Consider the following 144179-nt stretch of genomic DNA (forward strand, 5'->3'; position numbering starts at 1 on the left):
TTGCACCATTGCAAATATGTAAAGGAACCAGAGATCAGAGGAAAGATCTCACTTGTCCTGTCCAGTTACATCCTGATGTCAAAATGGTCCTGTCCTACTGGTGGAAAAAAAGTATAATAATAAAATAAATAATTGGCAATTCCCCATCATTTCATGTAACTACAGAATCTGTAATATGCAATGAACTATCCCACCTAGCCTTGGTTCTGCTACTGCTTGGTCACAACTAGCAGAAGTAACAGTCAGATACATTGGTTGAAATATGAGGACCTGAGTAGTGGCTAATTTTTTTGGCTCCCCCTCCCCCTGCCCCCCTCAAATGTTTCCAGAAACTCAGATTCTGTGCAAGCTTCAAGTTGATTATAAATTAACTAGCAGCCTTGTACCTGATAGTGTCCAGAAATTCTGTACTGTCTGGAAAGGTGCATAGGTTGAAACTTTCTCCTTGATCTCAGAAATTGTCCCAAGACCATTCACAGGAGCAATCAAAAAAAGAACCAACTGGTCTAACACCGAAACACAGGTGCAACTTGAAAGGCAATGTCCAGAAACCATCCACGGTCAAGAAACAGTAAGTGCAGTGTTTGTCAGAGGTAAAGGCATAATCCCTATTGACAGAACCCTTTGAAAGGCTGTTGGCATCAAGTCCAGTTCTCCATAAATCCCCACAGACAACATGAATGAAGGCCATGGAGCACCAGTGTTTGGGAACTGTTGCATGTGACAATGTCCACAGATGTGCTGTAGAGGGAAGTGAGGGGTGGATGGGGCTCATCAACCTGGGTAGGTAGTCCATCTAGAAGAAGGAAAACTCTGATCCTAAAGCTCTGCTCCCTTGGGAGAAGATAAGGCTAAGGAGTAAACCCTACACAAATCTGGACTGGAGTCCTTAAGATTGTCAGATGATGTCTTGTACACCTCCTTCCAGCAACATCTGCAGCTGCTCTGCTTTCTTTTGGACTACATCAGTGAGGCCAAGAGAGGTGCCTTATCCTCTGGGCAGCCCAGGACCTCCATACACACTGCTGAGGATTGCGCCCCAGAGGTGTCACTTTTGTTGCTGCTAATGCAATGGTTTGACTTCACCCCTGTAGGTGCACTCCATTGTCTCGCAAGATGGATGGATGCATGCAGTAAGGGGTGGGAAATAAACAACTGTGATCCCTGCTGTGTCATGGGCATGTTGGCACACTCCATTGCTGCTTTTCCAAAACATCTTATGCTTTCCCTTTTGCATTGGTAGCCTAGATATTTTTCTACTGCTCTTATCATGATGCTAAGGTTTCCATTAGTCATATCTAAAACAGCAAAAATGTGATCAAAGGTCCACACAGCTTCTACAGAAGAGACACAGATATGGCATAATTTCATCCATTTTAATCCATCATGGATGCTCTATTACGTGCATGAAACATACTCTAACTGCTGTGTGTGATGGATATATATATAAAGCCTAGGAGGGTCCAGATTAACAATGAAATTGGGTAGCAATAAGACAGGCAGGTTGGAACAGTGTTCCGGAACAAGCATTTCATCAAACGACACCAGTGAGCTTACAATCCCAGTAAAAGAGGCTGATGACCATCATCACTATATTGCAGACACTGGTCTCCACCCCATGTAGTTATGCCAGCTGATAATTGTCTCCCAACATCAGTTTACTCTTGGTTAAGGGCCTCAGGAAACCATAGAAAGACTGGACCCCCATGCCAAGTGCCAATAAAGACAGTGGGATTTGAGTGAGGCCATAAACTGATCCTGGGTGAGGGAACTATCTGATAGGACAAATTTTTCACAGTAAACATGCCATGTGAAAAGTAATGATTTTGCCCCAGAAAACACATTATTGGCTTCTCTATGGGAATGCTCCAACCTGTTCTAAGGAAGGTACTTTGGAATATATTCAGAATGTGCTGGTGATTCCAGTTAGGGGTGGACGTGGGTGCTATTGACAGATCCTAACCCTAACCCCAAACCACCAGTATAGGCTTGCTTTGTAATAATAAGCATATTAACTGGGGTGAGTTTCCTCAAGCAATCAGGCTTCAAAATTAGAATGTCCTGGTACTTTCACATATATACTTTCCCACAGATGAAACTGCTTCCAAGTTTTCAGGCCTCATCCCTGGCCTCAAAGACAGAAAACCTAGATGAAACAGCTGCCTCAGAATACCAGTAATTGTCAGCTTTTGGCCAGCTTAAAGCCATTTCCGAGCTTGGGAGGAGATGGGGTTGCGGGCTACCCCCTCCCACACACGTGGGGGCTGGCCTTTTGCCCCCGCGAGATCCAGGGAATCCCCGGGTGTGCCTGCGACCCTGCCCGCCAATCGGCGGGCTGGGGAGGCGTGGCCTAGCCTACTTAAGGCCAGGCACGCCCGGGGACCGCCCTCTTTCCCCTTGCCAGCTGAGCGGTTTTCCCATCCCACCCACCCTTAGGCTTAGCTAGCTATGACCTTGCTATGGACTCCGGTTGGTCGCTGCAAGGGGCCTGGTAGGAATTTTTCCAATTTGGCACACTGTCAGCCTTTTGGTTTTTTCGCCTACCTCATAGCAATCGTCACAACTTCCGCGGTATTGGCGGTTAGGCATTGGCAGGGATTTATTGTTAGGCAAATGAATGGGGGGGAAGGAAGCGCCATCACCTTCCCCCAAGGAAAGGGTAGTCTGGTAGAGGACTCCGGGGGGCGTTGCCTTGTCCAAAACCTAGGGAGGTAAGGGCCTCCGGCACGCCCCCGAGCGGTGACACCCGTGGGATCCTAGTTGGCATACTTCAACAGGACTCCCACGGCTTGTGGACAACCCTTCCCGGTCTCCATGCCGGATAGTCGATAGGAGCCAATGCCTAAGGCCAATACCTTTCAATTCTGTAATCAATAAAGTTGTGGCCTTTTTATGCCCATTAACCTTAAATAACTTGTCCAGTGTCTTCATTTCACATGGGGGAGGGGTCTTGCCACGCAAGTGGGCGAAAAATTTTCTTGACACTCTGTACATGTTCGCTGCAGCTCACAGATGCCAGCAGCCAAAGAACATTAATTTTGGTGGCTCCTTGAGTTCTGAAACGAGATGAAATATGGAACAGCACAACCCACCCTTAACCTAAGCCAAAGTTCAACGCATTTTCATTAACTTCTGAAAAGCCTCCAAACTGGGTCTTCCGGTCGGTGCCAGCGCTTAATGGCGGTCCTAGCTCCGAGCTCCGGAGAAGGACTGCTTCGCAAGTTCGGGTCTTACCCGCTACGGCAAGCGGGGGACCCCTAAAATCCCAGGCGCTGAAGCCTGAGAACAAGGAGACTCGGTGGGCACCTTTGCGCCCCCCGGTACCGTGAAAGAGCCTTTTTAAAGGCTACGGATCGACATCGGGAGTGAGCGCGGTGCTGAGAGTCGCTACCCAGCCTGCGAAGTGAAGCCGCGTCGCCATAAGCGGAGAGCGCCGATTCCTTCCTGAAAAGAAAATCTGGACTGAATCCCCGTGAGTAAGAGCTGAAATATAATCGGGACCTTTAAAATTTTAAAAATTGGGCTAAAAACGGGGGAGATCTAAACAAAGGAAGTCTGCCTCCCCCCGACTGCATGAAAGTGAAAGCAACGGAGCTCTAAACCTGCATCCGTTTAAACCTGCTCTTTGATCAGCTTAACCGGACATTCAGACCCTTTGATCTCCCCTCTAGCTAGCAGGGCAGAGGGGAGGTGAATTTGAGCAATAACTGCAAGATTTGTTGGAAGTAAAAAACCTCTGCTGTCTCACTTATTTGAAAGCATGAAACGGTCTGCCTTCTTAGTACACTGAACTGACTTTTCCCTGTGAAGTGATACTTTGATACAAAGTTTCCACAGTGCCTGGCTACTGTACAATACAACAAGAAGTAGCATAAATAGGGCAACTGTGGCAATTTGAAGTAACAAGCTTTTAGACTTCTGACTGTGTTAATCTCCCTTTTATATTTTGGACATTTGGGACAGTCTCCTTTGTCTCTATACCTGGAATCTTTGCTCTATGGCCATTTTGATTTGCTCCCTCTAGAGGACAAAGTGAAGTCCGGCACGGCCTAAGACAGTGGAATTTTCCAAGGGAGAATAAATCCCGTGGGAACTGACCTTGACATGAGTGGCGCACAAGAAGAGATAGTCACAAGGGCCAAGACCAAGCAACAACAACAACAACAGCTGCAACAGTCACAGGTAAAGAAAAGAGGCTCAATCTCAGGCGCAACAGTTGGATCAACAGGAATAACAGCATCAACAGGACAAGACAAAGGAGCAGCCGTCTCTATGGAAGCTGTGACAGATGCCTTGCTCAAGATAAACCAAACTCTGGAGTCTCTGACAAAACAGACTTCAGAGAATACACTAAAATTAACAGAAATTTCAGCAAGACTAAACCAGAATACAGAATCTATAAATAAATTGGTGGAGGAAAACGCCACTACGCGCCAAATTGCGGAAGACGCCAAAGCTACTGCGGGAGAGACACAGGAGAAATTAGAGCCGATCGCCAAGAAGGTCTATGAGCATGATGCAACTTTGGCCTTGTGGGAGTTACAGAGGAAAGAGAGAAATTTAAAAATAAGACTGATCCCGGAGAATGAAGGAGACAACCTTGTGGAATACTTGACACGGGAGTTTGTGGATTGTTGGGAACTCCAGGAAGACGAATTCAAAATTACGACTGCCTTTAGATTGGGTAAGAAGCAAAACAGAAAGACTCCGAGAGACTGCTTGATTACACTTAGATCCAAGGAGGAAAGAGACAAAATATTGGGACTACACTTTGAAAAGGCCTTGCAGATTGGAAACTCAGCTGCACAGATCTTTAAAGACATCCCAAAATATTTTCTGGACTTAAGAAACTACTACAAGGACTTAGCCCTTTTATTAAAGAAAAACGCTATCCGTTTCAGGTGGGAATTCCCACAAGGGCTGTCATTTGACTATAAGGGAAACAAGGTGAAAATAAAGACAATTCAAGATAAAGACAAATTTTTGGCAAGACACCAGGAGGACTTACAGAAGGGGACTGTTGACGTACTTGCAGAACAGAGGAGAGCATTGGATATCCTGAATCTCCCGTTTGGACAAAAACCACTACCATCAGAAGAAGAGCAACAACTTGGAGCTGTTGGAGGAGCCTTAGAAAAATAACAAGATGGCTCTGCAATTCCTCAGTTGGAATTGTAATGGGCTCAATGGGCCTTTGAAGAGAAGACAAGTATTTCATATATTGAATAGAGAACAATTGGACTTGATATGCTTACAAGAAACTCACATAACCAGAGCCCACAGGAGATTACTTTCAAATAAAAGGCTAGGACAAGAATTTATTTCATCAGACAAAGTTAAGAAGAGAGGAGTTGTAATATATGTGAAGGAGAAATGGGCTCCAAAAATGATATTCAAAGATGAACAAGGGAGATATTTGGCTGTGGAGATACAAGTACAAGGAGAAAAATTCCTAGTTGTTGGAATTTATGCACCAAATGAAGGCAAATCCGACTTCTTTAAGAGACTTCATGAAACTCTGATGGACTATCTGGACTACAATATGATAATTATGGGAGACATGAATGGCGTGGTCTCCACTAATATGGACAAGGCACAAAGACTTACAGTCACCAAAGAAGGGAGACTCCCTAAGACTTTTTTCGAAATGACTGAAAATATGGACTTGATAGATATTTGGAGAACAAGGAACCCTCTGGAGAGAGAGGGAACCTTTTTCTCCCAAGCAATGATGACCTGGACCAGAATCGATCAAATCTGGGTTACTAGTGGAATGGCTCCGAAGATCAAGAAAGTGGAAATCTGCCCAAAAACTTGCTCCGACCATAACGCCGTGAAGATGGAGATGAAACTCACAATAACTGGTCAATTTAGATGGAGAATGAATGACACCCTCTTTCGAGATAAGGAGATTCTCACGAAGGCCCAAAAGACCCTAAAAGACTATTTTGAAATAAATTTGAGGACCGACGTGGAGAAAAGAGTGATCTGGGACGCAAGTAAAGCGGTGATGAGAGGATTTTTGATTCAACAAAACTCAATAAAGAGGAAAAAGCAAAATGAGAAAAAAGAGAAGATTCTGGAAATGATAAAGGAAGGAGAGAGGAAATTAAGAACAAAACCAAAGTCTCAGGACATTTTAAGAGAGATCAAATTATACCAAACACAATATATGGAATTGATGAACCAAGAGATTGAATGGAAGATAAGGCAAATGAAGCAAAAGACTTTTGAATCAGCAAATAAATGTGGCAAACTTTTGGCATGGCAATTGAAGAAAAGGCAGAAACTAAATACAGTTACAAGCCTGGAGGTGGATGGAAAGAACATATCCAAACCCAATGAAATTAGAAATTGCTTTTTAAGCTATTTTAAAAAACTCTACACCCAAGGCCCGCAAAATGAAGAAGATATAGACAAATTCCTCGGAAAATATGGACTACAAAACATCTCTCATCAAAGTAAGATGGACTTGAACCAGAGAATCTCAGAACAAGAGATAGAGGCTGCCATTCAGAATATGCAACTGGGCAAATCTCCAGGACCAGATGGACTGACTTCCAGATACTACAAATCGCTGAAGGAATGGTTGACTCAACCACTAAGAGAAGTTTGCAACGAGATCCTTGAGGGAAAAAAGGCACCTGAATCGTGGAAAGAGGCATATATTTCACTCATACCAAAGTCAGAGACTGAAAAGACCCAACTTAAGAACTACCGCCCAATATCCCTGCTTAATGTGGATTACAAAATTTTTGCAGACATTTTGGCAAAAAGATTTAAAAGAGTTTTGATGGAGAAGATTCATAAAGACCAAGCAGGCTTTCTCCCTAAAAGACATCTAGCAGACAATGTAAGGAATGTAATAGATATTTTGGAGAAGTTAGAGGTGAATATAAACACCAAGGCAGTATTGATCTTTGTGGATGCGGAGAAGGCCTTTGATAATATCTCTTGGAGTTTTATGAGGAAGAATCTTCATGGGATGGGGGTAGGTCAGGGCTTTGAGAATGGTATGGCTGCAATATACTCTGAACAAAAAGCTAAACTGATTGTAAACAATGTTGTGACTGAGGAGCTTAAGATAGAAAAAGGAACACGACAGGGGTGCCCGATTTCCCCATTACTTTTTATTTCAGTTCTGGAGGTGTTGCTGAATATGATAAGAAATGACCAGCAGGTCAAAGGTGTGCAGGTCGGAGCTAAACATTATAAGTTAAGAGCGTTCGCAGATGACCTAGTATTGACTTTGCAAGAGCCAAACACTAGTACGAAAAGGGTTTTAGAAATAATACAACAGTTTGGCCAGGTAGCTGGATTTAAGTTGAACAAGCAAAAAACCAAAGTTTTAGGGAAAAACCTAACAGATATGGAAAAGGAGAAATTTCAAGAGGAAACAGGTTTGACTGTGGTCAAGAAGGTTAAATACCTAGGGGTTTATTTAACATCTAAGAATCAGAATTTGTATAAGGACAACTATGAAAAATGCTGGTCAGAAATTAAAAAAGATTTAGAAATATGGTCAAATTTGAAACTGTCAATGTTAGGCCGAATTGCAGTAATTAAAATGAATGTATTGCCTAGAATGTTATTTTTGTTTCAGACCTTGCAGATTATTGATAAGATGGAATGTTTTAAGAGGTGGCACAAAGATATCTCGAAATTTGTCTGGCAGGGCAAAAAGCCCCGAATTAAATTTAAAATATTGACAGATGTTAAGGAAAGAGGGGGTTTTGCCCTGCCGGACCTAAAATTGTACTATGAGGCAGCAGCTTTTTGCTGGCTCAAAGAATGGATGCTCCTCGAGAACACGGACATCTTGGATCTGGAAGGTTTCAATAACGCTTTTGGTTGGCATGCATATCTTTGGTATGGTAAAGTTAACAGTGCCTTTAAAAATCACATTGTCAGAAAAGCATTGTTTAATGTTTGGATAAGATATAAAGATCTACTAGAAAACAAAACCCCTAGATGGGTGTCGCCAGTGGAGGCTAAAGCAGTGAAGAAACTCAATATGGAGGTCGGATGGCCGAAGTATTGGGAAATCTTAGAACAGGATGGAGATAAGTTCAAACTACAAAGTCAGGAGAAATTGAAGCATAAAGTAGAAAATTGGTTCCAATACCGCCAAATAATGGAATTTTTTAAACAGGACAGGAAAGTCGGTTTCCAGGTGGAAAAATCAAAATTAGAAACTGAACTGTTAGAACCCAATACTAAGAATTTATCTAGAATGTACAACTTGTTGTTGAAATGGAATACACAGGATGAAACAGTTAAATCGGCAATGATTAAGTGGGCTCAGGATGTTGGACATAATATTATGTCAGCTGACTGGGATTGGTTATGGAACACCGGTATAAAATTTACGGCATGTAATGCCTTAAAGGAAAACATTATGAAAATGGTATACAGGTGGTACATGACCCCAGTCAAGTTGGCAAAAATCTATCATTTGCCTGATAACAAATGTTGGAAGTGTAAAGAGACTGAAGGTACCTTTTATCACCTTTGGTGGACATGCCCGAAGATTAAGGCCTTCTGGGAGATGATCTATAATGAAATGAAAAAGGTACTTAAATGTACCTTCCCTAAAAAACCAGAGGCCTTTCTCTTGGGCATTGTCGGCCAATTGGTGACAAAGAAAGATAGAGCTTTTTTCATGTATGCCACAACAGCAGCAAGAATACTCATCGCAAAGTATTGGAAGACACAAGATTTACCCACTTTGGAAGAATGGCAGATGAAAGTGATGGACTATATGACACTGGCCGAGATGACAGGCAGAATCCGTGACCAACGAAAAGAGACGGTGGAAGAAGAATGGAGAAAATTTAAAAGTTATCTTAAGGACTACTATAAACTTAATGAATGCTAAAATGCCGTGGTTACCAGAAACAAAGGGGTACAGGGATATAAGGTTAGATTATAAAAGAGGACTAAGAGGATAGAGATTGGAAAGTAACAATTGGGAGTTGCTAGTTGAACTACGGACATTGGGATGCAGAGAGGGGGGGTATGGGGAAGTCCAAGAAAAGAGGTTTATGAAAATATGTTTGAAACTATACGTGTATGTTTGTCATTTTTAATGTTTGTTTGTTTTTCTTAAAAATGTTGTAAAACCAATAAAAATTTTATAAAAAAAAAAAAAAAAAAATGAAAAGCCTCCAAACTGGGATTTCACAGAGATGTAAAAAAGCTATAAGGCCATCTCATGGCTCAAATATCTATGCTCGAGAATTTGTAAAGGAAGCCTTGTGTACATGAAATACATGAAAACTTTCTCCATCACTCAGCTGGGACAGGACGCTCTGTGGGGCCTCTGAGGAGTCTGTCTGCCTCCTCCCACTCAGCTGCCCTACAGCTGAGGGGGAGGCGGTAGATGGACTGTTTGGGGCAGCACGGAGTCTGCGGGTGCCCAAGCCACCATGTCTCTCCCAGGAGAGACGCATGGCTTGAGTGCACTGCAGGCCCCGCGGTGAGTGTCACACAGCATTTTGTGACCCCCCTCAGTGGTGACACCTGGGGCGGCCCGCCTGTACCACGCACCCCTTCCTCCGCCCCTGCCATCACTGAGATAGAGGAAGGATGCATAGAGTAAATGCCAAGGATGATTTGGCAGAAGCACCTAAAAGTACAGGGATGGTGGCATTAAGCTAGACTGGCCGCTACTTTCACCTCAGCTTTTCCCAGCAATTTCCAGCAAAACAAAATAAAAAATCCTGAAGAGTGGGCCAAGAGATAACAAAGCTTTTGCCACTTTGAGGGGCCCTGGGAGGGAAGGGTAAGCTTAGAGAGAAGAGAAACATAGTTGTTATTAACAAACGGAGAGAAAAAGGGAGGAAATGCAGTTTAAGCCAAAGGAGAGAAAGCAATTTATTCACCTTGCTCCCTATCAGCACCATTCACAGTGTATTAATGGTTATGCAGATTTTGGCCTGCATTAAAACCAAAGTCTGAAGTAGTAGGGAAACACCCCAACCTTTTTTAAACACACACACACACACACACACACACACACACACACACACACACACCCCAAACACAGAGATAGATACAGACTAAAAAAAACACTATGATCTTCCATGTGGGACTCCTGTAGTGAGCACTGTGTGGGATGGTTTTTTCAATATTCTTCAAAATTTGCTCCTGCTTGGGGCACAAAATTAGAGTGGCCACAACAATTCCTATTTGCAGAGTTCTGGTCTATGTTGAAAAGACTGGTAGTCCAACATCCATGGCAAAGCTCTTATTGCTTAAGAATGGAGAATATTTTTTAAATAAATGAATTCTGGAATACTAAATAATTGACCATCCAAAGTAGCTTGGCTGAAAGGGTAAAGTCCAAGAGATACCAAACTGCCTGGATGAGAAGCTTGTGTGATGTACAAATTGACCCCATACCTTCCAACATTTTGGGAGGGCAATTCGGGGCCCACAACCACCACATCCCGTTCTTTGCTCGTGCCCCTTCTCCCAGTGCTCCCCCCTAAAAATGTTTAGGGGTATTCTCATTTCCTACTCATATTGAAATACTGCTCCTCAATGTGGCACAACAGGTTTAGGAGTATGTATGCCCCTGTGTCCCCCCAGAAAAAAGCACTGCACCTACCTTTGAGCACTCTTCCTCCTTCTCAGGAGTGTGGGGAGATGTGGTGGAGTCTGGTGTAGCATGCAGCGGAGGCCAGCACAGCCTTCCAGCACGCTGCACCAAACCACCCTCTTTTCTGGAGGCAGCAGATTCCAGGCTGGACTTCCGGTAGGCCACATCAAACTGCCCACTTCTCTGGAGATGTGAGCGGCCTGGTGCAGCCCACCAGAAGGCCTGCCAGCCTACACTGCACCTCCTGATGCAGAGCAGACTGTTTCCTGTTGCAGCGCAGCTATCTTCACCTCCTCCTCTGGTGTTGGAGATGAACCGCCACAAAAGGAGGTCAAGGTAAGTTTTCCTTCCATTTTTTAGTCTTGTTTGTGGACTCACACCACAGCGGAACCCTAAAACACCTGGCGCAACCAGTGCGAGGGATCAAAATTGGGGCATTCGGGATTGGGAACAGGAGCCGGGGTAGCTTCTGCCAATCCGTGAAGTCCCAAATAAATCAGGATACTTGAGGGGTCTCTGACCCCTGTGAATATGTTTGTGAAAATGCTTTCCCATATCCACTGTGAAGAACACTGGGGATAACGTGGATTCTCATATGACAAAATTTCATGGTGTTCCTGGAAAAGATTGCATGCAATTTCAAAATTGCTTTGTGTTCCAAGATCACATCAGAGGCTCTCTGGGAAAACATGCTGCCTCCATTTGTGCCAGTTTCCACGTCTCATTAAACCAGTCATTCGCAAGTGCTGCTTGAGGCTCCCATCCCTGACTATAAATTCCTCTGTAAGCTCATAGCTGTATCCATTGCCTTTGTGGGACCAGGTCTTCTTGAAGTCCTTCTCAGCTCTTGATTATCCCAACACCATGAGAATTCTTCTGTGCACAGGCCTCCTCTTGAGCTTGTTTTCAGTAGGTGAGTAGAAACTAGAGATTCTGTGCTCCATTAACTTCCTCTAGAATAGGGAGGGGGTCAGTAGAGCTAGAGAAAGGAGGTCAAGAACATCATGTGCTCCTGGATGGGGTATTGAATAGATGGATATTGGGATGAAGAGCAGGAGAATCTGGGAATCTTGGTACGATGAGAAAGTGGAGAAAGTCCCCTAACACTATCATAGTTATCTCTACACCAAAGGAGTGCAATCTAGGAATGTTGATGCCAAGCAGGCTCCCCCTGCTGCAAAGATCTCCTTCCTGTCAAGGAAAAGTCCCGAAATGGAGTGTTTTGATGTCATGGGGGGTTGAACTGCCCCAGCCTCCATTGGACCCTGTTCTTGGCTGCTGTGGCCCCCTACCTCCACCTGCTGCACTTGCCAGCATGCTATGCTAGGGCTTGGATTGCTCCATTAGGGAGCAAATTGGGCATGCAGGCAAGGGGGTGGGGTGGGGGGAATAAAACTTCTTATCACATATTATTTTGCTTTTAATGAGCTATTGTTCCAGAACTGCAGTGGCATGTTAAGAGTAGAGATCTAAGCAAACAGCAGCTAGCTTAATTCCAGCTGTGTCATTATCTGCCAAGCCAGGGAAAATGGCGGAGGAGTATTCTTATACAAACTTGTTGAAGGAAATCCTGGCTCAGATTCAAGCCTTGAAGTCGATTCAGCAAGATGTGGCAGAACTTTAAAAAATACTTTCAACAGATGAAAGAGGAAACGTCTCATTATGAAGATTGCTTGACTGTCCACAAAACACTTATGCAAGGGAGTCATAATATTTTGAGTAAACAAATTACTTATTTAGAGTCACAACTGCAGGGAATCTTGGGGAGTTTGTACGGATATTTTTTTTTTTAAAAAAAACTGTGGAATGGTCTCCCTTTGGAAGTTATGGACTCTCCTTCTTGGAGGATTTTAAGCAGAGGCTGGATGGCCATCCATCATGGATGCTTTGGTTGAGATTCCTGCATCAAAGGGGGTTGGAGGAGATGTCCTGTGGGGTCCCTTCCAAGTTTAAAATCCTATGATATTATGTGTGGTCTTTCTCTATGCAATTAAAAGAGAACTTTGGAAAGAACTTAGAAAGTTATATATTAAGGGTTTATTTTGCTGTCTATTTTGTGATTTTAAGTTGCTACTGGGGTTCTCCCTTGGCATCCAAGAATTGTCTTTTTATACCTTTTTCCCTTGAGTCACCAAAATGGAGATGCCTTGTGGCATATGATCATGACACTGAGCTTTTGTGATCTTCCTTTCTCTCTGTAGGGGCATCACTACAATGTATGACATGTCTATATCTGTACAACAACAAGTGTCTCATGCGACAGGCACGTAAATGTTCAGAGGAAACTTGCCGTGAAGTTGCTCTACAAAGCTATATATGTGAGTAAGGTTTCTTTCCCCCCGCACCCATGTACAAAGAACCCTTCTCAACGGAGGCCTTCCACACACTCAGAAATTACCATGCTCTCTGCGATCAAAGAATTACAGTAAAATCCATACACATGTGACTCAGCCCAAAAGTCTTCTGTAAAATATACAGAAGAGTCTGCCTGCGTTCAACATCTTCTCCTCACAGAAGGAATTATGTGGACTACAACTTTATTAATGGGGATGAAGAATTCTCCAGAAAGATTTATGAGTTCTATGATGATATTACAAGGGGAACAACTGACATATTTAGTGATTCATCTCTTAACCAGGACTTTCCCCCTCCAAATGTTCTGTCTTCAGTGAAAAAGCTAAAAGATTGATTTAGGTTTTTTAACACTTCAAGGCTGAGTATGTGGGAGTCCATTTTTCAGGAGCCTCCTAAATATGATACAGTCAGATATTGTAAACCAGCAATTCTATATCTGATTTTCTTCGATGTTCTGCTGAAATTGAGAATGCTGAGGTCAGCTGTTGGGATCAGGCACGATCCCTGGCATGAACCAGGCCTAGAAAAGATTCTAGTGTATAGTCTTTCTGGCCCCCATCATCTTCCTGCATGGGATGTTGTAGGAATCCACTGACAATGGACAATCAATCAAATGTCCTTCCATCCACCCACTCAATCAAAACATGGCACAGATTCTATAATGAACTACTTTTTAAACATGTACCCATGATACATTAATAGGTACATACTTTTTAAATGTATATAATTTCCTACTCATTGATGTATAGAGGCGCTCTTTGCTTTTCTTCTTTCTGAATTGTTGTTTCTGACCAAATTCATGCTATATGCACTAAAATTCAAATCCTAACTATGTGAACTCAGAAGCAAATCCCAATGAATTCAGTGAGCCTTACTCTCAGATGTGTGGGGGTTCAGATTTCAGCCTTAAATAGCTTCCTGCTGTAAAATTTAAAAGCCTAGGGGACACATAAATCATTATTGTTCTTTTCAGATGGAAAAAAGATATCTCTTTGGTTACTTCTGAATTTTATCCATGCTCCTCAGTCGTAGCCTCTTTGTCCAATTTGGGAGAGCCACCAGGGTATGACTGCCCATCACCCCAATCTCCATTTTAAAAGTGACATTACATTTAAAATGATTTTCCTTGCTCCCCCTAGGTCCTGCTATCATTTTTACAATGTTAAAATTCACTTATCTGAATGTAATACATTTTGCCCAAACCTTGCTATATTCTCTGCAGATTTATATATTCGAACAGCCAAAGTTTGCCCCCTTCCTTCCTTCCTTCCTTCCTTCCTTCCTTCCTTCCTTCCTTATGCTTTGCAGGTTGGCAGCAGCTATTTTTGGACAGAAGTCATGCAGGGAGGGAGGGAGATCAAACATATCAGAGAGCAGGAGAGATCGGCCAATTCAGGGAGCAGGAGAGATCAGAGAAATCAGTTTCTCCTCTGTTTCCCTTTTGCTGGTTGGCTGCAGCCATTTCAGGAATAAATAACTGAAAAGGGGTTGGGGAGATCAGAGAAACCCTGGATTAAAAATGTTCCCATAGGAATTAATGGAAATAATGAACTCATAAAGCCAATGCTTGACTAAGGAATGACCAGGGAACACATTGAGGGACCTGCATGTATTGGCACAAGTCAGCTAACTTTCATCTTGCCCATCTTTCCCCCACCATCTTCTTACCTCTCCAGATTCTGGGAGACTGGGGGGAAGGGGAGCTGCCTGGCGCAGGAAAGAGAGACAGCTTGGCTTCCTCGCTAGCCTGACTCATTGCTGCCTCTTGGACCCCATTCTCTTCCGCCTCTGGTTCTCGACTGCTCTCTCCCTCAGATTCTTCCTGCTCACTAAACCCTGTTATCTTTTCAGTTTCTGACACCTCCATCTCCCTCTTATCCCTCTGACCACTCATTGTAGTCCCACAACAAAGCCCCTGACTCTGAGCCTTCTTCCCTTGGGGGTTCCCCACCTGGTGCTTCCTGCCTTGCTTCTGCATCCAGTCAGCCCATGACACCACACTTATAGCACCAGTGCACAGCATCAAACTAAACACATTCCATTTTATGTATCTATTAAATCTCCCAATAAAAAAATCTGGGGCAAAAATGATTGACTTGCTATTCCTCTCTAATTCTTCTTCACAGTTTCTGAAGACATCCTCTGTGTTACTTACAGTGACTGCGCTAACACTCAGGATTGTATCCCAGGCACCTTTTCTATTTCTGGAGGAACCCCCCAATTCTTTCGGATGCAAGCTGAATGCTGCAATACTGACGAATGCAACGAAAACCCTATTCAATGTAAGGGCCCTAGTATTTTGGGCACTTTCTGTATCAACAATTCTTGCCCAGAGGCAAAATATAGAACTTCCCAAAGACAAAATGTAATATTAAGACACTTATATTCCACCAAGTGTCCATTCCTTTAAATATAGCCTTTCCATAATATATGCATAATATACTTCAGCCCTTACAGAATGTGTATGGAGCTGACTTACCTACTTGAACAAGTGTTTTGCTGTCTTATCATTCCATTGTGGACTGACTGAAAGAAGACGTTTGAAACAGAGATTTGCATCCAGTGATCTTGTCGTCGGAATCCCACTTGGGATTTCACACAGCCGAGGCTCTATCACAGTGGTTTGAGTGATTGAGAGTAAGGCTACAGCACTCACTGGAAAATGGGTTCTTTTCATCCAGTGTGTGGATTATCCTTTGTGTGTCGAGGTCCCCAAGCCACCCCAAATAAACTCACACTTCACATATCAATTTTGTTTCAGGCTTTTTGGCATGATTTTGGCCATAACTTTATTTAAATACACACATGTGAGTGGTTGCTTAGGCATTGGTTACGTCTATCTGTTCTTGCCCCAGGGACAGAACTGACTTCTGGATTCCAGCTGAAGCCAGTCAGGGAAAACAATATTGGGGAGAAATGAAGCTGGGCAACAGACCCTCACTTCTTACCCGCATGCTCCCGGGGCTTGCACGGCCCAAGCCCAATGCCAGGGACTTGGATGAAAAGGATGGCAAGCCCTTTTAACGGAATTCCCTTGCAGCACCACCATTGGAGGGGTAGGCACTTACCCCTCCACCCACCATTTTTAACCAATGCCTAACCACAAACCTTACAAGTTGTGACGATTTGCTGCGCAGTAGGCAAAAACCAAATGGCACCAGCCAATCAGCCAAATGGACAAAATTCCTACCAGGCCCCTGCCCCAACAGCAGGCAACCCCATGACAGGCATAGCAAGGTCAAAGCAAACCCCCCCCCCAATTCAGGGAGGGTGGGCGGGTGATCCGGTGCACGCAGCCCAAGAGGATGCCGAAGGCTGTGTGCCCAGTATTTAAAACCTTTGACCCCACCTCCAATTTGGCAACATCGAAGTCTCCCCAGAGACTCAAATTACCCAATCACTGCCGGTGGACATCCAAACGGGTCTGGCCAGCAACAGTGGGTGGCCTGCTGGCCCCCACCGCAACACGTGCTCTCTGTTAGAGAGAACACATTTTAGCAACAAGTATATTTCTAGAGGTTCTATTCTCTTGATTGAATGAAGGTACATTTAGCTGGAACTTTGGTTTTGAGACATCCCATATTTTACTTGAACATGATTTTGGTTTTGCAGTTCTCCCGCAAAAATGCTCACCAACTCTGGTCACTCTTCCCTTTAAAAAAACTCAACAACTCTGGGGAATCCTCCTCCCTCCAATGACAATGGGTAGATCACTGCCATTTTTTTATATATACTGGGAGTAGATCACAGTCTCTTGGGAGTTGGACGTGCCGGGTATATATTATGTAAAGGTTATATTTAAAGAAACAGACACTTGGTGGAGTACAAATGTCTTGTTTTTACATTTTGTCTTTGAGAAGTTCTATGTAATTGCATACAGAGTTATGTGAGCTGTGTTTCTTTATTTCTCTGTATTCCTTTGTGTTGTGTTTTGCTTACTTTGTTGCAGAGGCAAAATATAACTGGGTGGAATGTTTGTCTTCCTAGTGTCTCTGGAAAGCAATTGGACTCCTCTTCACGAGTCCCATAAAATCTTATGTGGGGATCTTGTGCTTTTCTATTTGGTCATCAAATTTCCCAGCTCAAAAGCAAGTAATAGTTTTTGCATGTCTGGGAAAATCAAGAGATGTGCACACATTTATCAATTTATATATGAGGGTGAGGGGAATTGACATATTTATTAGTGTGACTTTATTTATAACTGGGTGTGTTACTATTGTCACATTCCGTGAAGTTTAATGAAAGAAGCAACAACCCTTCTAAAATGTCAAAAGTAGATCCTATTTAAGATTTGACTGAATGTTGTAGCATTTTCATTTCATTGTTAGGGGCAGGGCGGCTGTTGCCCACAGCAAACCAGTATGTACACAGTAGCATCATTCCCAACAAATGATCTTGTTAATGGTGATAATCACAATGATCACTCCAAGACTGAACCTGAAACCACTATAAATGCCTATCATGGATAGTAGAAAAGTATCATCTTCAATTCAAAAGAGTAAGCCTGGATCCTAGAATCTGTGGGGAAGCCTTCTTTCATCTCATAGGCTGGTAAGGATCAATGCCAATCTGCTTTTGTCCCGGCTGGCAGAATTGTCAATCTCATTTCACACAATTCAGATCACTCTCATGCAGAAGCAGGTAGACACCAAGATCACCAAGTGGGGTAGAAGTGGGGTAGAAGTGGAAGGATCATTAGGCACGAGTGATCATGCTCTTCTGAAGTTTACTATACAGCGGAAAGGAGCAGCCAAGCATACTAGGACTCAATTTCTTGACTTTAAGAAAGCCGACTTCATAAAACTTAGGGAAGTGCTGGGTGAGATCCCATGGACAGTAATACTAAAAGGAAAGGGAGTTCATGATGACTGGGAGTTTGTTAAGAGGGAGATAGTAAAAGCACAACGTCAGGCAATACCAATGAGACGGAAAAATGGAAGGTGCCTAAAGAAGCCAGGGTGGCTATCTAAAGAACTTTTAACTGAGTTAAGATTAAAAAAGGATGTGTACAAAAAATGGAAAAGGGGGGAAACCACCGAAGAGGAATTCAAACAAATAGCCAGCACGTGTAGACACAAAGTCAGAAAAGCTAAAGCACAGAATGAACTCAGGCTTGCTAGAGAGGTTAAAAGCAACAAAAAAGGCTTTTATGGGTATGTTCGTAGCAAAAGGAAGAACAAAGAAACAGTGGGATCACTCAGAGGAGAAGATGGTGAAATGCAAACAGGGGACACAGAAAGGGCTGAACTCCTCAATGCCTTCTTTGCCTCAGTCTTCTCCGATAAAGAAAACAATGCCCGACCTGAAGAATTTGGAGCAAATGATTCAGCAAAGGAAACACAGCCCAGAATAACTAAGGAGATAGTACAAGAATACTTGGCTAGTTTAGATAATAATAATAATAATAATAATAATAATAATAATAATAATAATAATTTATTATTTGTACCCCGCCCATCTGGCTGGGTTTCCCCAGCCACTCTGGGCGGCTTCCATAGAAACAAAAAATACAGTAAAATATCACAGATTAAAAGCTTCCCTGAACAGGGCTGCCTTAAGATGTCTCCTAAATGTCAGGTAGTTAGTTATTCATCGCTTTGACATCTGATGGGAGGGCGTTCCACAGGGCGGGCGCCACTACCGAGAAGGCCCTCTGCCTGGTTCCCTGTAGCTTTGCTTCTCGCAATGAGGGAACTGCCAGAAGGCCCTCGGCGCTGGACCTCAGCGTCCGGGCAGAACGATGGGGGTGGAGACGCTCCTTCAGGTATACTGGGCCGAGGCCGTTTAGGGCTTTAAAGGTCAACACCAGCACTTTGAATTGTGCTCGGAAACGTACTGGGAGCCAATGTAGGTCTTTCAAGACCGGTGTTATGTGGTCTCGGCGGCCGCCCCCAGTCACCAGTCTAGCTACCGCATTCTGGATTAATTGTAGTTTCCGGGTCACCTTCAAAGGTAGCGCCATGTAGAGCGCATTGCAGTAGTCCAAGTGGAAGATAACTAGAGCATGCACTACTCTGGCGAGACAGTCCGCGGGCAGGTAGGGTCTCAGCCTGCGTACCAGGTGGAGTTGGTAGACAGCTGCCCTGGATGCAGAATTGACCTGCGCCTCCATGGACAGCTGTGATCCAAAATGACTCCCAGGCTGTGCACCTGGTCCTTCAGGGGCACAGTTACCCTATTCAGGACCAGGGAGTCCTCCACACCAGCCCGCCCCCTGTCCCCCAAAAATAATACTTCTGTCTTGTCAGGATTCAACTTCAATCCATTAGCCGCCATCCATCCTCCAACCGCCTCCAGGCACTCACACAGGACCTTCACCGCCTTCACTGGTTCTGATTTGAAAGAGAGGTAGAGCTGGGTATCCTCTGCATATTGATGGACACCCGGCCCAAACCCCCTGATGATCTCTCCCAGCGGCTTCATGTATTCAAGTCTCCAGGGCCAGATGAACTGCATCGAAGAGTATTAAAAGAACTGGCAGATGTGATCTCAGAACCACTGGCAGTCATCTTTGAGAATTCCTGGAGAACAGGCAAAGTCCCGGCAGACTGGAGGAGGGCAAATGTTGTCACTATTTTCAAAAAGGGGAAAAGAGAGGACCCAAATAATTACCACCCAGTCAGTCTGACATCAATACCAGGGAAGATTCTGGAGCAGATCATCAAGCAAACAGTCTGTGAGCACCTAGAAAGGAATGCTGTGATCACCAATAGTCAGCATGGATTTCTGAAAAATAAGTCATGTCCGACTAACCTGATCTCGTTTTTTGACAGAATTACAAGCCTGGTAGATGAAGGGAACGCAGTGGGTGTAGCCTACCTTGATTTCAGCAAGGCATTTGACAAGGTGCCCCATGATATTCTTGTAAAGAAGCTGGTAAAATGCGGTCTTGACTATGCTACCACTCAGTGGATTTGTAACTGGCTGACTGACCGAACCCAAAGGGTGCTCATCAATGGTTCCTCTTCATCCTGGAGAAGAGTGACTAGTGGGGTGCCACAGGGTTCTGTCTTGGGCCCGGTCTTATTCAACATCTTTATCAATGACTTGGATGATGGACTCAAGGGCATCCTGATCAAATTTGCAGATGACACCAAACTGGGAGGGGTGGCTAACACCCCAGAGGACAGGATCACACTTCAAAATGACCTTGACAGATTAGAGAACTGGGCCAAAACAAACAAGATGAATTTTAACAGGGAGAAATGTAAAGTATTGCACTTGGGCAAAAAAAAATGAGAGGCAGAAATACAAGATGGGTGACACCTGGCTTGAGAGCAGTACATGTAAAAAAGGATCTAGGAGTCTTGGTTGACCACAAACTTGACATGAGCCAACGGTGTGACGCGGCAGTTAAAAAAGCCAATGCAATTCTGGGCTGCATCAATAGGAGTATAGCATCTAGATCAAGGGAAGTAATAGTGCCACTGTATTCTGCTCTGGTCAGACCTCACCTGGCGTACTGTGTCCAGTTCTGGGCACCACAATTCAAGAAGGACACTGACAAACTGGAACGTGTCCAGAGGAGGGCAACCAAAATGGTCAAAGGCCTGGAAACGATGCCTTATGAGGAACAGCTAAGGGAGCTGGGCATGTTTAGCCTGGAGAAGAGGAGGTTAAGGGGTGATATGATAGCCATGTTCAAATATATAAAGGATGTCACATAGAGGAGGGAGAAAGGTTGTTTTCTGCTGCTCCAGAGAAGCGGACATGGAGCAATGGATCCAAACTACAAGAAAGAAGATTCCACCTAAACATTAGGAAGAACTTCCTGACAGTAAGAGCTGTTCGACAGTGGAATTTGCTGCCAAAGAGTGTGGTGGAGTCTCCTTCTTTGGAGGTCTTTAAGCTGAGGCTTGACAACCATATGTCAGGAGTGCTCTGATGGTGTTTCCTGCTTGGCAGGGGGTTGGACTCGATGGCCCTTGTGGTCTCTTCCAGCTCTATGATTCTATGATTCTATGCATGTTCTGGCAAAGACCTGCATATGTTACATACAGAAGCCATACTCATGAGCAACACTCAACAATATTTATATTAGATTTTACCAGATGGATGGCACTTTTAGAACACCTTGTCGGGGGGGGGGAGTGATAACCCTTTGTACAAACTGCAAAATAAGGGCCAGAATGGACCAGTCATGTCAGAATAAATGGAATCCATCTGCTAACCATAAATTTCATATTGCCAGTGCAACCTGAGAGTTTTGGTCCACTGCAGTGCCCATTCTGTTTTAAGAAGAATGCATATGATTGTGTGGTCATCGGCACCCATAACTGCCCTATTGGAGAGACTAAGTGCATAACATTTGCTGGTACCATGCAGCAAGGTGAGTAGAACGGCCAAACAGCAGAGGGTGGGGGGGGGTGAGAGAAAGCAGCTCTCAGCCATCAGCTACCTGACCCTTTTCTGACCAAATGTGATAAAAGCAAAGGATGGGTTGGGGACCTGTGTTTTCTTTGAGGGGATGAATTTAAAGTTTTCTTTACACTGCTTGCCCCATTCCTCAGTCAATGGCATGGTGTTGACCCACCCCCAGACAGTGCTGGGAAATCCCTGATCACATGGAAGCAAACATGTACAAAGCTGTCATTCCCATTTTGAGTTTCCACATGCCTTGGAGGGATGTTGTCTTGTGGGCTTTGGGGGAAATTAGATTGGTGGCTAAATTTGCAAATGTGGGCTTCACCCAATAGCCTTGGTCTGGTCAGAGTACAAGTAGACAGGGAAGAAAGGGAAAGCAGGGCTTGTGGAAGACATCAGAAGTGGGCTGTTATCAGGTGCCATGGTCCTGAAATTTGCCCAAGAATCCCACGCCCTGATGCCAAACCTGACTCATATTACTCTGCTTCATCTTTCATTTCAGTGTCTTTTGGGGGAGGGGATGAAAATACATCTTGTGAATTTTCAGGGAACATAACAGGGGTGGGGGTAAAAGGGTTCTGCAGGTTGCCCAAGTGTGCTGGGTCCTTAAGTCAACCCTGACTCATATTAACATTCTTCTCTTTCTAGTGGGTACAACTCTACAGTTGGCTGCTTTCAAAGGATGTGCAACATCAGATTTCTGTAATTTTATAACAACAATCCCAACAGGAGTAAAGCAAAGTCTGAATGGCTTGCTGAGGTTCAATGTCACCCAAGCGACATGTGTTGATGCCCAGCCATCATCCTATACTTCTGACCTATAGATGTGCCCTTCGTGGGACTTGGGAGGAAACTGTGCTATCAGCGGCAGGGTGTGGAAGATCTCTGGAGAAGCTGGAGGCAGGTGCAAGAGGGCAGGAAATTGAGGTTTGGGAGATGTAGTTAGAGAAAATATGGCACAGGGATTTCCATTTGAATTGTTATCTGAATAAATTGATAAAGCACACAAATTCTGTTTCTTGCATTGGGGCTTTTCAAGTGAATAATTTCTATGCAGTGATGGCACAATGAATGTTAACTTCTGAAGGCCAAGAACGAGAAGAAAACTGAAAATTGTAATCTGGGATATTAATAGTTTTCCCCTAATGGCACAGGTTTTAGTTTTGGTTTTTCTTTAGTAGGGGGAACTAGTTCCACTAGGAAAGCTGAATGAAGAGAAAAGCATTACACTTTCTGGCTTTGTTATGTGCTCAGTCTAGAAGGCTCATTTTTCCATTACACCACTATTATCTGCAAATATGTAAAGAAACTAGAGATTAGATAAAAGATCTCAGTTGTCTGTCCAGTTACATCCTGATTTAACTAGTGACTGATTTCTTTGGCTCACCCACCCCCACCATTCAAATGTTTCCAGAAGCTTTGATTCTGAGGAATATTCAATTAAAAATTCACTAGCAGCTTGTACCTGGCGGTTCTCAGGAATTCCAAGGAACCAAAAATCTGTATGGTTGGGAAAGGTCTATAGACTGAAACTTCCTCCTTGATGTCAGGAACCCTCAAGACAAATTGTCCCAAGACCATTCACAGTCTAAAGCCAAAACACAGGTGTAGCATGAAAGGCAAGGTCCAGACATAATCCAAGGTCAAAACCCAGTAAGTCCTTTGTTTGTTAGGGGTAAAGGCATAACGCAAAGTCAGATCCCTTAAGGGTGCCCTGAACCCAATCATGTTTCTGTATACTTAATGTGGGGTGCATGAGTTGTTAGGGGAGGGGTTTTACCTCTGGTGGAGGAGACGTTGTGCTCATTCTGAGGTAGTTTGTCCACCTTTGCCCCCCCCCCCCTTGCACCTGTGGCTGCTGGAAGCAAGTGACAGCATCCACACCCCAGGAAATTGCTTTGAATGGCTAGCTAAACCAGGTGAGGGATAAGCCAGCTGACCCTAAACCTCCACTGCTTTGTGGGATATCTTCAGGAGAAGAAAAGGCTTAGGAGTAAATCCTACACCAGTGGTTTTCAACTTTTTTCAGCCTACAGCACCCATGACCAACCGCATTCCTTCGGTGGGAGCCACTTACAATGGGGTTCCATTACAGGGCATTGCCCTGTTCCACTCCTGTCCCATTCCACCCCACCCCCTTTCAGTGCAGTTTTTGTTTGTTTTCCTCTAAAATGATATTTATTAAAGTTTCAAAGAGAAGATTACATAGATAAAAAGAAAAGAAAAAGAAATAGAAAAGAAAAAATACAAAATATAGGAAAAAGATAAAAAACACTTTAAAAAAAACACATCGATCTTTCCATAACTTACATTTCTTTTCCTTACTTCCCTGACTTCCTCACACCTCCCTTTTTTGTATTCCAGTTCTATTAGTTAATTCAGCAATTCCTTTCCCTCTTTGTTTTTGTCTTAATCCTTTAACTTAATATATTATAACTTTGGATTCTCATCTGTTAACAATCCATTTTTACATACACCTTTATAACATTGCTGCTAAGACCACTTAATTTCATTCTGACATCATTCTAACATTCATTAATTTTGCAGTATTTCTGTAAATAGTCTTTAAATTTCTTCCAATCTTCTTCCACCGACTCTTCTCCCTGGTCTCGGATTCTGCCAGTCATTTCTGCCAGTTCCATATAGTCCATCACCTTCACCTGCCATTCTTCCAGAGTGGATAAATCTTGTGTCTTCCAATACTTTGCAATAAGTATTCTTGCTGCTGTTGTGGCATACATAAAGAAAATTCTGTCCTTCTTTGGCACCAATTGGCCGACCATGCCCAGGAGAAAGGCCTCTGGTTTCTTCAAGAAGGTATATTTATATACCTTTTTCATTTCATTATAGATCATCTCCCAGAAAGCCTTAATCCTTGGACAAGTCCACCAAAGGTGAAAGAATGTACCTTCAGTCTCTTTACATTTCCAACATTTATTATTGGGCAAGTGATAGATTTTTGCAAGCTTGACTGGTGTCATGTACCACCTGTATATCATTTTCATAATATTCTCTCCTAAGGCATTACATGCCGTAAACTTCATACCTGTGGTCCATAACTGTTCCCAGTCAACCATCATAATGTTATGTCCAACGTCTTGTGCCCACTTAATCATAGCAGATTTCACCGTTTCATCCTGAGTATTCCATTTCAACAGCAAGTTATACATCTTTGACAAAATCGTAGTTTTGGGTTCTAACAGTTCTGTTTCTAATTTTGATTTTTCCACCTGGAAGCCTATTTTCTTGTCCAAATTGTATGCCTCCATTATCTGATAATAATGAAGCCAATCTCGCACTTTGTTTTTTAGTTTCTCAAAACTCTGCAGTTTCAATCTATCTCCCTCTTGTTCCAGAATTTCCCAATATTTCGGCCATTTGGCCTCCATATTGAGCTTTTTCTGAGCTTTCGCTTCCATCGGTGACAGCCACCTTGGGGTTTTATTTTCCAGTAGGTCTTTATATCTTATCCAGACATTAAACAATGCTTTCCTGACAATATGATTTTTAAATGCTTTATGTGCTTTGACCTTATCATACCACAAATATGCATGCCATCCAAATACATTATTAAAACCTTCTAAGTCCAAAATGTCTGTGTTTTCAAGAAGCAGCCATTCTTTCAGCCAGCAAAAAGCTGCTGATTCATAATAAAGTTTAAGGTCTGGCAGGGCAAATCCACCTCTTTCCTTTGCATCCGTTAGTATTTTAAATTTTATTCTAGGCTTCTTGCCCTGCCAGACAAATCTAGAGATATCTCTCTGCCACTGCTTGAAGCAATCCATTTTGTCCAAAATTTGCAATGTTTGAAAGAGAAATAACATTCTAGGCAATACATTCATTTTTATCGCAGCAATACAGCCTAGCAGTGAAAGCTTCAAATTTGACCAAATTTCTAAGTCTTTTTTCACTTCAGCCCAGCATTTTTCATAATTGTCTTTAAATAGATTCCCATTTTTAGCTGTCATGTTAATCCCCAGGTATTTCACTTTCTTAACCACTGTTAAACCTGTCTCATTCTGAAACCTCTCTCTCTCAATCGCAGTTAAGTTTTTCTCTAAGACCTTTGTTTTTAACTTATTCAATTTAAATCCTGCAACCTGACCAAATTCTTGAATCAGTTCCAAAACCCTTTTAGTACTAGATTCTGGCTCCTGTAATGTCAATACTAAGTCATCTGCAAATGCTCTCAATTTGTACTGTTTAGCTCCGACTTGTATACCTTTAACCAATTGGTCCCTTCTAATCATATTCAGCAGGACCTCCAGGACCGATATAAAAAGCAATGGGGAGATTGGGCAACCTTGTCGTGTCCCTTTTTCTATCTTAGATTCCTCCGTCACCATGTTATTTACAATTAATTTAGCCTTTTGTTCTGAATAAATTGCACTTATACCGTTTTCAAAGCCTTGGCCTACCCCCATCCCCTGTAGGTTCTTCTTCATGAAACTCCAAGAAATATTGTCAAAGGCTTTCTCCACGTCCACAAATATCAAAACTGCCTTGGTATTTATATTCACTTGTAATTTTTCTAAAATATTGATTATGTTTCTCACATTATCAGACAAATGTCTACCCGGGAAAAAGCCTGCTTGATCTTTATGTATCTCTTCCATTAGGACTCTTTTTAGTCTTTTAGCCAAAATGTCTGCAAAGATTTTATAATCCACATTGAGCAGTGATATGGGGCGGTAGTTCTTAAGCTGGGTCTTTTCAGTCTCTATTTTCGGTACAAGTGTAATATACGCTTCTTTCCACGACTCTGGTGCCCTTTTTCCACCCATTATTTTGTTACAGACTTCCTTTAAAGGTTGTACAAGCCATTCTTTCAAGGATCTGTAGTATCTAGAAGTCAGTCCATCCAGTCCTGGAGATCCTTTCAGTGCAGTTTTTGGTGCAGGTGTAAGTGTTAACCGCACGTGCCAATTGAACACAAGTGGTGATCCCCATGTACCTGGTGAAAACTTGTGTTGTTTTGTCAATTAGCAGTTTTAAGGCTTAAAATTTAAGCAGTAGAGCTTTGAAAAAGCTTTTTTTAAAAAATGATGAGTCATCCATTTCTTTGCAAAATATGGTATTTGTAAGCTTGGGGGGAATGGAAACAAACTTCAATAATGAAAAAATTATTAAGATACTCTGGGGGAAATTATACCAATTATACCAGAAAATAAAGACACAAACAAATGTACTTTGAAAAACTGATACAGTGGTGCCCCACAAGACGAATGCCTCGCAAGACGAAAAACTCGCTAGACGAAAGGGTTTTCCGTTTTGGAGGTGCTTCGCAAAACAAATTTCCTATGGGCTTGCTTCGCAAGACGAAAATGTCTTGCGAGTTCCTGCCGGTTTTTTTCCCTTCCCCCCTTTTTCTAAGCCGCTAAGCCGCTTATCAGCTGATCCGATAAGATGATAAGACGCTAAAAGCCGCTAATAGCGCTAATAGCGTTAATCCGCTAATCCGTCAATGGGCTTGCTTCGCAAGACGAAAAAACCGCTAGACGAAGAGAATCACAGAACGGATTCTTTTCATCTTGCGAGGCACCACTGTATACTGATATAATGCAATGGTGATATAGTTGGGGAGGGGAGACATTTCTTTCTGGCCTGAGATGACTCTGGTGAGGACCAAACTTTGTGACTTTTGGGTTGCTGCTAATATTACCCAAGTATAGGCTCTGGAGTAAATTAAATGTCTTACAGATGCCTCCATCTCAGTCTAAATATGTGGCTGTGCAATCAAATAAAAAGATCTGGTTGTCCCCTTTGGAAGAGCTGGATAAAACTGAAGTATTTCTTCTTCACCAAACCTTTATTGTTGTTGTTGTTTAGTTGTGTCCGACTCTTCGTGACCCCATGGACCAGAGCTCGCCAAGCACTCCTGTCTTCCACTGCCTCCTGCAGTTTGGTCAAAAAACTTTATTAGGCATTACAAATATAGGCCATCGAAAAACATCCATATATAAAATTATAAAATATAAAGAAATAAACAGCCATGTAAAAATATGTAATAATGAGGATTTCCACTAGAGTTTCTTCCCAGTAAATAGTGCCATTCACCACTCTTGGAGATACTATTGATAAAAACTCAGCCACCTAACTTCCTGTTTGGCTGCCATGGCGAGAGGCAACCCATTACATCAGAGCCGTTTTGTATGGAATTTTTGAGGATGAGATGGGAGTAATCATCCTCACAACCCCCCCCCCCAGCTTCATCCACAGATCGCCCAAGACCTGCTCCCAGTCAGGAAGGTATGATGGGGGAGGGGGCGCTGGGTGTAAAGCGCCGTGTGGTTTTTTGGGAACTCTCCATAGCCGTCACCACAAGCAGCAAATACCTGCTTTTTAAGATGAAGTTCAGACTTAATTAACAGGTGTGCTCTGGACTAGAGGAGATAAAGTATTCTGCCAATTGATTCAGCTACTGGGTGCCATGGATTTGACCTGGAGAACAAAAAGGATTACCATCACAATTGGACTGGTATGTCAGAATCGAAGGGGTTGTGTTAGTCTCCATAATTTCTTTTTGATATACTTTGCATTTGCTGATTTGGCAAATCTGACTGCCTGACTGCAAAGTACACAAGCAGGATTGAGAGAACACTTTGTTATCATTATGATTATGGGTTTACTATAGAACTGATTATGTGAAACTGGACAACATTTGGTAATCACCTTAAATGGAATGATAAAAAGAATTGATGACAGGATTTATGGGTTTTCACTGAAGCACCGGTTCATTATTCAGTTGGAAGGAGATAAAAAAAGAATTTTGGAAATATTTGTTGTTGTTGTTTAGTCGTTTAGTCATGTCCGACTCTTCGTGACTCCATGGACCAGAGCACATCAGGCACTTCTGTCTTCCACTGCCTCCCGCAGTTTGGTCAGACTCATGTTTGTAGCTTCGAGAACACTATCCAACCATCTCGTCCTCTGTCGTCCCCTTCTTCTTGTGCCCTCAATCTTTCCCAACATCAGGGTCTTTTCCAGGGAGTCTTCTCTTCTCATCAGGTGGCCAAAGTATTGGAGCCCCAGCTTCACGATCTGTCCTTCCAGTGACCACTCTGGGCTGATTTCCTTAAGCATGGATATATATCCGGTGCAAATGGCTGAGATCCAGATTCCTTTCAGTTCTGAGTTGTGTCACATCAAGAATTGCCTCCGAGAGAAAACAAAAGTGAATGATGAGCATAGATTGTTTGGATTATAAAAAGGGAAACAAAGGGGAAAACCAGCAAGAAATCTTTTACATAGAACTTTATAGGACTGAGCTGCTTGTTGGACGAATTCAGAGGCTGTTAAAAATAACTGAGGGATTAACTTCAGATTGTTTTACTGGAATTACCACCTAAATAAGGAATGCAGCACTATGTGAGAGCATTGCTCCTTGACCCCCAGAGCATGGGAATCCACCCAAAGACTTATAATTTGGCGTAAAATCTGGACTGTTTGATTGGATTATAATTTGGAATGGTTTTAATGTGGTTTAATTTGGATTGTTAAAATTGAAAATTTAATAAATATTATATAAACAGGTTAAAAGATAAAAACTCAGCCACCCTTGCAGTTACATCTGGGTTAATGTCAGACATATAGAATCTGATATTTTCATTGTGCCGTGATGTTAGACTACCCAAAAAGGGGGATAGCACGTTTTTGCATAGCTGGTTGTACAATGGACAGTAGAAAAGAGTACGTTCTACTGTGTCTGGAACATTCAGAAAACATCTGCAATGTCTATCATTTCTGGGGGTGTTTAAATATCTGCCCTTGACAAAAGCTGAGGGGAAAACGTTCAGTTGGGCTAACGTAAAGGTCTTGTCTTGGACTGGAATTATTAATTTTTGAAATATAAGTGACCCTGTTATCTGTTACATTTAAACCTTAAAATTTGAGGGAGCAAACTTGATGTATACAGCTGACTTGATGTTTTTTTTTTCAATGTCCCTTAATCTGATTTGAATATTACGATAAATATATTGCTCACTTGAATTATACAAGCGTTCCAAGTCAGTACAAATCAACCTGGTTTTGCTATGTACAACTTGGAGCAATCTGGATTTATAAGAGTCCTTGAGCAAGTCGGAAAGCAGACTCCAAGATGGGCAACGGATATGGCAACACAGCTATATTTTAAAGTTTTTAAAGTGCTAGCCTACACCTAGTTCTGCACACATTGTCTCACAATTGGTTGAACTAGGGAGCCCCAGGATACGTCTCAATAAACTTGAGTGTATCTTATCTAAATCACTGTTATACCCTTGTATCCATATTGGGATCCCAAGTAGCTGGGATGACACTTTAGCTTGAAAAATTTGAATAGCAGCTAGTACAAATTGGTTACGTTTCTCAAAATAAAGAGAAGCTACTGGTGAGGAGGTACACTTTGCCTGTTCTATAGCACTAGTATGGTTTGACCAACCTAAGTTGCTCTGGAATAATATTTCTGTGCATCTTTACTTGCTGGATTTCTTGTCCTCTTAAAAACTGAAGTAAAGAAATAGTGATCAAAACCACCAGGGGGCCTGGGGCAACCTCAGGGCTTCAAAACTTCCACTTAGTTAGGAATTTCACAGTGTGGGTGGGACCTTGGGGGCCAGTCATTGCCTCTCAGCCAAGCCTATCTCACAGGGTTGCTGTGCTGATAGAAAGGGGAGGTGGGAGGGGAAAGAACCACACACCCCACCTTGAGTTCTGGGTAGAAAAGATGGGATATCATTGTGATGACACACACACAATAGTCCTAAACACACAAGAAGCAACCGAGTAGGAAGTTCTTTTGCACAAGGCCCTTTCAAATCAGTGGGAAGTCAAGCAACACCACAGCTGTGCAGGGCTGAGCTGACACTCTACATGGGTAGCCCCAGCCATCCAGGTGCCACAGTCTACAGTTTGGGAACTCCTGATTCACCCAAAGCCATTGAACACCCAACTACATGGAAGCACACCAGATGAATAAAATGCACCATTTTGACATATCAAATAAACCTTCCCCTCATCTTTGTTAAGTTGCAACTTTTTTCTGAATTAAAAACAGAGGTCAGGTAGCCCAGCATCTAGTTACCTTTGTCCCAGCAATTTGCTGAAATTGGGTAAGAGTAGAGCACTTTGGGAGGTACAGTGTTTCCATCAAATTGCTTCCATTAGTTTGGAGTCTTAATAAAACAAGGTGGAAACAGTCCTCATGATGTTCTGGACACCTGGTCACAACCCTGTGTCTAGTTTTGTCAGCTGAGAAGTTTCTTCTAACATCAGCTGTTATTTAGCCATATCCCTGGGAAAGCAGAGAACGCCTGTCCTGTTTCTGATTATGCAGGAACCCACACAAAGTTCAAATAAAAAAAGAGGCGGTGATCTGTGTGAAAGACAGGTCCCGCAAACCCAAGGGCTCAGATCCTTGTGTTGCAGCTGGGTCTCACACCCCAACCCTGCCAGCTCCACCCCCCCCATTCCTTCTGTCAACTAGACTGGGACAGGAGAGTGTAAGATTTTGAAGAAGCAAGAACTGAAAACAGGGATCTCTGTTCTCTGATCCTCACAGTTGCAAACTTGCTCAATAGCATGCAAGAACTGGATTTAGTATCAAGGCAGTACCCAAATCAACACACACAAATTTGACGTGAAGTAGGTTTATTCAGAAAGAAGCAATTGCAGTCTAAAATGGGAAATAATAATAATAATAATAATAATAATAATAATAATAATAATAATAATAATTAATAATAATAATAATAATAATAATAATAATAATAATAATAATAATTTTTATTTATATCCCGCCCTCCCCAGCCGAAGCCGGGCTCAGGGTGGCTAACAACAATCAAACAATCCCACATTCTAAAAACATTTCATTACAAAAATTAATTAAAATCAAATTGATGGCAACCGTTAAGCATAATTCTGTGCAGATTACCGGAGGAGGGAGTCAGGCTGCGCCCTGACCAAAGGCCTGGTGGAACAGCTCTGTCTTGCAGGCCCTGCGGAAAGATGTCAGGTCCCGCAGGGCCCTAGTCTATTGTGACAGAGCATTCCACCAGATTGGAGCCGCAGCCGAGAAAGCCCTGGCTCTAGTTGAGGCCAGCCTAACCTCTCTGTGGCCTGGGACCTTCAGGATGTTTTGATTTGCAGACTGTAGGTTCCTCTGTGGGACATACCAGGAGAGGCGGTCCCATAGGTACGAGGGTCCTAGGCCGTATAATAGGGCTTTAAAGGTTAAAACCAGCACCTTAAACCTGATCCTGTACTCCACCGGGAGCCAGTGCAGCTGGTACAGTACTGGATGAATGTGATCTCACAGCGAAGACCCCATAAGGAGTCTCGCCACGGCATTCTGCACCCGCTGGAGTTTCTGGGTCAGTCTCAAGGGCAGCCCCACATAGAGCAAGTTACAATAATCCAGTCTGGAGGTGACCGTCGTGTGGATCACAGTGGCTAGGTCAGGGCGAGAGAGATAAGGAGCCAACTGCTTAGCTTGGCAGAGATGAAAAAATGCTGCCTTTGTTATACCTGTATTCTGCGTCTCCATAGAGAGGGAGGTATCAAATATTACACCCAAACCCTTAACGGATGGTGCTGGCACTAATTGCACTCCCACAAGAGATGGGAGTTGCCCCCTCAATCCCATATCGTCCCGTCCCAGCCAGAGCACCTCTGTCTTCAAAGGATTTAACTTCAACCGGCTCCCACGTAACCATCCAGCCACAGCTTCCAGACATCTGGTCAGTGTGTCTGGGGCCGAGTCAGGATGGCCATCCATCAACAGATAGAGTTGGGTGTCATCGGCATACTGATGGCAACCCAGCCCAAAACTCCGGACAAGCTGGGCGAGGGGGCCCATAAACCTACAATGAGAAAAACCGTTTGAAAATGTACAAACCAGAGTAAACTAACAAAACTAACTTATCCATCTGCCATGGATACTTAAGTTGAGATCCCTGCATTGCAGGCAGTTAGTCCAAAGCACTCTCTATTGAACATTGAATCTATCAGTTAAAATCCAGAGAAAGGAAGTCACAGCATCCCAGGTGCGGCAAAGTACCACAGTGACAAGGACTGACCCCAAACAATAAGTAGAGGCTTCCTTTATAGTAATAAGCACAGTAACTGGAGTGAGTCTCCTCAACTGATCACATTTCAAAATTAGAATCTTCTGGTACTTTTGCATATACACTTTCCCACAGCTGAAAGTACTTCCCAGTTTTCAGGCCTCATCCCTGGCCTTAAAGACAGAAAACCCAGATAAAACAGCTGACACAGTTCAGAAAAGGCAGCCCTGCCAAAAGTTCACAGATGCCCTCCCAGCGATGAGACTTTTTGCAAAACAGCAGAAACAGGTTTTCTTTAAAAAAAGAAAGGAAAGAAAACCCCAACCACCTTCAACAGTTAAAGGTTTATTCAGATTGTAGGATCAAGTAGGACCACCTGGTCCAGAAAAACTACAGTTAGAAATGCCAGCGGAACACATACAAACCAGACCATATTGACAAAGCTATCTTATCCATCTATCATGGCTCTTTTAGTAGAGATTCCTGAATTGTAGGCAGTTGGAGTAGATGACCCTGGGGACTCGTGTCAACTCTACAATTCTATGATATGCATAGCATAGAACATTGAATCTACCAGTTAAAATCCATAGCAAGGAAGTCGCAGCATCCCAGGTGTGGCAAAGCAGTGCAGTGAGAAAGACGGACTCCAAACTACCAGTGTAGGCTTGCTATGTAGTAATAAGCAGAGCAATTGGGGTAGGCTTCCTCAACCAATCACGTTTCAAAATTAGAATTTCTGGTACTTTTGCCTATACGCTTTCCTAGAGCTGAAAGTACTTCCCAATTTTCTGGCCTCATCCCTGGCCTTCAAGACAGAAAACCCATGCAAAACATCTGGCTCAGAATGATTGCAACACAATATCAGCTTTTAGCCAGAGGCGTAAGTGGGGTAACAATTTTCTTGACACTCTGTACATGCTCACTGCAGCATAAAGAAGCCAGTAGACAATATTTCATTTATTCTCACCTACACCAACGAATCTTTCTTCCCCTTCCTGGACTAGCTGACACAGTTGAGAAAAGGCTGTCCTGCCAAAAGTCCACCGGGGCCCTGCCAACTGTTACAACCAGCCATGAGACTTTTTGCAAAACAGCAGAAACAGGATTTTTTCTATGGAAAGAAAAGAAAACCCCAACTATTTTAAATAAGTAAAGAAAGTAAGCCAACTCCTCTCTGTCAAAAGGTTTTGTGATAGTTTGCCACAAAAAGAATCCTAAAATCCTCTCTCCACCATTCACAGTGGATTAACACCAAAGTCTGTAGGAGTGGAAGAGAATTCTCACTTTTTTTAAACAGATAGATGTGTAAACAATAAAACATGGTTATCTTCCCTGTGAGATTCTTCCAGTAAGCTCTGTGTGGAATCCCCCCCCCCCCATTCTTCAGAAATTGCTGCTGCCAGGGACACAAATTAAGAATCGCCACCACAGGCCCCATTTACATTGTTCAGTTCTCTGTTTTAAAGGTTGGCTGTTTGAAGTACATCTTAAAGAAGAAGAAGAGAATCAGATTCATACTAAACTATGATTTAAAGAATAGCAACAATGTCCTTGCCAAGCTTAAGAATGAAAAAATATTTTTTAAATAAATGAATTCTGGAAGGCTAACTAGTTGACCATCCAACATAGCTTGACTGAATGGGGAAAGTCCACTTGCTGGTCATTGACCGTATTAAAGATATTTGATTTGGGGAAAGTCCAAGAGATACCCACTTGCCTGGACAAGAAGGACCCATGATGTACACGCGGACCCTGGGAATATGATTGTGCAAACGCTTTCCCATAGCAAGTGCGAAGAACACAGACATAACTTGGATTCTCATTTGCCAAATTTCATGGTGTTTCTGAAAAAAGATTGCACTGAGTTTCAAAAGTGATTTGTGTTCCAATATCATATTGTGTGTTTTCCAGGGAAACTTCTTTTGGGCTAGTTTCTACATCTCACTAAACCAGTTGTTTAGAAGAGGTGCCTGAGGCTCCCATCCCTGACTTATTAATTCCTCTGTGTAAGCTCATAGTTGCATACGTTGCCTTTTTGGGGACCAGATCGTCTTGAAGTCCTCCTTAGCTTTTGATCATCCCAACACCATGAAGACTCTCCTGTGCATTAGCCTCCTCTTGGCCTTGTTTTCACTAGGTGAGTAGAAACCAGACATCCTGGGTTCCTTGAATTTCTTCTAGAGTACGGAATGGCCAGTGGGGCTAGAACAACGGAGGTCAATAATTTCAAGTGCTCTTAGACAGAATAATGAATATATGAATATTGTGATAAAGAGCAGGAGGATCTGAGAGCCATGACTATAATCTTGGAAGAAATCTATGAGATAAAGATTTGGAAGGTCCCAGAGATTTCTAATTTCCTTCCTTTGATTGTCCTATTTAGTGGACTGGAACTCGCTGGAATGTGCCATGGGAACTTGGTCCTTTGGAAGATTAGGAATGGGAGAGAGGATGAGTGATCCATTTAATATGTAGTAAAGAATCCTGGATTACCTAGAGAAAGCAATGTATACAAGAAGGAGAAGAGTTTGGATTTGATATCCCGCCTTTCACTCCTTTTAAGGAGTCTCAAAGCAGTTAACATTCTCCTTTCCCTTCCTCCCCCACAACAAACACTCTGTGAGGTGAGTGGGGCTGAGAGACTTCACAGAAGTGTGACTGGCCCAAGGTCACCCAGCAGCTGCATGTGGAGGAGCGGAGACACGAACCCGGTTCCCCAGATTACGAGACTACCGCTCTTAACCACTACACCACACTGGCTCTCTACACCTCACTTTCAGCTGTGAAAGTCTTCTTCCTCTAGACGAAAAGCCCCCAACTGGAGTGTTCTGACTGCAGGGAGGGGCTGAACTGCCCCAGCAACAATTGGACCCTGTTCTTGACTGCTGTGAGTCCTGCCTCCTACACTTGCTGCACTTGCCAGAATGTTCTGCTAGGGTTTAGATTGCTCCATTAAGGAGAAAATTGGGTATGCAGGCAAGGGGTTGTGGAAGCTTCCATGATTTACCATGCCATGACTTCATGCCTCTGGGATTCTTTTCCAACACAGACCTATTTCTGATCAGAGAGTCCAGCAGGAGGGTGGGGGAAAGAGCATGAATGACAGACAGAGAGCAGAAATGTCAGGAATAGGAGGAGGGTCTAGCACTCCTTTTGTGCTAGTTTTGCTGTTTAAACCACAGACCTCACACACAGCATTGGGATGTGTGAAAAGGCCTCATTACTTACTTATAAATTACTTACAAAAATAAACATTAAGAATGTGGGTAAAAACAAAGTTAAGGGGTGTGGAAAGGGTGTGAAGGCTGCAGTATGAAATGTTCTGCCCGGGAAGGAATCCCTATTGAATTCATTTGGGTGTACTTCTTTGTAGACATGTCTAGCATTGTGCTAAGAGGGATTTCAGATGGCCTCTGTATACAGTGCTAACACCAAGGAGGTGGTGGTACTCCCTCAGCTTATTTTTGGGAGGTGGAACTCCCATGACTGGGCATTTACCCTGCAGCTTTGAGGCAGAGAGGGGCAAGTGGTAGAGTCTGGCAGTGCTGGCTATACTGCTTGGGGACAGCAGCTGGGTAGGGGCCAGCCCTAGATGGCTCTGCTGGAGCGTATAGGCAATGGCCCATTCTGAGGATCCTAAAGACTGACTCCACTCCTCAATGAATGGGCCAGGGGTGGCCTTCTGGGGGATATTCCTGGCCCTCTGAATATTCTAATTTGGTTTCAAGGGGGTATGAAGAAAATTCCCTTTCTTTTTATGCAATGAAATGTGAAATTAACCATGCAGGCAGAATAATACCTACGGTATTTTTTGCTCTATAAGACTCACTTTTTTCCTCCTAGAAAGTAAGGGGAAATGTGTGTGCATCTTATGGAGTGAATTCAGGCTGCACAGCTATCATAGGAACCAGAACAGCAAGAGGGATTGCTGCTTTCACTGCACAGCGATTCCTCTTGCTGTTCTGGCTTCTGAGATTCAGAATTTTTTCCCTTGTTTTCCTCCTTCAAAAACTAGGTGCATCTTGTGGTCTGGTGCATCTTATAGAGCGAAAAATACGGTAACTTCTCAGACGAAATAAAGCCTGTCAAGAATTGGGATGACATGAACACTTGGAACTAATCTATTAAATATAATGCAAGGCTCAGGAATTTGCCATCGCCTTCCTCTTCCTCTTCAATCACAGCACCATTTAAATGCCTCTGGCCTCATATAACCAACATAAAGGTAAAGATAACCCTGCCCGTACGGGCCAGTAGTGTCCGACTCTAGGGTTGTGCGCCCATCTCTCTTAAGAGGCCAGTGGCCAGCGCTGTCCGGAGACACTTCCGGGTCACGTGGCCAGCGTGACGAAGCTGCTCTGGTGAGCCAGCACAGCACACGGAAACACCGTTTACCTTCCCGCTATAAAGTGGTACCTATTTATCTACTTGCACTTAGGGGTGCTTTCAAACTGCTAGGTGGGCAGGAGTTGGGACCGAAAGATGGGAGCTCACCCACATACTTAAGTCACCAACATACTTAAGTTTAAATGCATGAAGGGGTTAATGCCATAGAGTAAGTTCTCCTGCCAATCTTAGCTAGGTCAAAAATGAGGTTTATTTTTGCTTAAGACAGTGACACCGAGGTCTTGTTATATTCTTTCCTCTCTGTAGGGGCGCCACTACAATGTATGACCTGTCAATATGATGCCTACAATAAATGCATCTCACGAGAGCCACGGTTTTGCCCAGGCAATGCTTGTCGTGAAGTTGTTATGGAAGATGAAATATGTGAGTTAGGTTTCTTTCTTTCTTTCTTTTGAAATATAGAGTTGCCATACACCCAGTTTTCCTCAGATGTGTCTGGGATTCCAGGGGCGTAAGTAGTGTCGGGGGGTTTTTGCAATCAGAACCTGGGATTATTTTGGGGTGATTTTGTCGCGAATTCCTCGCGGTGCTTTTAGCAGAACACTCAGAGTCCCAGGTTCTTTAGTGCAGTATTGTTTAATGTGAGCTCAATATATATACAAATATTTACAGAAGCAGTTCAGACAGAGTACCTGCACCTTGAGGCAAAAGAAGACTCTACACCACTCCACACCACAGCACCACAGCAGTACCATTGTTGAACAGGCTCTACCTTTAAACCGGTGACAGCCAATCACATTACTGCTGAGTCATTCCACAGAGAGTATTGCATCAGCCTGTTGCAAACTGAAGCCTGCAGACTTACTTACACAGCATCTTGTGAATCCCAACAGATTTTTTTTTAAAAAGGGGGGGACCCTGTCATATTTCTGCATGAACCTGGGATGTTGTAGGAATCCACTGACAATGGAGAATCAATCAAATGTCCTTCCATCCACACATTCAGTCAACAAATGGCGCAGATTCTATAATGAACTTCTTTTGAAACATATACACACAATGCATTAAGAGGTAGATAAATTGTTTTTTATGTACCGGTATATCATTTTCATATTCATTTATGTATAGAGGCGCCTCTTTGCTTTTCTTCTTTCTGAAGTGTTGTTTCTGGCCAAATGGAAGCTATATGTACTAAAATTCCAATCCTGACTATATGAATTCAGCAGCAAATGCCACTGAATCAAGTGAGCCTTACTCCCAGGTATGTGGGGGTTTGGATTTCAGCCTTAAATAGCTTCCTGGTGTGAATTCCTGATGTGAGGAAATAGCTCCTCAGTGCTAACCTCTTTATCCAGTTTAGGAGAACCATCTGGATTTCACTCCCTACCTTTGACCCAGGAACAGGTATCAGATGTGCCATACGATATTCAGAAAGAACTACCAGACAGAATGCTTGTAATAGGCATGAGTTACTTGTGCGTAAGCTGGTGCCTTTCTCGGTTAGTTTGCCTTGTTAAACCTTTCTGACTGCACAGCCCCTTCTCATCGTGGCTGCCTCAATCACTGGCAGAATCCGTCAGTGGGCGTTTCTTGAACCTCTTCCAACATAAAAGTTGTTTGACACCCAGTCTCCTCCTCCTCTCACTGCGCGGGAGTCTTCTGCGCAGGGAAGGCGTGGGTAGCGGAGGACCTGGGCTCTCCTCACTGATGTCCAGTGAAGAGTCCTGGAGCCCTCTCTCCAATTCCCCCGTCTGCCCCCCTTTATCCCTGGTGTTGCGCTGATTGGCTTCCCCCTCTGCTGAGCTGTTTCTCCCCCTGCTGCTGGGTCCTTCGCCAGCATCATCTGGGAGCCTCCCCTTCGCCTCTCCCTCCGATGTCAGTTCCCTGACATCCACCTCCCCCCCAGGACCCCCTCCACCCCTGGACCAACCTGTGGAATCAACTTCGTTCCCTTCGTCAGCCGACGAGGCGGGGAACCCCCGGAAGGAACTGTCACCATCTTCTGTGGATTCGAAACCCGCTTCCCACCCGCTCTTATATCTGCCAACTGGGTGGTCCTCCCCGTTTGATTCTTCTTCTTCAGAAAAAACCTCTCCTCCCTCCTCATCGGAGTCAGAAAATCCCTCAAACCCCTCTTCATCGTCTGTGGGTCCAAATTGCTCCTCCCAGAACCTCTCAAGGGGTTTGGGTTTGTCTGGGAACCGGCGGTGGAATACCTCCACCAGATAGCTGTCATTGAAGGCTTCCGTGGGAACCCACGTGTTTTTGGACCCGGGTTCCCCCTCCCAAGCTACCAAATACTCCACCTGGCACCCTCGCCACCTTGAGTCCAGTATTTCCGTGGCCCTGTGATGGTGTTCCCTTTCTTCTACCTGCGGGTGTGTGGTGGCTTCTCCCTCTTGCCCCTGGAATCTCCGCCCCTCCCTATGCAGTGAGAGCAGGGACCTGTGGAAAACCGGGTGTATTTTCATGCTATCAGGCAACCTGAGCTTAAATGCCACGGGATTTACTTGCTGTGTTACCTCAAAAGGTCCCAGCCGTCTGGGCTGCAACTTCTTGCACCCCCCTTTGAAAGGTAGCCCTTGGGTGGACAACCACACCCGGTCCCCCACCCGTATGGTCTCCCCTTCCCTGCGGTGCTTGTCTGCCTGCCTCTTTTAAGTTTCCTTGGCCCGCTCCAAGTTCATCTTAAGTTGCTGGTGCAGGGCCTCCATTTCTTCCACAAACTGCTCTGCCACGGGTACGCTCCAGTTTTCCTCCCCACTCCCCGGGAAGGCCCTGGGATGACACCCATGGTTGGCCATGAATGGGCTCATTCCCGTGGACACGTGTTCCGTGTTATTGTACGCGAATTCAGCCAGCGCTAGTTTCTCTACCCAATCGTTCTGCCTCTCGCTGACGTAGCAGCGTAGGTATTGCTGGAGTATACTGTTCGCTCTTTCTGCTTGCCCGTTGGTCTCCGGGTGTCTCGCCGTCGAGAAACCCACTTCGACCTGCAGCAAGCTCATGAGCTTCCTCCAGAACCGGGAAGTAAATTGTTTTCCGCGGTCGGAGAGAACCCTCAAGGGGGCGCCATGCAGCCTGAAGATGTGCTCCACAAACAACCGGGCTGTTTCCTCTGCCGTTACAGCATGCGAGCAAGCTGTAAAGTGGCACATTTTTGTCAGTAGGTCGACCACTAGCATGACTGCTGTCTTTCCCCGGGACCTGGGCAAATCTGTCATGAAATCAATGGACACCACCTCCCAGGGTTTCCCCAGCGTGGGTAAGGGTTCCAGTAATTCTGCGGGGGCAGCCCTCTCCCCCTTTGCCCTTTGGCAGTGGTCGCACCCCCGTACATATTCCCGTACATCCTCCCTCACCCTGGGCCACCAAAACTGCCTGGTGACCAACATCATGGTTTTTGTGCTGTCCAAAGTGCCCCGCTGTGGGGTTGCCGTGGAGTTGTTTGAGTACTTTTCCCCTTAGGTTCTCCCCCGGTACGTACAGTGCTCCCCTATAGTACAATACCCCTTCCTTCTCCTCAAACCCTTCTTGGGTTCCTCTTCCCTCTTGGAGCTCCCGGATTTTAGTTTGTGCGAACCCGTCGTTTCTGGTCAGCCCGGCTAGTTCTCGTTTCCCCACCAAAGTTCCCCCCCACACCCATCGGTCCTCGGGGATCACGTGTTGTTTCTCCGGCAACCCCTCTCCTTCCAAGTACTCCGGTTTTTGCGAGAGAGCATCTGCTCTTACGTTTTCCTCTCCGGGCAAGTATCAGATTTCAAAGAAAAACTTGGAGAACTCCTGTGCCCATCGAATCTGTCTCTGGTTGAGTACTCATGCGGTCCTCCAGTACTCCAAGTTCTTGTGATCTGTGCAAACCTGTCATACACAGTATAGTTTTGCCCCGACTTGCTCAGTTTTCTCGAGAAAAAGGCGCACGGTTTCCATTCCTTCTCGCTCCTCCCTGGCTGCAAAAGGACCGCCCCGATGGCTCTGTCGGACGCATTGGTCTCTAGCCTCATGAGTTTCTCCAGATTTACGTGCAGGAGTTGCTTTTCCGATGCGAACGCCTTCTTCAGTTTTTCAAAGGATTGCTGGGCCTCTTTTGTCCACACAAACTTCTTTTTGCTACTGAGACAATCCATGATGGGCGCTGTCAAGTGGGCGAAGTTCTTGATGAACTTCCTGTAGAAGTTGCTGAACCCTAGGAACCTCTGCACGTCCTTCCGGGTTTTGGGAGCCTTCCACTCCAGCACTGCCTGCACCTTGCTTGGGTCCATCGCTAGGCCCTTGTCAGACAACTTGTACCCCAGAAACTCGACTTCTCTGGCGTGAAACTGACATTTTTCCAGCTTGACCCACAACTAGTGCTTCTGCAGCCGTTGTAGCACTTCCCTGACGTCTCTAACATGTTGCTGCTCATTGCCCGAATAAATTAAGACGTCGTCCAAGAAGGCTACGCAGTTCTTGTACAGCAGAGACCCCAACACGTGGTGCATGAAAGCTTGAAAACAGGTGGAGCCTGACTGTAATCCAAAAGGCATAACTAAGTACTCAAAGGCCCCTAGGGGTGTGAACATTGTGGTCTTCCATTCGTCCCCCTCCCTCATCCTGATCAAATTGTATGCGCCCCTCAGGTCCAGCTTGGTAAAAATTTTCCCTTTCCTCACTCGCGTTAAAATGTCGTCAATCCTGGGCATTGGGAAGGTCACGGGTTCCGACACCAAATTGACGGCCCTATAGTCCACAACGAGCCTGGGTTTATTAGTGTCCTTTTTGTCCACAAAGAACACCGGACTGCCCTCCACTGCTTTTGATTCTCTTATGAAGCCTCTTTTCAGGTTCTTGTCAATAAATTCCCGCAACTCCTTCATCTCCCTGTCCGACATGGCATACAGCTTACCCGCTGGCAGCTGAGCCCCTGGGAGCAAGTTGATCTGGCAGTCAAAGGGCCTGTGGGGTGGCAGTCTATCTGCCTCCTTCTCGCTGAAGACCTCCCGCAGATCTGCATACTGCGGCGGCACCTCTCCCTTCCGCTCCACAGCCATCCCAGCCACTCTGGCCACACTCATCCTTGGGGTTTCTCCTCCTAGACAGTGTTCTAGGCAGTAAGCTGACCCAAAGGTGACTGTCCTCTGATGCCACGCCACCACTGGATCATGTTGTGCCAGCCAGCTCATCTCTCACCGTAGGGGATAACCCCTCCTTGAATAACATTTGTATGGGTTCAGAGTCCAGTTGCCACCCGAGGCGGTGAACTATCATGGCAAAGCGCGACCAGTAGTCTCTAACTGACTGGTTCCCCTGTTTACAGTTCATCAGTTCCCACTTAGTCACACTTTGTTGTACATCACTGGAAAAAATTGCATCCATCGCCTGAAAGAATCTCCTCAGGTCCTGCATGGCGGCATTCCGCGTCGCCATAAGGGGCCTGATCCATTCCCTGGCTCCATCTTGCAGGTGACCCACGACATATGCCACCCTCACCCCATCGTCTGCAAAATAGTCATCCTGCAGTTTCAAGGCATACTCTATTTCTGTTCGGAACGCACTATATTCCTGCGGGTTCCCTCCAAATTTGTGCACCGGTCCCGGTACCTTCCTTGCTATGGGGGTGGGCCTGACCTGTGCATCTTGAGACCGCCTTTCATCCAGCCGCGCCGTCAGGATGGCCACATGCTGCTCCAACTCCTGGTTCCTCTCCACCAGAGTTTGCCCTCCAGCTGCTCCCTCCTGGGCGTTTGCTCCTCCGGTCTTGCTCATGATGCTACCTGCCTGCTGCTGCGCACGAGCAACTTTCAGGGACCGACGGATTGCTGTAATAGGTATGAGTTACTCGTGCGTAAGCTGGTGCCTTTCTCGGTTAGTTTGCCTTGTTAAACCTTTCTGACTGCACAGCCCCTTCTCATCGTGGCTGCCTCAGTCACTGGCAGAATCTGTCAGTGGGCGTTTCTTGAACCTCTTCCAACATAAAAGTTGTTTGACACCCAGTCTTCTCCTCCTCTCACTGCGCGGGAGTCTTCTGCACAGGGAAGGCGTGGGTAGCGGAGGACCTGGGCTCTCCTCACTGATGTCCAGTGAAGAGTCCTGGAGCCCTCTCTCCAATTCCCCCGTCTGCCCCCCTTTATCCCTGGTGTTGCGCTGATTGGCTTCCCCCTCTACTGAGCTGTTTCTCCCCCTGCTGCTGGGTCCTTCGCCAGCATCATCTGGGAGCCTCCCCTTCGCCTCTCCCTCCGATGTCAGTTCCCTGACAATGCTGAAGCAGCAAAGACATTTCACATACACTTAAAAACTGAATGCCTTTCCCAAATGTCAATACGTTTAGTTGAAATGTCACTGTGCTGGCCCCGGGGGTAAGGTACCGTGAATGTAGCAGAGTCCACACGAAGCGGGGTGAGGTCCGATGCAGAGAGACGGGCGGGGAACAGGAACGCTGGAACAGAAGGCTGAGCAGGTAACAGGAACACCGGATGGTCGGGAACAGGAGGCCGAGCAGGAAACAGGAGTACTGGATAGTCAGGAACAGGAAGCCGAGCAGGGATCAGGAGTACCGGTTAGTCAGGAACAGGAGGCCGAGCAAGGATCAGGATCACAGGAAGGTCCGAAGCCAACAACGACGTTGCTCCCGCAACCTGGGGCCGGGATGAGTGGGCTTTTATCCTCTTCTAAGGTCAGGGGCGGTCCCGACCCCCAGGAGCCCCGCCTACCTTGGCCTTAAGGCGAGCACTCCTCCTGGGGGCAACTAGTTCCCTTCGCCTCTCTGCCCTAAGCCTCTGCAGATCAGGAGAGGCCGAAGGGTTACTGGGCCCTGGAGGAGGCTCACCTGTGGCCACTGAGTCATCAGGCTCCTCTGGGGCCAGGAGGACTTCACCTGGGGCCAGCTCCTGCTGCACTGCCACAGGTGCAAGCTCTTCAGCCTTTAGGCCTTGCCCCAGTTCAGCCGGCCCTGGGGGCGGGGACTCCTGTCCAGGCTGGGATTCCTCTGTTTCATCCTCCGAATCGGAATCCCAGGCCATCACACCATCCCCCCTCCCAGGCCCCCCCTCAACCGAGGGTCCGGACCCGGCTTGCCGGGGTACGTCGCATGGAACTCTCGGAGGCAGGCAGGTGCGTGGACGTTGGCCGCTGGTTCCCAGGAACGGTCCTCCGGTCCGTACCCCTTCCAGTCAATGAGATACTGTAGCTTTCCCCTGCGGTATCGGGAGTCCAGGATGCGTTCCACCTCGTACTCAGGCTCTCCCCGAACCAACACTGGCTGCGGTTGGGGACGGTTCGGGTGGAACTCGTCGGGTGGGGCCACAGGACTCAAAAGGGACCTGTGGAAGACCGGGTGAACCTTCAGGGTTGCGGGTAACCGGAGACGGAATGCCACAGGAGAGACTTGGTCCACGATAGGGAACGGGCCGGTGAAGCGGGCGTCCAACTTCCGCGAAGGTCGAGAGGGGTGGAGATGGCGAGTAGAGAGCCAAACCAGGTCACCGACGTGAAGTTCCGGCCCCACCTGGCGGTGGCGGTCGGCCTGGGCTTTGTACGCTTCCTTGGCCTGGTGCAGTTGCTCCACCAAAAGCTGTTGCTGGGACTGGAGCTCTTGAAGCCACTCCGTCACTGCTGGGACCGCGGATGCCGGCAGCACCTCTGGAAACAGCCGTGGATGATAACCATAGCTGGCCTGGAACGGGGTCTGCTGGGTGGACGCATTCACCGCGTTGTTATAGGCGAACTCCGCCAATGCCAGGTGGTCGACCCAGTCATCCTGCTGGTAGCTGCAGTAACACCGGAGGTACTGCTCTAGCACCGCGTTCGCCCGTTCCGTCTGGCCATCGGTCTGTGGGTGGTAGGCTGACGAGAGGCAGACCTCTGTCCCAAGGGTCTGGTGTAATGTTCGCCAGAACCGGGATGTGAACTGAACGCCCCGGTCGGACACCACGCGCTCAGGTAGTCCATGCAGGCGGAAGACATGCTGAAGGTACAGCTGCGCAGTTTCCTTGGCTGTGGGTACAGATGGACAGGGAGCGCAGTGTACCATCTTGGTGAAATGGTCGGAGAAAACCAGAAGGCAGGTACAGCCACGAGACGAGGGTAATTCCACTATAAAGTCCAACGAAACCGTGTGCCAAGGGCGCGGTGGAACTGGCAATGGCTGAAGTAGGCCGGGGGGTCGCCCGGTAGGACCCTTGGCGCGACGGCAGACATCACAACCAGCAACGTAGCGAGCCACGTCAGCCTTCAGGCGGGGCCACCAAAACTCCCGACTGACCAAATGGGTGGTCCGATACCGTCCAAAGTGCCCTGCTGCTGGGGCATCATGGGCCATCCGGAGAACCTCCAGCCGTAGTGGCCCTGGCGGGACGTACAGACGACCGTGGTGCAGCAGCAGGCCCTGATGCAGGACCAGCCCCGGATATTGTGGACTGGACCCTTCAGCCAGCTCCCGGAGACGATCCTGGGCCCAAGCGTCGACCCGCTGCTGTTCCCGCACCCGAACCTGCAGTGGCTGCGCCTCCTGGGTGGCCAGGAATGCAGCCGGAGGTAGAATCGTGGTGGGTTCTGCTTGCTGTACCGTGTCTGCGTTGTCTTCAGGTTTCCGGGACAGGGCATCCGCCTTCTGGTTTTGGGAGCTAGGGATGTAGCGGATCCGGAACTGGAACCGGGAAAAGAACAACGCCCACCGGATCTGCCTTTGGTTCAGCTTGCGGGTGGTCTGGAGGTACTCCAGGTTCCGGTGGTCGGTTCTCACCTCCACCGAATGTCGTGCCCCCTCAAGATGGTGGCGCCAGACCTCGAAGGCTACCTTGATAGCCAGTAGTTCCCGCTCCCACACAGTATAGTTACGCTCCGCTGGGAGGAGCTGGCGGGAATAGAAGGCGCAGGGTAAAAGTGGCGCTTCCGGTCCGTGCTGCTGAGACAAGACGGCACCGAGAGCCGTACTGGAGGCGTCAGTCTCTACCACAAAGGGTCGAGAAGGATCCGGATGCTGCAAGATTGGCGCTCTCTGGAAACAGGCCTTCAACCCTTGAAACGCCTCCTCCGCCTCCTTGTCCCAGGAAAACGGCGTCTTGGGGCGCAGTAGTCGGGTCAACGGGGTGGTGCGGTGAGCATAGTCCGCAATGAAGGTTCGGTAATAGTTGGCGAACCCCAGGAAACGCTGTAGGTCCTTGCGGTTCCGAGGTGCCGCCCATTCTCGAACCGCTGCCACCTTCCCAGGATCCATCTGCACCCCACCTGGTGAGAGTCGGTGACCCAGGAAGTCCACTGACCGCTGATGAAACTCGCACTTGCTGAGCTTTGCATACAGACGATGCTCGCGCAAGCGCTGCAGCACGGTCCGGACATGGCCTTCGTGGCACGCCGGGTCACGGGAGTAAACCAGAATGTCATCCAAGTACACCACCACCTACTTGTCTAGCAAGTCCTGGAACACGTGGTTGATGTACCGTTGGAATACAGCAGGCGCGTTGCACAAACCGAAGGGCATAACCAGGTATTCGAACTGTCCGTACCGGGTCCCAAATGCGGTCTTCCACTCATCCCCGGCGCGGATCCGAATCAAATTGTAGGCACCCCGGAGGTCTAGCTTGGTGAACACCTGCGCCCCTTGCACCCGCTCCAGTAACTCCGAAATAAGGGGCAAAGGGTACCGGTCCGGGATGGTGATTTTGTTCAGGGCCCGGTAATCATGGCAAAGGCGGAGCTCCCCACATTTCTTTTTAACAAAGAGCACTGGCGCAGCAGTGGGCGAGGTAGAAGGCCTAATGAACCCACGCTCCAGGTTCTTGCGCAAGAAGTCCTGTAAAGCCTCGCGCTCTGGCTCGGTTAACGAGTATAAGCGACTCACCGGTAGAGGCGCTCCGGGCTGGAGGTCTATGCCACAGTCAAAGGACCGATGCGGCGGTAGCTGGTCTGCCCCCCGTTCCTCAAACACGTCGTGATAGTCCCGGTATTCAGCGGGGAGCGTTGCAGCAACCTCCTCAGTGGGCGCAGCTGCTAGCATCTCAGTCTCAGCCGGAGAACTGGGGTCTGGGAAGTGTACAGTCCGTTTGACCCAGTCAATCCGCACATTGTGAGCCTCCAGCCAGTCCATCCCAAGCACCAGGGGGAACCGGGGCATGGAGGCAATATCCAGAGTTCGCATCTCACGGTGCTGCTGGAGGCACAGGACCAGGGGCTGGGTCTCCTGAGTGACGGCACCCGAACGCAGGGGCCGTCCGTCGATTGCCTCCACCTGCACCGGTTCTGGCTTGTTCCGCAGTGGCACCCGATGCTGGGCAGCAAAAGCAGCGTCCATATAAGAGCGGGTTGCGCCCGAATCCACCAGCGCATGGGTAAGAATCCATGGCCCTCCTGGAGGGTATAGATGTACCGGAACCATAAGGTGTTGTAATTCAATTGGTGCGGCCCCATTCTGTGCTGTTTGGGACCCCCGGTAGCCAGGGCCATCAGCTACTGGGGTTTGGTGGTTTCCCTGCGGCTGGTGTTTCTCAGGACAGGACCTTGCATAGTGTCCGCTTCCGCCACAATAGAGACAAAGATTCCCCTCCCGACGCCGCGACTTCTCTGCGGGGGAGAGGCGTGGCCGCACTGCCCCAAGCTGCATAGGTTCCTCCAATGACTTAGCTGGGCCCGTGGGGCTGCTGGTCGACACTGGGGCCAAGAACTGGAGGTGCCGGCGGTCCCGAGCCTGACGCCGGTCCTCTAGCCGATCGTCAATCTGTAGACTCCATTGGATAAGGGTGTCTAGCGTGGTGGGGCGTTCCATCGTGGCCAGCTGGTCCAGTATCTCATCTGAAAGCCCCTCGAGATACTGGTCCCGGAGAGCCGAGTCGTTCCAGGTCAAGTCCTGTGCCAGCAGCCGGAATTCTGTGGTGTATGCAGCCACCGTGGACTTGCCCTGTCTCAACCGCCGAATCGCCCGGTTGGCTTGACTCCCTTTCTGGGGGTTGCCGAACGCGGCCTCCAAACGATTGCAAAACCCCGTATAGTCTGCCAGCAAGGGGGAGTCTTGCCTGAGTAGCGGCAACGCCCACTTGGCCGCCTGGTCCTTTAACAAACTAATCAAAAAGTGCACCTTGGTGCGGTCGTCAGGAAAGTTCCGAGCTCGCCCCTGAATATATAGCTTGGCCTGGGCCAGGAACATAGGAAAGCTGGCCGGGGCTCCATCAAATTTCTCAGGCAAAGCCACTGGGTACTTGCCAGGAGTCGGGGCGTCGGCCCCAGGAGCCGGTAGGGCTTCTAAGCGTCGCTGAAGTGCCACGACCGCGTCACTGAGCTGCTGCACGGTGTGAGTTAAGGCCTGGTTCTCCTGGGCCAAAGTCACCAGTGTAGCCGCCTGGTCCTCCATGGCCTCTGGCTCTTCCCGAACGCACCCCTACGAAGGGGGAGTGCGGGTGTGGCGGGAGCAAACTGTGCTGGCCCCGGGGGTAAGGTACCGTGAATGTAGCAGAGTCCACACGAAGCGGGGTGAGGTCCGATGCAGAGAGACGGGCGGGGAACAGGAACGCTGGAACAGAAGGCTGAGCAGGTAACAGGAACACCGGATGGTCGGGAACAGGAGGCCGAGCAGGAAACAGGAGTACTGGATAGTCAGGAACAGGAAGCCGAGCAGGGATCAGGAGTACCGGTTAGTCAGGAACAGGAGGCCGAGCAAGGATCAGGATCACAGGAAGGTCCGAAGCCAACAACGACGTTGCTCCCGCAACCTGGGGCCGGGATGAGTGGGCTTTTATCCTCTTCTAAGGTCAGGGGCGGTCCCGACCCCCAGGAGCCCCGCCTACCTTGGCCTTAAGGCGAGCACTCCTCCTGGGGGCAACTAGTTCCCTTCGCTTCTCTGCCCTAAGCCTCTGCAGATCAGGAGAGGCCGAAGGGTTACTGGGCCCTGGAGGAGGCTCACCTGTGGCCACTGAGTCATCAGGCTCCTCTGGGGCCAGGAGGACTTCACCTGGGGCCAGCTCCTGCTGCACTGCCACAGGTGCAAGCTCTTCAGCCTTTAGGCCTTGCCCCAGTTCAGCCGGCCCTGGGGGCGGGGACTCCTGTCCAGGCTGGGATTCCTCTGTTTCATCCTCCGAATCGGAATCCCAGGCCATCACAGTCACATTAAAAAAAAGAAAGAAAAACAACCTGTGTCATAAGTGCTGGATACTCTCACAGCATCAATGTACAGCTTTAAATTAAAGACTTTCCAAATTGTGTATTTAAAATTCTGATTTTGCCACTCTACTTTGTGGCAAAATTTATTGACTTGCTATTTCTTTCTAATTCTTCATCATAGTTGAAGACCACCCCACAACAAAGCATTACAGTGACTGTGTTAACACTGAGGATTGTACCCCAGGCTTTTTTGGTTTTCGTGGAATATGGGAGGAATCTTTTCTGATGAAAACAGAGTGCTGCTATACTGACCTATGCAATGAAAAAACTATCAAAAGTAAGAATCCTTTCATTTTGGACACTTTTTGTATCAATAATTCTTTAACCACAAGCTAAATATAACTAGGCCAAGATTTGTCTTCCTAGTGCCCCAGGAAAGCAATTGGGCACCTCTTCATAATTCCCAAAAAATCTGAGGTGGGAGTTTGGTGCTTTTCCATTTGGTAGTCAAATTTGTAACCCAATAAGCATGTAAGAGGTTTTGCATGTCTTGAAAAATCAAGAGATGTGCACACATTTATCAGTTTATATATGAGAAGAAAATGGCACCTTCATTACGGTGACTGTATTTATAATTGGGGATGTTATTATTGTCACGTTCCTTGAAGTTTAATGAAATAAGCAATATCCCTATCAAATCCCAAGACTAGAACCTCTACACATTGGATCCTATTTAGGGCTTGGTTGAAACCCTCCTGCCAGTGTCCCGCCCCCCAAATGCACAGGAGACTTTGTTCTAGTAACCTTTGGTGGGAGGAGTGAGATAAAGGCAAAATCCAACATAGACAAACATTGCAGCATTTTCATTGCATTGTTAGGGGCAGGGAAAGTATGAACCCAGTAGCCTCATGCTCAACAAATAATGTTGTTAAAGGTGATGATCACAATGAAGTTTATCATAGCTGATAATCCCTTCGGGTGGCCTCCAACATATTAAAACCACAACAAACATCATCAACAACCTAGTATGTACCCAATAGCATCCCTCCCGAAAAATTAGCTTGCTGGTGATGATGATCACAATAATTATTATAGTTGATTGCTAGACTAGTTTACGCCTGAGAATCATTCAGAAGCAGCTAAACAGCAACATGCATGTTCTGAGAATGATCTGAATGTGATACATATAGAAGTTATACTGAGGACAAAATATGCAAAACTAAAAAATATTTATATGAGATTTTCACAGCAAGCCCATTTTATTGCAGGTGTCTCTGTGTGTGTCTGTTTGAAATGGAAACTAAGGGCTAACCATTTGCTCCATTTTTCCAGTTCCACATAATTACCATAGGACGCTGTGGTGCATTTTCCCATTTGCAGAGAATTCAACTTCTTGCATGGCAAACCTCATGTTCCCTCTTAAATCGCTTAAGTGTATGAGACTTGTTGCTATTATAAAGAATGGTGAGTAAACTGCCAATCAACTGCCAGCCATCAACTACCTTTTCTGGCCTAATGTGATAAAAGCAAAGAGGGGAGGCAGGGGCGTAGGAAGGAGGGCAGAGGCGGTTCACCCTGGGTGCCATCTCTGGGGAGAGGGTGAGAAAAAGGCACACCATAGGCGGCTCACCCCACCACCCCAGGGTGCAAAGGTGTGAGCCACCGCCACGCGGAGGATCCCACTGCCGCCTCTGCGCACAGAGGATCACCTTGCCACTGACGTACACGGATCACCGCGCCCCATGGGTGCACGGCAAGGCTGCTGCTCTGGGCGCTCTTGGGTTGATTTATTGCTCAGATAAATCCTGGCATCCAGCCCACTTCGGCTGCGCAGCCTCTTGCCAGGCCTCCACACTTCAAAGGCCACATTCCGATGCTCTGAGCAAAAGCAGAGTTCAGCAGCGGTAAGAGAAAGCTGAAAACTCCAGTGCTTTCTTCAGTGTGCTTAAATAAAGTCCAGACAGGATCTTAGCAGCTAAAAGCAGTTTATTTACAGCAGAAAACTATTCATTATCTATCACAGCGGACATCGTGAAAAACACGTCCGCTCTCTTCAAAAGCAAAAGTAAAAAACAACAACAAAGGGTTGAGACTCTCGGATATGACGCAGAATCTCCCCCATCCCCACAGTAGGCAGGGCATACACTCTGAGCTGTTTAACCCTGTAAGCTCAGGTTCTCCTCACAGGCGCCCATGCAGCTAACTCCACCACTTGGGGGGGGGGGGGAGCTGTACTATATGTTTTCTTTGAAGGGAAATATTCAAGGTTTTCTTTAAAGTGGTATTTCCTTGTTTTGAAAGTACTTTGGGGAAATATATCTGTCCCTGATTTCAGTAAGTGAGAAAGAAATAAAAGGATATAAAAGCACCCTAGGGAGGTGAGGTTTCCTGGTTATCAGGGAGGAACACACTCTTCCCCCCCCCCCCCCATTTTTTAAAATTGATTTCCCAAAAATGTTTTTAGACAAACAAACAAACAAACAAACAAACAAACAAACATAAATCTCAACCTTATTTAAACCCAACTTAATAACATTGTTAAGTGACTTCCTCGTATCCCCCTGGTTAGAGTCCATCGTATATCATTTTAATGGTTTGCCAAAACCAATATTCTTATAAAATTAACTTCATCACTTAACATCTTTCTTTCTTTACAATTCAACATTCAGCATTTTAATTCATCACATTACATGTTTAAATCCTAGGCCTATCTGGTATTTGCAAGTTTTTCCAATTAATTTAACTTAACATATTTAACTAAATAGTCTTTGAATTTCCTCCATTTCTCCTGATACTCCTCCTCCTTCTGGTCGCAGACTCTTCCAGTCAGGTCAGCTAGCTCCGAAAAGTCCATCATCTTCATCTGCCAGTCTTCCACTGTTGGCACTTCTTGTGTTTTCCAATTCTTAGCCAGTAAAATTTGAGCAGCAGTTGTGGCATACAAAAATAATTTAGCATCTTTCTTGGGCAGTTCCAAACCTGTTATTCCAAGAAGAAAGGCCTCTGGCTTCTTAATAAATGTGTATTTCAACATTTTTTTCAATTCATAAATCTTCTCCCAGAAGTCTTTCACCCACCTTGGGGCAGGTCCACCACATATGATAGAAGGTACCCTCTTTTTCTTTACATTTCCAACATAGATTATCACTGTTATGGTAAATCTTTGCTAATTTTACTGGAGTCAAATACCATCTGTACATCATTTTCATTATATTTTCCTTTAGCACTGTACATGCAGTGAACTTGACCCCTTTCTTCCACAGTCTTTCCCAGTCTTCAAACATTATGTTATGTCCCACATCTCTTGCCCAATCTATCATCACTGATTTCACTTGTTCATCCTTTGTATGCCACTCCAACAATAAATTATACATTTTAGTTAAATTTTTAACTTTAGAATCCAACAACTCCATTTTCAACTTAGATTTTTCTGAAGCAAAATCATTTTCTTATCTAATTTATACAATTCATTAATCTGGTGATAATGTAACCAATTTATCTTCTCTTTAACTTGGTCAAATGGTTTTAGTTTATAACCTTCTTTATCCTCCAATAATAAATCTGAATATCTCAACCATTTACTATCCATGTTTAACTTTTTCTGGGCCTTCGCCTCCACTGGTGAAAGCCATCTGGGTGTCTTCCTTTCTTAGAGATCTTTATATTTTGTCCATACATTATAGAGAGATTTCCTAGTTACATGATTTTTAAAAGCATTATGGGCCTTTACTTTATCATACCATAAATATGCATGCAATCCAAACAAATTATAAAATCCCTCTAAATCTAGAACATCAGTGTCTTCTAATTGTATCCATTCTTTAATCCAGCAGAATGCAGCTGCATCAAAGTAGATTTTCTTTTCTTTAATATTTTTTATTAAGTACAAATTAGAAAACATACATATTTACAACAAAAGAAAATACAAAAGAAAAAGAAAATACATATAACCAAGGAAAAAAAATTAGAGAATACTTGGTCTCTTTTCATATTTACAGTTATTTATACCTCTATAAAATGCCATTCACAATAAAGGAGTGAAATGAAAGATAAGATATCAGAAAAAACAAAAAAAAAGAACAAAGAAAAAATAAAGAAGTAAAAGAAAAAGATCATAGGTGAAAATTTTTAAAAGTAGATAAGTATTCACTATACATAGCCATTTCCCTTCTATATTCAATTGTATAATTTCGTCTTGTCATTATCTACCTTAATTAAAGTGGTTTGTTTTTTTAAAAAAAAGACTTCCACCGTTTGCCTCACGCGTTTTTAATAATCCGTTTGTCAGATCCTCTGTTTTTCATATTTTCCCTTTGGATTTCCTTAATGTCTCACTTTGTATTTTTTATGTTACGCACAAGAGTATTCTAAACACAACCAGATTTTTGTAGTCGAGCCCTGGTTTTGTAAATAATAATTTAAGAACCCCCATTGCTTCATAACCATAGTTTTGGATTTTCAAATCTGGAAGGGAGAATCTCCCTCTTTCTTTTGATTAGTAGGGCCTAATTAATATTTAATTCTAAGTCCCCCCCCCCCGCCAGATAAATCTAGATAGAGCTTTCTACCATTCTTTATAGCATTTCACATTGTCTATGATTGGGAGGGCTTGGAACAGAAATAACATGTTTGGCAATACATTCATCTTGACCACTGAAATCTGGCCCATTAATGACAATTGTAGGTTTGACTATATCTCTAAATCTCTCTTAATTTCATTCCATAATTTCTCATAATTATCTTTATATAAATTTAAATTTTTCCCAGACAGATTCACACCCAAATACTTAACGTTTTTCACAAAATCCAGGACCGTCTTTTCTTGTGTGGCCTTGACATTCATTGTGACTCTTTTGGGTGAAAATGCATCTTCTGAATTTTCAGAGAAGCTATCAGGGTGTGGGGTAAAGGGGACCATGTAGATTTAATGTTCCTTCAAGCTGCCAAATGTACTGAGTCCTAAAGTCAACCCTCACTCATATTATCATTCCTCTCTTTTCAGTGAATGAAACGATACAGTTTCTTGATGTCAAAGGATGTGCAACACCAGATTTTTGCAATTTTGTAACAACAGCCCCAAAAGATGTGATGCAAATTCTTAACGGTTGGATCTATTTCAATGTCAGCAAAGCAACATGCATTGAGCCCCTTAATTATGAAGGTCAGACCTTAAAGGTTATAGAAGAAATCAATTCCCATCCTGAGACTTACAAGATCTCTAAAGGCTTGGAAGATCTCTGAAGATGCTGCAGAGTGAATGTGTTTCAAGGAGGCAGGCGCAAGAGGGCATGAAATTGTGGGTTGGGAGCTCTAGTTACAGAACATTTGGTACAGGTGTCACATTTCCTCTGTACATTTATTCTGAATCATGATGAGAATAAAATGGATAAAGTAGTTGAATACTGTGTTTTGTGTTGGCTTTTTTCAAGTGAATAATATCTATGCAATGATGGTGCAATGAATGTCAGTTCTTGAAGGCCAAGAAAGAGAAGAAAACTGAAAATCATTATCTGGCCATTGGGTTGCCATATTTTTAGAAGGAAAAATCTGGACAGTTGTTGAGCTGCTAAGTTATTGAGCTTTTGTTGGTTTAGAAAATGAAAACAAAACCTGAATGGCCTGGTTTTCCCCCAAAAGGGGTATGTCTAGATTTCCCAGACATATGGCAGCCCTAAGTTACATCTGATGTCAAAATGCCTCCATCCTCCTGGTGGAAAAAGTATAATAATGAAATAAATAATTGCCAATACCATTTCATGGCAAAAGGAATAAATTTATAAAGATAAAAGGAATAGATTTATGAATCAGTCCTCACCATTTGAAAGAGAACTTAGCGAGAGCAATGAAAAAGTAATTTCCAAAATGTATAAATTGTCATTAGAATAGCAAAGAAAAAATGGACTAGAAAATCAGCAATGGGATATAGGTCATAATATAGAAATGGCAGCATGGGAAAAATGGTCGAATACAGATTTGTAATTTACAGCATGTTATACATTAAAAGAGCATTATATGAAAATGATATACAGCTGGTATTTGACTCCTAGTAAACTGGCCAGGAAGGATAAATCTGCATCAGAAACATGCTGGAAATGTAAAGGAAAAGAGGGTAATAGTGTTGGGAATACTGCCAGGGAGATATAGTCCATCATGGCCCCAAGCCGGCTGCCGGACGTTCATCGATCTCCCGTAGTCACGCAGATCCAGCAATTAGCGACACGAAGCCTCAGAAATAGATAGGCTGCATTCCGGGGCTTGTGCACACTCTTTATCAGCAGAAAACACAGCCAGAAAGCTTGCACCGCAGAAGAGCATAATTTACAGACTTTATTTAGCGTTAAACAGAACAAAGGAAAACATGACCGTTCTGAGTCAGCGTCTCTGACCGACTGAGAAATCGAAAGGAACAGCAAACATAAAACATCCTGTGAACAGGACATGCGCAGACTCTGTGACTCTGTGACTCACAAAGCCTGCTCCCTTTTAAGGTGGAACGGAAATATCCTAATATCCGCGATATCTGGTCTTCAACATCATGATATATCACCAGCTAAATATTACAATATCTCGATATATATCGAGGCCTTGCTGGACCTCCCTGCTGCTGCAGAGGGTCCTGCCATACCTCCCCCAAAGCAGCTGAGGGCCTTTACAAGGCTCCCTGCGGTGGTGCAAGGCCTTAAAATGTAAGGAAGTAGTCGCTTTAATTAAAAAAAAAAATACAATAAACTTCCATATACAGTGGTACCTTGGGTTACAAACACCACGGGTTACAAACACTTGGGGTTACAGACTCCCCTAACCTGGAATTAGTACCTCGGGTTAAGAACTCTACCTCAGGATGAGAAAAGAAATAGTTCAGCGGCAGCGCAGCAGCAGCGGGAGGCCCCATTCGTTAAAGTGGTTAAGAACGGTTTCAAGTTAAGAACAGACAATCGGAACGAATTAAGGTTATAACCAGAGGTACCTCTGTAATATAGTTAACATATTTTCAACTAATTTCAGATTAGTCTAAGTGGAATCTGTGCATGCATAAGCCCCACTGAGTTCAACTAAACTTACTTCTACTTTTCTGGGAGGAAGACTCCTTGAATTCAGTAGGGCTTGTTTGTTTTTTTATTATTTAATTTATTTAACATAATTATTACAAAATATAAGCAAAATATTGCAAATACATACATATATATTTCAGATAAGCACACATATATAAAAAATAGCAGAAAAGAAGAAAATAAAAAGAAGAAAAAATAAAGTTGGAAGAATATGAAAATAATAATAAAATTTCATTGATTGACTTCTATCGCTTACACTGCAATTCCTATATACATTTTAAGCAAGATTGTATCTGTTATTCCGTATTTTCCCCACACTATCTCACACAAATATTCTAATCAAAAAGTTCCTAGCATCGGAAAGTTTCTCCCCTGATGTTTAGTCAGAATCCCAAACTTCAAATGATGCCTTTCTCACTAAATAGTTCGAAATTATTTTGTGTACCTGTATTTTCCCATATGTTAGATAGTCATGCCATCCATAAATTCTGTTCCAACCTACTAATTCCAAAATCTCCATATTTTAAAGAAACATCCATTCTTTCAACCAGCTCCAACATGCAGCTTCATAATATCTTCTTAAATCTGGAACTGCAAAGGCTCCTATTTTTTTAGAATTAGAATCCTCGGGGAGTGCCTAGGGATGTGCATCTCAGGGGCTCCCCCTGCTGGTGTTAACCCTTTCTGGTTCTCATGCCGGATAGTCTGATAGGACGAAGCCTAAACCAATACCGCTCTTACCTGTAACCAATAAAGTTGTGGCCATTATTTGCCCACTAACCTAAATTAACGGTGTCCTGCGTCTTCATTTACTTTCAACTGGTGGGAGGCGGGAATCGCCACGCAACTGTTGCATGTGACAATGTCCACAGATTTGCTGTAGAGGGAAGTGAGGGGTGGATGGGGCTCATCAACCTGGGTAGGTAGTCCATCTAGGAGAAGGAAAACTCTGATCCTAAACCTCTGCTGTCTTGTGGGACATCTTTGGGAAAAGAAAAGGCTAAGGAGTAAACCCTACACAAATCTGGACTGGAGTTCTTAAGATTTTCAGATGATGTCTTGTACACCTCCTTCCAGCAACATCTGCAGCTGCTCTGCTTTCTTTTGGACTACATCAGTGAGGCCAAGAGAGGTGCCTTATCCTCTGGGCAGCCCAGGACCTCCATACACACTGCTGAGGATTGCACCCCAGAGGTGTCACTTTTGCGGCTGCTAATGCAATGGTTTGACTTCACCCCTGTAGGTGCACTCCATTGTCTTGCAAGATGGATGGATGCACGTAGTAAGGGGTGGGAAATAAACAACTGTGATCCCTGCTGTGTCATGGGCATGTTGGCACACTCCATTGCTGCTTTTCCAAAACATCTTATGTTTTCCCTTTTGCATTGGTAGCCTAGATATTTTTCTACTGCTCTTATCATGATGCTAAGGTTTCCATTAGTCATATCTAAAACAGCAAAAATGTGATCAAAGGTCCACACAGCTTCTACAGAAGAGACACAGATATGGCATAGTTTCATCCATTTTAATCCATCATGGCTGCTCTATTGCATGCATGAAACATACTCTAACTGCTGTGTGTGGTGTATATATATATATATATATAGCCTAGGAGGGTCCATATTAACAATGAACACATGTGAGATGGTCTGAGTTGATAGGCTTAAAGGAGCGACAGAATTCATATTTCAGTTTTTTCCTTTAAATGTATTTTGTAAATCAGCCACCAAGGTCTCAGTAATACATGCCACATCAGCACCCTTGTAAGTGTATCAAATCCTGACTGAATGAGGTCTTAATCTGGTATATAGCAATATCCCACACAGATTGATGGGCGCAGATGAGCAATCAGTTACAAGCTGTAACATTATTACTCTGTTACAGAGAGAAATATTTCCTTCACCTTTTGTAGTTTGCACCTTTTTTCCTAATCATGAAAAGTAACCAGATGACCAAAGGTATAGGGAACTCTTCCCAACAACCTGGTGAAATTGGGTAGCAATAAAACAGGCAGGTTGGAACAGTGTTCCAGAAGAAGCATTTCATCAAATGATAGCAGTGAGCTTACAGTACCAGTAAAAGAGGCTGATGACCATCATCACTATATTCCAGACACTGGTCTCCACCCCATCTAGTTATGCCAGCTGATAATTGTCTCCCAACACCAGTTTACTCTTGGCAAGGGCCTCAGGAAACAATAGAAAGATTGGACCCCCATGCCAAGTGCTAATAAAGACAGTGGGATTTGAGCGAGGCCATAAACTGATCCTGGATGAAGGAACTATCTGATAGGACAATTTTTCACAGTAGACATGCCATGTGAAAAGTAATGATTTTGCCCCAGAAAACACATTATTGGCTGCTCTATGGGAATGCTCCAACCTGTTCTACAGAAGGTACTTTGGAATATATTCAGAATGTGTTGCTGGTGGTGATTCCAGTTAAGGGTGGACATGGGTGCTATTGACAAATCCCATTGAAAGGCTGTTGGCTGCAAGTCTAGTTCTCCATAGACCCCCACAGATAACCTGAATTAATCCTATGGAGCAGCAGTGGTTTGCAGATGACAGTTTGGGAACTGTTGCATTCTTTTCTTAATTAAATAAAGAAATCGGGCAGCCAAACATCTCATTACCTTTGTCCCAGCAATTTGCTGACGTTGGCTAAGAGTAGAGCACATGGGTTGGTACAGTGTCCCAGGAAAGAATTCAATCAATTTTCTTCAATAAATTTGGAACACGGTGACAACCATCATCTTGATGTTCTGGACACCTGTTCACACCCCGTTCTAGTTTTTCCAGCTGAGAAGTTCCCTCTAATATTAGCTGTCTTTTAGCCATATCCCTGGGAGAGCAGAGAAAGTCTGTGCTCTTTCTGATTATGCTGGACCCCCACCAAGTTCCAATAAAACCAAGGCACTTGTTCTTGATTAGTAGGGCCTTAATTGATTCAGCATTTTGGAACGGACTGCACTGTCAAGGACAGGTCCTTAGATTCTTGTGTTGCAGCTGTGTCTACTACCCCAAGCCTGCCAGCTCTACCCCCCCCCACTCCTTCTGTCAATCAGACTGGGTCAGGAGATTGTACGATTTTGGAGAGAATGGGGATCTCTGTTCTCTGAACCTCACAGTTGCAATCTTGCTCCATAGCAAGCAAGAAGTTAGGAACTGGATTTAATAACAAGGCTGTACCCAAATAAATGCACACCGATTTGAAAGGAAGTGTTATTATTCAGAAAGAAAATGTTGCAGTATAAAATGGGACCAAATGGCCCATAAAACTCGTTACAATTTCCAGCTGGAAATGTACAAACCAGACTTATGCATCTGTCATGGATGATTTAGTTGAGTTCCCTGCATTGCGGAGAGTTGGACCAGAGGACCCTCAGGGTCCCTTGCAACCAGGCAGTTCCACAGAACATGGAGACCTTATCAGTTAAAATCTGAAGCAAGGAAGTCACAGCATCCCAGGTGTTGCAAAGCAGCATGGTGGGAAAGATTGACCCCAAACCACCAGTATAGGCTTGCTTTGTAATAATAAGCATATTAACTGGGGTGAGTTTCCTCAAGCAATCAGGCTTCAAAATTAGAATGTCCTGGTACTTTCACATATACACTTTCTCACAGATGAAACTGCTTCCAAGTTTTCAGGCCTCATCCCTGGCCTCAAAGACAGAAAACCTAGATGAAACAGCTGCCTCAGAATAATTGTCAGCTTTTAGCCAGGGCCCTAAGTGGGTGAACAATTTTCTTGACACTTTGTACATGTTTGCTGCAGCTCACGAATACCAGCAGCCAAAGAACATTAATTTTGGTGGCTCCTTGAGTTCTGAAACGAGATGAAATATGGAACAGCACAACCCACCCTTAACCTAAACACAGAAGAACCAAAGTTTAACCCATATTCATTAACTTCTGAAAAGCCTCCAAACTGGAGGCTTTCATAGAGATGTAGAGAAGGCCATCTCATGGCTCAAATATATATGCTCAGGAATTTGTAAAGGAAGCCTTGTGTACATGAAACACATGAAAACTTTCTCCATCACTCAGCTGGGACAGGACGCTCTGCGGGGCCTCTGAGGAGTCTGCCTGCCTCCTCCCACCCAGCTCCCCTTCAGCTGAGGGGGAGGCGGTAGATGGACTGTTTGGGGCAGCATGGAGTCTGTGGGTGCCCAAGCCACCATGTCACTCCCAGGAGAGACACATAGCTTGAGTGCACCGCAGGCCCCGCGGTGAGTGTCACACAGCATTTAGTGACCCCCCTCAGTGGTGACACCTGGGGCAGCCCGCCTGTACCACACACCCTTTCCTCCACCCCTGCCATCACTGAGATAGAGGAAGGATGCATAGAGTAAATGCCAAGGATGATTTGGCAGAAGCGATCTCGGCCCTGAATGGGAAGCCTGGACTTTGAAAGTCATCTAATCTTCCTTGCTGTATTATACTGTATTGTTTTAATTAGTGTTTTTATAGTTGTTTTGATTTTGTGTGGAGTGCCCTACCTGGGTGGATGGAGCAGCCAAGTAATTTCGTTGTCCCCGAGAGGGGGCAATGACAATAAAGATATATTATTATTATATTATTATTATTAAATACAGGGATGGTGGCATTAAGCTAGACTGGCTGCTACTTTCACCTCAGCTTTTTCCAGCAATTTCCAGCAAAAAATAAAAAATAAAAAAGATTCTGAAGAGTGGGCCAGAGATAACAAAGCTTTTGCCACAGAGATAGATACAGACTAAAAAACACACTATGATCTTCCCTGTGGGACTCCTGTAGTGAGCACTGTGTGGGATGGTTTTTTCAATATTCTTCAAAATTTGCTCCTGCTTGGGACACAAAATTAGAGTGGCCACAACAATTCCTATTTGCAGAGTTCTGGTCTATGTTGAAAAGACTGGTAGTCCAACATCCATAGCAAAGCTCTTATTGCTTAAGAATGGAGAATATTTTTTAAAATAAATGAATTCTGGAATTGACCATCCAAAGTAGCTTGGCTGAAAGGGTAAAGTCCAAGAGATACCAAACTGCCTGGATGAGAAGCTTGTGTGATGTACAAATTGACCCCATACCTTCCAACATTTTGGGAGGGCAATTCGGGGCCCACAACCACCACCACCCCGTTCTTTGCTCGTGCACCTTCCTCCAGTGCTCCCCCTAAAAATGTTTAGGGGTACTCTCATTTCCTACTCATATTGAAATACTGCTCCTCAATGTGGCAAAACTTAGATTCACAACAGGTTTAGGAGTATGTGTGCCCCTGTGTCCCCCCAGAAAAAAAGCACTGCACCTACCTTTGAGCACTCTTCCTCCTTCTCAGGAGTGTTGGGAGATGTGGTGGAGTCTGGTGTAGCATGCAGTGGAGGCCAGCACAGCCTTCCAGCAGGCTGCACCAAACCACCCTCTTTTCTGGAGGCAGCAGATTCCAGGCTGGACTTCTGGTAGGCCACATCAAACTGCCCACTTCTCCTGAGATGTGAGCGGCCTGGTGCAGCCCACCAGAAGGCCTGCCAGCCTACACTACACCTCCTGATGCAGCGCAGACTGTTTCCTGTTGCAGCGCAGCTATCTTCACCTCCTCCTCTGGTGTTGGAGATGAACCGCCACAAGAGGAGGTCAAGGTAAGTTTTCCTTCCATTTTTTGGTCTTGTTTGTGGACTCGCACCACAGCGGAACCCTAAAACACCTGGCGCGACCAGTGCAAGGGATCAAAATTGGGGCATTCGGGATTGGGAACAGAAGCCGGGGTAGCTTCTGCCAATCCGTGATGTCCCAAATAAATCAGGATACTTGAGGGGTCTCTGACCCGTGTGAATATGTTTGAGAAAATGCTTTCCCGTATCCACTGTGAAGAACACTGGGGGTAACGTGGATTCTCATTTGCCAAAATTTCATGGTGTTCCTGGAAAAGATTGCATGCAATTTCAAAATTGCTTTGTGTTCCAAGATCACATCCGAGGCTCTCTGGGAAAACATGCTGCCTCCATTTTTGCCAGTTTCCACGTCTCATTAAACCAGTCATTCACAAGTGCTGCTTGAGGCTCCCATCCCTGACTATAAATTCCTCTGTAAGCTCATAGCTGTATCCATTGCCTTTTTGGGACCAGGTCTTCTTGAAGTCCTTCTTAGCTCTTGATTATCCCAACACCATGAGAATTCTTCTGTGCACAGGCCTCCTCTTGAGCTTGTTTTCAGTAGGTGAGTAGAAACCAGAGATTCTGTGCTCCATTAACTTCCTCTAGAATAGGGAGGGGGTCAGTAGAGCTAGAGAAAGGAGGTAAAGAACATCATGTGCTCCTGGATGGGGTATTGAATAGATGGATATTGGGATGAAGAGCAGGAGAATCTGGGAATCTTGGTGCGATGAGAAAGTGAATCATACAAGTTACCAAAGTCCCCTAACACTATCATAGTTATCTCTACACCAAAGGAGTGCAATCTAGGAATGTTGATGCCAAGCAGGCTCCCCCTGCTGCAAAGATCTCCTTCCTGTCCAGGAAAAGTCCCTAAATGGAGTGCTCTGATGTCATGGAGGGGTTGAACTGCCCCAGCCTCCATTGGACCCTGTTCTTGGCTGCTGTGGCCCCCTACCTCCACCTGCTGCACTTGCCAGCATGCTATGCTAGGGCTTGGATTGCTCCATTAGGGAGCAAATTGGGCATGCAGGCAAGGGGGTGGGGGGTAATAAAACTTCTCATTACATATTATTTTGCTTTTAATGAGCTATTGCTCCAGAACTGCAGTGGCATGTTATCCCCCCCCCCATTTTTTTTATTGATTTGCACAAAATTATAAACAAATAAACAGACAAACAAACAAACAAACATAAATCATAACCTTGTTAAAATTATAAGTATTAACATTGTTAAGTGACTTCCTCGCTTCCCCTTGGTTGAATTTCAATGTATATCCTTTTAACGGTTTTCCAAATCAGAGTTCTTATAAACTTAACTTAATCCTTTAACATCCTTATAGCTTTTCAATTCAAAATTAAACATATTAATTCAACACCTAACTTATATAAAATCTCAAGCCAATCTAATACCTGCAACCTATTTCCAATTAGTTTAACTTAACAAATTTGACTAAATAATCATTAAATTTTGTTCATTCTTCCTGATTCTCCTCCTCCTTCTGGTCACGGACTCTTCTGGTTACGTCGTCTAGCTCCGAAAAATCCATCATCTTCATCTGCCATTCTTCCACTGTTGGTAATTCTTGTGTTTTCCACTTTTTAGCTAGTAAAATTCAAGCAGCAGTTGTGGCATACAAAAATAATTTAACATCTTTCTTGGGCAATTCCTGACCAATTATTCCAAGAAGAAAGGCCTCATTATAAATCTTTTCCCAGAGGTCTTTCACCTTGGGGCAGGCCCACCACATGTGGTAAAAGGTTCCTTCCTTTTCTTTACATTTCCAACAAAGATTGTCACAGTTATGATATCTTTGCTAATTTAACAGGAGTCAAATACCATCTGTACATCATTTTCATTATATTTTCCTTTAACACAGTACATGCAGTGAACTTAACCCCTTTCTTCCACAGTCTTTCCCAATCCTCAAAGATTGTTATGTCCTACATCTCTTGCCCAATCTATCATCACAGATTTAACTTATTCATCTTTTGTATGCCACTCCAACAATAACTTGTACATTTTAGACAATTTTTTACCTTTAGTGTCCAACAACTCTGTCTCCAGCTTAGAAATTCAGAAGCAAAACCATTTTTCTTATCCAATTTGTACAGTTCATTAATCTGGTAAGAGTAGAGATCTAAGCAAAGATCAGCTAGCTTAATTCCAGCTGCGTCATTATATGCCGAGCCAGGGAAAATGGCGGAGGAGGATTCTTATACAAACTTGTTGAAGGAAATTCTGGCTCAGATTCAAGCCTTGAAGTCGATTCAGCAAGATGTGGCAGAACTTTAAAAAATACTTTCAACAGATGCAAGAGGAAACGTCTCATTATGAAGATTGCTTGACTGTCCACAAAACACTTATGCAAGGAAGTCATAATATTTTGAGTAAACAAATTACTTATTTAGAGTCACAACTGCAGGGAATCTAGAACCCAAGCTAATGGATTCAGGTTACAAGAAAGAAGATTCCAACTAAACATCAGGGATAACTTTCTGAGAGCAACAGCAGTTTGACTGTGGAATGGTCTCCCTCTGGAAGTTATGGACTCTCCTTCTTGGAGGATTTTAAGCAGAGGCTGGATGGCCATCCATCATGGATGCTTAGTTGAGATTCCTGCATCATAGGGGATTGGAGCAGATGTCCTGTGGGGTCCATTCCAAGTTTAAAATCCTATGATATTATGTGTGGTCTTTCTCTATGCAATTAAAAGAGGAGAACTTTGGAAAGAACTTAGAAAGTTATATATTAAGGGTTTATTTTGCTGTCTGTTTTGTGATTTTAAGTTGCTACTGGGGTTCTCCCTTGGCATCCAAGAATTGTCTTTTTATACCTTTTTTTCCTTGAGTCACCAAAATGGAGATGCCTTGTGGCATATGATCATGACACTGAGCTTTTGTGAGCTTCCTTTCTCTCTGTAGGGGCATCACTACAATGTATGACATGTCGATATCTGAACAACAACACTTGTATCCTGCGACAGGCACGTAATTGTTCAGGAAACACTTGCCGTGAAGTTGCTCTACAAAGTGATATATGTGAGTAAGGTTTCTCCCCCCCCCCCCGCACCCATGTACAAAGAACCCTTCTCAATGGAGGGCTTCCACACACACAGAAATTATCATGCTCTATGCAATCAAAGAATTACAGTAAAATCCATACACATGTGACTCAGCCCAAAAGTCTTCTGTAAAATATACAGAAGAGCCTGCCTGCGTTCAACATCTTCTCCTTACAGAAGGAATTATGTGGACTGCAACTTTATTAATGGGGATGAAGAATTCTCCAGAAAGATTTGAGAGTTCTATGATGATATTACAAGGGGAGCACCTGACATATTTAGTGATTCATCTCTTAACCAGGACTTTCCCCCTCCAAATGTTCTCTGTACAAAATCTGGGGCAAAAATGATTGACTTGATATTCCTCTCTAATTCTTCTTCACAGTTGCTGAAGACATCCTCAGACCTACTTACAGTGACTGCGTTAACACTCAGGATTGTATCCCAGGCATCTTTTCTTTTGCTGGAGGAACCCTCCAATTCTTTCGAATGCAAGCTGAATGCTGCAATACTGACCTATGCAATGAAAACCCTATTCAGTGTAAGGGCCCTTGTATTTTGGACACTTTCTGTATCAACAATTCTTGCCCAGAGGCAAAATATAGAACTTCCAAAAGAAAAAAAAAATGTAATAATAAGACATTTATATTCCACCAAGTGTCAATTCTTTTAAATATAAAGATAAATGTAAAGGTACCCCTGACCATTAGGTCCAGTCGTGACCGACTCTGGGGTTGCGGTGCTCATCTCGCTTTATTGGCCGAGGGAGCCGGCATACAGCTTCCAGGTCTTGTGCCAGCATGACTAAGCCACTTCTGGCGAACCAGAGCAGCACATGGAAACGCCGTTTACCTTCCCGCTGGATCAGTACCTACTTATCTACTTGCACTTTGATGTGCTTTTGAATGGCTAGGTTGGCAGGAGCAGGGACTGAGCAACGGGAGCTCACCTCATTGCGGGGATTTGAACCGCGACCTTCTGATCAGCAAGTCCTAGGCTCTGTGGTTTAACCCACAGCGCCAACTGCGTCCCACTCCTTTAAATATAGCCTTTCCATAATATATGCATAATATACTTCAGCCCTTACAGAATGTGTATGGAGCTGACTTACCTACTTGAACTTGGTGGGGCGACTGGAAGAAGACATTCAAAACATTTGCATCCGGTGATCTTGTCGTCGGAGTCCCACTTGGGATTTCACACAGCTGAGGCTCTATCAGAGTGGTTTGAGCGATTGAGAGTAAGGCTACAACACTCACTGGAAAATGGGTTGCTTTCATCCAGTGTGTGGATTATCCTTTGTGTGTCAAGGTCCCCAAGCCACCCCAAATAAACTCACACTTCACACATCAATTTTGTTTAAGGTTTTTTGGCATGATTTTGGCCACAACTTTATTTAAATACACACATGTGAGTGGTTGCTTAGGCATTGGTTACGACTATCTGTCCTTGCCCCAGGGACAGAACTGACTTCTGGATTCCAGCGGAAGCCAGTCAGGGAAAACAATATTGGGGAGAAATGAAGCTGGGCAACAGACCCTCACTTCTCACCCGCATGCTCCCGGGGCTTGCACGGCCCAAGCCCAATGCCAGGGACTTGGACGAAAAGGATGGCAAGCCCCTTTAACGGAATTCCCTTGCAGCACCACCATTGGAGGGGTAGGCACTTACCCCTCCACCCACCAATTTTAACCAATGCCTAACCGCAAACCTTACAAGTTGTGACGACTTGCTACACAGTAGGCAAAAACCAAATGGCACCAGCCAATCAGCCAAATGCACAAAATTCCTACCAGGCCCCTGCCCCAACAGCAGGTGACCCCATGACAGGCATAGCAAGGTCAAAGCAAACACACACACCCCAATTCAGGGAGGGTGGGCGGGTGATCTGGTACACGCAGCCCAAGAGGACGCTGAAGGCTGTGTGCCCAGTATTAAAAACCTTTGACCCCACCTCCAAATTGGAGTTCTTGTTGAAACTGCACTGAAAAGGATATATCAAGAAGTTCTTGATATATCCTTCCCACCTCCAAATTGGCAACATCAAAGTTTCCCCAGAGACTCAAATTGCCCAATCACTGCCCGTGGACATCCAAACAGGTCTGGCCAGCAACAGTGGGTGGCCTGCTGGCCCCCACTGCAACACGTGCTCTCTGTTAGGGAGAACACATTTTAGCAACAAGTATATTTCTAGAGATTACCGTATTTTTCCCTGCATAGGGCGAACCTGACCATAGGACGCACCTAGTTTTCAGAGGGGGAAATCAAGAGAAAAAATATGACACCCCCCCCCCAGCTCTGGGAGCAGCGGACAGGCTGCTCACAGCCTGTGCACTTCTCCCAGACCTTCTCCCTGCTTTTGCGGGAGGTGGAGGAAATCCCCCACCTCCAGCAAAAGCCCACAGTTTGGGGAGAAGCGGACAGAAGTGCGCAGCCCAGACCTTCTCCCTGCTTTAAGGAGCCCGCGGCTCCTGCGGGTTTTTCGACCAGGAGGGAGAAGGGACTGACACGGCCAGTCAGTCCCTTCTCCCTCCTTGGGGAAAAGCCTCAACCACTGTCTCCCGAGCTTGTGGGGCTGGCGGTGGGGGGAAGCGCTGCTTTCCCCCACCGCCAGCTCTCCAGGCTTCAGCGAAAGCAACGCGAAGCCTCCGGAGCGTGGAGGGAGCGCTCCCTCTGCACTTCGGAGGCTTCGCGTTGCTATCACTGAAGCCAACGCACACACATTTCCCCTTACTTTTTGGAGGGGGGAAAGTGCATCCTATAGAGCAAAAAATACGGTATATTATCTTGATTGAATGAAGGTGCATTTGGCTGCAACTTTGGTTTTGAGACATCCCGTATTGTACTTGAACATGATTTTGGTTTTGCAGTTGTCCCGCAAAAATGCTCACCAACTCTGGTCACTCTTCCCTTAAAAAAAACTCTGGGGAATCCTCCTCCCTCCAACGACAATAAGTAGATCACTGCCATTTTTTTTATATACTGGGAGTAGATCACAGTCTCTTGGGAGTTGGACGTGCCTGGCATATATTATGTAAAGGCCATATTTAAAGAAACAGACACTTGGTGGAGTATAAATGTCTTGTTTTTACATTTTGTCTTTGAGAAGTTCTATGTAATTGCATATAGAGTCATGTGAGCTGTGTTTCTTTATTTCTCTGTATTCCTTTGTGTTGTGTTTTGCTTACTTTGTTGCAGAGGCAAAATATAACTGGGTGAAAGGTTTGTCTTCCTAGTGTCTCTGGAAAGCAGTTGGACTCCTCTTCACAAGTCCCATAAAATCTTATGTGGGGATCTTGTGCTTTTCCATTTGGTGATCAAATTTTGCAGCTCAAAAAGCAAGTAAAATCCGATGTGGGGATCTTCTGCTTTTCCATTTGGTCATCAAGTTTCCCAGCTCAAAAGCAAGTTATAGTTTTTGCATGTCTGGGAAAATCAAGAGATGTGCACACATTTATCAATTTATATATGAGGGTGGGGGGAATTGACATATTTATTAGTGTGACTTTATTTATAACTGGGTGTGTTACTATTGTCACTTTCTGTGAAGTTTAATGAAAGAAGCAACAACCCTTCTAAAATGTCAAAAGTAGATCCTATTTAAGATTTGACTGAATGTTGTAGCATTTTCATTTCATTGTTAGGGGCAGGGCGGCTGTTGCCCACAGCAAACCAGTAGCATCATTCCCAACAAATGATCTTGTTAATGGTGATAATCACAATGATCACTCCAAGATTGAACCTGAAACCACTATAAATGCCTATCATTCAAAAGAGTAAGCCTGGATCCTAGAATCTGTGGGGAAACCTTCTTTCATCTCATAGGCTGGTAAGGATCAATGCCAATCTGCTTTTGTCCTGGCTGGCAGAATTGTCAATCTCATTTCACACAATTCAGATCACTCTCATGCAGAAGCAGGTAGACACCAAGATGCATGTTCTGAGAAAGCCCTGCATATGTTACATACAGAAGCCATACTCATGAGCAACACTCAACAATATTTATATTAGATTTTCCCAGCTGGATGGCACTTTTAGAACACCTTGGCGGCGGCGGCGGGGGGGGGGGAATGATAACTCTTTGTACGAAAATAAGGGCCAGAATGGACCAGTCATATCAAAATAAATGGAATCCATCTGCTGACCATAAATTTCATTTTGCCAGTTCAACCTGGGAGTTTTGGGCCACTGCAGTGCCCATTCTGTTTCACGAGGAATGCAAATGATTGTGTGGTCGTCGACACCCATAACTGCCCTATTAGAGGGACTAAGTGCATAACATTTGCTGGTACCATGCAGCAAGGTGAGTAGAACGGCCAAACAGCAGAGGGTGGTGGGGGGGGGGTGAGGGAAAGCAGCTCTCAGCCATCAGCTACCTGACCCTTTTCTGACCAAATGTGATAAAAGCAAAGGATGGGGTGGGGACCTGTGTTTTCTTTGAGGGGATGAATTTAAAGTTTTCTTTACACTGTTTGCCCCATTCCTCAGTCAATGGCATGGTGTTGACCCACCCCCAGACAATCCTGGGAAATTCCTGATCGCATGGAAGCAAACATGTACAAAGCTGTCATTCCCATTTTGAGTTTCCACATGCCTTGGAGGAATGTTGTATTGTGGGCTTTGGGGGAAATTAAATTGGAGGCTAAATTCGCAAATGTGGGCTTCACCTAATAGCCTTGGTCTGGTCAGAGTACAAGTAGACAGGGAAGAAAGGGAAAGCAGGGCTTGTGGAAGACATCAGAAGTGGGCTGTTCTCAGGTGCAATGGTCCTGAAATCTGCCTGAAATCTGAAATGGTCCTGAAATCTTGTGAATTTTCAAGGAACATAAGAGGGGTAGGGGTAAAAGGGTCCTGCAGGTTGCCCAAGTGTGCTGGGTCCTTAAGTCCACCCAGACTCATATTAACATTCTTCTCTTTCTAGTGGGTTCAAATCAAGTGTCAGCTGCTTTCAAAGGATGTGCAACACCAGATTTCTGTAATTTCATAACAACAATCCCAACAGGAGTAAAGCGAAGTCTGAATGGCTTGGTGTCGTTCAATGTCACCCAAGCGACATGTGTTGATGCCCAGCCATCGTCCTATACTTCTGGCCTGTAGATGTGCCCCTCGTGGGACTTGGGAGGAAACTGTGCTACCAGCGGCAGGGTGTGGAAGATCTCTGGAGATGCTGAAGATGCCTGAGGCAGGTGCAAGAGGGCAGGAAATTGAGATTTGGGAGACGTAGCTAGAGAAAATATGGCACAGGGATTTCCATTTGAACTGTGATCTGAATAAACTGATAAAGCAGACAAATTCTGTTTCTTGCATTGGGGCTTTTCAAGTGAATAATTTCTATGCAGTGATGGCACAATGAATGTTAACTTCTGAAGGCCAAGAACGAGAAGAAAACTGAAAATTGTAATCTGGGATATGAATAGTTTTCCCCTAATGGCACAGGTTTTAGTTTTGGTTTTTCTTTAGTAGGGGGAACTAGTTCCACTAGGAAAGCTGAATGAAGAGAAAAGCATTACACTTTCTGGCATTGTTATGTGCTCAGTCTAGAAGGCTCATTTTTCCATTACACCACTATTATCTGAAATATGTAAAGAAACTAGAGATCAGATAAAAGATCTCAGTTCTCTGTCCAGTTACCTCCTGATTTAACTAGTGACTGATTTCTTTGGCTCACCCACCCCCACCATTCAAATGTTTCCAGAAGCTTTGATTCTGAGGAATATTCAATTAAAAATTCACTAGCAGCTTGTACCTGGCTGTTCTCAGGAATTCCAAGTAACTAAAAATCTGTATGGTTTGGAAAGGTCTATAGACTGAAACTTCCTCCTTGATGTCAGGAACCCTCAAGACAAATTGTCCCATTCTAAAGCCAAAACACAGGTGTAGCATGAAAGGCGAGGTCCAGACATAATCCAAGGTCAAAACACAGTAAGTCCTTTGTTTCTTAGGTGTTAAGGCATAATGCAAAGCCAGATCCCTTAAGGGTGCCCTGAACCCAATCATGTTTCTGTATACTTAATGTGGGGTGCATGAGTTGTTAGGGGAGGGGTTTTACCTCTGGTGAAGGACACGTTGTGCTCATTCTGGGGTAGTTTGTTCACCTTTGCCCCCCCCCTTGCACTCTGCTCTCACCTGTGGCTGCTGGAAGCAAGTGACAGCATCCACACCCCAGGAACTGGCTTTGAATGGCTAGCTAAACCAGGTGAGGGTAGCCATTGGGTCTCAAACACTTGTTGAGTTAAGGATTTCCGCTGCATGCAAAGGCAAGCTCTGGTGGATTGAGCAGATGAGAGCAATGGTTAAGAAGCTTTTTTTTTTTTTTTTTTTGCACATGATGTAGAGGGAAGTGAGGGGCAGATGGGGAACATCAGCCTGGGAAAGTAGTCCATCTAAATGGAAAACTCTGACCCTAAACCTCCACTGCTTTGTGGGATATCTTCAGGAGAAGAAAAGGCTTAGGAGTAAACCCTACACCAGTGGTTTTCAACTATTTTCAGCCTACAGCACCCATGACCAACCGCATTCCTTCGGTGGGAGCCACTTACAATGGGGTTCCATTACAGAGCATTGCCCTGTTCCACTCCTGTCCCATTCCGCCCCACCCCCTTTCAGTGCAGTTTTGGGTGCAGGTGTAAGTGTTACCCACACGTGCCAATTGCACACAAGTGGTGATCCCCATGTACCTGGTGAAAACTTGTGTTGTTTTGTCATTTAGCATTTTTAAGGCTTAAAATTTAAGCAGTAGAGCTTTGAAAAGCTTTTTTTAAAAAAATGATAAGTCATCCATTTCTCTGCAAAATATTGTTTTTGTAAGTTGGGGGGGTGGAAACAAACTTAAATAATGAAAAAATTATTATTATTATTATTATTATTATTATTATTATTATTATTATTATTATTTTCTCTTTATTAATTTTCATACACACATATACACACATATGTACAGAAAATAAATTCTTCACGGGGAAAAAAAAAACAATAATAAGAACAACATAACTTAATTATAAGGGGGAAAAAACAAAACAAAGACAAACATGTAAGTTATTGACTTCCCTCCACCTCAGTTTTGGGTTATGTAATACACTTCCCCCCGCAGTTTTTTCTTTAAAACTTTTGTATGTCGAAGGGTTATATTAAGCCTACTGTGAAAATAATGAAAAAAATATTAAAATACTCTGGGGAAAATTATACCAACAGAAAATAAAGACACAAACAAATCTACTTTGAAAAACTGATATACTGCAATGGTGATGTAGTGGGGAGGGGAGACATTTCTTTCTGGCCTGAGATGACTCTGGAGAGGACCAAACTTTGTGACTTTTGGGTTGCTGCTAATATTACCCAAGTATAGGCTCTGGAGTAAATTAAATGTCTTACAGATGCCCCCATCTCAGTCTAAATATGTGGCTGTGCAATCAAAGAAAAAGATCTGGTTGCCCCCTTTGGAAGAGCTAGATAAAACTGAAGTATTTCTTCTTCACCAAACCTTTATTGTTGTTGTTTAGTAGTGTTCGACTCTTCATGACCCCATGGACCAGAGCACGCCAAGCACTCCTGTCTTCCACTGCCTCCCACAGTTTGGTCAAAAAACCTTTATTAGGCATTACAAATATAGGCCATCAAAAAGCATTCCTATATAAAATTATAAAATATAAAGAAATAAACAGCCATGTAAAAATATGTAATAATGAGGATTTTCACTGGAGTTTCTTCTCAGTAAATAGTGCCGTTCACTACTCTTAGAGATACTATTGTTAAAAACTCAGCCACCCAACTTCCTGTTTGGCTGCCATGGCAAAGGCTGCCCATTACATGGGAGCCTTTTTGTATGGAATTTTTGAGGATGAGATGGGAGTAATCATCCTCCCAACCCCCCCCCCCCCCCAGGGCCGGGGGGGGGGGCAGCTTCACCCGCAGATTGCCCAAGACCTGCTCCCCGTCCAGAAGGTATGAGGGGGAAGGGGGCACTGGGTGTAAAGCGCAGTGTGGTTTTTTCACAACTCTCCAAAGCCATTTTTCGCAACTCTCCAAAGCTGTTGCCACAAGCAGAAAACACCTGCTTTTTAAGATGAAATTCACACAAGAAGCAACCGAGTAGGAAGTTATTTCGCACAAGGCCCTTTCAAATCAGTGGGAAGTCAAGCAACACCACAGCTGTGCAGGGTCGAGTTGACACTCCACATGGGTAGCCCCTGCCATCCAGGTGCTTGCATGCACTGTTGGCATTTGCTGGCAAGTAGAAGGGATGAAAACAACCCCTTCCCCAGAGCAGGGATGAAAACCCTTTTCCACAAATGGCATCCCCCCCTCATCCCCACCCACATCTGTGCTCAGCTTTAGCCACCCACTGTTGGGATTTACTTGTGAGTAGAAGCCGAAGTAAGCACCAGAGCAGTCCTCCATTGCCATTATCATTATCAGATAACACCTGGCTGGAAAGGTGCCTCACAGCTGACTCTGTACAGGTAACTCCTTTCCAACAGGGCTCTTCCTGCTTGCTGCCTTTACTCTTCAGCCAACATGCCAGAAATTGAGAGTGAAGGGGGAGGAGGCTGACAACCTCTGCCCTACACAAATCTGGAGTTGAGTCCCTAAGATGGTTGGATGGCAACTCCTGTACCCAAACTGATGCCTAATGTGTTGTTCTGCTTCTTTTGGACCACATCAGCAAAGCCTTGAAGGGTGTCTTGTCATTTGGGAAGCCCAGGACCTTCATACACAGGGCCCAGGCTTGCATCCTGGGGAGGTCACTTCAGTGCTGCTAAATCAAAGGTTTGACTTCGCCTCCAGAGGTGCACTCCATTGTCTCTTGAGACAGATGGATGCCAACATAATTAATGTGTTTGTCCCCAACTGCTTCATCTGTTTGGATACCCACTTGCCTCGATAAGAAGGACACGTAATGTACACATGGACCCTGGGGATATGATTGTGAAAATGCGAAGAACACAGGCATAACTTGGATCCTCATTTGTCAAAATTTCATGGTGTTTCTGAAAAAAGATTGCACTGAGTTTCCAAAGTGATTTATGATCACTATCACATCATGTGCATTCTGGGAAAACTCCATTTGGGCTAGTTTTCACATCTCACTAAATCAGTTGTTTGCAAGATCTGCCTGAGGCTCAAACCCTGATTTATATATTCCCTGAGTAAGCTCAAAGTTGCATATGTTGCCTTTTTGGGGCCAGATCATCTTGAAGACCTCCTTAGCTTTTGATCATCCCAACACCATGAAGACTTTCCTGTGCATGGGCCTCCTGTGCATGGGCCTCCTCTTGGCCTTGTTTTCACTAGGTGAGTAGAAACCAGGCGATATGATACGATAATCTTTATTGTCATTGTCCCGTACAGAACAATGAAATTGAAAAATGTACATCAGACATTCAAAAACCAACAAGCCTGCTATCCCTACTATCCCAGCCTGGTTAGTCCCTAAAAATTCTAATACCCCATCCTGGGTTCCATGAGTTTCCTCTGGAGTAGGGAATGGCCAGGGGGGGGCTAGAGCAAGGGAGGTCAAGAATGTCAAGTGCCTAGAGACAGAATAATGAATAAATGGATATTCTGATGAAGAGCAGGAGGATATGGGAGCCATGGCTGGAAATTCCCAGATAGCTCTAATTTTCCTCCTTTAATTGTCCTGTTTAGTGGGCTGGAACTGGCTGGAATGTGCCATGTGAACTTGGTCCTTTCGAAGATTAGGAATGGGAAACAGAATGAGTGATCCATTGAATAGGTTAGTAAGGAATCCTGGATTACCTAGAGAGAGCAACATGTTCACCTCTCTTTCAGCTGTGAAGCTCTCCTTCCTCTAAATGAAAAGCCCCCAACTAGAGTGTTCTAATGACAGGGAGGGGCTGAACTCCCCCAAAATCCTTGGGATCCTGTTCTTGTCTGCTTTGGACCCTTCCAGATATCAGAGTCCAGTAGAGGGGTGGGGGGGGGGAAGCTTGAGTGACAAAACAGAGAGCAGAAATGTCAGAAGTGGGAGGAATGTCTAGCACACCTTTTGGGCAGTTTTGCTGTTTCTATCACAGGCCTCACACACAGCACAGGAATGTTTTGTGTGTTTGGAGGAAATCAGAGGACAGACTCTTATGTCTATTCTGCTTGAGTTGAAGTAAATGCTAAATGGGAACTCCAAATGTCCATCATACATATGGAGCCATGGCATCTTTGCATTTGAAATCCAGGTTTGCATAACGTGTGAAAAGGTCTTAGTACTCACTTACAAATTACTTACAAAAATGAACATTAAGAATGTTGATAAAAACAAAGTTAAGGGGTGTGCAAAGGGTGTGAAGGCTGCAATATGAAATTTTCCACCCTGGAATAAAGCCCTATTGAATTGATTTGGCTGTACTTCTTTGTAGACATGTCTAGCATTTCAGATGGCCTCTGCATGCAGTGCTGCCACAAAGCAGGAGGTGGTGCTGAAAGGCCCATTGGCACCAATACAATTTCAGTTTTTAAATCCTTCAAATTTCACCTAAAAAACCCCAAATTTTGTAAAGGCATTTGCCATCATCTTCTTCTTTAATCACAATGTCATTTAAAAGCCTCTGGCCTCATATAAGCAACATACTGAAGTTTGATGAATGCATGAAGGGGTTAATGCCATAGAACAAGCTGTCCTGCCAGTCTTGGCTAGGTCACTCTCCCTCTTACCTTCGGAGGAAGGAAATCAAGCCTATTGCTGTACCTCAATGGTCCTTTGGAAGATTAGGAAGCTGAACATGCGAGGAGGTCTGAGCTAGTTGCTCAGACCGCATGGCTCTTATAAGCCCCTTTTGAGTTATTGGACCAGCAATTTAGGAACTGTCACCAGTGTAACTAAGCCAAGAGTTGCTGCATATTTTGTGTTTTTAAGTCTCTGCTGGGGTTCTCTCACCAAAGAATATTTGCCCCATACTTGGATCTTGGCATCTAAGAACTCTCCTTTTATATTTATCTTCTTTTTCCTTGAACAATAAAAAAGGAGATTTCTTGTGGCATAAGATAGTGAGTTCTTGTGATCTTCTTTTCTCTCTGTAGGGGCACCACTACAATGCATGACCTGTCAATATGATGCCTACAACAAATGTATTACACGAGAGCCACGTGTTTGTCCAGGCAATGCCAATGCTTGTCGTGAAGTTGTTATGTATACTAATATATGTGAGTTAATTTTCTTTCTTTGTGCTATATACACAGAACCCTTCTCAATATAGGGTTGTCATACATCCAGTGATACCTCAAGCAAATCCCACTGAATTCAGTGAGCCTTACTCCCAGATATGTGGGGGTTCAGATTTCAACCTTACATAGCTTCCTGATGTGGATTTTAAAAGCCAACGGAAGGCTTCAGTCATGATGGTTCTTTTCATTTGGGGGGAAAAAGTATCTATTTGGTTACCTGCGAATTTTCTGTGTGTTCCTCAGTGCTAGCCTCTTTGTCCAATTTGGGAGAAGCATCTGGATTTCACTGCCTATGGCTGACCACCCCAATCTCCATTTTAAAAGTGACATTGCATTTAAAATTATTTTCCTCCCTCTCCCTGTGGCATTTCCCCCCTTCACTTACAGCTATATTCTCTCTCTCTCTCACTGGTGCTTTAGTGAGCAATACTAAACAGGACTGCAAGTTTCTACTGAATTGTGAAATCAAAGTAGTGAGAGTGGCTGAAATCCCAACCCTTTTCACCCAGGACTATGCCTTGCTCAACTCAGAGTGATGTATGTCTCGGTAGAGATGGCTATCTTTGTAGGCATAGGATTGTGATGCACAGGTTGGGTTGGTGATGGGGCGCTTCATCAATTTCACTTTATTAACCCAGCCTTTTGTTGATTTTGCTGCAAAAGAAGAAATGATTTTAACTCTGAAAATGCATTAACTATGAAACAGAACTGCTACGGGTAAAAACATATTAGTTTACATCTGTTTAGAAGCTTTAAAACTGAATTGTAAGTCCCCCAAAGACTAACAAAAGTATTTATTTCAAATGCACGAAAACATGTATCAGATGCCTTTCAGTTTAGAAAGTTTTGAATGTGACTTGAATGGCACAGATGTGACTTGCATGGCACAGATGTTTGCAACTTCTGCTGCCATGGGCTGTCGTAGTTTTGTATCTGAAGCCAATAGGCACACTTAGGAGAGAATATGTTGCGTTCTATTTATAAGCCTTTGAGCATAAAACAAACATGCAAACTGTAATGAATAACACCAGTTACAAAACAGTTAAATCATAGTGTAATAAAACCCTTCTTGAAGTTCTCTAGCTCATGTTGTGATAACTTTATTTTCTGCAAGTTTCCCAGACACAGTGTAATCCCAAAGCTATGAAATCCACAAAGCACAATAAAAGTAATACAATCAGGGCCACTCACTCGCTTTGTGAAAATTCACTTATCCAAACGTAAAGAATTACAGTGGTACCCCGCAAGACGAATGCCTTGCAAGACGGAAAACCCGCAAGACGGAAGGGTTTTCTGTTTTGGAGGCGCTTCGCAAGACGAATTTCCCTACGGGCTTGCTTCGCAAGAAGAAAGCCCATAGGGAAATCTCCGGGGACCTCTTTTAAATGCTGGTGGTGGAGAGCAAAGCCTTCCCCCCCCCTCCGGCCTTCAGAAGAGGTCCAGGAAGGCCGGCGGGGGCCGAAAGGCTTTGCTCCCCACCGCCAGCATTTTAAAAGCAGTCCGGGATAGCAGGGAAGCGCTTCCCGCTATCGCAGACGGCTTTTGAAGGCAGGCGGGGGGGAGCAAAGACTTTCGCCCCCCGCCTGCCTTCAGAAGTAAAAGCCCCTGGGAAGGCAGGCAGGGGGGACAAAGACTTTTGCCCCCCGCCCGCCTTCAGAAGAGGTCCTGGACCTCTTCTGAAGGCGGGCGGGGGGCGAAAGTCTTTGCTCCCCCCTGCCTGCCTTCCCGGGAGAGCGGAGAAAGGCAGCACGTTTCTCCGCTGTCCCGGACGGCTTTGGAAGGCAGGCGGTGGGGAGCAAAGACTTTCGCCCCCCACCCGCCTTCAGAAGAGGTCCTGGACCTCTTCTGAAGGCGGGCGGGGGGCGAAAGTCTTTGTCCCCCCTGCCTGCCTTCCCAGGGGCTTTTACATCACCCCGGACAGCGGAGAAGGCCTCCGCTGTCCCGGGGTTTTTTAAAATGCTGGGGGTGGGAAGAAAAGCCCTTGCCCCCCCCCAGCCTTCAGAAGAGGTTGGGGGACAGACTGTCCCCGGACCTGATCTGAAGGCGGTTTCCATAGGAACGCATTAATTGATTTTCAATGCATTCCTATGGGAAACCGTGCATCGCAAGACGAAAAACTCGCAAGAAGAAAAAACGTGCGGAATGAATTAATTTCGTCTTGTGAGGCACCACTGTATACTCAAACTTCAGTGATGCGCACATCACGAGGGCACATTGTTAAGAAGATGTGACATTGTGGCTTTCAGAGGCAGCTGTGACTTCCTTGAAATGCCTAGTTGCCCCTGCATTTGCTTAAACTGATGGATACCAAGGTGGGTCTTTGGAGATTAGGGATCTCAGTGCAGCACCTCTTCACTCTCAATGTGATGTTTCCAGAAAATCACCTCCCCTTTTCTTCCCTGCATCAGAAGACCCAGGAACAGGTATCAGATGTGCCATACGATATTCAGAAAGGACTACCAGACAGAATGCTGAAGCTGAAAAGACATTTCACATACACTTAAAAACTGAATGCTTTTTCCAGATGTCATTACAACACTTAGTTGAAATGCCACATTAAAAAAAAGAAAGAAAAACAACCTGTGTCATAAGTGCTGGATACTCTTACAGCATCAGTGTACAGCTTTCAATTAAAGACTTTCCAATTAATTTATGTATTTAAAATTCTGATTCTGCCACTTACTCTGGGGCAAAAATGATTGACTTGATATTTGTTTCTAATTTTTCTTCACAGTTGACGACCAGCACACAATGAAGCATTACAGTGACTGTGTTAACACTGAGGATTGTACCCCAGGCTTGTTTGGTTATAATGCAGTATACATGGGATCTTTTCTGATGAAAACGGAATGCTGCTATACTGACCTATGCAATGAAAATCCTATCAAATGTAAGAATCCTTTTATTTTGGACACTTTTTGTATCAATAAATCTTACCCATAGGCTAATTATAACTGGGTCCAAGATTTGTCTTCATAGTGTCTCAGGAAAACAATTGGACTACACTTCATGAGTCCCACTAAAATCTGATGTGAGAGTCTGATGCTTTTCCATTTGGTAGTCAAATTTTGCAACCCAATAAGCATGTAAGAAGTTTGGAAGGTCTTGGAAAATTAAGAGATGTGCACACATTTATCAGTTTATATATGAGAAGAAAAGGACACCTTCATTACGGTGACTGTATTTATAATTGGGTATGTTACTATTGCCACGTTCCTTGATGTTGAATGAAATAAGCAATAACCCCCATAAAATGTCAAGACTAGAACCTCTACCCAATGAATCATATTTCAGGCTTGCCTGGAAGCCACCTCCCCCACATCACCCCCTCCCCCCCCAAAAAAATCACAGGAGACTTTGTTGTAGTAACCTTTGGTGGGAGGAGTGAGATAAAGACGACATTCAATATAGACAAAAATTGCAGCATTTTCATTGCATTGTTAGGGGCAGGGAAGGTATGAACCCAGTAGCCTCAAGCCCAACAAATAATGTTGTTAAAGGTGATGATCACAATGGAGTTTATCATAGCTGATAATCACTCTGGATGGCTTCCAACATATTAAAACCACAACAAACATCATCATCAACAACAACAACCCAGTATGTACCCAGTAGTATCCTTCCCAACAAATTAGCTTGTTGGTGATGATGAGCACAATGATGATTGTCATAGTTGATTGCCAGAAAAAATTACTCCTAGAATGATCCTGAGAATATTGCTGCCAGGCTCATTTTTAAAGGGACAAATGACTGAGTTTTTCCTCATTGTTGTTTGAATAAAAGAAAACAGGTTTAATGCTCAGGCTCCTTGTCAAATTGTAAACACAAATGTTCCGTGGTTTTAACGTAATTAAAACCAGTGTATCATTTTCCCCACCCAATGATTTAGACAGTCTTCATGTTTTTGCCCCATGTTCATTACCTGAAAGTGCTGTGAGTCAGTGATCTTGGGAATCTGGGAACTTTTAGTGTGGAGGTGGGGAACCAGAGAAATTGAGAATGCAGGGAGGGCACAGTTTTGTTCAATGTAGGATAAAACCACCATAAATGTGTATCATAGATAGTAGAAAAGTGTCTTCTTTTCTTCCATTCAAAAGAGTCAGCCTGGAGCCTAGAAATTATGAGAAATCCTTGTTTGATCTCATAGAATTGATATCATAGAATGGTAAGGATCAAAGCCAATCTGTTCTTGTCCTGGCAGACAGAACTGTCAATCTCATTTTACTCAATTCAGATCACTCTCATGCAGAAGCAGGTACACAGCAAGATGCATGTACTGAAAAAGATCTGAATGTGATACATATAGAAGTTTTACTGAGGAGAAAATATGCAACAGTAAACAATATTTTTATTAGTTTTTCATAGGCAGCCCATTCAATTGCAGTTGTAGAATACCATGCCATGCCATGAGTGTGTGTCTGTGTGAACTGGAAACTAAGGGCCACAATGGACTAGGCATGCCAATGTAAATTGAATCCATCTGCTGACAATATGCTTCATTTTGCCAGATCCACCTGGGAATGATTTACCACTGGGGTGCGCATTCTGCCTTCCAAAGAACTCAACTTATTGTGTGATGCACAGCAAATGCCCTTTTAAATGGCTTAAGTGTATGAGACTTGTTGGTATTGTAAAGAATGGTGAGTAAACTGCCAATCAGCTGCCAATCATTAACTACCCTTTCTGGCCAAATGTGATAAAAGGAAATGGGGCGGGGGAGCTGTACCAGATATTTTCTTTGAAAGGAAATATTCAAGGTTTTTGTTAACGTGGTATTTCCTTGTTTTGAAAATACTTTGGGGGAATATATCTGTCCCTGATTTCAGTATGTGAGAAAGAGAAATGGAGGGATATAAGAAGTACCCTAGGAAGGTGAGGTTTCCTGATTATCAGGGAGGAACACCCTGTTGGCTCCATTCCCATTTTGAGTTTCCCTAGAACCTGGAGGGGTGTATATTGTGGGCTTTAAAGATGATCTAATTGGTGACTAAATTCACATGTGTGGGCTTCACCCAGTAGCCTTGGTCTGGTCAGAGGACAAGTAGACAGGGAAGAAAGGTAAAGCAGGGGTTATGGAAGACATCAGGTGTGGACTGATCTCAAATGCAGTGGCCATGATATCTGCCTAAGGATGCCAGGCCCTGGTGCCAAGCCTGACTCATATTGCCCTGCTTCTGGTTTTATTTCAGTGCCTTTTGGTGGTTTGAAATACATCTTGGGAGGAATGTTTTTGCCAAAAATCTCATCAGGAGGGCTTTAAACTGACTAATGTGGGGGAGGGAGATAGTGCTCCTGAAGGTAGGAGTCTATCAATTGATGAAGATGATCATCCAAATGTCATAGGCCAAATGGAGCAAGCAGCACGCAGACCTAGTGGTGGGAGGAAAAAATCCTTAAATAAGAGACACGGGGGAATGATTAATGGACTTTAATGTCTGTACACTAATGTGCAAAGCATGGGAAATAAACAAGATGAGCTTGAGCTCTTGGTACAGCATACTAAATATGACATAATAGGCATCACTGAAACCTGGTGGGATAAGTCCCACGATTGAAATGTAATAATGGAGGGATACAATCTATTTCAGAGAAACTGACCAGACAAGAAAGGAGGAGGAGTGGCGTTATATGTCAGGGATGTGTATACCTGTGAAGAGATCCAAGATTTAGAACCTCAAAGCCAAAGTGAGAGCATTTGGGTCAAAATTAAGGGAGAGAAGAATAACAGAGACCTCATTGTGGGAGTTTACTATAGATCCCCAAGCCAAACGGAGGACATAGATGATGCCTTCCTGGAACAGATGGCCAAGCATGCAAAAGGAAGGGAGATAGTAGTAATGGGGGACTTCAATTACCCGGATATTTGTTGGATGTCAAACTCAGCCAAGAGCATGAGGTCAAACAGATTCCTCACTGGCCTTGCAGACAACTTCATTGTCCAGAAAGTGGGAGAAGCAACAAGAGGAACAGCCATTTTAGATCTGGTCCTAACCAATGTTGATGACCTGGTTAGTGGGGAAGAAGTGGAAGGATCATTAGGCGTGAGTGATCATGCTCTTCTGAAGTTTACCATACAGCGGAAAGGAGCAGCCAAGCATACTAGGACTCAATTTCTTGATTTTAAGAAAGCCGACTTCATAAAACTTAGGGAAGTGCTGGGTGAGATCCCATGGACAGTAATACTAAAAGGAAAGGGAGTTCATGATGGCTGGGAGTTTGTTAAGAGGGAGATAGTCAAAGCACAACTTCAGGCAATACCAATGAGACGGAAACATGGAAGGTGCCTAAAGAAGCCAGGGTGGCTATCTAAAGAACTTTTAACTGAGTTAAGATTAAAAAAGGATGTGTACAAAAAATGGAAAAGGGGGGAAACCACCAAAGAGGAATTCAAACAAATAGCCAGCACATGTAAACACAAAGTCAGAAAAGCTAAAGCACAGAATGAACTCAGGCTTGCTAGAGAGGTTAAAAGCAACAAAAAAGGCTTTTATGGGTATGTTCGTAGCAAAAGGAAGAACAAAGAAACAGTGGGGTCACTCAGAGGAGAAGATGGTGAAATGCAAACAGGGGACACAGAAAGGGCTGAACTCCTCAATGCCTTCTTTGCCTCAGTCTTCTCCAATAAAGAAAACAATGCCCGACCTGAAGAATTTGGAGCAAATGATTCAGCAGAGGAAACACAGCCCAGAATAACTAAGGAGATAGTACAAGAATACTTGGCTAGTTTAGATGCATTCAAGTCTCCTGGGCCAGATGAACTGCATCCAAGAGTATTAAAAGAACTGGCAGATGTGATCTCAGAACCACTGGCAGCCATCTTTGAGAATTCCTGGAGAACAGGCGAAGTCCCGGCAGAATGGAGGAGGCCAAATGTTGTCCCTATTTTCAAAAAGGGGAAAAGAGAGGACCCAAATAATTATCGCCCAGTTAGTCTGACATCAATACCAGGGAAGATTCTGGAGCAGATCATTAAGCAAACAGTCTGCGAGCACCTAGAAAGGAATGCTGTGATCACCAATAGTCAGCATGGATTTCTGAAAAATAAGTCATGTCAGACTAACCTGATCTCATTTTTTGACAGAATTACAAGCCTGGTAGATGAAGGGAACGCGGTGGATGTAGCCTACCTTGATTTCAGCAAGGCATTTGACAAGGTGCCCCATGATATTCTTGTAAAGAAGCTGGTAAAATGCGGTCTTGACTATGCTACCACTCAGTGGATTTGTAGCTGGCTGACTGACCGAACCCAAAGGGTGCTCATCAATGGTTCCTCTTCATCCTGGAGAAGAGTGACTAGTGGGGTGCCACAGGGTTCTGTCTTGGGCCCGGTCTTATTCAACATCTTTATCAACGACTTGGATGATGGACTCAAGGGCATCCTGATCAAATTTGCAGATGACACCAAACTGGGAGGGGTGGCTAACACCCCAGAGGACAGGATCACACTTCAAAACGACCTTGACAGATTAGAGAACTGGGCCAAAACAAACAAGATGAACTTTAACAGGGAGAAATGTAAAGTATTGCACTTGGGCAAAAAAAATGAGAGGCACAAATACAAGATGGGTGACACCTGGCTTGAGAGCAGTACATGTGAAAAGGATCTAGGAGTCTTGGTTGACCACAAACTTGACATGAGCCAACAGTGTGACGCGGCAGCTAAAAAAGCCAATGCAATTCTGGGCTGCATCAATAGGAGTATAGCATCTAGATCAAGGGAAGTAATAGTGCCACTGTATTCTGCTCTGGTCAGACCTCACCTGGAGTACTGTGTCCAGTTCTGGGCACCACAGTTCAAGAAGGACATTGACAAACTGGAACGTGTCCAGAGGAGGGCAACCAAATGGTGAAAGGCCTGGAAACGATGCCTTATGAGGAACGGCTAAGGGAGCTGGGCATGTTTAGCCTGGAGAAAAGGAGGTTAAGGGGTGATATGATAGCCATGTTCAAATATATAAAAGGATGTCACATAGAGGAGGGGGAAAGGTTGTTTTCTGCTGCTCCAGAGAAGCGGGCACGGAGCAATGAATCCAAACTACAAGAAAGAAGATTCCACCTAAACATTAGGAAGAACTTCCTGACAGTAAGAGCTGTTTGACAGTGGAATTTGCTGCCAAGGAGTGTGGTGGAGTCTCCTACTTTGGAGGTCTTTAAGCAGAGGCTTGACAACCATATGTCAGGAGTGCTCTGATGGTGTTTCCTGCTTGGCAGGGGGTTGGACTCGATGGCCCTTGTGGTCTATTCCAACTCTATGATTCTATGATTCTATTCTATGATCTTCTGAATTTTCAGAGACGCTAATAAGGTGTGGAGTAAAGGGGAACATGTGGACTTAATGGTACTTCAAGTTGCCCAATTCTGACTCATATTATTATTCCTCTCTTTTCAGTGGATGATACGATAACGTTTCTTAATGTCATAGGATGTGCATCACCAGATTTTTGCAACTTTGCAACAACAGCCCCAAAAGGTGTAATGACAGCACTCAATGGCTGGATCTATTTCAATGTCACCAAAGCAATGTGTACTGACCCCACTTTTTATATTGGCCGGACCTTAAAGGGTGTAGAAGAAATCAACATCCATCCTGAGACTTGCAAGATCGTTGAAGGCATGGAAGATCTCTGAAGATGCTGCAGAGTGAATGTGTTTCAAGGAGGCAGGCGCAAGAGGGCATGAAATTGTGGGTTGGGAGCTCTAGTTACACAACATTAGGTACAGGTGTTACATTTACCCTTTACAGTTATCCTGAATCATGATGAGAATAAAATGGATAAAGTAGATGAATACTGTGTCTTGTGTTGGCTCTTTTTCAAGTGAATAATATCTATGCAATGATGGTGCAATAAATGTTCGTTCCTGAAGGCCAAGAGGGGGAAGGAAACTCATGATATGGCCATTGAGCTGCCATATCTTTAGAAGGAAAAATCTGGACAGTTGTTAACCGCAAAGTTATTGAGCTGTTTTTGCATCTGTGATGCCTGAGCCGATGCAAGAGCAAGAGCTTGTAGTTGAACCTACGCCACCAGTGCACAACTTAAACAACAACAATAATGATTTAAAAAATAAAAACCCCAGACTTTGGTTAAAATGATAATAAAATTACCCTGGATGGCCTGGTTTGCCCCCAAACGAGGATATGTCTGGGATTTCCCAAGCATATGGCAACCTCTTGGTGGAAAAAGACCTCTTGGTGGAAAAAGTATAATAACGAAATAAATAACTGACCATACTATTTCATGTAACCATAGAATCTGTAATGTGAGTTATGCCACCCAGCCTTGGTTCTACCACTTTTTGGACAGAACTAGCAGAAAAACAAGCAGCTACACTGCTGAAATATGAGTAGTGATGTTGGAGAAGCAGTAATGGAATCGTTACAATATTATCAACTTTATGAGTTATTTAAATTAGATAAAAGGAATAGATTTATGAATCAAACCTCACCATTTGAAAGAGAACTTATTGAGAACAATGAAAAAGTAATTTCTGAAATGTTTCAATTGTTATCAGAATGGCAAACATCCTCTCCTGAAATCCTCTCCCAATCGACAGCACAAGGTGGCAACTCTGATAGTTGGGAAGGAGCCAGACTGGCCACAGAGAAGAAGTCTATAAGGGGGATTGTTTTGGGGTGGGGTGGGAAGAGGCTCCAAGGACAAAGGGAATGTTTCCCATTCCAGCAACAGATTGTACATTTTAGATATTAGTCTCATAACATTTTCTATTATTTCTCTCTGAAAGGTTGACATTTCATACACAACTCCTATCTTTTTATCATTCTTAAACATTTTGTTTAACTGAAAATATTGTAACCAGTCTGTTATGTTCTCTAACTTGATTAAAATCTTTCAGTTTTAATTGGTTTTCTATTTCAGTTAGCAGCTCTCTGTACATTGTCCACTTAGTTTCCATTGTTTAATTTCTACCCTGATATTGCCTATAATGAGGAGAGCCAGAATGGTGTTTTTTGTTCCAGTAATCCTTTACCCTTCTCCCAGACTTGAAAAATTACTTTCCTTATGATATGGTTTCAGAAACTTTGATGTACTCTTGCCTTGTCATAACATAAATACGCATGCCAACCAAATCTATTATCATGACCTTTCAAATCTAATAAATCTGTGTTTTTTAATTTTATACATCCCTGGATCCAGCAGATACAGGAGGCTTCATAATATAGTTTCAGATCTGGCAGGGAGAAGCCTCCTCTGTCTTTGATGTCTGATATAATTTATATTTTATTTTTGGCTTCTTGCCCTGCCACACAGTTTTTGAAATATCCTTTTGGCAATCTTTGAAGCATCCCATATTGCTTATTACCGGGATTGATTGGAATAAAAATAACATTTTTGGCAATACGTTCATCTTAATTACAGATATTCTTCCTAAAAGAGACAAATTCATTCTATTCCAAATTTCCAGTTTCCTTTTTATTTATTTCCATGCTTTTGCAAAGTTGTCCTTATAGATATTAATATTTTTTACTGTTAACCAAATCCCTAAATATTTCACTTTATTATGGATGTTTATACTTGTTTCTTGTTGAATCTTTTCTTTATCATGTTCTGATATATTTTAAATTAATAATTTAGTCTTATTTTTATTAAGTTTGAAACCAGTGACTTGTCCAAACCATTGTATCTTTTGTACGACCTGCTCAACTGATTTTAACGGATCTTCTACTGTAATTACTAAATTATCAGTGAATGCTTTCAACTTAAATTCCTTATATCCCACCTTAACGCCTCTAATATTTTCATCTGCTCTTATATTATGCTTCAGGACTTCTAACACTAATATAGACAACAGTGGTGACAGGGCAACCCTGCCTTGTTCCTTTCATAACCCTACATTCTTCAGTGGTGATATTGAGAGGCAGAGAGTGGGGGGAAGGCATGGAGAGTGAGGGGGGAAGCTGTGTGAAGCACCTGTGAACTAGGCACCATCACAGCTGCGTAGAGCAAAGCCTGTGATTTGGCCATGAGTGGTCACCTTTCCAGCATACTGAGCCGATTGAAAAGTGAGGAGGATGATCAGTTTAATTTGAGTAATTTAGTTCGGCAAAGCGGGAGGGTAAAATTGAACTCTACTCCCCTTTTTGAGTGCCTACCCTGCATGATGGACATTACAAGTGAAGTGCTGGGGGAAAGTCTGAGAAGAGTATAGATAATCAAGAGGAATAAGAAGAGAGAAATAAGAAAAAGAAAAAAGGTAAAAAGACAGGACAAGACTTTAATAACATAATTAAAATGGCTGACATGAGAGTATTAACCTGGAAGGTTAATGGATTAAACAGTAAAGTTTAATCAATGAATTGAAAGTAACTGGCAAAATAATAGATAATCAAAGAGAGATTAGGAATCCGTTTGTTAAATATTTCACAGATTTATATCAAAAGTGCCCAGAAAATAAAACAGATATTGAAAGATATCTGCAACAATGTAGATTACCAAAAATTCCAAATGAAAAGTTGAGTATATTAAATGCCCCAATTAACATCTCAGATGTTATAAATGCTATTAAACAGACAACAACAAGTAATGCAGCAGTTCTGGATGGTTTAACTGCAAAATATTATAAAAAGCTACCAAATTTTCAAATTCAACCATTATAAAATGTGATGAATGAAATATTAACAATAGGGAAAACACCAATAATCTGGGAAGAGGCATATATTATTTTAATTCCAATATAAGATGCAGATAGATTGGAGGTTAAAAGTTGTAGACCAATTTCATTACTAAATTGTGATTATAACATATTTGCTAATATTCTAGCAAACAGAATGAAAGGCCTAAAAGATAAAGTTTAAAGGAGCAACAAAATTTATATTTCAGTTTTTCCAGGAAATGTATTTTGTTGATCACCCAGCAACGTAATAAACGCAACATCAGCACCCTTGTCAATGTATAAAATTCTGGCTGAATGAGGTCTTAATCTGGCATATAGCAATATCCCACAAAGACTGTTGGGCCAAGCAGATGAGCAATCAGTTACATAGTATAACATTACTCTGTTACAGAGAGAAACATTTTCTTCATCTTTTGTAGTTTGCAACATTTTTCCTAAAATGTAATCAGATGACCAAAAGTATAATGAACTCTTCCCAGCAACCTGGTGAAATTGGGTAGCAATAGAACAGGAAGGTTGGAACAGTGTTGCGGAACAAACGTTTCATCACACCAGTGAGCTTACAATCCCAGAAAAAGAGGCTGATGACCATGATCATTATATTCCAGACACCTGTCCCCACCCCTTCTAGTTCTGCCAGATGAGAATTCTCTCCAAACATCCATTAACCTTTGGCAAGGGCCCTGAGAAACGATAGAAAGGCTCTGTTCTACCTAACCAAACTGGACCCTACAGCAAGTTCTGAGAAAGACAGTGGGATTTGAGTGAGGCCAGAAACTGATTCTTTCTCATATACACTTTCCCACAGCTGAAACTACTTCTCAGTTTCAGGCCTCATCCCTAGCTTTAAAGATAGAAAACCTAGATAAAAACCGCTGCCCCAGAATGATTACTGGTTCTTTCAATTCTTTTAACCCTCTCCCTCATTTTACAATTTTACAACAAACATACAAACTTGATTAAAAAAACAAACCTACACATAAATCTACTTCTCCCCCTAACTTTGGTTCCTTACATTTTATCTTTACTTCTGCATATCCAGATCTATTTTTAGTTTTTTCTTTTTTCTTTCTTAAAGTTTCTCTTTTACATATCTTAACCGTCCTTTAGCCATACTCCTGGGAAAACAAAGAAAGTGTGCGCTCTTTCTGATTATGTTGGACCCATCAACAAGTTCAAATAAAAACCAATACACTTTCTCTTGATCAGTGAGGGCCTTCATTGATCCAGCTGATAAGCAGACACAAATCTGAAGGTTTATTCAGATTGCAGGATCAAGTAGGACCACCTGGTCCAGAAAAACTACAGTTAGAATTGCCAATGGAACACATACAAACCGGACCATATTGACAAAGATATCTTATCCATTTATCATGGCTCTTTTAGTAGAGATTCCTGAATTGTAGGCAGTTGGAGTAGATGACCCTGGGGACTCATGTAAACTCTACAATTCTATGATTCTATCTATGATATACATAGCATAGAACACTGAATCTACCAGTTAAAATCCATAGCAAGGAAGTCACAGCATCCCAGGTGTGGCAAAGCAGTGCAGTGAGAAAGATGGACTCCAAACTACCAGTATAGGCTTGCTATGTAGTAATAAGAATAGTAACTGGGGTGAGATTCCTCAACCAATCACGTTTCAAAATTAGAATTTCTGGTACTTTTGCCTATATGCTTTCCTAGAGCTGAAAGTACTTCCCAATTTTCAGGCCTCATCCCTGGCCTTTGAGACAGAAAACAGCTAGGTAAAACAGCTGGCTCAGAATGATTGCAACCCAATGGCAGATTTTGGCTGGAGGCCTAAGTGAGGGAACAATTTTCTTGACACTCTGTACATGCTCACTGCAGCACAAAGAAGCCAGCAGACAATATTTCATTTATTCCCACCATGCCATGAGACTTTTTGCAAAACAGCAGAAACAGGATTTTTTTTAAGAAAGGAAAGAAAACCCCAACTACCCCAACTCCTCTCAGTCAAAAGGTTTTGTGAAGGTTTTAGAATACTAAAATCCCCTCTCCACCATTCACAGTGGATTAACACCAAAGTCTGTAGGATTGGAAGAGAATCCTCACTTTTTTACACAGATAGATGTGTAGACAATAAAACATGGTTATCTTCCCTGTGGGATTCTTCCAGTGAGTTCTGTGTGGAATCCACACACCCCCCTGCCATATTCTTCAGAAACTGCTGCTGCCAGGGACACAAATTAATAATGGCCACCACAGGCCCCATTTACATTGTTCAGTTCTCTGTTTTAAAGGTTGGCTGTTTGAAGTCCATCTTAAAGATGAAGAGAATCTGATGCAAAAACTGTATGATTTAAAGAATAGGCAACAATGTTCTTGCCAAACTTAAGAATGAAAAATATTTTTTTAAATAAATGAATTCTGGAAGACTAAATAGTTGACCATGCAACATAGCTTGACTGAATGGGGAAAGTCCGAAAGATACCAACTTGCCTGAATAAGAAGCACACATGATACACACATGGACCCTGGGAATATGATTGTGAAAACGCTTTCCCATAGCAAAGGCGAAGAACACAGGCGTAACTTGGATTCCTATTTGGCAAAATTTCATCGTGTTTCTGAAAGTGATTTGTGTTCCAAAATCACATCATGTGCTTTCTGGGAAAACTCCATTTGGGCTAGTTTCCACATCTCACTAAACCAGTTGTTTAGAAGAGGTGCCTAAGGCTCCCATCCCTGACTTATAAATTCCTCTGTGTAAGCTCGTAGTTGCATACGTTGCCTTTTTAGGGACCAGATCGTCTTGAAGCCCTCCTTAGCTTTTGACCATCTCAACACCATGAAGACTTTCCTGTGCATGGGCCTCCTGTGCATGTGCCTCCTCTTGGCCTTGTTTTCACCAGGTGAGTAGAAACCAGACATCCTGGGTTCCATTAGTTTCCTCTGGAGTAGGGAATGGCTAGGCAGAATCCGAGACCAGGGAAAAGAGTCAGTGGAAGAAGATTGGAAATGTTTAAAGATTATTTACAGAAATATTGCAAAATTAATGAATGTTAGAATGATGTTGGGTAGAAACTAAGTGGTCTTTAGCTGTAATGTTATAAGAGAATATGAGAAAATGGTTATTAATAGGTAAAAACTTAATGTTATAATACTTTAGAATTGAAGATTAAGATGATTGAAGAGGGGAGGGATTTGCTGAATTAACAATTTGAACTGGAATACAGAAAAGGGAGCCGTGAGGAGGTCCGGGAAATAAGCAAATGAAAAAATATGTGACGGAAAGACTGAATTGTTTTTAACTATTTTTATTTTGTATTTTTCTTTTTACTTTTTATTTTGTAATTTTTTGAAAATCTCAATAAATATCTTATAAAAAAATGGAGTAGGGAATGGCCAGTGGGGCAAGAGCAAGGGAGGCCAATAATATCATGGGCCTAGAGACAGAATAATGAATAAATGAATATTGCGATAAAGAGCAGGAGGATCTGAGATTATAATCTCTGAAGAAACCTATGAGATAAAGATTTGGAAGCTCCCAGAGATTTCTAATTCCCCTCCTTTGATTGTCCTATTTAGTGGGCTGGAACTGACTGGGGGGGGTGTCATGAGAACTTGGTCATTTGGAAGATTAGGAATGGGAGAGAGGACCAGTGATCCATTGAATAGGTAGGGAGAATTCCTGGATCATTTAGATAAAGTTGCACTTGCCAGGATGCTCTGCTGAGGCTTAGATTGCTCCATTAAGGAGCAAATTGGGCATGCAGGCAAGGGGTTGTGGAAGCTTCCATGATTTACCATGCCATGACTTCATGCCTCTGGGATTCTTTTCCAACACAGACCTATTTCTGATTTAAGAGTCCAGCAGGAGGGTGGGGGAAAGAGCATGAGTGACAGAAAGAGAGCAGAAATGTCAGGAATGGGAGGAGGGTCTAGAACTCCTTTTGTGCTAGTTTTGCGGTTTAAAAGGCAGACCTCACACCCAGCACAGGAACGTTTTGTGTGTTTGGGGGAAAACAGTGGCCAAACTCTAATGGGTATTACCAACACATTCTGCTTGAGATGAAGTAAATGGTAATTGGGAACTCCAAATGTGTGTCATTTACTGTATGCGGAGCCATGGCATCATTACATTGTAAATCCAGCTTTGCATCATGTGTGAAAAGGCCTCCTAGGGAAGTAAAATGGGTGTGAAGGCTGCAATACGAAATGTTCTACCCATGAAGGAAGCCCTTTTGAATTGATTTGGGTGTACTTCTTTGTAGACATGTCTAGCATTGTGCTAAGGGAGATTTCAGATAGCCTCTGTATGGAATGCTGCCACCAAGCAGGAGGTGTTGCTGAAAGGCTCATTGGCACCAAATACATGACATACACTGCAACCAGAGGACCAGTGTATTTAGTAAGGAATCCTGGATTTCCTAGTCCTAGAGAAAGCAATGTATACACCTCTCTTTCAGCTGTGAAGCTCTCCTTCCTCTAGATGAAAAGCCCCCAACTGGAGTGTTCTGACTGCAGGGAGGGGCTGAACTGCCCCAGCATCCACTGGACCCTGTACTTGACTGCTGTGAGCCCTGCCTCCTTCACTTCCTGCACTTGCCAGAATGCTCTGCTAGGGCTTAGATTGCTCCATTAAGGAGAAAATTGGGTATGCAGGCAAGGGGTTGTGGAAGCTTCCATGATTTACCATGCCATGACTTCATGCCTTTGGGATTCTTTTCCAACACAGACCTATTTCTGATTTGAGAGTCCATCAGGAGGGTGGGGGAAAGAGCTTGGGTGACAAACAGGGAGCAGAAATGTCAGGAATGGGAGGAGGGTCTAGAACTCCTTTTGTGCTAGTTTTGCGGTTTAAAACGCAGACCTCACACCCAGCACAGGAACGTTTTGTGTGTTTGGAGGAAATAAGTGGCCAAACTCTAATGTGTTTTACCAACACATTTGGCTTGAGATGAAATAAATGCTAATTGGGAACTCCAAATGTGTGTCATATATGTGGAGCTGTGGCATCTTTACATTGTAAATCCAGCTTTGTATCATGTGTGAAAAGTCCTCATTAGGGGCAAGTGGGGCAGACTGATACAGAAAAATTCATTCTCATATTTCATGTAACAAAAATGAGTGAAATAACAAATTTTTTAGCTTGAGGCATGGCATAACTAATCAATATTATAATAGCAATCAAAATAACCATTAAAGGTAGAAGATAATGAGAATATAATGACTTCAGTCACAAAATGGGTTATGTATCATTCTGCCCCACCTTCGGGGCACTTTGATACATTAGAGAGCCAGTGTGGTGTAGTGGTTAAGAGCGGTAGTCTCGTAATCTGGGGAACCGGGTTCACGTCTCCGCTCTTCCATATGCAGCTGCTGGGTGACCTTGAGCCGGTCACACTTCTTTGAAGTCTCTCGGCCCCACTCACCTCACAGAGTGTTTGTTGTGGGGGAGGAAGGGAAAGGAGAATGTTAGCCGCTTTGAGACTCCTTAAAGGGAGTGAAAGGCGGGATATCAAATCCAAACTCTTCTTCTTCTTCTTCTAGATGGGGCACTTTGATACAAAGCATAAATTGTATGAGAATGGTAATTATTTGCAAAAATGTAATGAAAAAACAAGTTTTACTGTGAGAGATCATAATCAGCCTTATAATGTATTAATTAAAATCTAAATTACGTATCAAAACTAAGTGTTTCACACACATCATAGACTTTATGGCAGGTTTTCTTAACAAAACATCATGACTTATCTTAATCTTTCCTCAAACACCTATCTATTTTTTTAAAAAAAATTGGAAATTTTAAGAAATATAAGAAGTCACATTACCAAGTCAAAAAACAATAATTTAAACAAAATGCTTATAAAAAATAAGATAATTGCTTAATGTTTAGTTTCTATTGCACATTATATCAGTTAAGTCTATAGAAAAAGAATAAAGGGGTGATGTTTGAGATGTGCCCTTTGGGAAATTTGGTTTTGGCAATGGCAAAACAACATCCTTGAAATCTGCACTTGCCTTATCTTCTACAATGGGGAAGACAAACATATGAGATCTGGGTTTTCCCCTGAGATATGACACTTGATAATCAGTCATATTATATTTAGAAATGACTTTGGGCAATGTAGTAAACAACAGTCTTTTTTTCTTTTCAAATTTGTTCAGTTAAGGGATTTCATGCAAACTTGTATATTGGGGCACTATTGTACACTAGCGGGGCACTTTTATATGTATCAATGTGCCCTGTGTCTTAGTGTATCAAAGCGCCCCAACGGACATTTTCAGAAAAACTAACAATTATTAATAAAACCACAGAATTTATTTAAAAATCACATGTAATCCTGATTACTGAGTGGAATAATTTACCTTTGGCATTTTTAAATCTTAACTAAATGATGTAAAACAGTATTGGAACACTTTTACATTTCACATAATTTTTTTGTTTCCCGTGCTAAATACATACCGACTGTCTTCAAATGCCAGTGGCTAACTGGCGGGTGGCACGGTCCCAACTGTTGTACTCACACATGTATAGACACGTATTAGTGATGTTGCGACACAAATAACATTTCTTGGTATTGAAATATTGTTGGTGTATCAATGTGCCCCGTGCATCAATGTGCCCCGCTTCCCCCTACTTACTTACAAATTACTTACAAAAATGAACATTAAGAATGTTGGTTAAAACAAAGTTAAGGGAAGTGTAAACTGTGTGAAGGCTGCAATACCAAATGTTCTGCCCGGGAAGAAAGCCCTATTGAATTCATTTGGGTGTACTTCTTTGTAGACATGTCTAGCATTGTGCTAAGAGGGATTTCCGATGGCCTCTACATGCAGTGCTGACACCAAGGGGAAGGTGGTGCTGAAAGGCTCATTAGCACCGATACATGACATGCACTGCAACCAGAGGACCAGTGATCGGTACCCAAGAAAGCACATCATGCATTAAAATATGCTTGTAATAATCAGAGCAAAGAACATTACCTCAGCTTATTTTTGGGAGGTGTAACTCCTATGAGTGGCATTTACCCTGCAGCTTTGAGGCAGAGAGGGGCAAGTGAAGTCTGGCAGTGCTGGCTATACTGCATGGGGACAGCAGCTGGGTAGGGGCCAGCCCTAGATGGCTCTGCTGGAGCGCATAGGCAATGGCCCATTCTGAGGCTCATAAAGACTGACTCCTCAATGAATGGGCCAGGGGGTGGCCTACTGGGGGATATTCCGGGCCCTCTGAATATTCTACTTTGGTTTCAAGGAGGAATGAAGGAAACCCCCATCTTTTTATGTAATGAAATGTCAAATTAACCATGCAGGCAGAATTACACCTATCTTCTCACCTATCTTCTGTGTGTATCTGAAGAAGTGTGCATGCACACGAAAGCTTATACCAAGAACTAACTTAGTTGGTCTTTAAGGTGCTACTGTAAGGATTTTTTTTTTTATTTTTACCTATCTTCTCAGAAAGAAGTAAAACCTGCCAGAAATCGGGATGACATATGAGCAGTTGGAGCTAATCCATTAATATAATTCAGTTTTCAAATCCTTCAAATTCCTTACATACGTAAGTTTAATGAATGCATGAAGGGGTTAATGCCATAGAGTAAGTTGTCCTGCCAATCTTAGCCAGGTCAAAAAGGAGGTTTCTTGTGGCTTAAGATAGTGACACTGACCTCTTGTGATCTTCTGTCCTCTCTGTAGGGGCGCCACTACAATGTATGACTTGTCAATATAACGCCCATAATGTATGTATCTCACGAGAGCCACGTTTTTGTCCAGGCAATGCTTGTCGTGAAGTTGTTATGGAACTCGATACATGTGAGTTAGGCTTCTTTCTTTCATTTCATGTCTGGCGGGAGGGTGGGTGGGATTTCTTAAAATTGGCAAAATGTCCAGGTTTTTGCAATCAAAGCCTGGAAGTGTATGGTTTTGGGGTGATTTTTCAAGAAAAAGGTCAATAACATGTTGTGTCCAGAATGCTATATGCTGAAATATGCTAAGCCTCTCTCAAGATATCTCTGGCAGGAAACAGGCCGAGCAAAGATTCCAGCACATATGCTAAGGTCAGCAATCCATCCAGATTTTCTGGACCCTGTCATATTCCTGCATGAACCTGGGATGTTGTAGGAATCCATTGACAATGGATAATCAATCAAATAAATTATATATATTCCAAATTAAAGAATTTCAAAGGGGACTTCCCATGTTCTGGATCTTGGGAGAAAGAAAGTTTCTTTCGCTGTTTCTGCTTTCTTCTCTGTTGTTTTTTTCTCAGTTTCCAAATTCCGATCTTAACCTATTATCATGTCTTCACAATCACTTGTGTATGACCCTCTCGTGTTGAGCAAATCTATAGGTCTGTTAACATGCAGGATGACAGTTTATTCTGTGTTGTTGTCCATCGGTAAGTTTTTCAGCGCAATTCTCCCTTTTCGTTCCCCATCCTATCTTCGACTCTAGGCTGCTTTCCAACTGTCCTTCATTTAGTAAGATTATTGACACAGTAATCTCTCGGGTTGTTTAACTAGCTGTTATTCCAAAAATAGGTCTTCCATAGAAACTCAGTGCTATAGGGTATATTTCACAGTCAGTAATTATTTGGTGATTGTTTGGTGCCTCCAAAATCCAACCTGCTCCCCCAGGCCCTAGGGAAGTCTGCAAAAATCAAAGATTCACCCTCACTTCCACCTTTTATAACAATAACCTGTGCAGGCAAATGCACTGTTTTGTGTGAAATATTTCCCAAGTTATAATCCAACAAGTGTTTTTAAACCCCCCCCCCCCGACCAGGGAAGTCATTTTTTTCTTCTTCTGCGCCACAACTGATAGACACCATTTTCTCAGACCGAGGCTCCTTCATCGTTTGTGAAGTCTAATTAGAACTTCCACAGAGGACTGCACAGCCAAATAGCATATTAATGTTAGAAGTCCTCCTGTGTTCTGTTTAGATAATTAATTATCTCTTAGTGAGGTTCGGCATGTAACAGCCGCTGTAGAAGAATAATAGCTGCTCAGCTCACGTAAATCCAAAACACAACAATAAAAGTCTTTTTCAGATGAAAGTCTTGGCATCCAGTGCCTGGTTCATTAAGCAGGTCTTTTTTTTTTATCTCCTTCTTTCCAGAACACACCAGTTTCTTAGATCGAATTTAAATAATTTTTAGAAAACAGTGATCTCCCGGTTTGTGACAATGGTTCTGGAGAGTTCCTAGTTCGTGCTGTGCTCAGCACCCAGCATCCCTGCATCCACATTCTGTAGTGAGTGGCCGATAACGGATGATCTGTGGGTGATGGTCTGCCCCCCTTATACTGGGGGAAGGAGCAGGACTAATTGCTCCCATATTAACCCTGAATTACTTGCATGACTGGGGTCTCATGGAAAAGCAGCCAAATCCCATAGCCAGAAGCTGGAAGTCCAGCAGCTCTTCACTCTCAATGTGATGTTTCCAGAAAATCATCTCCCCTTTTCTTCCCTGCATCGGAAGACCAAGGAACAGGTATCAGATGTGCCATAAAATATTCACAAAGGACTAGCAGAATGATGAAGCTGAAGACATTTGACATACGTTTAAATCCGAATGCCTTTTCCAAATGTCATTACAACGCTTAGTTGAAATGTCACATGAAAAAAAGAAAGAAAAACAACCTGTGTCATAAGTGCTGGAAACTCTTACTGCATCAATATACAGCTTTAAATTAAAGACTTTCCAATTAATTTATGTATTTAAAATTCTGATTTTGCCACTCTACTCTGGGGCAAAAATGATTGACTTAATAATTCTTTCTCATTCTTCTTCACAGTTGAATATCTCCCCAGACGAACTCAATACAGTGACTGTGTTAACACTGAGGATTGTATCCCAGGCTTTTTTGGTTATATTGCTTATTTTATGGGATTTTTTGCGATGAGAACTGAGTGCTGCTATACTGACCTATGCAATGAAAATCAAATTGAATGTAAGAATCCTTTTATTTTGGACACTTTTTGTATCCACAATTCTCTAACCATAGGCAAACTACAACTGGGTCCAAGATTTGTCTTCCTAGCGCCTCAGGAAAACTAAAATCTGAGGTTGGCGTATGGTGCTTTTTCATTTGGTAGTCAAATCTTGCAACCCAAAAAGCATGTAGGAGGATAGTGAAATAAGCAATAACCCTCATAAAATGTCAAGACTAGAACCTCTACACATTGGATCCTATTTAAGGCTGTCCCGCCTCCCCACCCCCCCAATGCACAGGAGACTTTGTTGTAGTAACCTTTGGTGAGATGAAAGAGAATAAGGCAAAATTCAACATGGACAAAAACTGCAGCATTTTCATTTCATTGTTGGGGCAGGGAAGGTATGAACCCATTAGCCTCATGCCCAACAAATAATGTTGTTAAAGTTGATGATCACAATGAAGTTTATCATAGCTGATAATCACTCTGGATGGCTTCCAACATATTAAAACCACAACAAACATCAACAACAACCCAGTACGTACCCAATAGCATCCTTCCCAACAAATTAGCTTGTTGTGATGATGATCACAATAATTATTATCATACTTGATTGCCAGAAACAATTTACCCCTAGAATGATCCTGAGAATGGTGCTACTAGGTTCATTTTTAAAGGGACAAAGGACCGGGTTTTTCCCCATTGTTGTTTGAATAAAAGGAAACAAGTTTGATGCTCAGCGCCATTGTCTAATTGTAAACACAAGTCCCCCTCGAACAATGCAGAGTTTAACAGCATAAAACATGTAAATTACCGTATTTTTCGCTCTATAACACTCACCAGACCATAACATGCACGTAGTTTTTAGAGGAGGAAAACAAGAAAAAAAATATTCTAAACGAAATAGTGGATATATGATTTTTGTGGTTCATGCTGTGGCCACAGACATGTGATCTGACAGTGAGTTTGGAGTAGCCCAATGCAAAAATCCTGAGGATCCATGTGGATCCATGCTTTGTAACCACGGAGGAGGGAAGGAAGGGGAACCATGGATCCTCTGCTCACGACTGCAGCAGATCCCCCCCGCCACCCGCAGGCATTCGCTCCATAACACGCACAGACATTTCCCCTTGCTTTCTAGGAGGAAAAAAAGTGAGTGTTATGGTGCAAAAAATACGGTAATTAAAACCAGTAAAATATTTTCCCCTCCCAAAGTTTTAGGCGGTCTTAATGTTTTTGCACCATGTTCATCACCTGAAAGTGCTGTTTGTCAGTGATCTTGGGAATCTGGGAAATTTTAGTGTGGAGGTGGGGAACCGGAGAAATTGAGAATGCAGGGAGGGCACAGTTTTGTTCAACGTAGGATAAAACCACCATAAATGTGTATCATAGATAGTAGAAAAGTGTCTTTCTTCTTCTTCTTCCACTCAAAAGAGACAGTCTGCAGCCTAGAAACTATGAGAAATCCTTGTTTGATGTCATAGAATGGTAAGGATCAAAGCCAATCTGTTCTTGTCCAGGCAGTCAGGACTGTCAGTCTCATTTTACTCAAGTCAGATCACTCTCATACAGAAGCAAGTACACAGCAAGATGCATGTAGTGGAAAGATCTGAATGTGATACATATAGAAGTTATACTGAGGACAAAATATGCAATGCTAAAAAATATTTATATTAGTTTTTCATAGGCAGCCCATTCGACTGCAGTTGTAGAATACAATGCCATGAGTGTGTGTCTGTGTGAACTGGAAACTAAGGGCCACAATGGACTAGGCATGCCAATGTAAATGGAATCCATCTGCTGACAATATGCTTCATTTTGACAGTACCACATGTGAGACATCCACCACTGGGGTGCATACACTGTATGGTACCGAATACGACGTATTGCTGGGCGGGTGAAACTTGCCATTTTTCATTGATGAGGTGTCTGAGATTCGTAGGTTTTATATATAATGGTGAGTAAACTGCAAATCAGCTGCCAGACATCAACTTCCTTTTCTGGCCAAATGGGATAAAAGCAAATGGGTGTGTGTGTGCGCCTTATGTTTTCTTTGAATGGAAATATTCAAGGTTTTCTTTAATGTGGTATTTCCGTGTTATGAATGTACTTTAGGGAAATATATCCATCCCTGATTTCAGTATGTGAGAAAGAGTAATGAAGGGATATAAGACGGACCCTGGGATGGTGGGATCTCCTGATTATCAGGGAGGAACACACTGTTGGCTCCATTCCCATTTTGATTATCCCTAGAACCTGGAGGGATCCTCTATTGTGGGCTTTATGGGAGATTCATTTGGTGAGCAAATTCATATCTGTCAACTTCACCCAGTAGCCTTGGTCTGGTCAGAGGACAAGTAGACAAGAAAGCAAAAACAGGGTTTGTGGAAGACAAGAGATGCCCTGGTGCCAAGCCTGACTCATATTACCCAGCTTCTGCTTTTATTTCAGTGCCTTTTGTGGGGTTACAATACATCTTCTGAATTTTCAGAGAAGCTAACAGGGTGTGGGGTAAAGGGGATCATGTGGACCCAATGGTACTTGAAGTTGTCCAAGTCTGCTGGGTCCTGAAGTCAACTCTGACTCATATTAGCATTACTCTCTTTTCAGTGGCAGGAAAAGGGTACTATATTTATCCCAGAGGATGTGGAACACCAGATTTTTGTAAATTTTTAAAGACAACTCCGAAACGTGTAATGAAAGCACTCAATGGCTGGATCTATTTCAAAATCGACAGAGTAAGCTGTGGTGATCCCATTTCTTATGACAGTCCAAGGATAAAGGATATAGAAGAAATCAACAGCCATCCTGACACATGCAGGATCTCCGAAGGCATGGAAGATCTCTGAAGATGCTGCAGAGAGAATGTGTTTCAAGGAGGCATGCGCAAGAGGGCATGAAATTGTGGGTTGGGAGCTCTAGTTACAGAACCTTTGGTACAGATGTTACATTTCCCCTGTACATTTATTCTGAATTGTGATCAGAATAAAATGGATAAAGTAGATCAATACTGTGTCTTGTGTTGGCTCTTTCTAAGTGAATAATATCTATGTGTTGTAAACAAAAACTGCTCCCTTTCCCTTATGGGGTCCACAAGAGCCCTTATAGAGTCCTTTGTAGGTTCTCCATTGGTAGGAGAAAATAACAGAGGCAAACCGGAGAATATTGAGAAGCAAAGCAGCTAGTAAGCCTAATCTTTATTAAAGCTGTTGCAACAGAGTACCCCCCATACACATGCAGGAGAGAGGAGGAAGACTGAGAACAATGGTGTGCAAACTCCTATATACTTTTGAAATTCCCACCCCCAGTTCAAGACCAACCCCCAATACATCATACATACATCACAGAAGGGGTGTTCCCCAGCAGAAATCTGAATGTTGTTTGAAGGGATATCGTGGAGAGTGGGGGGTGGGGTCCTGAAGGAGCACATTCCCCCACCCGCAGGCAGCATCAGTCTGCCTGCACGCATGACCCTGGGGTGCAAAACATTCTCCCTCTCACGGAAATGTCTGAGGACATCGTGGCCTGTATCTAACCTCTTTTGCGGTCTCAGCAGCCTGCTGTGCCCTGTCTGTAACCTCTGTCCTTTGAGACCTTTGTCTCTTTCTAGAAAAAACATTGTGCAAGGGAAAAGTGACATGTGGAAACAAGTGCCAAAATAACTTTGTGCCACCCATCGATCGCGGGATTGGAAGATTTGTAAAGGTCACAGCCCAAAAAGTATCTGCTTAAGTTTGCATGTGTGTATCAATAAAAAGAGCTACTGCGGGCTTGGCAATCAGCGTGCACCTGCATTGCTCACTTGCTGATCAACACCTGTCTCGTGCCTTCACTTCAGTTGTTTTTTTCTGTCTGCCAGGTTACCTGATTAGATTATCTGTGCATCCTGGCCACTCTTTTGTTATGATAACTACTCAATCCCTGAATCCAGGTCACAGGCTCACCCTATTCATATCTTAAATGTGCACTTAAGACAGGGTTTGTGAACAAGGAGACAGTGGGGAGGCTTCTCCATTTACTTCCTCCTTGCAGAGAAATATTTGAGGTGACTGAAAGAGCAAAAATGGCTTTAGGACTGCTCTCCTGCAGTTCCCAGACATGTACAGTAGTCAATATCTTTATGTATGTGTCAGTTATGAACATTTATTATATATACAAAAGACCTTAAAATTCTTATCACATATGCAATGATGGTGCAATGAATGTTAGTTCCTGAAGGCCAAGAAGGAGAAGGAAACTGAAAATCATGATCTGGCCATAGGATTGCCATATTTTTAGAAGGAAAAATCTGGACAGTTGTTGAGCTGCAAAGTTATTGACCTGTTTTTGCATCCCCGACGCCCGAGCCCATGCAAGAGCTTGAGGTTGAACCCAAGTCGCCAGTGCACAACTTAATCAACAACAATAATAATTTAAAAAATTTAAACCCCAGACCTTGGTTTAAAGTAAAAATAAAAATACCCTGGATGGCCTGGTTTGCCCCCAAAAGAGGGTATATCCTGGATTTCCCAGACATATGGCAAATCTAAGTTACATCTGATTTCACGATGTCCCCATCCTCCTGGCAGAAAAAGTATAATAATGAAACAAATAATTGACCATACCATTTCATGTAACCACAGAATCTGTAATGTGAGCTAAACTATTCCACCCAGCATTGGTTCTGCCACTGCTTGGTCAGAACAAGCAGAAAAATAAGCAGCTCCTATTTCTGAAATATGAGTAGTGATGTTGGAGAAGCAGTAACAGAATGGTTACAATATTATCAACTTTATGAGTTATTTAAATTAGATAAAAGGAATAGATTTATGAACCTCACCTTTTGAATAGCAAACAAAAGACGGACTAGTAAAATCAGCAATAGGATATAGGTCATAATATAGAAATGGCAGCATGGGAGAAATTGTGGAATACAGATTTGAAATTTACAGTATGATATGATGTCAGGAGTGCTCTGATGGTGTTTCCTGCTCGGCAGGGGGTTGGACTCGATGGCCCTTGTGGTCTCTTCCAACTCTATGATTCTATGATTCTATATACATTAAAAGAGAATTATATGAAAATGATGTACAGGTGGTGCTTGACTCCTAGTAAACTGGCCAGGAAGGATAAATCTGCATCAGAAACATGCTGGAATTGTTAGGGAAAAGAGGGTACTAGTTCTGGGCGATATCTGGTTTTCAGCATCACGATATATCACCAGCTAAACATCACAATATCTCGATATATATCAAGGTCTTGTTTGTCCTCCCCGCTGTGTATTTTCAGCTAATTTCAGATTAGCTTAAATGATTTTCTAGTCAAGTTGCATCTGCTTCCCCACTCGGAGGTCTAAGTGGAATCTGTGCTTGCATAAGCCCCACTGAGTTCAACTAAACTTACTTCTACTTTTCTGGGAGGAAGCCTCCTTGAATTCAGTAGGGCTTGCTTGTGAGTAGACACACATTTGCTAGCAATGCTTATGGGGGGAAAACAAACCATTCCCGTCATTTTCACATAGTACCCCACCTCCCACTTCAGAATAAGGCAGCCAGCTAAATCTTCTCTCCTCCCCCCCCCAAAGAAGCCCCCTCCCAAGCCCTCATCCCACCAATCCCCCCCCCTTTTTATCAAAGGGACGGAGGGAGGTCAAGCAAGCAAGAAGATAGTCTCCTTAAAATTACCGTAAATAAAGCCCTTTCTTTTTAATATGGAGGAAAGCTATTTAGGGGGAGCCAACAACAAAATCACCACCAGAAAATAAAAAAATAAAAAAAATATTTCCCTTCTCCCCCCCCCCCACTGGTTGGGGTGCGTGTGAGGGAAGAAAGAAGTGCTTTCCAGTTCTTTGTTTACTTTGCCATTGGGTCTTTGATTGACTAGCCGTGGGGCGGGGGGGTGGGTTGGTCCTCCTGGATTGCTAGCAGGCTGTGCATAATGAGTTGAGCTCTAAGTGGAAGGGTATTTGTGAAGGTGAGAGAGTTTGTTGGTTTGTGTGAGGGCTTATCATCATTTCTGTCAATTCTCCGCCTTTTGTTCATCAGTATATTGCCTCGCTGACACCCTTGTCAAGATATTATTTCCATTGTTGTTGTTGTTTAGTTGTTTAGTCCTGTCTGACTCTTTGTGATGCCATGGGCCAGAACACGCCAGTCACTTCCACTGCCTCCCACAGTTTGGTCAAACTCATGCAATATGGCAATTTATCACACAGTCCTAGTGGTCATGTAAGGTAGTGAAGGCTTTCTGGGGAATGATTTACTGTAGAATAAACTGGAGGGGGGAATGTTAAAGATAACTTTCTACAAAAAACCAACCAACCAACCAAACAAACAAACAAACCAGAAGCTTTTCTTTGAGGAACAATAGGTTCAGAGGTACCAAATGTTCAGAAAAGATTGTCTATGTATGCAACAACGGCTGCCCAGATGATTTATGCACAGGAATGACAAAGAAGAAACAGTTGCAACCAAGGAGGCCTGGCAGATGAAATTGATGGAGAATGTGGAGATGGCTAAACTTATGCGAAGAATGAGGAACCAGGAAGAAGAAAAATTCAGGAACCACAGATGGGGAGAAGGGAAGTTGATTTAATATTTTTTAAATGAATCTGCATATTTGTTTGAAAAAAATGAGAAATGAAATATTGCTTTACCATAAGGTCAATTGTTTTCATATTTTCTGTTTAAAATATGTTTTATTGCCTCCACATATGCAAAGAGGACTCCAGAGTGGGGTGGGAGCTGTTCCCAAATGTCCAAAATGTGCAAGGGCAGCTCCACTGGCCTGTTGCAGAGGGGAAGCAGTGGCAGCTCCAAGAGGAGGGGAAGGAGGAGCAACCAACCATTGAAGCCACCAGGTTTGGCTTTGCCCCCAGGTTCTACCGACATCCTCTCACAGTCACCTTCACAAGCTGACACCTCTGATAGTTGGGGAGGAGCCAGGCTGGCCAGAAAAAAGGGGCCTGCACAACAACAACAACAACAGCAATTTATTTATACCCTGCCCATCTGGCCGGGCCTCCCCAGCCTCTCTGGGTGGCTTCCAACAAAGTATTAAAATATGGTGGCACATGAGAAATCTTGATTGATCTAGGTGAATTATTTTCCGTGACATCGCAGACAGACCGTGAATCTGACAGCTCGATCAGATTCAGCTTTATGGAGCATCCAGGGAATAGCACAAGGGCAACGCACCTCCCCCAAAAGCCCGAAGCGGAGTATTGGGCTGCCTTGGTTTCCTGACTTGCTGGTCTCTGCTTCCGTCATGAAAGGTGCAGAGAGAGGGGGGAAGCCATGCAAAGTGCCAATGAACTAGGCACCATCGTAGCTCCATAGACCAAAGCCTCTGATCTGGCCGTGAGTGGTTAGTTTTCCAGCATACTGAGCTGATTTAAAGGTGAGGAGGATAATCGGTTTAATTTGAGTAATTTAATTCAGCAAGGTGGGAGGCTAAAAAGGAAGTCTGCTCCACCTTTTGGGTATCTACCCTGCATGACGGACATTACAAGTGAAATGCTGGGGGGACGTTTTTGAGACTTAAACCAACTAATGGAGAATTAAGAATAAAACAGTACTTTGCTACTGAAACTCAATCTTGAACTTGAACCTGCCCTAAAACAAGGGAAAGGTTTCCAATTTGTATTGATTTTGGATCTGAACTTGAACTTGACTTGAACTTGAGACTTTTGTGTGGTGCCTTTATGGACATAAGGAAATCCCACTCCCCGTCTTCTCGAAAAAGGGCCCCATACAAGGACATTGTAGACACTCTAAAAATAAATGTTATTAGGTATTGCTGGCAGTATCCTGAAGGCATCTCCTTCACATATAAAGATAAAAAGCATAGAATCAGAGAATCAAAGGAGGTAGAAATGTTTTGGAGGAAAAACTATAAGGATTTTGGAGGAACGGATCCCTCTTTGGAGGGTGCAGTTGGAGGACAGGACCCAGGAAAACCTGAGGAGAGTGTAGATAGTCGAGAGGAGGAGAAAGAGTAAAATAAGAAAAAGCAAAAAGGTAAAAAAGACAGGACAAGGCTCTAATAACATAATTAAAATGGCTGACATGAGATTATTAAGCTGGAATGTTAACGAAATAAACAGTCAAGTTAAAAGAAACAAAATAGTGCCCATAATATTGAAACAAAATTTAGATATAATTTGTTTATATGCTCCCAATGAAAAGAAGTTGGAATTCTTTAAAGATCTAGAAATTAACCTAATGGAATACATGGATCAAAAGGTAATTTTATTAGGAGATATGAATGGGGTATTCTCTTTGGAAATGATTAGAACAATAAGGAAATTGGAATTGGAAGAAGGGAAATTACCGTATTTTTCGCCCTATAAGACGCACTTTTCCCCCTCCAAAAATGAAGGGGAAATGTGGGTGCGTCTTATGGGGCGAATGCAGACTCCTTGGCTTCAGCGATAGCAACACGAAGCCTCCGAAGCCTGCGCTCCGGAGGCTTCGCGTGGCTTCCGCTGAAGCCAGGAGAGTCTGCTGTTTGAGGCTGGTGGGGGGGGGGAAGCAGCGATTCCCCCATCGCCAGCCCCAGAGGATGGGGGGCAGCAGGAAGACGCGCGACGCCTTGCCGCTACTCTCCAACCCGGCTTGGAGGCTGGCGGTGGGGAATCAGCGCTTCCCCCATCGCCAGCCCCAGAGGATGGGGGGCAGCAGGAAGGCGCACGACGCCTTGCCGCTACTCTCCAACCTGGCTTCGAGGCTGGCGGTGGGGAAAGCAGCGATTCCCCCATCACCAGCCCCAGAGGATGGGGGGCAGCGGGAAGGCGGGTGGCGCCTTGCCGCTACTCTCCAACCCGGGTTTGAGGCTGGCGGTGGGGAAAGCAGCGCTTCCCCCATCGCCAGCCCCAGAGGATGGGAGGCAGCAGGAAGGCGCGCGACGCATTCCCGCTACTCTCCAACCCTCCTTTGGGCTTTTGCGGGAGATGGCGGAATTCCCCCACCTCCCGCAAAAGCAGGCAAAACCGCACGCTCTTTAAAGGGGCTCCGCGGCTTCTGCTGGCTTTTCTACGAGGGGGGGAATTCCCCCACCTCCTAGAAAAGCCTGCAGGAGCCGTGCAACCTTTAAAGAGCGCACCTCTATTGGGGGCTTTTCCCCAAGGAGGGAGAAGGGACTGACTGGCCGCATCAGTCCCTTCTCCCTCCTGCGGGCTTTTGCGGGAGATGGGGAATTCCCCCACCTCCTGCAAAAGCAGGCAAAAGCCGTGCGCTCTTTAAAGGGGCTCCCCGGCTTTTCTAGGAGGTGGGGGAATTCCCCACCTCCTAGAAAAGCCTGCAGGAGCCGTGCACCCTTTAAAGAGCAAGCGGCTCTTGGGGGCTTTTCCCCAAGGAGGGAGAAGGGACTGACTGGCCGAATCAGTCCCTTCTCCCTCCTTTGGGCTTTTGCGGGAGATGGGGGAATTCCCTCACCTCCTGCAAAAGTAGGCAAAAGCCGTGCGCTCTTTAAAGGGGCTCCCCGGCTTTTCTAGGAGGTGGGGGAATTCCCCACCTCCTAGAAAAGCCTGCAGGAGCCGTGCACCCTTTAAAGAGCAAGCGGCTCTTGGGGGCTTTTCCCCAAGGAGGGAGAAGGGACTGACTGGCCGAATCAGTCCCTTCTCCCTCCTTTGGGCTTTTGCGGGAGATGGGGGAATTCCCTCACCTCCTGCAAAAGCAGGCAAAAGCCATGTGCTCTTTAAAGGGGCTCCCCGGCTTTTCTAGGAGGTGGGGGAATTCCCCACCTCCTAGAAAAGCCTGCAGGAGCCGTGCACCCTTTAAAGAGCAAGCGGCTCTTGGGGGCTTTTCCCCAAGGAGGGAGAAGGGACTGACTGGCTGAATCAGTCCCTTCTCCCTCCTGTGGGCTTTTGGGGGAGATGTGGGAATTCCCCCACCTCCCGCAAAAGCCCGCAAAAGCCGTGCACTCTTTAAAGTGTTTCCCCGGCTTTTCTAGGAGGTGGGGGAATTCCCCCACCTCCTAGAAAAGCCTGCAGGAGCCACGCACCCTTTAAAGAGCGCGCCGCTCTTGGGGGCTTTTCCCCGAGGAGGGAGAAGGGACTGACTCGGCCAGTCAGTCTCTTCTCCCTCCTGCGGGCTTTTGGGGGAGATGGGGGAATTCCCCCACCTCCCGCAAAAGCCCGCAAAAGCTGTGCGCTCTTTAAAGGGGCTCCCCGGCTTTTCTACGAGGGGGGGAATTCCCCCACCTCCTAGAAAAGCCTGCAGGAGCCGCGCACCCTTTAAAGAGCGCGCTGCTCTTGGGGGCTTTTCCCCGAGGAGGGAGAAGGGACTGACTGGCCCTTTCAGTCCCTTCTCCCTCCTGGTCGAAAAGCCTGCAGGAGTCAAGTGGGGCTCCTGTGGGCTTTTGCGGGAAGTGGGGGAATTCCGCCACCTCCCGCAAAAGCAGGGTGAAGGTCTTGGAGTAGCGCCCAGGCTGTGTGCAGCCTGTCCGCTGCTCCCAGAGCTGCGGGGGGAAATCATATTTTTTTCCTTGATTTCCCCCCCTGAAAACTAGGTGCGTCCTATGGGCCGGTGCGTCTTATAGGGCGAAAAATACGGTACCATTAACCTTCTTTGATATGATGGAAAATCTAAGCTTAATTGATGCTTGAAGATATAAACACCCATTGGATTGAGAATACACATTCTTCTAAGATGTACACCAGTCGAGCAGCCGGACAGACTCTGTTTGGCTTTCCAAAGAAATTTCTTTAGTGGTAAAGACAGCAGATATATTAACAAGGAACCCTTTGGATCATAACACAGTTCTGATACAAACAAATGGTGAAAGAAACACACCAAGAAGGTGGAAATTAAACAAAGATTTATTAGATAATCAGGAAATAGTGGTGAAGGCTGAAAATAAATCACAAAAGATTATTTAGAATTAAATAACAATAAAGGTACAGATAATAATGTCATATGGGATGAAAGCAAATCAGTGATTAGAGGCTTTTATATAAGCCAAAATGCTTACCAAAAGAAGGCTAGAGAGCAGAAGAAAAAAGAGATTTTGGATGAGTTAATCAAAAAAGAAAAAGAGTTACCAAATAATCCAGAAAAGGAAATGATTAAACATGCAGTTAAAACATTACAATCACAGTATTCAAGGATAATTAATCAAGAAATGGAATGAAAATAAAAATATTGTAGCAGAAAAACTTTTAGCATGCTAATAAGCCAGGGAAGCTATTAGCATGGCAATTAAACAAAAGGAAAACTATTAGTTTTGATTATTTGATTTGATTATATATTATATAATAAAATTATATAATTCAACTATTACAAAATGTGATAAATGAAATATTCACAATAGGTGAAAGACCTGGGGAAAGACCTGGGAAGAGGCATATATTATTTTAACTCCAAAACAAGATGCAGATAGACTGGAGGTTAATTGTGATTATAAAATATTTGCTAATATTCCAGCAAAAAGAATGAAAGGCCTAAAAGATAAATTTAAAGGAGCAACAAAATTTATATTTCAGTTTTTCCAGGAAATGTATTCTGTCGATCACCCACCAACATCTCAGTAATAAACGCAACACCAGCATCCTTGTCAATGTATAAAATTCTTGCTGAATGAGGTCTTAATCTGGCATATAGCAATATCCCACAAAGACTGTTGGGCTGAGCAGATGAGCAATCAGTTACATACTGTAACATTACTCTGTTGCAGAGAGAAACATTTTCTTCATCTTTGGTAGTTTGCAACATTTCCCCTAAAATGTAATCAGATGACCAAAAGCATAATGAACTCTTCCCAGCAACCTGGTGAAATTGGGTAGCAATAGAACAGGCAGGTTGGAACAGTGTCGCAGAACAAACGTTTCATCACACCAGTGATCTTGCAGTCCCAGAAAAAGAGGCTGATGACCAGAATCATTATATTCCAGACACCTGTCCCCACCCCTTCTAGTTCTGCCAGATGAGAATTCTCTCCAAACATCCATTAACCTTTGGCAAGGTGTTGCGTTCACAAAGTAAAGGAAAGATTGAACTCTGATTAATAAGAATACATACAGAGGCTTGAAGCAGCAAGACTCTGGGAAAGAAAACAGTTAATTGATTTAAGGTAAAGTTAACAGGGGATGCGGGTGGCGCTGTGGGTACAACCTCAGCGCCTAGGACTTGCCGATCGCATGGTCGGCGGTTCGAATCCCCGCGGCGGGGTGCGCTCCCGTCGCTCGGTCCCAGCGCCTGCCAACCTAGCAGTTCGAAAGCACCCCCGGGTCCCAGTAGATAAATAGGGACTGCTTTCCAGCGGGAAGGTAAACGGCGTTCTGTGTGCTGTGCTGACTTGCCAGATGCAGCTTGTTACGCTGGCCACGTGACCCGGAAGTGTCTGCAGACAGCGCTGGCTCGCGGCCTATAGAGTGAGATGAGGGCACAAGCCTAGAGTCTGTCAAGACTGGCCCGTATGGGCAGGGGTACCTTTACCTTTACCTTTAAAGTTAACAGAAGTTAAAGTGCATGAAGGACGTCCATCAACGATATCCTTAGCTTGTGTCAGAGGAGGAAAAATAGTTTAAAATCAGCTGCATAATTCCCTGATGAAAAAATGCATGGGTATCAATTGCATTAGAAAATAATGGACAGAATGATTTCAGAGCAGAATCAGCATGTTGATTTCCTTCTGAAATTATATCTTTGAATCCTATATGGGAGCAAACATGAGCAGCATAGAAAGGCACAATTCTATTTGTTAAGAGAGATTTCAGTGTCAAGAACAAAAAGAATAGATTAAAATCTAGCATAGGAGAAAGATAGAAATTATCCAAATGTGATAAACTTCACACAAACTTAAAAAAAATTAAAACTAGGCGTTAATCTTTAGGAGGGTTAAAATAAACTATCCCCATATAATCAGTAAATGCAAACAGATAGGAAAGAGAAGAACTCATTAAGGACTAGTGCTCCTGTTTTAGAAAAAAAGCAAATAACAAACAGCAATATCAAATCCAGTGTTAGGCAAATCAGAGTGTAGCCACTCTAAAAATCACTATTCTGTCAGCAGTGTCTGGAGAAAAAGTAGTCCTGTAGGTGAAAACATTGTATTAAGGAGAATCATGCATATGAAGTGACTCCAAAACTCTGCAACTGCTGTAAAGTAAATTCATTAGGAATTTTAAGTTTAGGGAGGAAAGGAGAAAAAACAGTCTGCAATAGGCGATGAAGAATGAGTCTCACTGTCTGAGGTGGAATCAGACCTGTATGCTATGTCTTAATTTCCACCATAGGGAACTGGAACTGAAAAGTAGCAATTTCTGCTGCCATTAGATTCAAACCAGCACTGCCCTTAGCGGCATGGCGCAGATTTGTCACAGGAGACTGTGTGTTAAAAGCTACTGTGTTAGTAGAGCCAGCTATTGCTTCTAATTTAGCTTCAGTAAAAGACTGACAATCAGCTGGCACAACAGTCTTTGTTCTCCCATTCAAACCCAGGCTGGAAGGCCATCCATTGTGGCATTGCCTGTCCTTAGCAGGATGCACTGAAGGAGACAAAGCTGTTGCTAGGAGGGCAGATTTATGAGTCTCGGTGTCAATATTCTGGCAAGGCTTAATCATTTGAACAATCTCTGTTTCTGGCTTCTGATACATCACTTTAAGAGCAGTCTTGCAATCAGAATTTTCATTTTCATAAGCCAATTGTTTCATTAAGACTTCAGAGGCTTCAAGGTTTGGAATTAAAGTACTGGCTCCTCTTAGCCCATCAAGAATGCCTTGCAAGCCATTTTCTGTCACACTTCGCTTCAATTGTTTAAAAACTGTGAAGGGCAATGATTCATGGGCTCTCTGTTCCTGTGCATTCTGAACAACAAGATAGACTTGCTAATAATGGTAAGGTGTCAGCTGTTTTTTCTTCACTGCTTCCTTCTGCCATATTTGGAATAACCAATTTTTGCACTGTGATCTGAGCCCCTTTGCGGGCATTGGTCCATCGAAGGTGGCATGGAATTTACATTCGACCCAGGCACATTATTGGCAAAGGAAGGTGCCAATGGAATTACCTTTGGCATGGCCTCAGAGGAGAGAGGCTGGAAATCTAGAGGCTGAGATGGAGGTAACAATATTATGGTATTTCTAAAAGCAGCTAGGGATTGCAACAATATGGGAACATTCATAGAGACAGCTGGTGGCTGCAGTAAAGGGTTAGAGAGCTTTCCAACTGCATCTCTACACAAATGCCGGGTGTGCAAGACTTGTACAGATGCCTCAGGATGTCTATGGAGTGCATCTCCCACCTCTTTCCATTTCTTAATATCATAAGTACCCCCCTCTGGAAACCAGGGGCACAGTCTAGCAATTTCTAACAACAAATTTTCTACAAGGGGTGCTAAATGCTTATCATGCCCTGCCTGAGCTAGCAAAAATAACAAATTTTTCCTATGCTTTTCCTGCTCATGTGAAAGCTTGCTTCCCATGATCTCACCTGAAGGGTAATAGATGTGCGTCTTTGGGTCTCGTTCCAAGCGAATGAGATCCTAAGTCTGGGAATCGTTTTACAGGAGATGATCCACTGCGACTGAGGCCTAGCAGGTTGCTAGCTCCGAGGGGAGTCCAATCCTGGGGGTTTCCTTTTGTTGAGGTTTCCTTTAGCTTTGCCTCACACACTGAGGTTTTTTTTACAAGCCTCAAACGTTTCTTTTTAGCTTTGCCTCACACGGGGCACCACTATGTTGCGTTTGCAAAGTAAAGGAAGGATTGAACTCTGATTAATAAGAATACACACAGAGGCTTGAACCAGCAAGACTCTGGGAAGGGTGCGTATAATCGTGTCTCTCTGTGCTTGTCCGTGTGCAGCCCCTGGCCCAGGTAGTTTTATTCACAAAAGAGCTTTTTACAGAGTGTTCGTAAGAACCAATCAGATTTCTTCTGAACATTTCAACAAACCCACGTGGGGACAAAGGTAAACTATAAACACTAGTTAGGCATACATACACTGGAGTAAATGAATGAAAAACTACAAAGGAGCGAATACAGCAACCCCGGAGGTCATAAACAATCAGTACACATGATAAGAAGGATGGCCAGGAGGACAGTGACCATTATCACCTTAATGTGAAACCTGTTTCCTGGCCCTAAGATTAACATCCTAAGATTAATATCAGAAAACTACAAAGATGAAACTGCCCAGTCTTTCAGGACACAGGACGCCTGCCTGTCTAAGTGTGTACGTGATTTGGGAAGAGCAAGGAGAAATGGGCAGCAGAGGCAAAGGGACATGAAAAGGGCATGAATGTAGAATCTTATGGGATTTAATCAGAAATTATCGTCAATATATCAAACCCAGTCAACACAATGCTTTCATCGTGGACACGATGGCTTGATGTATATTTTATAATTCCTCATGGTAATCCCATCTGATCCCTACAGCAAGGTTTCTGGGTAATGAAAGAAAGGCTCTGGTCTACTTATCTAGACTGGACCCTACGTCAAGTTCTGAGAAAGACAGTGGGATTTGAGTGAGGCCTGAAACTGATCCTGGATCTGACAGCACACATTTTTCACAGTAGACATGCAAGAAGTACTGGTTATGGTACATTAGAGCCGACTCCAGAGAACACCCTACTGTATTAGCTTCCCTGTGGGAATACTCCAACCGGCTCTATAGGGGATGCTTTGAAATACGATTCAGAATGTGCTGTTGCTGATTCCAGCTAAGGGTGGTCATTGGTCCTATTTATTGACAGAGCTCTTTGAATGGCTGTTGGCTCCAAGTCTAGTTCTCTATTGAACCCCACCGACAGCCTGAATGAATCCCATGGAGCACCAGTGGTCTGGAGGCTGCAGTTTGGGAACTCCTGATCTACCATATTCCCAGCTTCAAAGGTTTCAGCTTTTGATTCAAGATTCACCCAAAGCCATTGAACACCCGGCTACATGGTACCACCCCAGATGAAGAAAAAGCAGCCTGTTGACATTTCAAATAAATCTTCCCCTCATCTTTGTGAAGTTGCAACTTGTTTCTGAATTAAAAACAGAAATCAGGTAGCCCAACTTCTCATTACCTTTGTCCCAGCCATTTGCTGAAATTGAGTAAGAGTAGAGCACTTTGGGAGGTACAGTGTTCCAGGAAAAGATTTCTATTAAATTGCTTCCATTAGTTTGGAGTCTTAATAGAACAAGGTGGAAACCGTCCTCATGATGTTCTGGACACCTGGTCACAACCCTGTGTCTAGTTTTGGCAGCTGAGAAGTTTCTTCTAACATCAGCTGTCATTTAGCCATATCCCTGGGAAAGCAGAGAATGTCTGCCCTCTTTCTGATTATGCAGGTTTCCGCACAAATTCCAAATAAAAACAGAGGCAGTGATCTGTGTGAAAGACGGGTCCCCCAGACTCAAGGGTCCAGATCCTTGTGTTGCAGCTGGGTCTAACACCCCAACCCTGCCAGCTACACCGTGCCCCTCATTCTTTCTGTCATCATCATCAAACCTTTTATTGGCATCACATATAAACATCCAAAGCAAATCAATACAGAGTTACCACTTCCCCAGTGGCACAAAACATTTGCTAAAAGAAAGGAGGCAGAGCAGTCTATTGTCACATCTCTCGGTCTCCAGGGAGATCAGACGTCTGCAGTGTATTTTGATGACAATAATCCAAATAGAGATATTTAGCCACTAACTTGGTGAGCTCCTGATCATCCCCCAGTAATAGAAATGTATAACCTCCAACTCTGGTTTCCATTTGGGGACGCAGGGTTGATCTAGAAATTGCTGACAGAGGTCAGCATATAGTTTACAATTAAGAACCATGTGTGTAAGGGTTTCCAGCAGGTGGTCTTCACATGGGCAAGTTCTTTCTCCTTCCACCCTGCCTGAGAACCTTCCCCAAAGGAGGTTTGATGGATTTCAATTAAACCTGGCCAGCGAAAATGCTCTTCTTTCTTGAGGATTAAACAGAAATTCAAGGCAATTGTGGTTAGTTTCATGTGCCCAAGAAAGTTGAAAATAAAGAGGGGGACATGTTTTCTCTGCTGCTACTGTTAGTTCCTGGCATTCAATATCCCACAACCAAGTTTTTATTATAGCCTTGGCAGATAGTAGGAACATTGATCGCAAAAGTTTCACTCACAGCCCGAGTTGCTGTACCTTCTTGTTAAACTGTTGTAGCCCTGGGGAAAGAAAGGGGTCTAACAAAACTTCGCTGAGGAGAGGATCTTTATCTGATGTAAGGCAGATGTTTAACCAGCATAGAAGATGCCCAGGCGACAGTCTCTACCTTGTGTTGACCTCCCTCTAGACACAAGGCTGCATAGGGTACACAGCGTGGGAGAATAAAAATCTTGAAGAGCGATAACTGAAAACAGGGATCTCTGCTCTCTGATCCTCACAGTTGCAACCTTGCTCAATAGCAAGCAAGAACTGGATTTAGTATCAAGGCTGTACCCAAATCAACAGACACAAATTTTACATGAAGTAGGTTGATTCAGAAAGAAGTGATTGCAGTCTAAAATGGGACAAAATGGCCCATAAAACTACAATGAGAAAAACCGTTTGAAAATGTACTAACCAGAGTAAACTAACAAAGCTAACTTATCCATCTGCCATGGATACTTAAGTTGAGATCCCTGCATTGCAGGCAGTTGGACCAAAGCACTCTCTATTGAACACTGGCTCTGCAGTCTACAGAGGAACAATATGGCCCATAAACCTACAATGAATTTTCAGGCCTCATCCCTGGCCCCAATGATAGAAAATCTAAGAAAATCTATCATGGCAGTTTTAGTAGAGATTCCTGCATTGTAGGGAGTTGGAATAAATGATCCCTGGGGTTCATTTCAACTCTACAGTCCTGTGATTCTGTCTATGATATACATAGCATTGAACATTGAATCTACAGGTTAAACTCCGTAGAAGAAGATGAAGAGTTTGGATTTGATATCTCACTTTATCACTACCCTAAGGAGTCTCAAAGCGGCCAACAATCTCCTTTTCCCTTCCTCCCCCACAACACTCTGTGAGATGAGTGAGGCTGAGAGACTTTGAAGAAGTGTGACTAGCCCAAGGTCACCCAGCAGCTGCATGTGGAGGAAAGGAGACACGAACCCGGTTCACCAGATTAGAGACTACCGCTCTTAACCACCAGAACACACTGGCTCATAACAAGGAAGTCACAGCATCCCAGGTGCTGCAAAGCAGTGCAGTGAGAAAGACTGACTCCAAACTACCAGTATAGGCTTGCTATGTAGTAATAAGCATAGTAACTGGGGTGAGTTTCCTCAACCAAAAATGTTACAAAATTAGAATCTTCTGGTACTTTTGCCTATGTGCTTTCCCGGAGCTGAAAGGACTTCTCAATTTTCTGGCCTCATCCCTGGCCTTCAAGACAGAAAGCCTAAGTAGAATAGCTGGCTCAGAATGATTACAACCCAATGCCAGCTTTCAGCCAGAGGCCTAAGTGGGGGGGGGGGGATTTTCTTAACACTCTGTTCCCACTGTCGGAGGAAGGTGGGTGTGTAGGGAGCGGCCCGCCAGAGGTGCAATCCTGGGGGGGGGGGGTGACACCGCTCACCGCACACACCCAGGCCGTGACCCCCTCTCCACGACCCCTGGGATGCGCACCAGCCATGCCCTCACACGTAAGCCGCTTCTGGTGCCAGAGCAGGTAGCTCCGCCACTGCTCTGTACATGCTCACTGCAGCACAAAGAAGCCAGCAGACAAACAACACCAATTTGGGGGTTTTCTTACGTTCTCAAATGAGATGAAACGTGGAATGTCACAACCAACCCAAATCTTCAACGCAGAAGAGGCCATTTTCAGTAACTCCCGAAAAGCCTCCAAGTTGGGATTTCATAGAGGTGTGGAAATGCCACAAGAGCACCTCCTTGCTCAAAGGCCTATGCTGGAGAATTAGTGACGTTACGCTTGTGATTGACCACTCTTTTCACCTTAGCTTTCTTCAGTAAATTGTGTACTGGGAAGGCGAAGGCAGAAAAGAAGCTTCATGATTTTAGGGGGGAGTTCAGCTTGTTGCCTCATGGTGGACAATATTTTGTATTTCCCCACCTACACCATTCAGTCACTCTTTCCCTTCCTGGACTAGCTGACACAGTTCAGAAAAGGCAGCCCTGCCAAAAGCCCACAGATGCCCTCCCAGCTATGAGACTTTTTGCAAAACAGCAGAAACAGATTTTTTTAAAAAGACAGGAAAGAAAACCCCGATCACCTTCAATAGTTAAAGGAAGTAAGCCAACTCCTCTCTGGCAAAAGGTTTGCCATAAAAGTTTGCCATAAAAGAATCCTAAATTCCTCTCTCCACCATTCACAGTGGATTAACACCAAAGTCTTTCGCAGGCGAAGAGCACCCCCACTTTTTTGCACAGATAGATGTAGATAAGAAAACACGGTTTTCTTCCCTGTGGGATTTTTCTGTGTAGAATCCTTCCTGCCCCAATATTCTTCAGAAACTGCTGCTGTCAGGGACACAAAATGAGAATAGCCACTACAGGTCTTATTTAAATTGTTCAGTTCATGTTTTAAAGGCTGGCTGTTTGAATTTTATCTGAAAGTTGAAGAGAATCAGGTGTATACTAAACTGCTATGAATTCAAAGTATAGGCAACAATGCTTAAGAATGAATTTTTTTTAACCATGTAACATAGCTCGACTGAATGAGTAAAGTCCAAAAGATACCAACATGCCTGGACAAGAAGGACCCACGATATACACATGGACCCTGTGAATATGATTGTGAAAATGCTTTCCCAAAGCAAGTGTGAAGAACACAGGCATAACTTGGATTCTCATTTGGCAAAACTTCATGGTGTTTCTGAAAAAAACGATTGCACTGAGTTTCCAAAGTGATTTGTATTCCGAAATCACATCATGTGCTTTCTGGGAAAACTCCATTTGGGCTAGTTTCCACATCTCACTAAAACAGTTGTTTGCAAGAGCTGCCTGAGGCTCCCATCCCTGATCTATAAATTCCTCTGTGTAAGCTCATAATTGCATACGTTGCCCTTTTGGGGACCAGATCATCCTGAAGTCCTCCTTAGCTTTTGACCATCTCAACACCATGAAGACTCTCCTGTGCATGGGCCTCCTGTGCATGTGCCTCCTCTTGGCCTTGTTTTCACCAGGTGAGTAGAAACCAGACATCCTTGGATCCATTAGTTTCCTCTGGAGTAGGGAATGGCCAGTGAGGCAAGAGCAAGGGAGGTCAATAATGTCATGTGCCTAGAGACAGAATAATGAATAAACGAATATTGCGATAAAGAGCAGGAGGATCTGAGACTCTAATCTCTGAAGAAACCTATGAGATAAAGATTTGGAAGCTCCCGGAGATTTCTAATTCCCCTCCTTTGATGGTCCTATTTAGTGGGCTGGAACTGACTGGGGGGTGTCATGAGAACTTGGTCATCTGGAAGATTAGAAATGGGAGAGAGGACCAGAGATCCATTAAACAGGTAGTGAGAATTCCTGGATCATTTAATAATAATAATAATAATAATAATAATAATAATAATAATTTATAATTTATACCCCGCCCATCTGGCTGGGCCTCCCCAGCCACTCTGGGCGGCTTCCATAAAAACCAAAAATACAATAAAATATCAAACGTTAAAAACTTCCCTGAACAGGGCTGCCTTAAGATGTCTCCTGAATGTCAAATAGTTGTTTATCGCTTTGACATCTGCTGGAAGGGCGTTCCACAGGGCGGGCGCCACTACCGAGAAGGCCCTCTGCCTGGTTCCCTGTAGCTTTGCTTCTCGCAATGAGGGAACCGCCAGAAGGCCCTCGGCGCTGGACCTCAGTGTCCAGGCAGAATGATGGGGGTGGAGACGCTCCTTCAGGTATACTGGACCGAGGCCGTTTAGGGCTTTAAAGGTCAGCACCAACACTTTGAATTGTGCTCGGAAACGTACTGGGAGCCAATGCAGATCTTTCAAGACCGGTGTTATATGGTCTCGGCGGCCACCCCCAGTCACCAGTCTAGCTGCCGCATTCTGGATTAGTTGTAGTTTCCGAGTCACCTTCAAAGGTAGCCCCACATAGAGTGCATTGCAGTAGTCCAAGCGGGAAATAACCAGAGCATGCACCACTCTGGCGAGACAGTCTGCAGGCAGATAGGGTCTCAGCCTACGTACCAGATGGAGCTGGTAAACAGCTGCCCTGGACACAGATTTGACCTGTGCCTCCATGGACAGCTGTGAGTCCAAAATGACTCCCAGGCTGCGCACCTGGTCCTTCAGGGGCACAGTTGCCCCATTCAGGACCAGGGAATCCTCCACACCTGCCCGCCTCCTGTCCCCCAAAAACAGTACTTCTGTCTTGTCAGGATTCAACCTCAATCTGTTAGCCACCATCCATCCTCCGACTGCCTCCAGACACTCACACAGGACCTTCATCGCCTTCACTGGTTCTGATTTGAAAGAGAGGTAGAGCTGGGTATCATCCGCATACTGATGAACACCCAGCCCAAACCTCCTGATGATCTCTCCCAGCGGTTGCATGTAAATGTTGAAAAGCATGGGGGAGAGGACAGAACCCTGAGGCACCCCACAAGTGAGAGCCCAGGGGTCTGAACACTCATCCCCCACCACCACTTTCTGAACACGGCCCAGGAGGAAGGAGCGGAACCACTGTATAACAGTGCCCCCAGCTCCCAGCCCCTCAAGACGGTCCAGAAGGATGCTATGGTCGATGGTATCAAACGCCGCTGAGAGATCCAGCAGAACTAGGAAACAGCTCTCACCTTTGTCCCTAGCCCACCGGAGATCATCAACCAGTGCAACCAAGGCAGTTTCAGTCCCATGATGAGGCCTGAATCCCGACTGGAAGGGATCCAAATGGTCCGCTTTTTCCAGGCTTTAGATAAAGTTCCACTTGCCAGGATGCTCTGCTGGGGCTTAGATTGCTCCATTAAGGAGCAAATTGGGCATGCAGGCAAGGGGTTGTGGAAGCTTCCAGGATTTACCATGCCATGACTTCATGCCTCTGGGATTCTTTCCCAACACAGAGCTATTTCTGATTTAAGAGTCCAGCAGGAGGGTGGGGGAAAGAGCATGAGTGACAGAAAGAGAGCAGAAATGTCAGGAATGGGAGGAGGGTCTAGAACTCCTTTTGTGCTAGTTTTGTAGTTTAAAAGGCAGACCTCACACCCAGCACAGGAACGTTAACAGTGGCCAAACTCTAATGGGTATTACCAACACATTCTGCTTGAGATGAATTAAATGGTAATTGGGAACTCCAAATGTGTGTCATTTACTGTATGTGGAGCCATGGCATCTTTACATTGTAAATCCAGCTTTGCATCATGTGTGAAAAGGCCTCCTAGGGAAGTAAAAAGGGTGTGAAGGCTGCAATACGAAATGTTCTGCCCGTGGAGGAAGCCCTTTTGAATTGATTTGGGTGTACTTCTTTGTAGACATGTCTAGCATTGTGCTAAGAGGGATTTCAGATGGCCTTTGCATGCAGTGCTGCCACCAAGCAGGAGGTTTTGCTGAAAGGTTTATTGGCACCAAATACATGACACACACAGCAACCAGAGGACCAGTGATCGGTGCCCAAGAAAGCACGTCTTGCATTGAAATATGCTCGTAATAATCAGAGCAAAAAACATTACCTCAGCTTATTTTTGGGAGGTGGAACTCTCACGACTGGCATCTACCCTGCAGCTTTGAGGCAGAGAGGGGTATGTGGTAGTGCCTGGCAGTCCTGGCTATACTGCTTGGGGACAGCAGCTGGGTAGGGGCCAGCCCTAGATGGCTCTGCTGGAGCGTATAGGCAATGGCCCATTCTGAGGATCCTAAAGACTGACTCCACTCCTCAATGAATGAGCCAGTGGTGGCCTTCTGGGGGATATTCTGGGCCCTCTGAATATTCTAATTTGGTTTCAATGGGGAATGAAGGAAACTCCCATCTCTTTTGCACAATGAAATGTCAAATTAATCATGCAGGGCAAATTATAGCTAGCTTCTCAGAAAGAAGTAAAACCTGCCAGAAATCGGGGTGACTTATGAGCACTTGGAGCTAATCCATAAAATATAATTCAGTTTTCAAATCCTTCAAATTCCTAATCTAAAAAGGATTAAAATTATTTGTAAAGCCATTTTATAAAGGCTTAGGGATTTGCCATTGTCTTCCTCTTTAAGCACAGCACCATTTAAAATCCTCTGGCGTCATATAACCAACATACGTAAGTGTAATGAATGCATGAAGGGGTTAAAGCCATAGAGTAAGTTGTCTTGCCAATCTTAGCTAGGTCAAAAAGGAGGTTTCTTGTGGCTTAAGATAGTGACACTGATCTCTTGTTATATTCTTTCTTCTCTGTAGGGGCGCCACTACAATGTATGACCTGTAAATATGATGCCTACAATAAATGCATCTCGCGAGAGCCACAGTTTTGTCCTGGCAATACTTGTCGTGAAATTATCATGGAAGACGAAATATGTGAGTTAGGTTTCTTTCTTTCTTTTGTATACAGAGAACACTTCTCTTTTTTAAAAAAATATTTTTTTATTAACCGACCAATCACGTCAAATCAAACCAAATTACATAAATTCCAAATTACACAGCCGAATTTTAAATTTTTTTGGGGGTACCCATATTTCAACTATACAGAGAACACTTCTCAATATAGGGTTGCCAAATGCCCAGTTTTCCCCAGACATGTCTGGGATTGCAGGGGCGTGAGTAGTGTCCGGTGGGTGGGTGGGATTTCTTAAAATTGGCAAAATGTCCAGGTTTTTGCAATCAGAACTTGGAAGTGGGTGATTTTTCCAATAAAAAGCTCAATAACATTTTGTGTTCAGAATGTTACATCTTGAAATATGCCATGCCTATCTCAAGAGATCTCTGGCAGGAACCAGGCCTAGCAAAGATTCCAGCACATATGCTAAGCTCAGTAATATATCCAGATTTTCTGGACCCTGTCATATTTCTGCATGAACCTGGGATGTTGTTGGAATGGAGAATCAATCAAATGTCCTTCCATCCACACATTCAGTCAACAAATGGCACAGATTCTGTAATGAACTTCTTTTGAAACATGTACACACAATACATTAAGAGGTAGATAAATTGTTTTTTATGCATATCATTTTCATATCCGTTTATGTATAGAAGTGCCTCTTTGCTTTTCTTCTTTCTGAAGTGTTGTTTCTGGCCAAATGGAAGCTATATGTACTAAAATTCCAATCCTGACTACATGAATTCAGCAGCAAATGCCACTGAATTCAGTGAGCCTTACTCCCAGGTATGTGGGGGTTTGGATTTCAGCCTTAAATAGTTTCCATTCATGAATTTTAAAAGCCAAGGGAATGCATCAATCATTACAGTTCTTTTCACATGGAAAAGAGATATCTCTTTGGTCCCCTCTGAATTTTTTGTATGCTCCTTCTTGCTAGCCTCTTTGTCCAGTTTGGGAGAACCATCTGGATTTCACCACCCAATCTCCATTTTAAAAGTGACATTACATTTAAAATTATTTCCCTCCCTCTTCTTGTGGCATTTCCCCCCTTCACTTACAGCTATATTCTCTCTCTCTCATTGGTGCTTCAGTGAGCAATACTAAACAGCATTGCAAGTTTCTACTGAATTGCAAAATCAAAGTAGTGAGAGTGACTGAAATCCCAGCCCTTCTTACCCAGGACTATGCCTTGCTCAATTCAGAGTGACGTACGTCTCAGTAGAGATGGCTATCTTTGTAGGCACAGGTTTGTGATGCACAGGTTTGGTTGGTGATGGGTTGCTTCATCAATTTCACTTTATTAACCCAGACTTTTGTTGTTTTTGCTGCAAAAGAAAAAATGATTTTAACTCTGAAAATGCATTAACTATGAAACGAAACAGCTAAAGGTAAAAACAAGTTAGTTTATTTCTGTTTAGAAGCTTTAAAACTGAATTGTAAGTCTCGCAAAGACTAACAAAAGTATTTATTTTAAATGCGCAGAAACATGTATCAGATGCTTTTCAGTTTAGAAAGTTTTGAATGTGACATGCATGGCACAGATGTTTGCAACTTCAGCTGCCATGGGCTGTTGTAGTTTTGGATCTGAAGCCAATAAGCACACTTAGGAGAGAATATGTTGCATTCTATTTATAATCTTTGAGCAGAAAAGCAAACATGCAAACTCTAATTAATAACGCCAATTACAAAACATTTAAATCATGTTGTTGTTGTTGTTGTTGTTGTTTAGTCATTTAGTCATGTCCAACTCTTCATGACCCCAAGGACCAGAGATCGCCAGGCACTCCTGTCTTCTACTGTCTCCTGCAGTTTGGTCAAGTTCATGTTACAGTGGAACCTCGGGTTGCGAAAGTCATTTGTGCGGGAGACACGTTAGCAACCCACAGCATTCGCAACCTGCAGCGCCGTGTCTGCGCACGCATGGGACACAATTCAGCGCATCTGTGCATGCGAGAGCGCCGAAACATGGAAGTAACCTATCCCAGTACTTCCGGATTCGGCGCGGTGTGCAACCCGAAAACGTGTAACCTGAAGCATCTGTAACCCGAGGTACCACTGTAGTAGCTTCGAGAACACTGTCCAACCATCTCGTCCTCTGTTGTCCCCTTCTCCATGTGCCCTCAATCTTTCCCAACATCAGAGTCTTTTCCAGGGAGTCTTCTCATGAGGTAGCCAAAGTATTCGAGCCTCAGCTTCAGGATCTGTCCTTCCAGTGAGCACTCAGGGCTGATTCCCTTAAGAATGGATAGGTTTGATCTTCTTGCCATCCATAGGACTCTCAAGTGCCTCCTTCAGCACCAGAATTCTAAAGCATCAATTCTTCAGCGATCAGCCTTTTTATGGCCCAGCTCTCATCATGAGGGCACATTGTTAAGAACATATGATATTGTGGCTTTCTAGGAAGTCACAGCTGCCTCTGAAATGCCTAGTTGCCCCTCCATTTGCTTAAACTGATGGATACCAAGGTGGGACCTTGGAGATTAGGGATCTCAATGCCGCAGCTGTTCATCTTCAATGTGATATTCCCAGAAAATCATCTCCCCTTTTCTTCCCTGCATCTGAAGACCTGGTGTCAGGTGTGCCATACAATATTCAGAAAGAACTACCGGACAGAATGCTAAAGCAGTAAGGATATTTCACATACGTTTAAAAACTGACATTTCACATACCTTTTCCAAATGTTAAAATAACGCATAGTTGAAATGTCATATTAAAAAAAGAAACAAAAATGGCACAAAAATGATTGACTTGATATTTCTTTCTCATTCTTCTTCACAGTTGAAGAATACCCCAGAACACTTCATTTCAGTGACTGTGTTAACAATGAGGATTGCACTCCAGGCCTTTTTGGTTATGCTGCCATACATATGGGAACTTTATCAATGAAAGTCGAGTGCTGCTCTACTGACCTATGCAATGAAAGACCACTCACAAGTAAGAATCCTTTTATTTTGGACACTTTTTGCATCAATAATTCTTTAACCATAGGCAAACTATACCTGGGTCCAAGATTTGTCTCCCTTTTTTTTTTTTAAAAAAAAAGGATATTCATACAACAATAATATACATAAACTTACAGCAGTAATAACAAAAGAAGAAAGAAGAAAGAAAGGTAAGGTAAGGTAAGGTAAGGTAAGGTAAGGTAAGGTAAGGTAAGGTAAGGTAAGAGAGAAGTACATAAAATCGGTGGATGATAATACTCCCTTTTGACTTCTCTCCACCAGTACTCGTCATTTTTCTTTCATTCAAGTTCTTATTTACATTGCAAAACATGTATCGCTACATTACTTCTTTTATTATGCTATTATATTATATTAACAAAACAACTTTACAAGCTTAGTCTAAACATACCAGCATGTTATCTTTAGAGCAGGGTTTACTCATGTACTCTTCGAAACATAACCATTGTGACCTTAATTTCTAATGTGTTTGATATCTTATTGCCACAGTTAATTTTGCCAATTCTATAAATTCTGTTAATTTATATAGCCTATCTTCTTTTGTGGGTATATAATTTCCTTTCCAGTTCTTTGCGAGAAGTAGCCTGGCTGCTGCAGTTGCGATTGGGAATAATTTTTTTCCTGTCTTGTGGTATCTCATCTCCTACTATACCCAGCAAGAATGACTCGTCCCCCCCACCTCCCAAAGATATCCTGAGCATCTTTTTAAATTCATCATGGATGCAGCCCCAGAATTTTTTAACTTTTTCACAGCCCCACCATAGGTGCATTTTAGTACCCTCTAGTTTCATGCATTTCCAACAGGAGAAGAAAATGAGACATTCTTTACGGTGATCGTATTTATGATTGAGTATGTTACTATTGTCACATTGTTTGAAGCTAAATGAAGTAAGCAATAACCCCCATAAAATGTCAAGACTAGAACCTCTACACACTGGATCCTATTTAAGGCTAGGTTGAAACCCTCCTGCCGCTGTCCCTACTCCCCCCCCCCCCAATTGCACAGGAGACTTTGTTATAGTAACCTTTGGTGGGAGGAAAGAGAATAAGGCAAAATTCAACATGGATAAAAATTGCAGCATTTTCATTTCATTGTTAGGGACAGGGAAGGTATGAACCCAGCAGCCTCAATCCCAACAAAGAATGTTGTTTAAGGTGATGATTACAATGATCATAGATGGCAATCACTCTGGATGGCTTCCAACATATTAAAACCACAACAAACATCAACAACAACCCAGTATGTACCCAGTAGCATCCTTCCCAACAAATTAGCTTGTTGGTGATGATGGTCACAATAATTATTACAGTTGATTGCCGGACATAATTTACCCCTAGAATGATCCTGAGAATCATTCAGAAACAGATAAACAGCAACATGCATGTTCTGAGAATGATCTGAATGTGATGCATATAGAAGTTATACTGAGGACAAAATATGCAACACTAAAAAACACCAATGGGAAAAACTCGGTCATTTGTCCCTTTAAAAATGTCCCTGGAGGTAGCACCACTATCAGGATCATTCTAGGGGTAAATTATGTCTGGCAATCAACTATGTTAACAATTATTCTGTGGTTTTATTCATTGGATTTCATTTCTAACACATTGTTCATCACAAAACAACACACAGTTTAACAGCATAAAACATGTAAATTAATTAAAACCAGTAAAATGTTTCTCCCTCCCAAAGATTTAGGCAGTCTTCATGTTTTTGCCCCATGTTCATCACCTGAAAGGGCTGTGAGTCAATGATCTAGGGAATCTGGGAAATTTTAGTGTGGCTGTGGGGAACCAGAGAAATTGAGAATGTAAGGGGCGGGCGGGGGGCACAGTTTTGTTTAATGTAGGATAAAAGCACCACAAATGTGTATCATAGATGGCAGAAAAGTGTCTTCTTTTCTTCCATTCAAAAGAGTCAGCCTGGAGCCTAAAAACGTGAGAAACCCTTGTTTGATCTCATAGAATGGTAAGGATTATAGCTAATCTGTTCTTGTCCTGACAGAACTGTCAATCTCATTTTACTCAAGTCAGATTACTCTCATGCAGAAGCAGGTACACAGCAAGATGCATGTACTGAAAAAGATCTGAATGTGATACATATAGTGGTAATACTGAGGACAAAATATGCAACACTAAAATATTTATATTAGATTTTCACAGCCGGCCTATTTGATTGCAGTTGTAGATCACCATGCCATGCCATGCCATGCCATGCCATGCCATGCGTGTCTGTGTGAACTGGAAACTAAGGGCCACAATGGACTAGGTATGCCAATGTAAATGGAATCCTTCTGCTGACCATATACTTCATTTTGCCAGTTAAACTGAATGAAACGCTAAGGGTGATGTGGGGAGCCTGCTGTGCGGTTGAAAATGAACTCAAGTCTTGCTGGTGGAGAAGCCATAGATATAAATGGATTAAGTGTCTGAGACTTACTGCTAATTTTAAGAATGGTGAGTAAACTGCCAATCAGCTGCCAATCATTAACTACCTTTTCTGGCCAAATGTGATAAAAGGAAATGGTGCGGGGAGCGGTACTATATGTTTTCTTTGAAAGGAAATATTCAAGGTTTTCTTTAACGTAGTATTTCCTTGTTTTGAATGTACTTTGGGGAAATATATCTGTCCCTGATTTCAGTATGTGAGAAAGAGAAATGAAGAGATATAAGAAGTACCCTAAGAAGGTGAGGTTTCCTGGTTATCAGGGAGGAACACCCTGTTGGCTCCATTCCCATTTTGAGTTTTCCCAGGCCCTGGAGGCATGCTATATTGTGGGCTTTATGGAAGATCTAATTAGTGACTAAATTCACATGTGTGGGCTTCACCCAGTAGCCTTGGTCTGGTCAGAATACCAATAGACGGGGAAGAAAGGTAAAACAGAGCTTGTGGAAGACATCAGATGTGGACTGTTCTCAGGTGCAGTGGCCCTGACATCTGCCCAAGAATGTCAGGCCCTGATGCCAAACCTGACTCATATTACCTGCTTCCACTTTCATTTCAGTGCCTTTTTGGGGGTTACAATACATCTTCTGAATTTTCAGAGAAGCTATCAGGGTGTGGGGTAAAGGGGATCATGTGGACCCAATGTAACTTGAAGTTGCTCAAGTGTGCGGGGTCCTGAAGTCAACCCTGACTCATTTTATCATTCCTCTCTTTTCAGAGCGTGGAATAGAGGATACGCTTGCTCTTAAAGGATGTGCAACACCAGATTTTTGTAATTTCCTAACGGCAGCCCCAAAAGGTGTAATGAAAGCACTCAACGGCTGGCTCTTTATTAAGGTCAAAATAGCAACATGTTGGGATCCCAAAGATTATATGACTCACAGCTTAAAGGGTACAGAAGAAATCAATACCCATCCTGAGACTTGCAAAATCTCCGACGACTTGGAAGATCTCTGAAGATGCTGCAGAGTGAATGTGTTTCCAGGAGGCAGGCGCAAGAGGGCATGAAATTGTGGGTTGTGAGCTCCAGTTACAGAACATTTGGTACAGGTGTTACATTTCCCCTGTACATTTATTCTGAATCATGATGAGAATAAAATGGATAAGGTAGATGAATACTGTGTCTTGTGTTGGCTCTTTTCAAGTGAATAATATCTTCTATGCAAAGATGGTGCAATGAATGTTAGTTCTTGAAGGTCAAGAAGAAGAAGAAAACTGAAACTCATGATATGGCCATTGGGTTGCCATATTTTTAGAAGGAAAAATCTGGACAGTTGTTGAGTCGCTAAGTTATTGAGCTTCTTTGGAGCTGCCAGAGCTCAATCCAGCACCTGGGCTGCCTACCCCCGAACCCAAGCCATGCCCAATTAAAAAAGAATAATAATAATAATTTAAAAAATCCCAAACTTTGATTTAAAATAATAATAAAAATACCCTGGATGGCCAGGGCCCCCCAAAAGAGGATATGTCTGGGATATCCCAGACATATGGCAACCCTAAGTTACTTCTGATGTCAGGATTCAACAATCTGTTAGATGCCATCCTCCAACTGCCTCCAGACACTCACACAGGACACTCACCACCTTCACTGGTTCTGATTTAAAAGAGAGGTAGAACTGGGTATCATCCACATACTGATGAACACCCAGCCCAAACCCCCTGATGATCACTGAGATCGGGTGTCCCAGCGCATCCCCCCCCCCTGTGTAACCTGCCCCAGCCATTCTGTTGGCTGGGGCCCACTCCCCGGCAGCCCTGACCCTCTCCCCTTAAGAATACAAAAATACAAACTCTATGAAACAATAAAACTAATTGAAAAAAAACCAATAATTTACACTCATATTAAAAATTAGAGTAACCCTCAACCCCAAGTAGACATTAATCCTACCCCAACCCAGCTAAAACCAAATCATAAACCAAAATTTAAAACACTGTAAGTTAAAACTATATAAAAACATTTTTAAAAGGCAAGGCAGGGACCCCCAGGCTCTCAGCAGGTCAGTCCCCCACTGGGCGGCAGCAGATGCAGCAGCCACAGCCCTTATAAGGCCCTTCAGGCCCCACCCCAAGGCAGATGGAAAGAGGCAAGCAGGGCCCTTCAGGCTCTCTCAGTCCCTCCTATGGGTCCAACTTGCTCTATAGGGGATACTTTGAAATGCAAAGGTGTGTTCCAGGTAGAATGGCAGGGGACTAGGATCCATCATTCCATGTTGGGGATGGCTGCTCCTGGCTTCACCTGGACTACTCATTTTGGGGATGGCTGCTCCTGGCTTCACCTGGAGTATTCACTACTATTGGGGTTGCATTCTTTGAAAATCCTGGGGGATTGCCTTCTGCCCAAACCCCTGGCAGAATGCCTAAAAGTTCAGGGGTGAGCTGTCAGGCTGCATTAACCCCCCTTTGCCTTGTTCCCTCAAGACCACCAACAATTTCCATGCATTGTCTCTTGGTATTGTAAGGCTTAAGATTCTCTGGGGAATCTTCAAATTCATGCCTTCATCTGAAAAGGTTATCTAGGCTCACAGCTTGTTAAGCAGGTCCCGTCCCATCAATGGTAGAGGGCATTCAGGCACATACAGGAACTGGTGAGTGACCAAATTGTTAGGGTGTGAAACCTAAGACGCTGGCAAGTTAGCAATGTCATGTGACTTTAAGTAGTCAAGCTCGTTAAGTTGTTAAGTTGCTCAGTATATAAAGAGTGTTTGTTTTCTCTGCCTGTGGGGGCGTGAAGCAAAAATGTCCGAAAGCTCCGGAGGTGTTTCTGTTATCTTTCTGCAATAAACCTGTCTTTGGAAAGACAGGCTTCCCTGTGTCGTTATTTCTTTGCTGCTGAGACTCTGAAGCTTGTACTGCAACAAGAATCTCTGCACTGGACTTAATTAATACTCTGCAAAGAGAGCTGTTGCTGGTGGCGCAGCGGAAGCGTTTACTGGACCAGTACACAAACTCTCTTAGGTTATGGATCCTTCTTCGTTTCTACAGCTGTATTGTGTGCAGAGAAAGTGAAAGCAGCTTTCGGATGAGAGAAGACCGGCTTGGTCGTAAATCCAGCTCTTAAAGGCTTCAGAGGAGGCTGGAGGCATCTGAAAAGTGAGTAAAACAAATCCCAAGGGGAAAGAGAAGCAAGGGCACACAGAGGGAGTAGCAGCAGACCCCAAGAATGGCAGTGGAAAATTTCCAGGTTCCCTTTACAAAGCTGAACTCTGCTAATTACGTGCAGTGGTCTAAGAGGGCTCAAGTCTGGTTGGAAGCCAAAGAAGTGTGGGCTGACTATGTCCAGAGGCGAAAGCCGTTTGTGGCTGTTGCAGCAGATGCCACAGCAGAGCAACAGGCTGCTGCACATGCTCAGAACAGGGAACATGATAAAATGGACACTAAAGCTAGATGCATGTTGATGGTATCAATAGACGATTCCCAATTACCTCATGTGGAAAATTTAAGGTCTGCATTTGAAATTTGGGAAGCTCTTAGGCGAATTCACCATAGAGCCACGCCCGGAGAGAAGGTGAACATTATACGTGCTTTGTATGAGTTGAAACTGAAGCCAGGGGATAGAGTGGTTGAACACACGTCACAGATGACTGAGTATTTCAACCAACTGTCTTCTTTAGATGTGAATTTTCCTGAAAATATTAAAGTTTATACTCTGCTTAGCAGCCTGCATGCAGGGTTCGAAAACTTAGTACTAACTTTACAAGTTTTGCCAGAGGACCAGCTGAATATGAATTATGTGACTGGTAGATTGTGTGAGCAAGAATATCAACATCATCGAAAACGTATTGATAATTCAAATACCCCAAGGGTTGGATGTTCAGATAATTCCCAGCGTGGGGAAACTAGCAGGCAGAGCTGTAAGGAAGCCTCACAAGTGTCTGCTATGACCAGCAAGTCATGTTTTCGATGTGGCAGCAGGTTTCATTTGATAGCAAAGTGTCCAGAAAAGCAACAGGAATTTCAACAGTCCAAGGCCAGTTTCCGGAGCTACACGGGAAGACGACGTGAGAACTACAAGAATCAACGATCCAGAGGGGGAGCAGGTGCTGATAAGGGGCTATCTGCAATGGCAGCACAAAAGAGTCCTAAAAGGAGCCAACAAACCTTGAAGTGGATAATTGACAGTGGAGCAAGTCACTGTTTAGTTCCAGCGACATCTAGTGGCAGCTTGATGAACTGCAAGACATTGCCAGTTGCAAAAACCGTGACTATAGAAACCTGGGCTGCCTACCCCCGAACCCAAGCCATGCCCAATTAAATAATAATAATAATAATAATAATAATAATAATAATAATAAATAAAGTCCCAAACTTTGATTTAAAATAAAAATAAAAATACCCTGGATGGCCAGGGCCCCCCAAAAGAGGATATGTCTGGGATATCCCAGACATATGGCAACCCTAAGTTACTTCTGATGTCAGGATTCAACAATCTGTTAGATGCCATCCTCCAACTGCCTCCAGACACTCACACAGGACATTCACCACCTTCACTGGTTCTGATTTAAAAGAGAGGTAGAACTGGGTATCATCCACATACTGATGAACACCCAGCCCAAACCCCCTGATGATCACTGAGATCGGGTGTCCCAGCGCACCCCCCCCCCGTGTAACCTGCCCCAGCCATTCTGTTGGCTGGGGCCCACTCCCCGGCAGCCCTGACCCTCTCCCCTTAAGAATACAAAAATACAAACTCTATGAAACAATAAAACTAATTGAAAAAAAAAACAATAATTTACACTCATATTAAAAATTAGAGTAACCCTCAACCCCAAGTAGACATTAATCCCACCCCAACCCAGCTAAAACCAAATCATAAACCAAAATTTAAAACACTGTAAGTTAAAACTATATAAAAACATTTTTAAAAGGCAAGGCAGGGACCCCCAGGCTCTCAGCAGGTCAGTCCCCCACTGGGCGGCAGCAGATGCAGCAGCCACAGCCCTTATAGAGCCCTTCAGGCCCCACCCCAAGGCAGATGGAAAGAGGCAAGCAGGGCCCTTCAGGCTCTCTCAGTCCCTCCTATGGGTCCAACTTGCTCTATAGGGGATACTTTGAAATGCAAAGGTGTGTTCCAGGTAGAATGGCAGGGGACTAGGATCCATCATTCCATGTTGGGGATGGCTGCTCCTGGCTTCACCTGGACTACTCATTTTGGGGATGGCTGCTCCTGGCTTCACCTGGAGTATTCACTACTATTGGGGTTGCATTCTTTGAAAATCCTGGGGGATTGCCTTCTGCCCAAACCCCTGGCAGAATGCCTAAAAGTTCAGGGGTGAGCTGTCAGGCTGCATTAACCCCCCTTTGCCTTGTTCCCTCAAGACCACCAACAATTTCCATGCATTGTCTCTTGGTATTGTAAGGCTTAAGATTCTCTGGGGAATCTTCAAATTCATGCCTTCATCTGAAAAGGTTATCTAGGCTCACAGCTTGTTAAGCAGGTCCCGTCCCATCAATGGTAGAGGGCATTCAGGCACATACAGGAACTGGTGAGTGACCAAATGTCCTCCCACTTCACATTCTTGGGCTTGCAAAAAGGGTTTAATCATTCTCTCTCTGGTTGCTACCATTGCAGGGATTCTCAGGGTGCTGGGTTTGGAAAGGGGTTCAGTGACTACAGGATGTTGGGCCCCTGTATCCACCAAGAAGTCAATGGACTGTGTCCCCCAACTTCAATTTGACCATAGGTTCTCGTGGGCCGAAGGGGAAAGAACCCGGTCTGTCCTAGTAGTCATTTTCCTGCCCCATCATGGCTGCCAGTCCCTCATATTCATTGGCTCTGGGGTTCAGTCCAGGGGTGCCTGGCTGGTAAGGTCCCTCCTTCACATATCCTCTTCCACGTCCTCTGTTTCCTCCTCCTTGTCCTTGTCCCCTCCATCCTTTGCCACGATTCTGTCTTGAACCCGTGTTAGGGCACTCATTTTTCCAGTGCACTTCCTGTTTGCAGATGGGACATTGATTTCTCCCTAAGGGGGTTCGACCTGAGGGGGACCATCCCCTCCCTTTCCCTTGAGGTGCCCCTGTGATGGCCAGAGCAAGTAACTCTGCTTTCTTCTTCATCCTCCTCTCCGCCTCCCTCTTAGCTTCTGTGTCTCGGTTCACAAAAACCTTCTGAGCAATTTCCAATAACTTGTGGCCAGCAAGCGCTCTAGGGAGTGTTTCCCGCAATGCCATGGGCGGGGGGGGGGGGGAGTGGCTGCCCACTTTGCCAACACCCAGGAACGGCCCTGCTGGGGCGATGGTGCGTGTGCCATCACTGCCTTAGGATAGACAATGTTTTATTTTATTTTTAAAACCAATTTGTATCCTACACCAGGCATAGGCAAACACCGGCCCTCCAGATGTTTGGGACTACAATTCCCATCATCCCTGACCACTAGTCCTGTTAGCTACGGATGATAGTAATTGTAGTCCCAAACATCTGGAGGGCCGGAGTTTGCCTATGCCTGTCCTACACCACTGAATCTTACTTCCCCTTCCTGGGCTGGCTGACACAAAGAGAGCCATGCCAAAAGTCCACAGATGCCCTCCCAGCTGTTGCAACCAGCCATGAGATTTTTTTAAAAAATGGCAGAAACAGGATTTTTTAAAAGAAAGAAAAGAATACCCTGACCACCTTCGATAGACAAAAGAAAGTAAGCCAACTCCTCTCAGTTGAAAGGTTTTGGAATAGTTTGCCACATATATCCTTTTCTATATCCAAAGCAGTGGAGGGTGGTAAGAGATTTGTTTATTGGTTCTTGAAATGTATTTTGACATACAGTAAAAAATATGACTGGGACATGGTCACTGACACTGTGCAGGATTAGATCCTCTCACTTATCAGCAGAATGATCTGATCCAGCATGTTGCTACTTCAGGGTGCAAGAAAGAGGAAAGGCCTGGTGAGGAGGAGAAGCCTGCTTGGAAAGGCAACCCACATCTTCTCTGGCAAAAGCAACCCTATTCTGGGTTTTCCATTTGTACAATCTGCTGGTGTGTTGAATGGGCACTCAGGAAGTAGCCGGAATCAAATTCCCTTCATTTTATTGCAACTCGTGAATTTGATTTGCTTAATCTGGTTAATGAGGCTGCTTTGCAGATCCTCTAATTTGGTTACATTTAATAAATACAACCAGTTTATTAATAATATTGGTCTCTTGATACTCCTTTGGTTTTGATGGCAATTTAAATTACATCTGAGTTACAGCTCCGAGGGCCTTCTGGTGGTTCCCTCACTGTGAGAGGCCAAGTTACAGGGAACCAGGCAGAGGGCCTTCTCGGTAGTGGCGCCCGCCCTGTGGAACACCCTCCCATCAGATGTCAAAGCGATAAACATCTACCTGACATTCAGAAGACATCTGAAGGCAGCCCTGTTCAGGGAAGTTTTTAATATGTGACATTTTAGTGTATCTTTCATCTTTGTTAGAAGCCGCCCAGAGTGGCTGGGGAAACCCAGCCAGATGGGCGGGGTACAAATAATAAATTTATTATTATTATTATTATTATTATTATTATTATTACTACTACTACTACTACTACTACTACTACTACTTTTTATCTGAGCTTCTGATGTTGAAAAAATTGTATATTCATGTTCAGATTTCTTAAATTTACATATTACAAATCTGACATATTAACTTATTAACATTCTCATTCTCATTCACCTCCACAAACACAACCTCCAAGCCCCTGGTGAAGCACTAGTTTCAACATTTATCTTTCTGTCTCCCTCCGCCCCCAGGTTTTAGTAAGAGCCAAACCAAATCCAAATATCTTTATTATACTAGCCATTGGCCATGACAAATCTGAATCAAAAATAAATACAAGCAAAAGGGGTTTCACATCATAAATAATTGTCTCTGTTTAGATCACTGTGTCTCCCTTCCAGTTCATGGTTGTATTGTCTTTTTTCTGATCTTTTTGGCCGCCAAAGCAAAAAGGGTGACTTTATGAGTCACTGAAGCATTTACATTGCTTAGAAGCCATAGGACCTTCTCTGTCGGGGAGAGACATCTTTCCTGTATGGATGGTAAGATGAGAAATCTCCTCCTGGGTCCAATGTATAGTGGGCTAAATAGTAAATAGTGCAATATGTCTTCCACCTGCGGTTGCCCACATATACAGAGTCTGTCTTTGTATGGTACCCTATTAAGTTGTCTGTCTAAGACGGTGAACGGCATAGCTTGTAAAAGCCAATCTAAATGAGGCCGGCTGGTGATTCGACAGGTAACTGACTCTAAAATGGGTCATTTTTAGAAGGGGGAACCAAGGAGAGCATTTAGAAGATTTGATGATAGTGATTCTATTCAGTGGCACCAATCACTTAATTGGTGTTTGTCTGTGGATATAATATCCTCTCGTTTAGGGAAATAACAAGAGTTCAAATAACATTGAGTGTCAGATTCCCACCATTGGCTGTTCTCCAGTTCCACATAGCACAGGCTGGCAAGCACTCGCAAGGCATGGAGGACAGTCTTTTCAGGTAATTAAATCTGATGCGATCAGTTCTTGCAGTTAACGATGGCCAGCCAGCTTCCTTGATGGAATGAAAGGAAAGGGGCAGAGAAAAGAGTGTCAGAATGTGGGGGTTTTGCGTTCTAGTTCTACACCCCCTGAAGTGTATCATTAAAATTAGTTATTTTTTCATTATGATAAAAAATAAATGGTTATGGGAAATTAATGCTGGTTCTCCGATCTGTTTCTTTAAGATACAACTACAAATAGTTTTGTTTACAAAAGATAAATAAACAGACAAAAACAGAATAAAGGACATTACACTGTTAAAATAATTATTACAAACAGACATTTTGTTAGATAAGAATTTGCTCCTCTGAAGAATTTGACTACAAGCATTTCTCCTTAAGATTGCCACTTAAAGGAAAAAGAGGCAACTTTTTTCAGAAGTGTAGGGGGACTAACAAAAAGTTACTAAAATAACAAATCTCCCAATTGGGAGATTTAAATCTTTGAGCAAGGCTGCTCTTAAGTCCTTATAAATTGAGCAAACCAGTAAGAGGTTGTTGGGGCATGTGCAAAGTGCCCATCCAATGTGCCAGTGGGTTGTGCAAATGAAAAGCCAGGATGTGGTTGTCAAAGGAAAAATCCAGACAGTTTGGGTAAGGTCAGTTCGTTTATTGACAGTTAGTGCAAAGTATAATGCAGTCCCTTGGCTTTCCTAGATCCTTAAGAAATTTCTCAGCTTTAGCAGTTAGATACAGTTGTATAATAAAACAATGCTACCTCCATCTGTTGTTAGTTCTCAGTAGACAGTTTACAGCAAAAGTAATGAAAGGTCTTTCCATCAACAAGACCTCCCTGCAGTAGTCCAACACAGATTAAGTTCTAGCCAAACACAAGCTAGCTTTCTACAAACTTTAAAAGTATTTATATTTCATTCTGACTCACTCTCACGTTTGTTGACTCACACTTAACCAGCTGCAGGTGCAGGACAAGCACACCTAAATTAACCCTTTCTTGTCCTCTTTCTCTGCATGCCTAAACTCATATACTCTAACACAGGAGTGAAGTAAAACTATTTCTTCACTGAGGACCCAGAGACAGTCTCCTTCAACTATGGCGGAGTTCATAGACTTGAGACACAGAACTTTAAATTCTTTTCTCCATTTGATATTTGTGATAGTCTGAATGGGTAGTTTAGCATGTCAAGTGGCAGGGGTGGCCTACCTATGAGGCCAGGTGAGGTGACCACATCAGGTAGCAAGATCCACAGGAGCAGCAAATCCAGCTTCCAAGGGAGGTTTTGCTGTGCTGCAGTCCTTGGAGGCCAGATCAGTCCCCAATGTCAGGCCAGATCAGACCCCTATAATGGCCTCTTGGCAGAGCCACCGACTTGGGCCCCAGACCGCAGGTGCCCAGCAGCACACACATGCATGACAAGATACCTAGAAGTGCCATTGGCCAGATCCAGCAGGCTCTTCTCATATTCCTATGAGGGAACTTTCTTATGCTCCTGTGCACTGTTGGTGTAAGCAAGAGCTACCGTATTTTCCCCTCTATAACACACAGATTTTTTCTCCTAAAAAGGATGGGGAAATGTCTGTGCGTGTTATTGAGCGAATGTGTGGTCCCTGGAGCCAAAAAATCAGACAAAAATCAAATCGCGCTTCACGGAGAAGGGAAACCTGAAAAGAGGAAGCGGCTGCTTTCCTGCATTCTGCCTCAGGGTCTTACTGCCCACCCTCCTCTGTTTCCTTGCTGTGTTTGCTGAAACGGAACAAAGAGCAGGGAAAGCCCCTCCCCTCCAGGCAAGCAGAGGGGAAAGCAGAGTGTCTTTCCTTCTAATTCCTCTCTGTGCTCCAGTGCTGCTGGGGGAGAGGGAGAGAGGGGGGGGGAGGGAGGGAGAGAGAGGGGGGCGGGAGGGAGGGAGGGAGGGAGGGAGGGAGGGAGAGAGAGAGAGAGAGAGAGAGAGAGAGAGAGAGAGAGATGGATGGCTTGGGTGGGGAGAAACTTTTGCCTTTCTTTCCTCCCTCCTGTTAAATCCCTCTCCTGCATTCTTAGCCAGCGGCTTCTCTGCACACCCCTCTCATGTCCCTTCTTTGTTTTTCCTTCGCTCCCCACTTAAAATGTGGTTACAAAGCATAGATCCATATGGATCCTCAGGATCTTTGCATTGGGTCACCCCAAATTCACCATCAGATCACATAGCATGTCCATGGCTACAGCCTGCACCAAAAAAATCACGCACCCACTGTTGCCTGGGGTTGCAATGGTGCGAAAACATGGTTACAAAGCATGGATCCACAGGAATTCTCAGGATTTTTGCATTGCGTCACCCCAAATTCACCATCAGATCACATGTCTGTGGCCACTGCATGAAGCACAAAAATGATACATCCACTGTTTCATTCAGAATGTTTTTCCCCTTGTTTTCCTCCTCTAAAAACGATGTGCGTGTTATGGTCAGGTGCGTGTTATAGAGCGAAAAATACGGTATTTATTTCTTACCACGCAATTATATACTAGTCTACTCAGAAGAAAGTACCATTGATGGAACACACATGCGTGCGCGCACACACACACACTCAAACTCACACTCCAATAGAGTGTCTGCTTGCTGTCTTTCACACACAAACACACTTCTAATAATGTTTACTGCCAACTAAAATTATATTTGGAAGCCATTCCCCCCCCCCCACTTGGTTTTTAAACACAACCTAAGATGCAGGTTCTCATGGAATTGGTATTTGATTCCCTTCCAAAACAGTACAAACGAACTTTGGGAGGATGTTATATTTTTATAATAACATAACAAGAGCCTAACACAAATGGCATTCCCACTAAAGGTGGAAATAGGAGTCATTAATATGTTTTCCACATCATCATTTAGGAGGATCATTTCCTGGTATTTCAGGGAATTAATTCATTCACAAGGCAGGATCTAGTCTGGATCATCAAGCTCCAAAATGCTGATAAATCTTGATGGTTAGCACAAGACGGTCCTGACAAAAGTGCAAATTAAGCTGTAGAAATTGCATTGCACCTCAGAAGTATGGTTGCCGGCAAGTTTCTGCATAATGCATGATGTTCTAATTAAAAACATTCATTCAGTGTTGTAATCAGATGAAATCATTTTCTGGAACATACTGGACTTTTGCCAGATATTACACCTCTTCCAAATCCACCTTAGCTTCAGGACAAGAGGAGCGTCAGAACAATACCTAGGAACAAGTGCTTCCATAAGGGTATAGGAAGTGAAACAAGTGGAGATCTGAGTGTCTCAAAAATCTCAACATTTAACATCGGCTACGCTGAATGTTCAAAGTTTCAGGTTTCCAGAATGTGAAAACTACCATTCAGTGTATCGCTGCATGTCTACATTACATTTGTACAGCAGTTTAAAAGGAGCTGATCAGCCCTGAAATCTGTCAAAGAATCCAGGGAAGGATAGCATACTAAGGATGCTTTAAAAAATATGTTATCAACTGAGATAGCTTTCTCAGGTGGTAATGTTGTGAGTGGGGCAGATGACACGCTCTGGTCATTCATTCTTAGCCCTGGCTATTCCAATCCTTATGGGAACCCCCCCCCCCAACACACATCAGAGATGCTTGCTTATTGTGGGCCTGAAGTGGCAAGGGAGGCCATTATTTGCAGGACCATGGAGAACTCTAAGAGAGAAACTTCCTTTAATGATGGCTGGAGTCAGTGGCGGAGGAAGACTTTCCGGCACCCGCTGCGGGGTACCGAGGGATGGGGCAAACCGCCTGATGGCACACGCGCAGCGCCCACTCTGACAGCACACCCGCACCATTGGCCACCCTACAGCTGGGGAGGGGGGAGGCAGTGGGCGGACAGGGCGCCCGAGACGTGTGGCTCAGGCATACTGCAGGCCCCGCGGTGAGTGCCGCCTGCTATTTTGTAACCCCAATCAGGGATTGGGCAAGGATCAAGGAGACAGGTGGTTGGTTTCATGCGTCCAAGCAGCCTGTCCATATCTTCGGGGGTAATAGATTGAAATTGATTCCCTGCACCTTGACTAGACAGGGCTCTAGCACTCTCCCGCCCTGGCCCTGCTCCCATGGTGGTGTCTACTTCCTTCCAAATATGAGCGACTTTATCTGCAAAAAACTTTGGAAAATCATTGCAGGAGATCTTGGGGTCTTTACAAGGTCGTGGTGGCAAAGGTGGTTCCGTTAAATTGTGAACCACCTGAAAGAGTCTCCTGCTATTATTTTCTGCAGATGCAATAGAGGCAGTGAAGAAAGTCTTCTCCACTGTTGCTATCGCCACAGTAGGCTCGATGTTGAGCCCTAACCTGTGTCCGGTCCAATTCAGAATGAGTTTTACACTACCGACGGTCTAGCCGTCTCAGCGACTGTTTCCTCGCCCTCAGCTCTGAAGAAAACCACGGGCTGTTCGGGCTCCATGCAATCAGAGAGGGCGCTTCGGAGCCAGACACCCAAAAGCCCTAGTTAACTCCGCATTCCAGTGGGCCACCAGGGAAGCAGCTGAAAGGCCATCAACATGGGATAAAGCATTCCCTAACACTCTCTGGAAACCATTTGGATCCATTAAGTGGCAGGGGCAGACTATCCAAATTGGTCCCACCTCCCTGCAGAGGGGAAGAGTCGCGGAGAAGTCCAGTTGAACCAGGAAGTGATCTGACCATGACACTTCTTTTGTTTCACTTTTACTTAGTGTCAGATCACCCACGTCACTAGAGGTGAAACCAGGTCTAAGGCATGCCCGTGACTATGAGTTGGGCCAAACTTATTCAGGGATAGCCCCATGGAGGCCATGCTTTCCACGAAGTCCCGAGCAGCCCCTTGTAAGGTCGTGTCAGCATGGATGTTAAAATCACCTAGGACAACCAAACTAGGTGTCTCCAGGAGAACATCCGCCACAACCTGAAGCAGCTCGGGCAGGGAATCCTTGGTGCAGCGGGGAGCTCGGTAAGCCAAAAGGAATCCTGTGCTGCCCCTATTGCCCAACTTCCAGAGCATGCACTCAGAGAACTGGGTCTTCCCAGTAGGATGCCTAATGCAAGCTAGTGAATTCCTAAAAATCACTGAAACCCCCCTCCCCGCCCACATGACCTGGGAAACCTGGTGAACAAGCAGCAGCTAAGATAGGCCCATCTGCTTCATCCAACCAAGTCTCTGTTACACATGCCAGGTCAAGTCCCCCATCCATGATCAAGTCATGGATGGCAGTGGTCTTATGAATCATTGACCTAGCATTACACAGCAACACCATCAGGTCATGTGGGCTTCCCTTGTTGATTCCAGTATCCATCCGGTCAAGACCAGACCCGGAGGCAGGGATAGTCCTGAAATAACGATTAAGCCTGCTCCCTCGGTTATGAATTCAAAGAGTAGATAATAATGCCTTTATTAAGCTTAAGAATAATAATAATAAATATTTTTAGAATAATTTTATTATGGAATGCTAAATAATTGTCCATCCAACATAGCTTAAGTCCAAGGGATACCAACTTGCCTGGAGGGGAAGATCACATCATGTGTAGACCGAGCCCCGTGAATATGATTGTGAAAACGCTTTTGCAAACCCACTGTGAAGAACACTGGGGGTAACTTGAATTCTCATTTGCCAAAATTTCATGGTGTTCCTGGAAAAGATTGCATGCAATTTCAAAAGTGATTTGTGTTCCAAGACCACATGATAGGCTCTCTGGGAAAACATGCAGCCTCCATTTATGCCAGTTTCCACGTCTCATTAAACTAGTTGTTCGCAAGTGCTGCCTGATGCCCCCATCCCTGAGTATAAATTCCTCTGTAAGCTCATAGTTGTATCCATTGCCTTTTGGGGATGAGGTCTTCTTGAAGTCCTTCCTAGCTCTTGATCATCTCAACACCATGAAGACTCTCCTGTGCATAGGCCTCCTCTTGAGCTTGTTTTCAGTAGGTGAGTAGAAACCAGAAATTCTGTGTTCCATTAATTTCCTCTAGAATAGGGAGTACTCAGTGGAGCTAGAGAAGAGAGGTCAATGTGCTGTTAGATGGGATATTGAATACATGGATATAGTGATGAAGGGCAGGAGAATCTGGGAGCCAAGACTATAATACTGGAAGAAACCTATGAGATAAAGATTTGGAAGCTCCCAGAGATTTCTAATTTTCCTCCTTTGGTTGTCCTATTAAGTGGGCTGGAACTGCCTGGGAGGTGCCATGAGAACTTGGTCCTTTGGAAGCTTAGGAACGAGAGGACAAGTGGTCCATTGAATAGTAAGGAATCCTAGATTACCTAGAGAAAGCAACACATTGTCCTTTCTTTGGCAATCACTCATAGCCAAGTAAGATTGTCTTTCATGAACATGGTCTTAACAGTGAGTCTGTAAGTGACTGTGGAGACCAATTCTGGATACACACGTTCTTCCACAGCGGGAACATAAGAAGAGAAGAAGAAGAGAAGAAGAATTTGGATTTGATATCCCGCCTTTCACTCCCTTTAAGGAGTCTCAAAGCGGCTAACATTCTCCTTTCCCTTCCTCCCCCACAACAAACACTCTGTGAGGTGAGTGGGACTGAGAGACTTCAAAGAAGTGTAACTGGCCCAAGGTCACCCAGCAGCTGCATATGGAAGAGCGGAGACGCGAACCCGGTCCCCCAGATTACGAGACTACCGCTCTTAATCACTACACCACACTGGCACCACACATAGGTTTCCAGGAGGGAGTTGATCATGGTAAGGGTTTACCAAGCGTGTCTTCCTCTTAGCACATTTCTCTCTTTCATCCTGAGTGTCTTGAGCAATTATCACCCATTCTCAAATATTACAATCCTGGGCAAGCTGACTGAGTCACAGAATAACTTCAAGCATGCCATTTGGATTCCTTCCAGTTGGGTTTCAGGCCCCACCATGGGACTGAAACCACCCTGGTAAGGCTGATTGATGGTTTCCCTTGGTCTGGGGACACAGTTGAAAGCTGTTTCCTGGTTCTGCTGGATCTCTCAGCAACGTTTGACACCATCAGCAATGGTATTCTTCTGGAGTTGGGAGTTGGGAGTTGACAGTGGTTCTGCTCTTTCCTTCTGGGTTGTGTCCAGAAATTGATGTTGGGCACACACTTGTGGGGTGTTAGTGGGTGGGGAATCTCTGAGCATAATATAATGATGTGACAAATATTTCATAAGAAGTTAGAAAGAGGGATGAAAAAAGAAGGAATAAACTAAATACATATTGACACCAAATCTGGTCCATCTTGGATAGCAGTGAAAGGGGAAGTAGCAACACCATCAATAAGAACAAGATGTTTGTGTGCAAACAAACAACTAATTTGGGTAGGAGTGGGCAAGCAAGCTCTACGTTTTAGTAACTTTTGTGGACCCATTTTCCAGGTTGAGACAGGAGGAGGAATTGGGTGTATTTTCAGCCTGGATGCTCGCTTAGTGCACATTTACTGCTCATTTCAGGCTGCACTGACGGAGAAAATATGTGCATTAATGAAGTTAATAATTTATTGTTTTGGGTCAATGAAGATTTCTGTTTAATGCAAGTCAAATTCTGCAAGCCAAGCTGCAGATGAGCACCCTAATTCATACACAGGTTCAGACACGTGTTGAGATTTCCCATTTTCATATGTAATGATGATGATTTGGTGTTTCTTGTTTGCTTAATAGGACATAGAGGAGGAGGTAATACTAAATCACAACTTTTAAATTAACAGGGATTCAATTTAACATACATTTTAATAAAATAAATTTAAATAAATAAAATAAATGGCAGATTAATTAGAGCCGTTGAAGTCATTGTCCAGAAAACTGGTTTAATTCTACCTGGTGTGGGAGTTGAATGGTAGGGAAAACCACCTGGTGGCGCATGTGTGGCACCCATATAGATGGTGCATTTGCAGCACCCATACCGCCGGTGCTCGAGCGGCACCCATACCCTCAGGGTATGTGCGCCCTCAGCTGCCCTACACCTGGGGGGGCAGTGGGCGGACAGTGCAGGGCCTGCGGACACCCAAGACGTGTAGCTCGGGCATACTGCAGACCCCGTGGTGAGTGCCGCCTGCCATTTTGTCACCCCCCTTAGGGTGACACCCGAGGCAGACCGTACCTACCACAACACACTTCCTACATCCCTAGCTGGTGTTTCTTTTCTTTCTTTCTTTTTAACAATATTTTTAAATTAGCTTTTTGACAATCTTATACATATAAAACATAACCTTTTCAAACATTCAAATAAAAGGTTCTTTTGAACCTCTGGACCTCCTTACTTCCCTCCATGGATTCCATATTTAAATGTCAGTTTGCCGCATCTTTTACCATTATCTATCTATTAATCAACCAACCATAACTATCATAAATAATTCCACATTACAAGTGTCCTTACATCCCTGCCAAAGATCTTAACTGTTTACAGTGGTCTTTTAAGTAAATTACAAATTGACTCCAGCCTTTAGTAAATACTTGATCTTCCTGGTTTCGGATCTTCCCCATCAGTTTTGCCATCTCCATATACTCCATCAATTTCACCTGCCATTCTTCTTTTGTTGGTACTTCTCCTTCCCTCCATCTCTCAGCTAGTAGCATTCTCACTGCCGTTGTTGCGTACATAAAAAGTCTTTTGTCTTCTCTTGGTAACTCTTCACCTGTTATACCTAACAAAAAGGCCTCTGGTTTTTTTAATGATGGCTCAGGTTTCTCAGCCCTCATGCAGAAAAAGTCAAAGCCTGAAATGAATGCTGGGGAAAGGGAGTTCAGTGAGGACCCTGAAGAATGTTAGTAAGTGAAGCAGCCAAATTTTGTGCTGGAGCCTGGGGAGAGACATCACCAGCCCTCCTAGCCTTTCATTATATCCTTCCCCCATCCCTTTCGGTTACTCCGAGCCAGAAAAACAGCATAAGTTTTCCTGCTTGCCACATGCGTTAGCTCTCACATTTCCAAGGATTCTGTCCACATCCTTGAGCTATACAAACTGAAAGTTATCAATTATCACTGGACAGACAGGGGCCAAAGTTACATCCATATCTGGAAAGTCATATGTAAGATTGGGTCATCTGTTTTACCAGTGCATGCCTAGGAGGGTTTAAGAAGAGGATATTGGGGACTCAAGTTCAATTTTAACCTAAGGAACTGAAGCCAAACCACTAATAACATGTATTAGCTGTTTTATTTTAAAAGCCTTATGCTATCACTTGAGGCTTGCAGCTCCCAGGCCTCCTTTAATTCTGGGGTGGTATAAGGTCAGGCAATCCATCCTGCTTCTCTTCCCTTCTGGAATGAAACTGTTAAGTAAGTTTTGCCAGAAAGCCAATGGAGAATGAGCAACAGGTATGGGCAAGGTCTGCTAAAATACCCGCCCCCTCCCTCCAATCCTTCCAGCCAAATATATTTATTGTTGAGGGATGGGGTAGAAACTTGAGAAGCATCCTTGGCTATCAAGGAAGGCGTTGCATTGCTAAATAGACCTAGATAAATTAGTTTAGCTTCTCCAGGACATCAGAAATTCTGCCGAAGCAAAGCATAATCTGCATCAGCAAAATTCTTCAGTTTAATCATCGAATTGTAGAGTTGGAAGGGGCCCCAAGGGCCATCTAGTCCAACCCCTCAATTCCCCCCATGGGATTTGACCATGAGAGTCTCATGCTCTTCTGGCTGAGCTATAGAAAACCCACATCAGCAATGAAAGCCACAGTTGGATAGACCTAACTGTGGACTAGTCACATTTATGGAAGAGGCT

The 144179-nt window shown here is 43.9% G+C and overlaps 1 long non-coding RNA gene across 3 annotated transcripts; it reads left to right on the forward strand.

Annotated features, from left to right (window-relative positions):
- The first annotated feature begins 11309 nt into the window (after nt 1–11309).
- LOC310712541 lies at nt 11310–69984 on the forward strand. 3 transcript variants are annotated; one of them, XR_014528914.1, is made up of 6 exons: nt 11310–11516; nt 12805–12921; nt 15085–15240; nt 21150–21287; nt 21971–22226; nt 69712–69984. It is a non-coding gene; the product is annotated as an uncharacterized lncRNA (long non-coding RNA). The 3 variants fall into 3 exon arrangements; XR_014528915.1 differs by lacking the exons at nt 21971–22226; nt 69712–69984 and adding an exon at nt 69447–69692 and having other exon boundaries at nt 11316–11516; XR_014528916.1 differs by lacking the exon at nt 69712–69984 and having other exon boundaries at nt 11316–11516; nt 21971–22803.
- The last annotated feature ends 74195 nt before the right edge of the window (nt 69985–144179 follow it).

Source organism: Podarcis liolepis (genome assembly GCF_965112155.1).
Source record: "Podarcis liolepis genome assembly, chromosome: 7".
NCBI lineage: Eukaryota > Metazoa > Chordata > Lepidosauria > Squamata > Lacertidae > Podarcis > Podarcis liolepis.